Raw genomic sequence first — 137,796 nt, 5'->3', positions numbered from 1 at the left:
CATGTGCATTACTGTAGCTTATTGTGTAGTATTTATGTTGACATGCTGTGGCCAGTTTTGTGATACATTTGTGATTACCTGAACATAACTGCTTTTACCCAGGGAAACCCCCATCTTGCAATGGGTGATAACTTTGTATGCTTTGTGCCACTCAACTCTTGTGGCGTTGTGCGTGTTTGTTCAACTTTCTGCATGCCTTGTAGCTTGTTAAGTTAGGAGAAAAACTCCTAGGCTATTTGTAGGAGGAATAATTCCTTTCTTGCCCTTGATACAACGAGCAACAGGGCAGTCAGCTCCAGTGAGTCAACATCTATCAATATTAACAAAACCGAAGTTTCCAAGATCTTGACGACCAAATTGGGTAAACATGTTTGGACTTATGCCTCAATTAAATTAACATAAAGACAACACAACCTACCAACTCTTAGGTTTATAGTTTCAGCTGCAGGTTTAAAAACAGTGTTACTGCAGCCGCAATTCAGTACCAACGTAATTTGTATTAAAAATCACAATAGAAGGGCAGTTCAGCATCACAACAAGGCCCAAAACTCTTCACACTATTTATTCACAACCGTTAAAGGACTTTTAAAACACAAGAGTGCAAATAAAACAAAAGACACAATGCGTCCTCCCGACAGAACATTTACAGGACAGTACACATTTAACGCTAGTTTACATTTACTTAGATTCCTGACCAAAACAAAAGCAGCCTGGGTGCCAGAGGAACACAACATTTAAATAAACAAAGAAAACAATTAGCCCAATGAAAACTCTCCCAAAAGGAATCTTCCCGGGGTAACAGAAGTTCTCAACTCTAGGAGTGAACCATCAGTGCAAGTTCAAAACATTCTATATCGTGATATATAATAAGGATATAATAAGGATTAGCTAACATAATGTGCCACTGAAAGATAAGTGATGGTTGCAGAAAATGGGCCTTTTTCACCAATGTAGACAATCGATTACAAAACAACTATGAACCGCATTAATGCTAACCGCATTCAATTCATTGTTTGGAGCTGCTTGATGTCCTCCCAACTCCACAGAACCTCAGTGGGTGTTTCTCAAAGTTAAGGAAGGATCATTGATGGCTGTTTTTAAGGATGCTCCGTTATTGAATCCCACCGGACTATTCCAATGCCAAGGATCCTTCTAATTCTACCAGAATTTGAAGGCGGGACCTTTTCAATGAGGCACACTCGCCAGAGTTTTCCATTGTTTGTTCTCAGAATGCTAGGAAGGAGTCTTGCGTAGCCTCTTAAGGACACGACTTGGAAGGACTCGGAAGGACCGGTCCTACCAAGGAAGCATCCTTGACTTTGAGAAACACCCAGTGGGTGGGTGAAGGTAAAAGCAGCAAGTTGTGTTTGGGTGTTGGCTCATTGAAACATATTTTGTCTGGACGTAAAACTAGCCTGGCCCAGGGTTGCTACTCCTGGAGACAATCAGGTTTTAAAATCCTTTGCATGTCTGTTTGAGAAAAAACCAGTTGAGGTTATTGAGCCAGTTAATAACAAGGGCAGTATGATTTGTTTTGTGCGAGAGGGGCAGAAAAGCGACACCCAGAACGAACAAACAGGACTGGCAAATGGGACAAGGCACAGAATTGGAGATTACTGGCCAAAGTCAGACAACTTCAAGCTGGACGATGGCCCACCCAGGTGAAGAGAGGTGCAAGAAGTTGTGCGTTGTGCAAGGGCTGCATCGTCTCCCAGCCCTAATGGGTATCTTATCGTGTCTATAAATGAGCGCGTTATGTTTTAAAATATCTATGGAAGCTCAAAGTGATTGTATGGAAAAAAAAGAACAATTCCACGGATGTGGTGTCAGGCAGGTGGTATTTTCATTCCAAAGGAGGAGAATGCTGTGACCATAGGCCAATTCCGAGCTATCAATCTTCAGAATGCGGAAGGAAATATCTTCTTTAGAGTGGAAGCAAGGAGGTTGGTCTCCTATCTGAAGGCAAATACTTTGATAGATGTTTCCGTGCAGACAGCAGGAGTCCCGGGTTTTTCTGGATGTTTGGAACATCGTAGTATGATTTGGCATCAGCTTTGTATGGGAAAGGTATTTTGGAGCTACCAATGACCAGCTTTGTGGAGGAGTTCAAATGTGCTCTTTTTAAGGGAAAGGTAGAGCAACACGACCCCCCCCCCCCCCCCCCTCATCAATGAGTAGCAGAAATAATTGTTTTTGAAGTTTTCTCTAGAAATGTGTGCCACACTTTTATCCTGGTGCCCATGCCAAGGAGGACTGAGTCTGTCATCAAAAATAAAGCGGACATGTCACGTTTTGAAAAAATTAAATATTTGAATCTTTTGTTGCATTGAGTTCCTACTGTGGGGCCCGTACTTTCAATACAGTACATATAAACTCTTAGTTTCTTTTTATATATAAGAGCAACTTAGAAGTTACGAACTACTGTAAGGTGATACAATGTAACATGCCAGCCGCGTATTGCCCTCCTCGCCGGTCTGATATGGATCCGTATTGCCCTCTGACGTCATTTTCAAAATGAGTGATATTGATAGACATCAACAGCCATGAAGTAATTCAGAAGCAGCGAAAATGTTTTATTGAAAGTGATGATGAAGACTAGAAACTATAGTTTGAATCACTTGTGTTGTTACTTTACTGTAAATTTTAGCTGAGCCATGTTGTCTGTTTTCTATTGATCATTCTAACTTGAAGTTAGCAAGTAATTGGTTGCTACGCAACACCTGAAACACATTGTGTCGTGAGAAGACTTGAGAGCTGAACAAAACTACATGTTTTCTATTATCAATATCAAACTTCGGCTTTGGCGTATCAACCTCGCTATCGTTCGGTCGATACGTTAAAGCCTCAGTTTGATATTTCCCGGCATGACCTCACTCTCGGTTAGTAAGTAGTTAATATTGTATTTACTTGAAAGTGCGGACCCACAGAAATCTTTTTTTTTTTTAAACCTTGCGCACTGGTTTTCAAGTACTGTATTGTAACTTCCTGATCCAAGATATTCCTTAGATCTTCCCCTATGGTAGTTATATCCCTTGTAAAAAATATGTGATAAGTATAGATTTAAAAGGCTACACTTCACATATGAGGTGTCTCAATCTCACTTACCTCATAAACATTGTCATCAAGGATTCTGGTGCCAAACACCGCAATTCCATCTGTACTGATTACTGCATGGTCACTTCTGTCCAGGGCTTTGGAGATCTTCTTCTTGCAGTCTACAATCATGGTCACAGTATTCTTCTCCACACTAAGGGCAACACGATGCCATCTGAAAGTATTAGAGGTTAAAGGTTAAAAACAAACTGGTATTTAGTTCGCATTAAACTTGGATATTGTGGACATGGATGTCAAACTAATTTCATTCCAAGGAAAAAAAAACTCAACAGATGCCAAATATCCACTATTGGCACTGACAATGGGCCTAATGCAGGAAGCGATATACGAACAGATTTCCTTTTATTTTTGTTCATATCCACAGTTTGTTCTTTTTTTGTCAGTATCCATTGATTTCTGGGATTCACCAATGTATACTTATTTTTGCTCCTCTCTTAGGTAAGATACATTTGTACGAGTGGTCGAGAGCACTCTTACCAAGATTAGAATACAAAATAAAACTAGTCCACAAATTGTTTGTCCAATGCCAGTTTTAAATTTGAGGAACATGAAAAACCGCATGAATATCATAACCAAATTTATGTCCCAGCATTTCGTTCCAGTTTATTTAACTAAACGTCGATTTCACTACTGCTGAAGTTCTTATTCTTCTTACAGCATTTTTTTGCATCTTTGAAATTTAATGCGCTGTGCCCTTTAGTCTGGTGAATGGTCCTCCAGATGTACACATTATTCATTTTCAGCAGCCATTTTTTAGTAAGGATATTTATGAATGGAAAGAGGCCTGCGTCAGTCAGAGGTTTCAAAATTCAGTAATGACAAACTGCAATGTTCCCTTGCATTATGCTATCTTTATATTTAGGTGTTCAATTGTATTTACATTTCTGACCCTGGCAAACAGGCACTGGATCTGCGTTTAGGTTATACGTACTGGTATATACATTATTATTTTGATTATAAAGCCAATGTATCCATGCTGCTGCAGTCTGCTCTCGCAGTTCTACATTTGCAACTCTTCTGAAAGGCTACTTACTTGACTTTAATAATTTTTGAACAGTGAGTTACCGAAATTATGTTTTTTTTTGCTGCTGCAGAAGTAAAAAACTGAAGTTAAACATAGTACAAGGGCACTACAGCACCTCACAGAAGTTATTGCACAAGTCAGAACAATTCAAGTAACAAAGAACAGAAAAACCAAACAGACAGGGTCCAAAATTAGCATCTGCCACTTGCAAAATGTGAGTATAAATTTGCACTGACAAATAAAATAAATGAGGTCAGTCGCTATTGGCGGGTTGCTAAAATAGGTCTACTTCACTACATTTCATGACTACACATAACACATAACTTAATTGACTATGTTTCACGGTTCTTTTGATTGACCCTCGCTGGCCACCATTGCTATAGCTCAACTAAGAGACATGATGATGTCATTTTTGGCACAAGGGACATTGTGTCGACTTAAAACCAGCTGTAAGCGCTAACCACTAAGAGAGTCTGCAAGTATGTGGCAACCAAAAAGAAAAAGGGACGAGTACTGTGGAAGTACGGCTAAAAGAATAAGACAGATAAGGGGCTGAGTAGAGATTGGCTTCTTGATGATAGCAAGGCCAATACAATGAGCTGCAGCATTTGTAATGATATTGTATCTTATGAAGTACTATGGCCGGTATATTTTTTCAGTTCACCAGCCATTGGCAGAAAGACCAAAGAGTTAATTTTGAAGCCTTAACATAGAGTAACAATTCAAGAGACAGAGAGAATCATATAGATGACATGAGCAAGAGAACAGGCACACATCACTAAGATTTAAATACTATAAGTCAAAACGAGGTTAAGGTGTGAATTCCAAAACAAGGCTCAGGTGGGATAGCTTGTTTTCTAGGTGGAGTCGTCTGCACTAACATTTCACTTCAATCCTCCATCATAGATAACTGTATCATGAACATGTCACTGCATATGCCATAAAAAGTTTATTGTCACATTATTTCCACTGATATGTGTCATGTCAGCATTTTCAGTAATTGTCATGACAGAGCTCATGTTATGACTGCTTATTAGCACATGACATAGGCTGTTAAAACAGAGCTCATGTTATGACTGCTTATTAGCACATGACATAGGCTGTTAAAACAGAGCTCATATTATGACTGCTTATTAGTACATGACATAGGCTGGTAAAACAGAGCTGTTGGTTACCCATCATGGCAACACCACACTGTTACATCATTGTTCTTGAACTGTTATGATAACAAATAACAGTATGCCATTTCACATTTTTACACTGGCAACTTTAGTCAATCTGAATTTTTTGAATCTGAAAGCTATTTTCAATGTATTCTGCTACCAGTACTGGAGGAGTCTTCTCCTACATCCAGCTCAGTGAGAAAAAAATGTGAGACTTTGATGGCTTTGAATTTAATTCTGTTATATATATTTATAAAGCACCATTAATAATTTAACATTGTTTCAAGGACGCTTTACAGAGCCCAAGGCCTGAACCCCCTAGAGCAAGCAGAACCTAGCTCTTTACCTGAGGCCGACCCGGTAGAGAGATAGGAAGATATGATACATATATACATACCTCAGTCAGGAGAAAACAAATTAGCATATAGGTGGCACATACAAGATTGTTAGTAAGTAAAAAAAACGGAGTGGCCAGCATTCAAAAGTACCGCTGTGCTTACTTACTAAGGTTACTATTATAACACAGTGGGTCACCAGTGTGGTCTTAAGGTTACTATTATAACACAGTGGGTCACCAGTGTGCTCTTAAGGTTACTATTATAACACAGTGGGTCACCAGTGTGGTCTTAAGGTTACTATTAAAACACAGTGGGTCACCAGTGTGCTCTTAAGGTTACTATTATAAGGAAGTGTGAAGCTATGAAGCAGGGAGCCATGTCATTGATGACATTCATTAGTGGCAGTAAACAGGATGGCACTGAATATGTACATAATACAGAAGGTGTATGAGAAGCTGAGTGGAAACTGATGCATAATAGTTTGGTAGGAATGGGCAGCAGTAAGAAGAGGGTTTCTGAAAGTGGATCAGGTAGAGTAGGACAAGAGGGACAGAGACAAGTGGATCAGGTAGAGTAGAGTAGGACAGGAGGGGACAGAGACAAGTGGATCAGGTAGAGTAGAGTAGGACAGGAGGGACAGAGACAAGTGGATCAGGTAGAGTAGAGTAGAGTACAGTAGGACAGGAGGGACAGAGACAAGTGGATCAGGTAGAGTACAGTAGGACAGGAGGGACAGAGACAAGTGGATCAGGTAGAGTAGAGTAGGACAGGAGGGACAGAGACAAAGCGAGTGGACTGAACTAGGTATCTTAGTAGGTTGCCTTATATGTGTGTATGTAATAAGGTTATGATGATGAGGAACAATGTTTTCACAGCCATCCATCATTTTTAAACAATGATCTTACTATGTGGCAGACAACAAAGACAGGTTTTTAAGCAGAATCATTTCAGTCGTACACAAGAACATATTTCACACACAAATATCAGTATCTAAGTGATTTACTGCCTTATTTCCTAAATAAAGATCTAATTTTGATATGGCATGCAACAGGCTACCCAGGGTAAGGGTTGGGGTGGGAGATATCCCCCTCCAGAGCACAAACCCAGGTAAGGGTAAGGATTGAGAATGGATACAAATCTGGATTAGGATTAGTGTTAAGAGAAGAAACTGGGATATGAACCCAAAGAGAACGAGTAATACTGTCACTTCATCTGCCTCAACAACATACCACAACATGATACAGAGATAGGGAAGAAGAGGAAGAAGAGGCGGTTGCCCGGCAACCTGTATGAGAGGTATGAACATCTTTTGAGTGGCACTCTCTCTACAAATGCCTTTTAAAGCATACCAGAGTTCAGCAGAATTGTTAACAGGGTGAAAAAAGACTGGTGATTCAAGGGGTTGGGGCTGTGCTGACTCCAGCATACATAGCTTATGAAATGTAAAACTAGCCTAAGATGCAAAATATTATTACTGCATGCCATGTGTTATCAATATTACGCAAAACAATTGTTCCCCTGGAGGTTTTCTGAAAGTAGGCTTCCTGTTGAGACACACCATGTTACTAATTTCTCTTCATTTACATAGCCTGTGTTCAACTGGAATAGTGCAACTTCTCTGCGTTTGCAAATTTCAAACATAATTTCCATAACCTTCTCACCATAATATTCTCAGAATTGTAGTATTGAGTTCAGCAATTCAGTGATTTAATAAGAAATCAATCTAATGAACTTTAGTAAGAAAGGAAGTAATCAATCTAATGAACTAGAAATGGCACTGAGAAGAGCGCATACCCTTCAAGGGCAAATGGCAAGTTTCATAAACATTGAGCCAGTAGTTGTTGCATAATCCTGCTATCAAACAAACAAACAAACAAACAAACAAACCAATCAACCAACCAACAAACAAACAGAAACGAGGCAAAACATAACCTCATCCTCAGCGCTACTTACTTTCCATCAGCCAAGTTGATCCCACGGAATAAAGGGTAGTCCTCAGCGGCAGGGTTCCCATGCTGGTCTTCATACAGGAAAACTGGGGAGCGCCCAACTTCCACACCCATCTGCTGAATGCCATGTTCATTGTAAATGGAGAACAGGAAGGACTGCACCCCAGCTTTAGGCTTGATGGTCATGAGAATAGAGAAGTCCTGGGGAAACTCTTCTCCTAGAAGTTACACACAACATACAGCCGTTTAGGCAGGCAGCAGGCTGTAACACAGACATTCAATCTTTTCCTCCATAACCACTTTTGTGTTTTTTCACTGTCATTCTCTGGAAATTGAACTAAATTGCAAGTCAGAGCTTGCAGTCTGAGCTCTCACAGAGAATGCTGGACTTGAAATTTCCCAATTCCAACTTTTAAAGCCACACGTTAATACAGTGATGCAGCCATGACTCATCAGTGCATTTTTCAATTCATTTGTTGGGTTCCAACAATTACGCACAACTGTTTTCTTGTTCATTTTGATACACTACCTCTTCATACATCTTCACATGCGGTTTATAATACAGTAACATTAGTGTGCCCTTCAAAACCTCTTCAGAAGGGGCAGTGTCCACACACAGGCATCAAAATACATGGCTTGGTCCCTCTCCACTCCCACTCAACCATAGTGTAATATGGTTTAGTCACACTCATTAGGATACACTAACACAGTAAGCGTGCCTTCCACAGCCACAAGTGTAACTACACACTCATTGACGGGGTGGGCCAGCAAGTTCAGATAATGCCCCATAGCTCAGCAGTTTTGCACTCAACAAAACAAAACAGACGATGTAATCATAGCGTAGTCTGTTTGAATAAACGGGTGTTATATATAATACTGATGCTGTTATTGTGTTACATTCTGTCACCTGAGAGCATGCCACTACTTTTCATAACATACAAAAACAGGTCCGTTTGAATCTGTCGAACCCTTGCCATACCAAAACTTGAATTTGCACCTCCGGGTTGCTAAGAAAGGTCTGGAAGTGTAACAATTAGAGGGTGGATTACTATTATGAGAAAAACAGTATAACAATAGTGATAGCCCGTTAGGTGCAGGAGTGGCAGTGAAGCCCTGCAAAGCATGCATATGGATAACCCAAGTACTAACTTTCTTGTACAGAGGTGAGATATCATAGAAGTTTCAGTGGAGTACATCAACACACAAGCACATTGACAAAAGAAACATTAATCTAATATGTGTGTAATGTGCACAATTTCTTGGAGGATAATCACCTGGGAAAAAGTGTTTGGTGGGAGTGCTGATCTGGGCTTCTTTGTTTACTCTGAAGGCTACGTCCGGTTTGGATCCTCTTCGGAGGGTGCAGAACCCTGGTACTTTTGTCACTCCATCTGGAGTGCTGTGAAAGTCAAACAACTTAAGCACATCCACTGGTCCAGCTGTGGGAATATAGAGGACACTGTCATTTGTTATATCATTGTCTTTACCACTAAGCTTAGCTTTGGCATTTCGAATCTCCCAGAACTGCATATGCCAAGCCAACCAACATATGCTTAATATCCAACACAATACAAGAATACAACACAAGAATACAACACAATTTTCTGTTTTAACACTTTAATCCAAGCGACAAAACTAAAGGTTTCTTAGTGTGTTAAACTGTCTCAGAGTTTACAGTGCTCTTCCATGCAATCTCTTCCACATCCTTTTCCATGTTAGGCCAAGTGTGCACAATTCTTTTAAACTCTCCCCCAGGCCCCATTGTACTTTATTGATCCCCAAAGAGAGATTGCAGTGATTCAATTCACATAAATCACAAAAACACAACTTTCACAAAAAACACAATGAAGTAAAAAAAAAAAAACAGACCCCTTCATTTTGTTATGTTACAGCCTCAGGATTTTAGAAATTCTTGCAAACAAAGATATGCAACATATTGCAAGATGCACACCTAAGCCTCCTCAAGACGTAGAGACTGCTCTGTCTTTCCTGTAGACTGAGTGTTACATTTCTAGTCCCGTCTGTTGTCAAGGTGAAAGCCAAAGTATCTATAGCCCTCCACCATCACCACCTCTTCTCCTAGGATGGAAACAGTCGTGTTTCTTACACCACCCCAAAAGGCGGTCCGCCAGTTCCCTGTACTCAGTCTCCTGCCCAATGCTGACACACCCCACAACTGCAGAGTCCTCTGAAAATGTGCAGATGACAGGACTCCGACTTGTACTGGAAGTCCTGTGAGGTATACAGGGTGAAAAGGACGGGTGACAGTACGGTCCCCTGTGCTGCTAACCCCTTACTCAGACATACATCCCATCAGTTGCTCAACCTGTGGACAGGTGGCCAATAATCCAGGTGGTTATGGAGGTGTCTACCGACATTTTATAGAGCTACTCACACAGCAGTAGAGGCTGAATTGGGTGAGACATACAAGTATGAAAAAAAACATGATCCTCACAGTGCTGCCTGTTTTGTCCAGCTCGCTAAAGCAGGTTGATAATGGCATCCTCGACTCCAACCTTGGGCAAAGGGGAAACTGCAGTGGGTCCAGAGAGGTGGTCACCTGAGGTCTATGATTGGCCAAAACCAGTCTATTTTTGATGTTGGATGGCAACTGGACTACATGAGGAATGGGGAGATTATGAGAAATCATCACCATCATTTTTGTGGTGGTGATTTCTAGGAGCCTATTGCCTATTGGCCTCCTGATGGTGGCATACGGTTATGATGGTGGCATACGGTTATGCGTAGTCTGTCTCAACCACTGCCACTGCTCAGTGTCACACTCATTTGGTGTCAGGGGAAGACACAAGAACACACAAAAACAAAAAAATGATAAAATACTTTTACAAAAAAAGATATTCAAATAAAAAAAATACTCATATAGATAATATCTCTAATGGTTGTTATCTTCATTGCTCATTAATGTGTTTCTAGTGTGTGTGGAGTAGTTTACAGAGAATGAAAAATCGCAAATCGTGATTTCTAAAAAAAAAAAATCACCACCACAATCACCAACTGTCATTTTGATCACAGAAAATCTAAATCCTGGAAGGACTGCTAATTATTACAGAAAGATGAGCTGCAATAGACCCTTTCACTTCATACCGTCACACACCTCCTCTCTGTACTGTGGCTTGCTGGTCACCTGATTTGGGTTGAATGTGGAGGCGCAAAAATGGAATTAACTGACGGACGCCAAAACAAACTCATCTGGTTTTGTTTAAAGACTTTGAACACAACCTGAATATTTGTGGTTTTTTGATTGATGGAGGCATATAGCATGTATTCTATTCTCGCCTGCATAAGTGCTGACGGGCTTTTTTCCCCTAAAAAAATAATGCTACCCATCACTACTAATCTCCTCACTACCTTTCCAGTATGTTCTGCATAAATAAATTCCCCAGTATCTTAGATTTTAGCTTGCTTTTATGCGTATTTATTAGGCCCGTAAATAATAATGTGAAGTATTTATTCATTTTACAGTTTAAATGTTTTCATAACATGCACTGGTGTCTGTTGGTCTTGAACCAAACAAGTGATAAGTGATCTTATCATAACAACTCATTTCAGAATTCTTCTTAGTACGATTGGCTCAGAAAACACAAATTTAACAACAAACCCACAAAGCAATATGCTGTTTAACCTGTCCCACAGAGGCTTGCGCTAGCATAAATGGAAATAGAAATTCTGTGCAAACCCTCCATATTTTGTGATAAAAATTTCTTATTAAGGTAACCAGAAGAGAGAGGGGCAAAAGGAGGCAGCAATGTTACAATCAAAGAAAACTAAAAGAGCATTCCCAAATAAACATAAGAAATGAGTCGAGGATGTGTCTAAGTTTCAACCCCTCACTTTGATGACCTATTTGTGCCTGATAACGACGTCATAGCACCTAACCAAGAGCTCACCATCCTTTCAAACAGCAGCCGGAGTTTAAAAGGTGTTCCATGAACATTCCACTTGCCTCTGATTGTATGACATCATGTAGTGTGACACCAAACGTTCACCTCCTAATACTCTAAAGGCCATACAACTGTATATTCACTATCCAGGCAATTATATATATACAGAAACTGACATTTTCATGAATTTATTCATTTCATTCATTCAGCAGAGCGTCATGAGTGTCCTCATTAGAATACCTCATATTATGTTCCCAAGGAGGATATTCCATAGTGTAGTGATACACAGTGGAGTACACTATATACTCCATAGTGTCATGCACTAGTACCTGAAATAACCTTTTAAGACACAGATATCAATATGCAAGTTGATTTACTTAATGAGGAGGCACCTTTGCTATATATTCATAACTTTTGAATGAAGTTTTGTCCCATGTTCTTTTTTTTTAAACTCAGTTGATGGTGGCATCACTTAGCAGAGAGGGGTATGCTAATCTTCTCCTTTTCTGTGAAACTTTATGTAAGACCTAAGTGCAGAAGGTGCTTGTGGTAGCTTTTTTGTGAAAGTGGAGAAATAATTTCGTTCGGTTGAATCTTTATGTAGCCAGGCATGTGTGAGTTGGCACAATCTCCTATATACTTCATTATGAATTGAAATATTTAATTTGAGTCAACTCCCACACTGATACATTTTCCATACGTTTTCCTTGGACGGCTATCCGCAATCGGAGAGTTAGTTGGCATAAGCTCATGGCTTTTCGCTTTGAGACGGAAAGTTTCAGAACAGTGCCACGAATTTGATCCTGTTGTTGCATTCACTATTTTGCAGGCTATTATTTAATGGGTGTGGGACTTACTGGTTTCATCCATCCATTTAAATGAAAATAACTAATTAAACTAAATGTCGCCATTTCACATATGCTGTTCGAAAGATCCGTGCCAAAGACCTGCAACAGCTGTCTCACTTGCAGTTTTGAACTACTCCAGTGGACAAGCTGGAAGACGACGTCCAAAAAAAAACTTTTGCCGTCAGTGCAGACAGAGGTCCAGAACTACACTGATATATAAAACTCTCAAGACATAAACAACGACAGGGGAACAGTTGTCACATCTTACCTGCTGTCACTTCGGAAGCGTGCAGAAGAAAAATGATGGTGAGGACTGTAGTTGCAGTAGGATGTAAACACCATCTTTTCGTTTTCCACCTGGTGGACCACCTTGAAAAATCCATTAGCATATTTGTGAGGCGAGTCTACCTTAATTCAAAATTGTTCGGTGCTCGAATTGGCCATTAATACATAGTCCAACACACACGCACACGAACGCACGTTCCGGGTTCTCAGGTTATAGTTTTGTAAAGAATTTCATCCAACGTGTGAACCACTAGACATTTCAGGAACAAATCACAGAGGGGCTGGACAAACGGCCTGAATCTGCCCTATAGTAAAGAAAGCTGACGCTCAGCACCCTTCAGCAAACCACAGGACTCTCTCTGATCCCTCCCTTCACTTTGATAGAAAGTTTGGATGACCTTAACGGTTCCTGCTGAATAAATGTCGAATATGACGAATATGAACTTACCGAGGAGTAAACTGTTATTATGAAGGGGCAGAGAAAGATATACATCGATAAAAAACAACACGTTTTGCTGTAGATTCACACGACGTAGAGATATTATTTAAAACAGTGTGTTTGAACTTTGTGCGCTATACTAGTGTACTTTGAAGACACAAATGCGAACGTACACATCTGCGTTGGGCGGACGCAGACGTGTTGAACTATAGCCTACTTCAGTCCTATGGTTTAACTCACTGCGAGTGACGTGTAAATGTTGGTGTATAGACACTTTTCATCATACAATCATTTAGATAGGTTGAGATTTGGTCCTGGTATTTCTCGTTTGGTGTCAGGTGTGTGATGGATGACGACCGCGGTGAAATTAGCTTGGTATTAAACATTCGATTGATGTTCACGACATAGCTGGATCTATAACTGTTCTCATTAAAAGTGAAATTAACTACTTATGTAGGTACACATGATGTTATTCTGCCATGAATAGTGAATATGACATGAAACTTAGGCATGAAAGGCATATCGTTGGGTCAAAATGTTTATTAAGCCGTTCGTCTTGCACGGAGATGGAATTTCAAAACAAAAGTTTAAATTCATGCATAGGCCTATTGAATGATAAATTGGAATGGTTAACCAAATTGGATGACACGTCTAAAATGAGTGTTCCTATGTCTCCAGTGCATGACATGAAATCAAGACATAACACACACAAAATGATAAATGGACATGCTTTAAATTGAAACCATTTATAATTGTTTTCTAATGAGTGCTTCCAAATGGGGTCTTAGACATCTACCAATAATCAGGCACACATCCATTGGAAAGAAAATATATATATATTGAGAGCAACATAGGCGCAGCGATCCCATATCCTCTTTTAAAAGTGAAGCAGTAATGCCATCTAGAGGACTGGTGGATTGGGTCTTGTGTGATATTGTGTTTGAGAGGGGTTCGAACGTAAGAGGTTCTTGGTGTTAAAAAATGCTGTTTGGCATTCAAACTTTAAAAATAAAAATAAAACTTAAATATACTATATATGAAGTACTCAAACCCCTGTTGAGTTCCAGATTAAGGCAAATGACAAATTCAATGATAAAATGGCATTTAGTTGACAATAACAAATCATAATTAGGTACTACCTATGAAAGGTTAAAGTAGAGATTTCCTTCTGGCCTTGGATTTCCTTACGATCAGCTCGTAAGGCCGCAACATAAAGAGGCAGACAACAAGGTCAATTTAAGTAAATACATTGTCATTTGAATTTATAAGTCAAAGTAGATTAATAGTAAGTCTAGGTGGATTCAAAGATGAATGGATGCGTGTAGCGAGTATGTTAGTGAGTTGGAGTGTTTGCAAGAAGTGTGTGTCGGCAAAAAGTAAGTGAGAGAGGAGTGGAAGATAAAGCACCACCCACCTTAAGACCTTAGACAAGACCTTAAGGTACTTTTATACCCACACTGGCCCCAGGTGTGGGTAATCACCACTAATCAGCTTCCCCACTGCAGGCCCACAACCTACAGCCTCCGTGTGGCCAATACATGGACTGCAGGCGGGGCCGGCAGGCGGGCATAACACCTCTCTCTCGAAGAAGATTCCTTACAGGAAATCCCCCAAAAAAGAAAGAAATAAAAGACCCTCTTCCCATCTCCGGGCCTCCCCATCCTGGGTCCTTGGAAAACAAAACAGACACAAAAGAGGAGAATAGGTCACAGGACCACCTACTGCTCAAAATCTTTTTTCGGTCTGGCGTGCTAATTAAAATAGTTGTGATCTGATCACCACTTCACAAGTGTAGAGACCAGCAAAACGGGCTTGGAACGGACTATTAAAGATGGGCAGCAAAGCTAGGACCTGGACCGCTCTCAACACACAGTGCCTTGCGATTGAAAAGGCGCTGCAATTTACACTGTGCTCTCGCTAGTGCTTTCCTTGCACAGGCGTGATAGAGACGGTACCTAAAACCACTGACATAGTCCAGCACATTAGCAGGAGGCTGCTTAGTGCTCCACTCATCAGCATATACAGCTGACTGAATGGTAGAAATGCCAACACCTTCCTACAGTCAGGTAGGCCATTCTTTGAGCAACACGCTTACAGGGTGTCTCCACGCTGAAACAAACTCCAGAAATGCCTGACAAAGGGGCCGGTTGGGTTCCTGTGCTTGGATATCAGGGCAGTTCGTAGGCCCCTTAAGTTATGCTGTGTTGAATGGATCACGTGTGCGCACTGGCCAGCTGTGGTATGAACGAGACTCACACGACTGACTAAGTGAGAATACATCTGACCACTGACTCTTTAAAAGGGGATATTTTTTTTTATTGGAAAAGTGTCAGAAATGAGTCATGCTGCTACTAAAAAGCTTTACATTTCATTCAATGAACCGTTTTTACACAAACGGAGATCAAAATGTTATAGTTTATGCCATATTTGACCGTATAATAGGGGTGTCAAACCAAAGACAGATTCTGATAGATTACCACTGAGACTATGAACACACAATTACCCAAAACACCTGTACAAAAATGAACAGCATCTGTAATAATCAATCATAGTTCGGAACTGTCTGGCGAGCACTGGCTGGCTGTGTACATAACAGACACATGTGCTGGCTGTTTGACAGTTTTGGTAACAACCCAAACCTATTCCCACCATCCATCTACACATTTATAAGAACTAACTGTACAAGCCTGCAATTTTCAAACAAGTACAATATTTCATGTCTGTTGTGTGGTGAACACGGTTTTCTTTCTCTATTACATGTTGACTTGATTAAAAAGGATAATATGGTGTCATCATTTGTGAAAATTACAACCATGTAATTGTATTTATAATATGTTTGTGTCCGATATGTACAAACTCGTGAAAAGTTTCTAAACAAGTATTAGCCTAATGTAGTGAGGTGATAAATAAAGACAAAAGTATTACACAGGGTTAAGCGTATTTATTGACAAAATGGAACACATCATGACATGAACGACTACATTTAGATTTATTAAAAAAAAAAAAAAAAAAAACACACACTCTGACAAATCACATTTCCATTGTAGAAAATACATATATTAACAGTATTTACATATGTTTTATTACACAACATAATCACAGTCATCAGTGCATATTTAAAACGAAAGCCATGTGGAGGTATCTAAACGAGGTGATAAAACCTCAGGGGTTTCTAAACCCCCGACAGGTGTGGCCATAACTGTGTGCACTCGTTCTTTTCAAATAATCGATTGCCTCTTGAACTTGTAGAAAGCGGAATGTTTAACTTTGCTATAGCACTCAGAAATTCGCTCCAACCTAGGGGCCTCTGACGATGCTTAACTGCTTGTGGTGCAGTGGCAGGTTTTACTAAATCGAATGTACGCTGGGGACGACTGCTCCGTTAAAATACAAATTCACCCGTTTCACTCCACGATTTGATTAATAGCACGCCTCTTACGCATACCAATTTTCTTGTCAGCTATAAACTTAATTACACTCTTTTCCAATTTTTTATATTGGGCGTTTGTTAGTGGTATAGTACCACATAGAATGTCCAATGCCACTTTCGCAGTCAGGATTAACTCATCTGATGCTAATTGTAAAAGGAGACGTCTCTGTACCGGTTTAGCCTTAAATAGGAGGTTCAAAAGCATTTCTACGAATCACTCTTTTTCTGGACAAAGACAACCGGATTCTCTGAAAGCAAATCTGTTCTGAGACTAAACAAATCTGGGGTTTTGGGTTTTATAAATCAATCGGTAAGTATCCGTGGGGTTTTTCTGTAGCATTTTTAAAACATTCCAGAAAAAAAAAAAAAATTGTGTTACCAGGATACATCATAATGTTGGAGAAGTCAGTGAGTAGCACACTTTTGTTGTACACAACTTTGAAAAACAAATCAAGTGTGAAGCGTTTCAGAGTGAGTTCTTTCTTATTGTGCCTAATGTTCGGGCTAGTATGTGGTGTGTGCGGTTTCTGTCTGTCACGTGATGGTCAACAAGTTCAATCAGCGTGTCTAACCTGATAAGCTTTGAATTTTCAGCATTCAGAGTAATACCCTTGGCTTTTATGTAGGTCTTACCTCTAGCCGTATGATATGTCTTATGACCCCCTGAACAGAACTCAATAATGTGGTCACCATTACCCATCTCATCTATAAGATCGCCTAAATAGCCCCCTAGTGGCGGTTCCCAGTCACCATCTTTTGAACCAAAAATCAAACTGTCTGCGTCGCTGTAAAGGAGTCAGTCACCCAATTTATCCATAACATTATACAATTCTAGACGCACATGTGCTGTGGTGAATGCTCCGAGGAACACATGTGTCAGATGTCTGTCCACTATCCCCATCAGCAAAACACCACTGAACCAAAGCCGTATCATCCGAGACAAATTAAGTGACCGATATCATACTCATCACCGAATATGTATCTCGCATACTGTTCTGGATCTTTCAACATTTGTCGCTGGAAGGTTCTCACGATTCAACCTAACCCCCTCCTTCTCAAAATAATCGTCAACATACTCCCTATTCTCGGACTCTGACGTCACGTTGTAACGGCTGGCTTCCTGTTTGAATTGCAAAAAGGTAACTCTGATGAAATATGGCATTTTCCGCAATCATAGCCACCACATAACCCTTCAACAGCCTTCAGCAGTTCGTTGCTAAACCAACAATCTGAAAGTGCCCTTTCCACATCATTGTGACTACAAGGGTTGACTTGATTCTCTTGTTCAGCAAAAATTCTACAGAGGGGAAACATTTTCCCATTGCAACGATATGGTAAGACAGGGTGACAGACCTCTTGGGGGGTAGACAGTTGCCTTGCCTGGGGGTCCGTGAAAATGTCTGGCTTCCAAAGGTTTTTTTTTTTTTTTTTTAATTGCAATACAGTATACAAAAACACAGACAAGTGCTCATCACATCAGCCATAAAACAGCAGACATCTGGCTTCCAAAGGTTGCAATCGTTCAGTGAGTGTGTTGACATCAAGACCGGGTAAATAAACAAACCAACGACTTCCACGCCCACAGATGGCATGGGATAGTAGGCTTCTCGAAGGTCGTCTTCGAAACGTTCGTTGCTCCACCTACTGTTCTGGCGGTCGCAGTACTATAAATCGTGCTTCAGAAGCTAACTTTTGGTTACGTGAATGAAAAGCAGTTTGTATCAGAGTATCAGTATCAGAATGGATAAATATTTGAAACCGACGAGTAGCGACACTCCCAAACCAAGCAAGATTAGAAAATCTGACACGAACTACATAGAATTAGGTTTCATTGAAAGCAGTGGGGGGGAAGCCAATGTGTGTGATCTGTCTCCAGCTGCTAGCAAACAAAGGTATGAAACCGGCCAAGCTAAAGCGGCATCTTCTAACAAAGCACCCGGAATACAGCAACAAACCCAAGGATTTCACAGAGGGCTTCCTATGTGGTAGCCCAGCGGATCGCTAAGTGCAAGAAGGCACATACCATTGCAGAAGAACTGATCCTTCCAGCAGCAGTGCATATGTGTGAGGTTATGCTCGGAACAGAGGCGGCTAATAAGTTGAAAAGTGTACCTCTCCAACGACACTGTGAGACGAAGGATTGATGACCTCTCGGCTGATACCGTCACAGCTTCTGGATAAACTTCGATCTAGTGATCACTTTTCCATTCAGCTGGATGAATCTACGGACATAGCTAGTGCAGCTCAAGTGATTGCTCTTATCCGCTACCCATGGGAAGGAGTAATTCTGGAGGACTTGTTCTGCAAAGAGGTCCCTGGCAGAGCAATGGGCGAGGATATCTTCAGGCTCCTGGATGAGTTCATTCACGAAGCTGGGATGAGCTGGAGGAAGTGTGTGGCCGTTTGCACAGATGGAGCGGCAGCGATGACGGCCGAAAGAGTGGCGTTATCGCTCGGATAAAGAATGTCACGGACCTTTAGTTTAATGAGTATCTTTTTTATTCGTAGGTGAAATGTAAGATCTGTGACAAGACACTGAGTTACAATAGTAACACCTCCATGTTGAGGCATTACCATGCCTTGCATGAGAGCAAGGAGGCTGACGCTGGACCTAGCCAAGGTAGGGCATGTGGTGTCACTGTGTGCACTTCCATTTTTGGTTGTAATATTGTATACATAGGCTATTTTTTGTTTTGCTTAGGTTCCAGAAAACAGGAACTCGATGAGGCCATGGTTGAGTTGATTGTTAAAGACAGCCAGCCATTCACTCTTGTCGAGGATGAGGGGTTCAGAGGGTTTGTAAACAAACTGGACCCCACATATGTTCTGCCCACAAGACAGGTATGTACATGCACAGAATATTTGTCCATTTACATGTGCACAATATATTATTTCACAGCTTTTATTCAACATGTAATCTTATTTCTTCAGGCCTTAAAAGCCATGGTGGAGCAGAAATTGCTAAAGGCAGCCAAGGCCAGAGTGGAGGAAGCTGCTGCAGTGAGCCTCACTGCAGATATGTGGACATCGATTCACATGGATGCATATCTTGCGGTCACCTGTCATTTCATCAATGACACTCACACACTGAGCACAGTGCTTTTAGGTGTGCAGAAATTCCCCCAAGCCCATATTGCGGCAAACTTGGCAGCAGCCAAGGCCTCCATTATGGAGGAATGGGGAATCACCCTTAAAGTAACATGTGTGGTGACCGATGCAGCAGTGAATATGACTGCCTTTGTCAGGGAGCTGAAGGTTAAGCATGCAATCTGCATAGCACACGCCATTAACCTGATGGTGAAAAAAGCTCTTGACCAGACTCCTGGGCTCCCAGAGCTCAGGATGAAGGCAAGGAAGCTTGTGGGTCTGTTCCGATCCAGCACTACTGCTAAGGTATGTTACATTATATTTGCTGTTATCATTCACACAATCATTATGTATTGACGTGTTTGTATTGTACCACGTTTTATTATGTCGTTTTCCCTCAGAAATTCTTATATTGTTATTTTCTGTGTAAAGGAAAGACTCGTACAAATGCAGACCCACATGGCAAGGCCTCCACTCAAACTCCAAGAAGTGGACAGCCGCTGGAATAGCACCCATCAGATGCTTCGTAGGATTTATGACCTGAGGGAGCCAGTAGGTGCAGCTGTGGCATCATTGCTTACTGATATACCCCCTCTGACACCAGGGGAGTATATGGTTGTTGGAGAGTGCCTGAGTATCTTATCACCCTTCAACGATGCCACAGTGGAGCTTTGCGAGGAGAAGCGGGTTATTCCACTGCTGAAAATGTTGAACCATGCATTGGCTGAGGAAATGCCTAACAAAACTACTTTGATGGCCCAGCAGCTGGCAGACAGTTTGTCTAGACATTTAAGAGACAAACTGCATCAACTGCAATCGATGAGCATAATGACACTGTCAACGCTGCTGGACCCACACTTCAAGACACTAGGCTTCCTCAGCCAGACAAAAGCAAATGAAGCAGTGAAGAGGCTCACCAGTGAGTGTGCCTTCATCATCAATAAACACACACCACCACAGCCAGCAACAACAGCCAGTCAAGCTGAGGGACCTTCAACCTCCTCAGGTATGTTCTTCATGCTTTATACTGATCTATTACATAAAATAACAAATTGTCTTCATTTTTCTTAGGTAAACTGTGGCGTCATTTAGACGCAAGTGTGAGTCAAAACCGAATAACACACCACACCACAGGAGATGCCATGGTGGAGGTCCAGCGCTACTTGACCGAGCAAAACATCCTCAGAACAGACGATCCTCTACAATACTGGGGATTACATTTTTATGCACACCTGCATCAGTACCGTGTGAGCGGGTATTTTCGAAGGCGGGCGAAATTGTTTAAAAAAAAAAAAGAAAAAAAAAAAAGAAACGAGTCCAAAGGTGGTGGAGCAGATATTGTTTTTAAATAAAAACCTATAGCGTGACGCAAAGCAATTTAACCCCCTATTCACTGCCCTGCACTTTCACTGACCAGTTTTTAAAAAGCTCTCACTGCCCTCGATCCAGTTGCACAAAGCACTTTAACACCCTTTTCACTGCCCTGCACTTTCACTGTCCAAAAGCACTCACTACCCTTGGTTTTACAAAAGTACTGACCAGTATTCCAAAAGCACTTTAACTACCCTCTGTTCCAGCATACAGAAGAGTACAGAGAGTAAAGATAATTAGGCGTTTTTATCCAAAGCATCAGATAAAAAATTCACTTTGACCGGGACACAAGCCTGAGTGGTCCACGCTTGAGGCGACATCGCTAACCGTTGTGCCACCATACAACCCTTAAATCTATTGGTCAAACAATTATTAGAAGAAAGAATAGGAAAAGAAAGCCTTTGTCATTGTATTAGCATACAACGAAATTTGAATTAAATGGAGGTACGTTTTTATCACCATACATCTGTGTGCATGTTATTTTAGCAGGCCTTGCGCACCACAACAAATTCACTGTCCTGAGAAAATCTTTCCTACACCTTATTTTTATTGACCAGCAGGGGTCACTACAGAGCGAACGATGCTTCGAGTAGTGAACCTTTTTTCAACACGTCTGGCTGGAAAGCTTCGAAGGTTCATGAAGCTTAATTTTGCCATCACTATGTAAATCAACCTACACCCCATCATGATGATTTTTTGGCGTAAGACCTATTTAGGAAACATTTTCCATCAGAATTATGTCAAACCCTGCCACATTGTGAGCCATCCATGTGTAACCAATATACTTGGAAAACTCAACAATAAGCAGATTTGCAGTACCTCCTACAATCATTACAATTTAACGTTCTCCCCTTCCTCTTGTAACAATCCAGACCATGGCATACGTCGCAACTACATTTACAACTATGGTCTCAGTGATTGGTGTAGCCTTTGTAGCAAAACAAACAAACATATAGCACCCCCAAAAATGAGTCTCACTATGCCATAGAAATGAAATTGGAGATACAAGAACAGTGTCCTAGAGTGATAATTATCGCTTGTCTGATATTTCAACAGCATACCATTATCTGTTCTGTAGAAAACAACAATTTTGACACCAAACAGTCTCAAACTTGGAATCATCCCTAAATCCTATTTTCTGTTGTGGCGCAAAACCTGGCTGCGCTTGTATGTCTGCGACAATCACCCCTAACCTAGCAGCGGTGGCCTGTGAGTTCAGATAACAGTAATAATACTACTAGTGTCTGCGTCATCAGTTCTACTGCATTTGTTTGATGGATACATATCTAGTCACTGACACTCAACAGATTTCAACCTTTTCAAGCTATGATCTTAAAGTAATCTTGAGTAAAATGTTAAAAGTATGTCCACAAATGATTATACTTAACCAAAATACAAATCAATTACTCAACACACCATATGCATTAAAACATTATCGCCTCGACAATTTCTCAATGTATTAAAACATAATGCGCCCCAATCAACCTTAGATACGTTGTGAAGTAGAGTTGTTGAGCGGGGAGGCAGTAACCAGGAGAATGAGTTTTAAGTAGTCCAAAAGGTGCAGATTTCTTAAGCTGCCGGCAGGTGACAGACAATGCGAACATTTAACACTAATAACTTTTTCCAAACAAACAAACAAACAGATACTTAATTACACTGACTAGCAGTTATAGCTTCTTAACAAAAGCACTAGGCATCCTCTTAAGTCAGAGGTCCGAATTCAACCCCCCTGCCATTCCCTGGTTGCAGGTTATATTTCCTTAACTCCTCCTCCCAGGAGTTAACCATCAATCACTAATCAATTATCTAAACAGACACTACTTTAACATATTACACATGTATCAAACATACAACCATTTACATCTCGCATCACCACATGCACAAACATATCAATTTAGCTTCTGGCAGCCAGCTATAAGGATATTATCCTATATAAACAAAAACACCCCTGTCTAAAATGGAACAGTCCATTCTTTGGCCCTCCGGCCAGAATAAGGAAGTCCTGTTCACAAACACGCGCCTTTGGCCACGGCTGGTTATGCTGCAGGTAAGCTTCCATTGTTTGCGTGATATTGTTTGTATCCCGGAGTGAGTGATTCAGATCATTGGCTCACAGCACGGCGCCATGCCGCTCCACCCGCGATTCCGTCTCACCCTGGTCAAACCGTTCATCAAGCACTCACATAAAACCCAAACAATTTCCCCAACGTCTTTCTGCGCTATTTAAAGTGACGGCGAATATTTCACTCCGTCACATACGTTAACCACCTCGCGAACAGCTCTGGTGAGTTCGCTGATCTCTTCGTCTGTTTTTTAACAATATCACAGAGTTCAATTATGTGTTTTTCTTGCGTCTTTCGCCGATCTGATAGTTGGCTAATCGCTCTTGGCGTATCATCCAAGTCCTCAGTGTCAACCCCCACACCACTTTGTTGAGGTTTAAAAAAACAGTTCTAACCTTTGTGCTTCCAAACAGGAGTGTTCTTGGTTGCTTGGCAAATCCTCGGCAAATGGGGTATCAGGATTAGCCACACCAGAATCAGTCTCAAAATCGTCTTCGTCCCATATAGTAATTTGGGTGTCGTTCCAATCGGCTACGCAATTAGTCAAGGCTTCTTGAAGGCAACCATTGATGACACCGGTGCTGGGGCCTTCAGATGTATGCAAGTCCAAAAATCAACACAATGACACAGACCATGGTTAGCACAGTAACATCACACTGTTTACACATAAAACCAACCAATTCAAATAACTTGACATAACGGTACAATACAAGGTTAGGGGTAATGTGCTTTTACTTCCACCGCCCAACACAGCAGGTCTTTTAGTAGTTTTGGGGCCACAGGGATTTGGCTTCAAATGTTTTTGTTTCTTGGTGGCCTTACGCAGTTTTGGTCCTGGGTTAGAAACCCTGTCTTGTGCTGATTCAACTCCACATTTTCTTGGAATGGATTCGGTGAGGTCGAGTTCATCTTCCCTCTGTTTTCTGTATCACTCTCAGTAATCAGTTGCCTGGAATAAATGCAGTAGCATACATTCGGTGTCATCCTTAACTCATACCAACACAAAAGTACATTTCTACAGTTACCACTTATTTCTGCCCAAACTGGTTCTAAACATAAATTAAAGCTTAAGAAAAACCCTTCACACAACAGGAGGATATTCAACCTACCAGTAAAAAATTCAGAAGGCTAGTAAGACAACCTAGCGTCCCCAGTCTCGCCCCAACCCAATGACAGAAAACTGACTTGCTACAATGGCGGCTAGCACATTTAATGCTGAACCGGCTTTCCACATTGACCCAGTCAACCAAACGACGCAACCAGACAGAGCGAACCTCCCTGGTCTACCAATTACTCGATTACTAAACTGCACCAAGCAGGGAAAAAAACACACCCTAGTTCACCAGCTTTCCCAGCATAGTCCAACACAGAGCTAAGGTACACATCAGTAAAGCCAAACGAACTGCAATCATTATAACCTGTCGCTTCCACCAGAGATTTACCTTAATGTTAAACGCAGGCTCCCACAGCCATAGTAACTGAAATTTCAGCTGTGTGCAGCAATTGTTTCAGACCACCTGAATACAAACGAACACCGACGAACCACAACTCAGCTAGCAACCCCCCACTTAACCAAATAAACTACCCTCTCAACACAATTAAATTGGGAGATAGACTCCTACTCACCATGGTATAACGTTACGCCGTCCGTACACTCCAGACCTTTCCATTAACTATGCGGTCCTACTCCTGCCGCTTCAGAAACGTGCCGGGCTAAGGGTGCAATATTCCCAACTTTGGAGTGCAGCCGTACTCACGTACCCCTGACGACAGTTTTACCATTCCTGCCCAGGATTGACTAAAAATAGAACACAAACAAGAAACACAACAAAAAAAAAACAGTGCTCGGCGGAAGGATCCGATGACCCAGCAGAGTCGCTTATCACCTGGAGTGCTGGAAGGTAGAGGATACCGATTTCAAAAAAAGTATATGGGGATTTAAAGATGAATGGATGCGACTATGTTAGTGAGTCTTAGTGTTTGCAAGTGTGCGTCGACAAAAAGTAAGTGACAGAGGAGCGAAAGATCAAGCGGCCACCCACAAGATGCTTTCATACTCATACTGGCACCCGGTGTGGGTAATCACCACTAATCAGCTTCCCCACTGCAGGCCCACAACCTACAGCCTCTGCGTGGCCAGTACATGGACTGCAGGTGGGGTGCGCAGAGGGTCGTAACAGGTCCATAAGAAGAAAGTGGAAGTGCAATAGCTTAGTGGAAGTTGAAGTGGCTTCAAAACAAACTGACATCCATGGCTCCCGCTTTTCATTGACCAGCTTTGAGCCTTTCTTGTAGATTGCGCGTTTCCAAATATGGCTGCCCTTTACAAAATATAAATGACAATTCCTGTAAGTAACGTTTCTTCAGTCGCCTTAAAATATTAAAAACATTTTGCATGCCACCATGGGCGAGGAGCGCCTCGCAACTCGCGCTGGTTTTAATCGAAAGAGCTGCAAGCAATGATTTGGTTAAAATTATCTTTTGTTAGCCTGGATACCAGACCGAACTTAGCCCCGCCCACAACATTTGAAGTCGGGAAGTTCGGTCTGGTGTCGCTCCGTTGGGGAGAAATTATCTCCGGACAGAAATTGCAGGACCAATCAAATTGTCAAGGCGGGCTTTATACGATGATGGACAGATGATCAACAGTAACGTAATCAACACACGGGTTGAATTCGTTTTCAACAAACATGGCTGCCGCTGGAGAGCTGAAATGTATAGATTCGAGTCCATTTAGACATTGACAGTGCATTCATTTTGAAAGAGGAACAGAGAAACGCGATCAAGGCATTTGTCAATCGAAAAGATGTTTTTGCCTTCCTTCCTACGGGATCCGGTAAAAGTTTAATTTATCAGCTGGCCCTGGTCACATAGCCTACTACGTTGTTCTGATTGGTTGTAGGTAACCAATTGAGCGAAGAGACATTTTTTCTCCTGGTTCGGTTGAAACACGCCCCATAATCACAGCCCAATGGAGTGGTATCACACTCATATTCTGACTAGAATTATGAGTACGACATCGTCAGGCTACAAGTTTGTGGGAATGAAACACCAATTTGTTAGCATGTTGTTTGAGAAGCTTTCTATTCAATGTAGGGATTTTACTTTCACTTGTTGCAAAAAGTGGTAGGGACATGTCCCCAGCGTAACTGAACCCTATATGGGCATATTTCTCATCGGCAAGAACAGGGAAACCTTTCAGAATTGAAGGGAGAATGAATGGAAATAAATTCTACCCAATATCACAAGAAAACCTGCTGCAGCTTGTTGTAAAACTAAGGCTTGGGAGAGGGATCACCTACCAGCAGAACAATTACCCAAGCCACAAGGCTAAAGCAACACTGGAGCGGTTCAAAAACAGTAAAGTAAATATTCTAGAAGGACTCAGTCAAAGCCCATAATTCTACAGAAAATCTGTGGCACTACAGTCCAGGACCGCTACCCCATCAACCCAGATGATCTAAATGAATTCTACCAAGAAGAATGGGGAAAAACGATGTACAAAGCTAGTACTTTCTCACTTCAAAAGATGTATGGCTCTTATTGCAGCAAAGGGGTCCTTATTAATATATAGGGCTTGAATACTTAAGCAGCAGAATATTTTAGTTTTTTTATTTATTTAATACTGATTGGGAAAACATGTGAGTATCTTTTTTGTAATTGCGAAAATTGTGATGACTTAAATACTTGATTGAATACTTTTGCAAGCCATTGTATATTGAGTGCCCTGACATGTCAAACAAGTATAGTAAGTATACTATAGTATGAACCCAATGTAACACATCTTCATCTTTTTGTTGCATCTCTTCATGTGGGTTCAAAGAATATTACAAGACCAGTCATGTCACAAAGTAACAGTGTTGCTGTTTACATTTTCAGCAACTTAACCATGAATACAATATGAGAACATTGGCAATACCATTCTGAAAGGAGAAACTGCAAACCATTCTGTATACTTTGTGCCAAAACAAAACATCTTGCCTCTTGACATTATACATAAACAATATCAGTGTCCCAAAATATATTTTTTAGAATAATAATTCATATTAATAAATAAGATTTAACAACATATAACAGTCCATAGGTTTTAGCCAGAATACCTGAGCATATGGGTGAACAAGAGTACCTTGACACGGCAGTGAAGTGCTGATGTTGGCACCTGCTTAGGGATCCTCCCCGCCTCAGCCTCCTTTTCCATTCTTCAATCACTCCCTTCATCCTTTCCTCCGCCCACTGATTAAGTTAGCTGCTTTCTCTATTTAAGTTTCTTCTCTTCTCTTTGCTCAAATTGTGCATTTCTTACATTGTAAGATATGGGTGACCAGCAGTAATAACAGATCAAACACAGAGGGAGACCATACATTTTTATTTTTTTTAGTGCATTGCCTACAATTCTATATTTATATGCCTCAGCACGCCTCTCTGTCTCCCTGTGCTGCCTGCATTGTGACCACATGTCATTATGTTATCAGAACAGTGACTGACCTTTGATTTATATATTCTGCTTTTTTTTAGTAGTACTTCTATTTATTGCTGACATGTGGCCTATCAATTGTGGTTTTAGCCTATTTGCTTGGTAAAATCAGGTTGCAATTTTGCATTTTTTTTGTCATTATACTTTGCTAACTGATAATGTTATCTGTAAAGACCTGATGAGTTGAAACTAGCTGCGGTTAAACATTGATCATCTCTCCAAATACATGTTCTCTAATGTACATGTCGGTATCAGATACATGTTCTCTAATGTACATGTCAGTATCAGATACTGGTATCTCCGCACTTCAATGTTGTGGTACTTTGCATACAAATCAATCCACACTGTAAAACATTTGTAATCATCTTCTTCTGTGATGAGACCAAAATGTCAATACATAATTACACTCCTTTTATATATATATATGTGAAAATAGTGCTAGCATTGGCGCATGATATTATTATTTCAGTCATTCTAATGCATTTCATTTCTTGTAGTTTGATAGGAATCAGTGTAATAAACTGTGTGGTAGCCTCCCTGAGCAAAGTAAAGTTAAGAAAAAAAGAATAATAATAATATGGAATATGAAAGTACTTTTAACTTCTTGTCAGATAGCCATTGAATATAGAGTTTAATTGCAAACTTTCTGGAATACAGGACAGTGTGACATAGATAGAGATATTTATACAAATTCACAGAATCAAAACAGAATTTAACCAAAAATAAAAAGTGTAAGGAAGAGTAAGAGTAAGGAAGCATGATTGGGTTTCTAGATGGCATACTTTTGTAATAACACCAAGTTATATTACAAGAAATATGTTGACCTGGAATAAAGAGTTGCATATTTTAAATTATTCAGTTGATATCCTGTAAGATATTGACCCTTTATGCTTTCTTTTGGGCATCTAGCGATATTTTCACTGTGTTGAGAACAGTTATGGTGAACAATTATGAAAGCTACTGAAACTATGAAACTTCACATGAATTGAGCAACCTCAAAATCAGCTCTCGAATAAAAGGGAGTCTTGGGTTCAGTGATCACAACCACTTGTGGATGATGGATTGTGGTTAAATGGCTTCACATATACATTAAACAATCCTGAGAGAAATAACTGGACATCAGTGGAGCAAGGGCTTACTCTGACACCAATGTAGTGAATGAAGGGGGTGAAGTCCACCCTCCGCCAGGCTGTACAGTGACCATAAAATGATATAATTAGCCTGTCTGAGGTCTGGATAAATGCTAGCTTACCAATAGTTTGTTTAATGGAAAGGTTTTTGCATGATTACGTTTTTCGTGATCGATTTACGAAACACTGATGATAACCAACGCTGAGGTACTTTTGGGAAAAACTTTTAGTCAGAAAAGAACATTTATCAAAAGGCCAACTTCTTTTTTACAAACAGTGTGTAAATTTAACAAATGCTGTTCATATGAATAGTTCAATCCTCAGGGGTACTCTGGACTGCAGAATACTTCTTACAACGATTGTTGAAACAGGTAGGCCAAGTGATTGGCGAGCCGTAGCAGCAAGGCACTTGGGTCTGCACATTCCTCTCGAAGAAGTTAAACACCGGATTCCACCATGTGTGGGTGAGATAGTTGTTTGGTGATGTCCTGAGAGCCTGTGAACGGCACAGAAAAGAATTATCTCTCAAGGTGACAGTGAAAAAGAGACGAAGAAACATTTTCTTTTTCTTATACTAAACATTTAAATGAGAGAACATGGTAAACGTACAAAGTATATGGTTAACAGTAACAGTACATTGGGGGTGACACTGGACACACCAGTGGGTCATCTCAAGCAGTGGGTCCTGCAGTGCATTTTGATTTCAGCTTTTTTTTCTTAAATTAAGCTAGCTGGTTAGTATGTACATTTTAGTAGCTATCTTGTCTTACAGTGCCTTTCCGTTTTTTTGCCTTCATGCCAAAACATTTTATGTCTTATATTCAACTGATATTTTAGTTAATTTTTAATGATTTAAACAAAAATTACTATATACAGCCCATTAGAGTGAAACGTTTTGTGATTTATGGTGAAAAATGTAGGCCTATGCTAATATGCTATTGAGGTAAAAAAAAATGTTTCGCCTGTCACTGCTGATGATGCGCACACATGCACATCCATGGCTACCCTGAAATCACAGCGCACACCCACATGATGAATCCCAATTCAAAAATCAAGATATTGCTACTGGTATGCTAAAGCATCCTGAGGTGACAGTGGGGATGGTTGTAGCAAGCCTGTGACACATCAATGTTGGGCCATCAGTGAGCATCTGTGGCCCTAGTTTTTGCGATGTGTGCCGCACCGTTGGCACTAGTTGGACCCTTGTTGGTGGCTTTTCAGCCGATTGAGCATATTCGGGAGAGCCCCTTGAGCCTGGCTCTGTAGTAGGTCTATACATGATTGCACCTATTTATTGCAGTTTCTGCTTATTTTTCACCTCCAACCTTCCCTGTCTTTTTCCACAACCAAAAGATCAAGGGCTGACAACGGCAGTGCTATCTGCAACTTCCTACCAGACCAATTCTCGATTAGAAATAGCTATATTACGAAACTGTCTGTGGTAAGCAAAAGTAGTGTGAAAACAGTTATTAAACGGTGCTTTGATAATGGTTTGATATAAGTTATTTCCTCTCACGTAGGCGCAGAATATACATGCAAATTGGCCCTTGGCTGTAGTGTTTGCAGTGTGTTCAAGTGTAACCTTTTTGCCCAGAGACAGGTGACATGAGGTGATGCAACAGTTGATGTTCGTTGCTGCTAGTTCTTTGATGTTGGTATGGTGTGTCTCTGGCAGGGTACGGTAATTAGTTCAGCTGTGACCAGGCCATGCTGTGTCTGATAGCACTCAATGCATGGAGGTTGCTGTAAATACAAACATTGGAAATATTCTACTGTGAGAAGATCAGAGGAAGACCATTTTCAGGGCCCGTCCAGATGCAACGGGATTAGCCGAAAACGGACACATTTTTTGTCGGATCTACACACGAACACAACGTTTTAGGACCCCGAATCCGGTTATTTTTGGAACCAGGCTCCAGAGTGGATACATGTCGAAACGCCCGCGTATCCGTTTTTTGTGTATACAACCGACCCGCACATTCTCTGACACGATCATGTCATTGCCCCACGTGAACACCCCACGCCCCGCCTTGCATCCTCAGCCTTAACCCTTAACCCTGCTACGTCACTTCATAACCGCAACACCAAACAACAATGGCGAACTACAGGCTTGTGTTCGTGCTGCAGAAGCTACTGAGTCTACTAGGGTTACTACAGCAAAATCTTACTATGACGAGCAGCAAATGATCGTGGACAACCACATACGCCACATGCTTTTAGATCAACCGCGGAGAGCAACCAGAAGAGCAACCAGAAGACAGTTTTGGATAATAAATAAGTTTTGGCTCCATGTCTTCTTCTCCCGTTTCTTCAGTTGTCTGTAGCAGCGTTACAGCGCCACCAACAGGCCTGGCAGATATACTACAGCGTTTTCAGCCGCTTCAGCGTTTCCATGTGTACGCAGACATTTCTCGACACAATGTCGTGTTTACAAGATAAAAAAAAGTACCGGTTCCGAAAAATGACAAATGGACTAGAAATGTTAGTTTGGAATTATTTTGTATCAAAGACTTTGGAACAACTGCAGCAGCAAAATTTAAGATGAAATAAATCATACAAAAAATGATAAAGCTAAAGTAAACTGCCTAGGCAAGATAGATTAGTGTAGTTTAAAGTATGTAGCAATTGTAATTTAGGGTTAGGGTTAGGATTAGCAATTTTACCTTAAAATAACAGCTTAAAAAAATTGGGGCGCTACAATGATGTTTAATATGGAGAATGGCCTCTGTGCCATGTAAGTTTCTGGATGTTCACAGAGTACTACAGTCTGCCGGACTAGTAAGTAACTTATTTGCCGTCTTGCTTTGTCTTGTGTTGCACTTGCTTGATGTTTGACTGTGTTAGGAAAGTTGTTGACTCACTAGTTTGTCATAGTTTGGCACTCTGAGATTCTTCTGAATGAAGAGTGCATTACAAATTAAATGAATTATTATTATTTATTATTATTTATAGTGTCAAAGTAAGCAAATTTCAACAGGTTTCGCTAGGTTTAGCCGCTAGCATCTCGTTAGCGGTTAGCAATTCCTCCATTGTGCTGCTTTAAGAGTCACTTTCTGTAAGATTCAGGCAGATTAGCATAATGGTTGATATATGACCATGTGTTCAACCATTCTAAAAGCCAGCCTACAAACCCAGATTGCTACATTATTTAATGAACATTTTACTAAATAGTTGTGACGAGGCAAATAAACATGTCTCTTTGATTCTTGCAGGTGGAATTAACAATTGTTGGTCAGAACATTCATTTTGGTGGCAAATTCAAACCAGCTTTAGCGAGGGTTCAAGGCTCTACAAATGGCAAATGAAACAAATGACTCAGCCCTAGAAAATAAAACCAATTGAAACATGGTGTCCCAAGAAATCAGGACAATTAAATCTAAATTAGCCCATTTCTGTTTAGCCTGTCAGTTATGAATTTGAGCCAAGGAGGAGCCTCATTACGGGTTTAATATTATCAAATTAAATCTAATAAATTAAATTACATTTTGGTATGCAGTAATTGGTACTCCAATATCCTTGTCTGTAATGGGTCCTTCAATTTTTGTATGTTCACAGACACTGGTGATAATTTGTTTAATTTAATTAAAGTTTTTAAATGGTATTTCTGTTGTTTTTATGTGATCCCATTGCTAGTGGAATGAAGGGTCTGCTGCTAAACTGAATAATTGGGTGGGTGCAAATGTCAGTTTTAGGAATATGAGGAAACGATAAGATACCTGTACATTGGTCATAGTATGGTACCAGTAGAAAAGCCGGGAAGTGATGAAGTACGCTACAACCACGTCCACGGTGTAGTGTTCATGAGCTACAAGTATACACACCACGCCCACAGCACTCGTCAGCCAACACAGCAGGTGATACCACCAGAAGGATCGTGGTGAGTCTGGAGTGAGAAGATTAGGGTTTTTTAAAACTGGTAGTTGTGGTTACAGCCTTAATGCAATATTCCATCACTTTGCTTTGACATTACTATGAATGAGAGTTTTGCCTCTGATCAATGTATGACATATGCATGCATGACAATACAGCAATTGGACGTTATGATTCCAATGCTATGTCAGGGTAAAACAGAACAATAAGTTAAGGTTTGAGTTAAGATTGCTGTAGTGATGAGGGTTTCCGAGCAAAACCAGGTGAAATGTTAGACTTACACTCCTTGATAAACAGGTAGGTCAGCGTAAGCATAACTGTGTGGCCACTGTAGAGAAAATCCCCACATAAGAGATGTGAGTTAGTGAGTGACAGGCCACCCCCAGAAATAAGCTGGATAACGCGCTGCAACTTGGCCTGGGAGTCGTCATGTAGCTGGTGGAGGAAAGAAATGGGTAAAGGTTTACATTGTTCCATCAGCTATACAACACAGATTAACCATTACATTAACCAATATTTATGATCATATCTTCACAACACTGGAAACAAAAATAGCATATGTTCCTTTCAAATCCCCCTGTATTAAAAAATATGCTTAAAGCTGTCAAAATAGATTATTATTGTATGTTGATCTTTAAAGTAGTGCAATATAAATGTGAAGACAGAGCTTCTGAACATGAAATATACCTAAACGGAGAATAAATGTATACTTTAGGAGACACAGTATGATAGACACAGAGCCTAGATGTATCTGTACCTTAGGAGCACAAGTCATATGCATCCCTGGCACAGGTAAGGTGGTGACGTACATCGTGATGCAGCGGTACATGTACAGAGTGCCCATAAGGAAGAAGAACCTTCTGGCCACAATGGCCCTGTATAAAAAAAGAGAAAAAAAACATAGAGTATGAACGCTTTTTCAACAGTTCACCTTTAAAAGTGTGAAACACATGTAGCCACACAGAACATCTGAGGAGCAGATCCTTACCTGTATTTATGACAACTCCACTGTATGAACCAGATACATGACAGAACGATCCCATTCACTTCTGTCACTACAAAGGCCCACTTCACACGGTCAATATAATCAAAGAATTTATCTGGTAAGGGGGGGCTACTCTCTTTGGAGGGGACCCTCTCATGCACAACTGTGATCATGACAGTGGTTAAGACCAGGTTGAACACAGCATAGGTGAGGGCGATGAGAGTCTTCCACCACTCTAGAGGGAGTGGTTTGCACTTGCCTTCAGGCATGCTGATCTTGGTGTTATCTCCACCTTTCACATGTGTCTTACATTTCCCATTGCCTGACACAAGAGCTGTGTGGACAGGGCAGGCGGAATGGGCCCCATGACTCGCATTATTGTTGGTTAGGTCTTTGTCAGCCATCGTGTTAATGGAATCCTGCTTGATTTCTTCAGTAACAGCCCCTCTCTCCAGTGATGTGGGATACTGGCACCTACTCCTCGGTTGAAGTAGATGGATGACTGTGGTTTATCACCCAGGAAATTCCTATAAAATAATGCCACAACCTTTATTCACCACACACATATTATTTGTATTCTGTACTGTACTGTGCTAATGTCTGTAGGTCAGATGGAATCTCTTTCCTGAGCATGCACTTACTGAAGTAGACCCAGTAGTTTAATAGTAGTTTAATAATTGGTATTATAATTTTCAATGATCCTATGATAACTTTTGTAGCAAGTAAAGCAGTCCCTCCACAATCTTGCAAGGGTTTGTTGTGATCATTGCAGCTAAAAGTGACTGAAATTACTGAGGGAATTCTTAAAAATTGCGCAGTGATTCTGAGTAGAAAGATGGGAGGAGGAAAAATATCAGCAATATCAACAACTGAAAAAGGGATTGGATACCCTACCCTGAACTTGGGCTGTTTGATGGGGAATTAGGTGAGCTACAACCACATCCACATTAGAGTGCTCCTGAGTATATGCATGACTTCCACAATGAAAAAAAGAAAAATATCAATTGTACTGTAATCAGCATCGTCCATCATAGCAGTGGTGCAAAAGCGGGGTATGCAACTTATATATTCTTTTTAAAAGGTCTCTTCCAAAGCAGAATATCTCTTTGTGTTTTGGTCTAAGTGATTACACCCACTGCCCATTTCTCCAGTACCATTTCGACACCCCGGGTTGCCAGATAAGAATGCGAACACAGCGTGTGACCGCCATGGAACGATGTTGAAGATGATGTTTAATTCTACCAGACCAAAAAAGCCTTTTCTGCATCAAATACAAATAAAGTCATAAATGTTATAAAATGCAGTTTTCTGGATTTGTTTGTTGATATTCTATTTCTCACTGTTAAAATACACCTACCATTACAATTATAGATCACACATTTCTTTGCAAGTGGCCAAACTTGCGAAATCGGCAGGGGTTCAAATACTTATTTTCCCCACTGTATATAGCATAAGGTACTCTTTTAAATGAATTCTATTTCTTTGATCACAAGCGTGTTTACATAGCGACACTGTGAGACAATCACTTCTGAGAAACGCATCGTCGAAGAGGCGCTTTTCCCACGGGCCCCAGTGCAATCACACTGCCTGCACTGTCTATAGTTACGCCCCTGAATGCACATACAGATTTTCTAACACAGCGCAGGTACACTCAATTAAAGCCAACAGCAAATTAACAAAATACACCTCTTTCAACCACAAATAAGAGATACATGACAGTGACTTCACGCAGAGGCTCTGGCTTAGGGGCCCCCTGAGCTTACCGTTCGGTAATCCATCCCTGTCAACAGGGAGCACCTAGTCTACTTACAAATTCATATACATTAAAATACATTGATAAGATCTTACTAAAATAGGGCCTGCTACTGTGAGAAGGGCAGGCTGCACCTCTCGCTGCCCATTAGGCCTACGTTGTGTGGGTAGAGTTAATAATGATAATAGAGACAATAAAGTATCTGTCTATCGGTCTTCTCAAACTCAGGTGCACTGTCTTCATCTAGAGCAGAGGGATTATGTGGAGAACAGTGCTTGAGGTCAACTAAAAAACAATCACACAACTGACTATCAAGGGTGGCATACATCAAGGAGATACACTGGTGGCCTCAAGTCAGATGATCAAAAAGATTTGGTACGGACATGTCATCCAGACCGGGGAAGTATGCATTATTGATAGTCAAGATTGGAAAGATTTTCAGGATTGATGTTTCTCTACAACCAGATGGGCACATAACAGATATGTAAGATAACTAAAAATGCCTCCAGTGTTACATAGGAACCATGCTGATGAGGAATGAAAGACGGCAACATTAAAATACCTGTAGAGAGCAAAGGCTTAAGTTGGCATGGATACGGTCCATGTGTGGGAACATGTTGCATCAGTCAAAATCTGTTCTACAATCAACAATTGTTGTGGATTCATTTACCTCCACAATCACATGACTGGCCAGTAAGTGGTTCTGAAATAAGCCCTATGGGGAATATATGTATGCAGGTATTTTTATTATTTACATTACATTTCCAAAATGTATAGAAATAGGGCTACCCAAAGTTGTCAGAAAAGTACCCTGTAAGGTACAGAAATGGTCCTCAAGGTGATAATTGCGCCCCAACTGTTACCTCATTAGGTACCAATTTAGTACCTTTCCAATGGGTACATTTGTCACTAGGGGTGCAGAAATGTTACAGAGGTACAAACTAGAAGGTACACAAATGTACCAGTGATAAAGGCACAGTGCTCATACCCTGATAGGTACAGCTGGAGCGACAAAGCATTTGTACTTTTTAAGGTCCATTCCTGTACTTTCATTTCTTAGTGTGTGCATAAGAGTGAAAATAACATCAACCCCAAGAAATAATCCTGCTTTAAGGTGTAATAACTATAAAGCAAGCATTTGAATGGCTAGTCTTAGACCAGCTAACACAGCTCCTCTGCCCTGTCTCTATACTATTTAAAATGGACCAGCTAACACAGCTCCTCTGCCCTGTCTCTATACTATTTAAAATGGACCCACCCAGCTGCTTCATGATGAAGGGTTTCCTTTGCAAAAGCAAAGGTTGTGGTGCTGTGAGCGTTTGCAGTTGTGCGTACTCTTAATGACATATTACTGGAAATTGTAGTGTTATTTTCTTCACAGAAACTTAAAATGTGGACTTGAAAGAGTTTAAAAATAAAACAAACCACACTAGAAGCTGCCACACCTCAACTGACATAGAAGAAGATAATTATTAAACATAACTTCTATTTCTTAAACGTTCATGCTCTTCAAAGGTAACAAACTAAATGCAGAGAATTCAGGTTGTTTCAACTCAAAGGCTTCAAATCAAACCAGAAAAACATTTGTAACATGATTTGAAAACAGATACTGGTACTGGTACTGGTGTGTGTGTGTGTGTGTGTGTGTGTGTGTGAGTGTGTGTGTGTGTGTGTTTGTGCGCGTATATATGTTGTGATTAATGTGATTTATACAATTCGGTTCACTACCTTTAACATGCAGACTAATGTAACAAGTATTTGGGGAACAAACAACTGAAAACAGTTAATGTGCTGTAAACGTATTTGGATGAAAACACCAGCTACTTATATACAGACACAAAAACTAATTACAAAAAACTTTAAGTGGCAATTTGCGGATGTATAATACCCGATAAGGAAATGCTTCTACCAGGTCATGTTGTAGAGAAGCACACTCAGCCTACTGCTTTTCAATTCACTTGAGCTGGTTACACCCTAGTGGGCAAAACCACATGAAGAAAGTCTATGCCAGTAAAATTACAGGGCAGAAGGGTGTGTCTTCTAAATATACTTACAGTATGCACCACAGTTTTACATCTACCTTGCAGCTCAACATGGCTGTTTCTTAAATGGCCTGGATGCAGCAAGAGAGAGCAGTACACAGACCTACTTCAAATTAGCTACTCAGCTGTCTTAATTTCCATTTTTATGTTTTTTAATGGTTCTTAACACAATTATTCAAACTTGCTGGAATCAGCAGAAACCTCACAATTCAATTTAATAGCAATTGAGCGCCCTGATTAGTTCACAGGATTAATCTTAAATTACAGGCTATAGCATACTGACAACCTCCTATGTAGGCTATTAATTAATCAAATCCATTAATAAACATAATCATTTCATTTCATAAGCTTAAAAACAAATTGAAGAAACCTTCTTTACAGGACTGGAATTATAATTTAGTTCCACTAAAATTTAGACCATGGATGTAGAATAACAAACGAGATCAAGTCAGTCCATCAGGGGTCTTGCTTAACCTGTGTGAGGGACTTGTACAACTGAAGGAAATTCGTCATAAGTCTTTTAGTAACACTGTCCACTGCACTGGACACTTCTGTATCTGCTCTACCTATCTCTGGAACATGATTTTATATTTTCGTTTAGTTTGTTCAAGTTAATCAGACAATTATATTCAGAATAACTATAGAGATTCCAACTGATTTATATGCACTTGCACTGTTTAGACAAAGAGTCGTGTCTAACTTACCCGAAATCCCTCGAGTCTTTCCGATGCGCTTCAGTACAGGCGAGCCAAATATCTAAGGTTTTGACAGCGATTGAATATAAGCACATGGAACTCCTACATGTTGACTCCTCCCAGACACAGCTGCATGTACAGTCTTCACCGACAGATTGTTTTGCGCTGATTGCATATGAAACAGCGTCAGCTTCACGTGAGAGAGAAAACATAATATTGGCAGCACAAACCTTAACCTATGCTGTCTTAATCGGGATTTTGCCGTTTAAAATAATGTTTTGTCCGGTCAGCAAACCAGATATATCCAGTATCAAAACTGTATATTGTGTGCTTATTATTTCTGTTGTTTTAAACAGTGCCTCGCTGACTAATTAAGTTAGGATGTGAAACTTTGATGATAATAAAGTTTAGATTAGATTCAAGTGTTATCAGTACCAACTCAAACTGAAGTCCAATAGCCCAGAAGTCCCTAACTCCTGCCCGCTATAATTGAGGGTCGACTATGCCTCTCCCAAAGCGCCGAACCAGACAAAAGCCGAGAAAAAATTGCGAGAGGAAACGGGGATGCCCAAGCGAGAGCGGTTTAACTGCCATTAAGTGCGCGGGAGAGATTAGATTGAACTGCGCGATAGGGGTTTGATTTAAGTGGGTGGTGAACACAATAAAACATTGCAGATGATTTGATTTGCAAGCTCCATACAGAAAGTCCAGATCCGTCAATTAAGCCTAGATCTAATAGGGGACAACAGTGCTGCTCCTTGATATTACTTATTTTACTCTGGTGGCAGTAGGCATAGGCTACTTGCACACACACTGCGTCTTAGTTCACTCAGAGTGTATTTTGTTTGTTAAAATCTCAGAGCATTCTACTTATAATGTGTGTGTGTGAGATATGAAAATGTATTTGTACTAATAATGTATCATTTAATGCATAGGCGGAGATCCCGGGGGGGGACGGGGGGGACGTGTCCCCCCCTACCATAAAGTTGTCCCCCCCAACAATCATTGAAAACTAAAAAAAATATATATATTTTTTGATATTTTTTTTTTTTATAAAAATACGACGACACAAGCGGTGCTAATTATAGACGTAAAAAAATGTGTTTTTAAGTGTTGAAAAATCATGTTCCCCCTATTCCTCAAAGTGGTTTGGTTCACATGCTGTTTCCAACGGGCAGGGCTACCGGCAGCTCCGTGTTTCAGTTAATCAGCCCAGTAGCCTACACGGTCAGATTGTCAGACTGTTTCCTCCTCTGTCCCCTGTCGCTGCCGCTTTGATACACGATATGTAAAGAGATTTACCTCATTCTCGAACGCAGTAAGAACATGTAAAGAAGAAGTTGTTTTCTAAACTCCATTTATGAAGTTCCAATCGGTATGCACAAGTATAGACCTAATCAGAATGTTTGTAAACAAAGGTTGCCAAGGTACTTCCGGGTGGCTAACTGTCATCCTGTCACACTGTCAACAGTTGTTAGTATAGTAGCATAGCATAGTAGTTTATAGTTGTTCTGCCTCTAGGCATTTAATTTGAATTGTCGAATTTGTAAAAATTTCAGTTTCATCCAGACTTTGATTTTGACGTTGTAATTTTGAGCAAGTATTTTGAGGAAGTAGGCAGGTAAAATTGTTCAGAATAATGTAGAAACGGCAGGCTGACGGTCATTACACCGGAGAGATTCCTTATTACAGGTTGATTCCCCAGCAGAGGCATCGCTGTATCTTGTTATAACTAAGTTAATTTCATTGTTTAAAACGTAGTTATAATGCTAAAAAAGGCAATGTTAAAACGTGGATGCTATTAGGAAATGTTAACAGTTAGCTTAACATGTGCTTTCTTTACTTCATGGAACTAGGTGACTTGGCTAATTGCAACATTTAGCTTTTTGTGTTCTAGTTTACTCTTTCACCCTTTGATCACTTGAATTTATTGTCGTGGATTCAGTACAATTTGAAGAATAAATCTGCAAACAAGAATACAAGACATTCTTCATCTTTATGAATATAAGAGAGTTTAGCTCGCTGTCTAGTTGAAGTTATCACACCTCAACGAGGACAGTACAATAGTAGTTAATTTACGAATCGATTAACGTCATGCCGAAGACGTGTTGTGTTTGGGGTTGTAATACCAGATGTACCAAGGAATGTAAAGAATTAGGTTTAGGCTTTTTTTCCGTTTTCCCACGGTAAAATCTAAATCGACCCAACAGAAAATCTGGATACAGAGACTAAGACAGGTGGATAACGCTAGCACAGATCCAGCCTTAGTACGTTTACCGGGCGGTCTCGTTGCATCTAACGGTACCAAACTGTGGACAGGCTGGCAACCAACCACTCATGACCGGATTTGCGGAAGACATTTTCTCACAGGTCATTTATAAAACGTTTTTGTTGGGTAGCATAATGTTAGCATAACGTTGGGTAGCATATCGTGCAAGCTTGCTAGCGTGAGAATGCTAGTCCCGTTGTTGTAAATAAACAAACCACACACAGTGGCGTGATCTGGCTTGGCTATGATACGGTTACTTAATCTTTTTTTATAATGCAGGTCGGCCAAACCCTGCTGATCACACTGATTTTGCCCAATCACAACACCTGGGACCTGAGTTAGCTAACTCCAGTCCAACCACATCTGCTAAGAGAGCACAAACCCTCAAAACTGCTCATCTACAATACAATGACAAAGTTTTCAATACTGCCAATAAGATAGATAGATATGTACTTTATTAATATCTGTATGGAAACATTCTTGTGTCCAGACAGATAGCTGGAAAGCTACAAACAGTCCTGAAAATTGTTCATCGTTAAGTTGGATATTGTAGCGATCTCAGTCACTACGAGTTTGATACAATAAACCATTACAATATGACCGTTACTCGCTAACAAATATCAACAGCAACGACATCGGGAACGTCTCTTTTTTCAGTTCACAAGATCATACTCATAAAACGTGTTGTTATCATATTCACAATTATGAATAAACGTGTTTGTAGCCTGGTTAAATTACATGGAAAATCCTGTTGGTTTGTTAAGGTTTACTATGGGCAGGGGCGACGTTAGCCACCCGGAAGTAAGTTATTTGTTGTTGTGACGTCACGTTGAATTGTCGTATACATAAGCTTATTCATGGATTGGCATGACAACGTGAACGTTTGCCGATAACACACGCATGCCGGTAATTAACACAGTTAAGATAGCTAGCTAAGTCTAGGACAATGTCCTGTCAGGGCAGGTTCATGCTAGTTAATAAACGTAGGTCTACATCTCAGTGCCTCTCCAGATTTGTTAAATTATCTGAAGTTAAATTAATGTCATCTTTTTGTGCGGTCCATGAACTATGCTGGTATAGTAATATGGAGTGACAGTGGCGTATGAGGTAGAGAAGTCGTATTGTAATCAAAAGGTTGCAAGTTCGATTACCTGGTGAGCTGTTTTATAACTTATTTTGAGCATCAAGTTCTCTTGAACTTTGGACTTTATTTGTCTGTGAATAGATATTTCGTGTTAGTACATTTAATGCTGTTTAGATAATTCTAAAATGACTTCGAATTTCTGTTTGTAAATGTGATAAGAGAATTCGGTATTTAGCAGTTTATGCTAGCTCTCGTGAAAGCAATTTTTTCATGTCCCCCCCCCGGAATTACACTCTGAAATTTGACCATGTATTGTCCCCCTCTACAATGAAATGGGATCTCCGCCCCTGATTGAATGTCAAAGCAACAATATGCAACTATTTGCCACTTTTGCACTTTTTACGTAGCCTATGTTTTTAATAGCAACTATTTTTTTTAGCTATCATCTTCAAATTCATATGGTCACGTGAAGGACCTATAAACACTCTTGTGGTTCCCACTATCCGCCCAGGATAGTCTAAAATAATTAATTTTTACAGCAGATATCGCCAAGTAAGACACCATTTCACATACCAACAAGATTGTATCAGTCCCAAATGTGCTGTTGTTAGTTTTTGCAAGGTTTTGGCAGGCCTGTAGTTGTAGTTATCTTGCTAGTTTTCCAGGAAAAAACACAAACGTTTTAATTTCGAAATACTGCTGCAAATCATAGTATTGTATCAAATAAAATTGAACGAGTAAATAGATGCACTTCATGTCTAAGGTCCACCTGTTGCCCCTTCACAAGAAATGCGTGACTGCCTCTGCTTAATACTGTTGAATGAAAATATCAACGCTAATTCTAGGAATCCAAACAAAGCAACCAAAACAAAGGCACATGTCCACCACTTGTTTTTATTTATTTATTCTTTAATTACTCATTACAATATTCTGTCTCTTGTGGGTGTGGTACTGGTTCTCTGTAATTTGGAACTTGATCCCTCCTGCTCACGCTCTCTCGATCACCTTCAGCATCTCTCGCGTACAACCGTTTCCTCTTGCAATGTTTGCTCGGCTTTTGTCCGGTTTGGACCTTCATAGTTTCTATAAGCTACATTGCACATACATGATAGGATTCGAGGACCCTACATACTTGTCGCCTCTAGGTTTTAGGTTTGTCAGCAGACAGGCTCCCCATAAAGTCCGTGTATTTGTGTACTTACAATCATGTTCTATAGGCTACCCTACTATTAAAAAAAACCTCATAAATTATAAAAACAAATTGACCTTGCAGTACGCCTACACTGACTTGCAGTCGTGGATGTATTGTTACAGCGGCAACACGAGGTAGATCTGGTAATGCTACTCATTATCAACAGAGTTGGTTTCAGCTTTTCCATATGTTTAATTTTACAAGAGCATAAAGTAGCCTAATATAGATGTAGGAGTTATACTTGGAACTGAAAAACATTAAAGATTACGATAACCACAATAGTTTATATTTCATGTCAGATTTGATGGTCGGAAGACATTGAAAGAGAAGCTGATTCAGTTTTATATCAGTGATATATGATCTTCACAGTATTTATGGGTAGTGTAGTACTGATACTTAACGACCAAAGAAGACAAAGGAGTGCTGGCTGTCGTGGGCTTTACTCCACTGTCACCATGAGCATTTATGGGGTCACCGGGGACTTAGAAAGTATTCAGTGACATACCAAATATATACATACTTTCACACAATTAGCAAAATTTACAAATAATCTGCAGGCCAGAAACAGAAAGTGTGGATGGGCTAAATGAGCTTGACTGTGTGCAGTAGTAGAGAAGGGCATGGTATATGAAAAGCATAACCTGTCCTGAGACCTAAAGTCTCAATCGACTTCCGAGGTGCTCCACAGAGCAACCAGACATATCAAATCAAACTCCAGGACTGACTGATGTTGGCCTATCTTAGAGCTCAGCTCTACTGCAGTAGGTCTATCACTTTGGCCAAGACTGGACTTTAAAGGATGTGCAGGACTTTAAAACCATTTGAGAGGGGAGGTGGAGGTGAAGGTGTACTGTACAGCCTTTTAGTCCACCTCAACAACAGACTGGACTGGAAAGACAACCCAGAGGCTGTCTACAGTGAATACTTGAGGATGCCTAGGTCATAGATTGTGCTCAGCAACATGTTGCAAATCTTTTACCAAGCTGTTGTGCTGAGTGCAATATTCTTTGCTTCTGTCTTCTTAGTTGGTTACATTTGACCTGCCTCACTGTTTTATTCATTATCTGAAGTGGTTGCTCTTTACCTTATCACCTTTCTTGTGACTCACTCCAATTACAATCTCATTTGAATATTATTTCACCAAGCAGAAGATTGGCAGGCAGGACAGAGGACAGAGAGGGGGGGGGGGGGGGGTAACTTCACGGAGGTCTTCTACACGCCATTCCATTGTGTAAGAAAACGTACGGTGTCCACCAGGTGCCAGTAGCTACTTCCAAAATGATGTCATCGTCTATGAGATGCCTATAAGATCACATCCTGGTCTACAACACTTCTCAAATAATGTTATTCTGTGATAAAAGCTATTCCTAACGGCCTATCCCACCTGAGTCCCCTGCAATTTCAAGAAGTATTAAGGATAGAACCCCTCTTGTTTGTAAATGGTATAGACATTATGGATAATAAATGCAACAATAAACACATATGTAACACATTTTTGGAAAAAAGGATTTTTTTATTTTTATTTTGGAATAACATCTTGGTTAATATTTGTAAGTGATTTTTTAAAAGATATGTTTTCTGTGTACAGCACATTTGGTGTGTTTTTACTGCCAGTTCAAAGGAATAATCCGAATACTTCCTCAGCCAGGAAGGAGCACAGGAAAGTCGGGTCACAAAATCATGAGACAGGACAGGCCCTGGATTAAGAGAGATTTGCTACTACTACTACTATTGCTACTACTGTCATTAAATGCCATGTTTCATGTTTTAATCTGATCCATTTTTCTTGCTGGTGGAACATCATTTTTCTCGTTAAGATGGTGTTTGTGGGAGTGGTGGGGTTAGTTGGTTCTTCGGCTGTGCTTGCATATCTGTCGCCGCACGTGGGCTGCAATTTGGGCGAAATTAGTCCAATCAGCCAATTTGGACCCAACCATTGACGCGGGGGAGTCCAAGTCTCTTTCTTCCGCTCCTGCAGGGCAACACGAGTCAGATTCTGACACAATTCCTGTGTGACACGATGGGAAAGGGGGCAATTTCACCTTTTCACAATATCCTTGTATAACGCTACTGAAATAAATGTTTCCCCCATACCCAAATAAATCCAAAGCCTTATATACATACAGATTGTGTAGTCAGTATGTATTAATCAGTGGCGTGCGGCGATAGATATGCAAGCAATGATGAGAAAGGAAACGAGACCCGCCCCGGCTGGAGATGGCATACCGGCGGCTAACCAGAGGAGCTCTGGATGAGGTCCAGCAGCCGGAGGACAATCGACCGGAGACTGGTGCCAGAGCTCCTGTAACGAGCAAATAATGTTATTCTGTGATAAAAGCTATTCCTAACGGCCTATCCCACCTGATGAAGAGTCCCCTGCAATTTCAAGAAGTATTAAGGATAGAACCCCTCTTGTTTGTAAATGGTATAGACATTATGGATAATAAATGCAACAATAAACACATATGTAACACATTTTTTGGAAAAAAGGATTTTTTTATTTTTATTTTGGAATAACATCTTTACAGACATTGACTGGCAAAGAGCATGACTTTTGCCATACAAATTCTGTACTATTTATAACATTAAACAAGTACACGTTCAAATTGTATGCGATATATGTGTAACAAATTGAAAATAAATATTGAAAATAAATGTACCTTCTGTAATAATGAAACTGTAATCTTTAATCTTTAACTCATCTGTTTTATCATTGCTTATGTTCACCTACCTTTTGGACTGGATGGATTTTGAAATATATATTGTGTAAAACAAAAGTTTATGTCAAAATTAATTGTAAAAAGTGTCCCCTTATTTTGATCACAAGAATGATAAAATTGAATTCATAATTAATCTGTTGATTCTATTTGGCAAATTTCATATCTACAAATGCAGATTTGCAAAAGTAACCCCCACTTTTACCAGATTGTCATGTGCATTTGTAGAATACATTAAAACACTGGATATCATAAACACATTAAAAAGTAACACAACTATCAAAATATATAAAGAACTCTTCAAAGAAGAAGAATATCATCTTTTCCCCTTGCTATATCGGATTTTTGTTTCCAATGTATGTAATGTATCTGTCCCAAATGTTTTTAAACTTATTTAATGTACTATTTTATTTTATATTGCTACATGACTGGCTGATATGCTGAGCACTTGTCTTATATTTTGTAAAAAATCAAATAAAAAATACTCCTTGAACCATCCGCTTTCCGTACATCCAGTTGCGTTTCTCGCTTCGGGTAGTTCTGTGAATACGTTGGATAACCTGACAAATACGCAATCATTCTAGTATAGTGGCGTAAAGGGAACGGGAATTCCGAGGGGAACGGAATCGGGTGCTTCACCAGTCTGTTATGGTAAAGAGGTTTCGTGTTCGGTAGTTGGTTACTGTCATTGGTCAACAGCCAGGTCTGTTCATTCATACTGAGTCTCATAAATCGGGGTTAAAACAGGATAACTTATAACTTACGTCATCTAGCTTTCGTAACGATATAACAACAGTGATCAGACAGATATGGAAATATCGGGGAGTTCGGTGAAAAAGCAAAAATTGAACAATGTTCCTGAAAATTGGGTAGGTTTACTATGCCATGTTATTTTTCATGTGGACAGGCAGCCTGGCTTAGGCTATTTGTGCCAAGTTAAGCTAATAAGCTAACGTTAAAATGCAAAAGCAGCCAATTTTGTTCAGTACGAACATTAAGGAGTACGAATCAACCCTAGCTTAGTTGTTTTGATATTACAGAGCAACCACTATGTCGCGTCTGACTGGACAAAATAATGTTAGGCAGGCACCTAACGTTAGCTTATTAGCTAAGGTATCTTGACAACGATACACAGTTATCTAGCTTAGTAATCGGTTAGCTATCAGAGCTATAACGATATAACTGTTCAGTCAACACCGCTTTGATCATCTGTATTAATAAATACATATATTTGCTCTAGGGGATGCAACGAGCAACGAATGTTACCTACCAAGCCCACCATGTAAGCAGAAATAAACGTGGACAAGTTTTAGGAACTCGTAGAGGATTTCGTGGATGTACAGTTTGGCTTACAGGTAAAATTAACGTTGGAATGGTCATAACTTGACGTTATCCCATGCATTATCATATACCATATTGTTGACAATTGCTAGGAGGTTTTGCACTCACTCAAGACATTCTGCCATTTAACGATTACAAACTGTCTATACTAATTAAAAAGTAATCTCCATCCTCAGGCCTGTCTGGAGCTGGAAAGACCACAGTCAGTATGGCTTTAGAAGAGTACCTGGTATGTCATGGCATGCCTTGCTATTCACTGGATGGAGATAACATTAGACAGGGCCTGAATAAGAACTTGGGTTTCAGCCCTGAAGACCGAGAGGAGAACATTCGGCGCATAGCAGAGGTCGCGCGACTGTTCGCCGACGCCGGTCTGGTTTGTATCGCCAGCTTCATCTCCCCCTACAGCAGAGTGAGTAACACCACATGACATGTTTGTTTATTTATTTTTTGCGCAAATTGCCACTATGGTGCTGGCGGTTGAATCAGAACAGGAAGCATACAATTGTGTACCCGAGACAGTTGGGGTGTTCGGGGCTTGCTCCCTGGAAGAAAGTTTTGAAAAATAAGCCTTAAAATGGTGACATTTGCGGAATTTTGGGGGAACAAACGGACTTAAAAATAATGAGACTAACACTCAAGCAGATTCAAGGTATCATGTTTGACTGCATTTAAGCATTACATGATCATGCTCCTAACTGTCAAATAGCTGTAGAAAATACTTTTCACCTAGGCTAAATGTGTTGACAATCTCTAGGGTTTGGGGAACGTACCCATAGGAAAATGTTAGTAAGATGGATCTTTGATAGCTAAGGAGACCTAGATGTGATCTCATTATTGTTTCAATTATGTATCAGTTTATGTATCATGTATCGAGGCCTGTTTTATCTAGTTATTCTTACATTATTTCCACAGGACCGGTTAAATGCCAGAAAGATCCATGAAGCAGCTGGGCTTCCCTTCTTCGAGGTGTTTGTTGATGCCCCACTGGATGTGTGCGAGCAGAGAGATGTAAAGGGCCTCTACAAAAAAGCCAGAGCTGGGGAAATCAAAGGTAATTAATAGACATGAGTGTTGAGTGTTATTAGTGAGACCTTGTGATTACAGATATTTTTCTTAACTATTTATACAAAGGGAGAACACACTTGATATATAGATTATAGTAGAGAGGAACTGCCATGCAAATAAGCTGCCTTTCTAGGCACCACCATTACAGCAATGTTAGCCTTGATGAAAGGGATGCGACCACTGGGTGAAGTTTTGAACAAGTCATTTAATAAACCTTTAAGCTTCAGTCATAAACATGAATGTCTAGGGGATATTATGGGCTACTGGTTGAGGATGCAACGCCAGAAATAACGGAGTGAGGTTGGAGAATGGATGTAACGTGTGAATGGAAGAGGATGCGTGTGTGTGAGTGAACTAGTTCATGAGTGAGTGGCAGGTAGAGAGTGGTTGAGTGAACATATTTTAAAGGGGTACGTGATTTATTGTAAGCCAGACAATCTAACACAAGCTGTCTTGTTAAAATGGGCACATTTCAAATTAACCAACATATCAGCAAATCCGGGAGCGTGTTTACCCCTGGTGAAAGGTATTACCCCTGGTAAATAATTCCCCCTTGGCTCTAACATTGGGGTTTCTCCATCATATTAATTCATCTTCCACCAGAAAAAATAAATAAAAATAAAATTCACAATTTGAGGGAACCCCTGATTGATTTGACATGGAATGTTCCATTGTTATGAGCACATACATCCTTAGATTGTCTGGAATTATGGAAAAGTGTGTAGTCTTAAAAGTGTGTTGTCTCTGAAAAAGGCTTATCTTTAATAACTGCAGGCTTTACTGGGATCGACTCTGATTATGACAAACCTGAGGCTCCGGAGCTGGTGCTGAAGACAGACTCCTGCAGTGTGAATGAGTGCATCCAGCAAGTCTTGGACCTCTTGCAGGAGAAGGTACTTTAAGTTAACAGCATTTAGGCTTATAGCCACTGAGTCCATTGCCTTGACCTATGGGGTTTTGGCAGCACATTATACAGTACCTCCCTCATGGTAGCACTCTGTCTGTGAGTATGGCAAGCGGCTTTCCACGTCAGCTTGGTATTGAGTTGCAAATGAGAAGATTGTCTCTGCCTCGATGCAATTTTGGCCTGAAAAATCTTAAAGTGCTTTTGACTGAAGAAAGCATTTATTACCGTATTTTCCTGACTATTAACTGCACTGTATATAAACCACAATACAGTATTTTATGTAATTTTACAAAACCAAACCTGTTTATTGACCGCACCCATTATTAACCGTTTATTCAACATTACATCATCGTGTCACGTAAAACTTAATGCCATGTAGTGCTGGTGCGGGTACTACCAGCCATTTAAAAATTGTACGAAGTAGGGATGGACATTTCAAGTAAAAATACTACACTCTCTCCCTGCACACATACACACCCACACACAATTATAGGCTACCTCATTCCCACTCACAGTGAAAACCATTTATTAAGTGACTCCCCCCCCCTTCATTCACTACATTGTATCAGATGAGTAAGCCCTTGTGGTTGTGATCACATTGAACCCAAGACTGCCTTTTAGAACTAACATCCGCTAGATAACTAGCTATGAATGCCATTTAAACCATTTAAGTTTCCTTAGCTAGCTAGCTAGTTAGCTAGCAGAACAACTAGACAGCCAGAGCAACCAATAAACGTTTGCTGCATAGCAAAGTTTAATTTCTCAAAATCAGCTCACCAATAAAAGGCAGTCTTGGGTTCAATGTGATCACAACCACTTAGATGATGTTCAATGGCTTCACATATACATTCAATCCTGAGTGCAGTAATGGGACACCAATGGAGCAAGGTTATTAGGTTAGTAACACAACTGATTATTGTTTAGAAACAACTTGGATTTTATTAAGTAATTTGTGGGTCGTTATGAGTTGTTACCATGAGTTTTACCCACTCATTACCATTATACTACCCACTTATTATCGATCTGTAAAGTAAAGTGCTACTGAATAATTCATAATTACGGTAATTACTTTATAATATTTAATTTAAGTGGTCATGAACTCATGGACTGTTTCACGAAAGTGTTCCATATGTTGTCATCTTTTCTAGGACATTGTGCCAATTGATGCGTCGTACGAAGTGAAGGAACTTTTTGTGCCTGAGAATAAACTGGATCTGGCCAAAGCAGATGCAGAGACATTGCCAATGCTGAGCATCGGAAAGGTACTGTTTTTGCACAAACATGGCTTTTCCACCACATTAATGAGGCGTTAAGGGGGCAGTAAGTAAGGTGTTTGTCCAAAACAAGAAAGGAAACTAGTGAATAGCATCTAGCCTTCATTGTGGGCACTGATGAAACCTTTTTAAGTGGCAACCCAAGCTGGGAGCAGGTGACATGTAATGCCTTAACATTGAGGTAGCAAATTGGTGGCATACAAATGAAGTGGTTAGGCCGTAACATCTGCTTTATTAAATACAAGCTTTGTGTAAGCTTGTGTAAACTTTACCAAGCTTGGTAGAGACTTTTGCATGCTGGTATCACAATCTCCTTTACAGTGTTGTTCCTTCGATGTTTCACTCACCCAGGTTGACCTGCAATGGGTTCAGGTCCTGGCTGAGGGCTGGGCGACTCCACTTAACGGCTTCATGAGAGAGCGAGAGTACCTGCAGTGTCTTCACTTTGACTGTCTCCTGGATGGTACAGTAAATTATGCGTTTGTATCTCTGAAAATCAGTGTTTCTGTTAGCTGGTAATTACGTGTTTTAGTCTGGTAAAATTTACAAAAATCTGATAGATAGAAAACTTGCCGGTCAAAATATCCGGTTATAATGCTTATACAAAACGTATCCTTAAACAGGACATTTGTGGATTAACCAAAACCAATGAATCAATGAAGTACAGCTTATCGCTTATTTTATTGTTTGAGTATAGACAGGAATGAAAGTCATAAAATGTAGCCGCTGCCTACTCCCATTATACAGCGATGGGTGGGGGTAGGGGGGCATCAGTGGCCAAAGCCTTTGCTGGGTTTGTTTATAACTGTAAATGCTATCACCCTTAAGCAGGGTAGGTAGGCTAATTCACTTCACTGGGGAAGTTCTGTTTGCCCAAACCACGTTTTTTCTGACGTTGACAAATAAATGATTTATAGGATTTCTCATCTTGTAGTGCCTTCGCTTTCACAGCATATGTTTGTGTAAGAAATATGGTTTCAAAACGACCTAGCTAACAACTCGTAATAGTAATCGTCTCAAAATGCTTTAAAGGTTTTACCCGGGCTAAACTATAGTTTCTTTCTTTAGTTTCACGTCTTTAGTTCTTCAGTTTCACTCCTATGGTTGCTAAGCAAGACAGTATGATTTGATTGCATCAAATTAAAATAATATAGTGTCAAGCATGATTGTGCTGCGAAGTGGCAATTGCAAGCTACACTATGGCAGACAGATTTGGACATTATCTATAATAATATTTTTTACTCATGTTGAATTTACATCTAAAAGTCTAAATTATTTGAGGATGTTTGCATTCTTTTGCCAACCTGGATGTACATTATAGGTACATATATATATAGGCTGCATTATATTTGCACTTGTAACATAGATGGATATTGAAACATGCATTGGTAAGTTTCAAATATCATACTGAAAATGTTGATATTCTATCCCCGAAAATAGTTATAAAAGGAAGAAAAATGTGCGCCCTAAAAGTCCATTGTCCATCAATGACACAGAATATGTGTCACATTGAACATATACAAATTCTTTGTACCTACAGAGTACATCAATTTCAAGGATTCTCTTATTTATAGATGTCTTTTGTCTTGTGTGTGTTTCACAAGAAGAATGTATATACACATTATCATTTTTCTGAACTGGAACAGCTATATTCAGATTAATTTAATCTCTCCATAGGTGGCGTGATCAACTTGTCTGTACCCGTGGTCCTGCCTGTCTCCACAACAGACAAAGGCCGTCTAAATGGCTGCACTGCCCTTGCCCTGGTCTATGAAGGCCGCCGCGTGGCCATTCTTCGTAACCCTGAATTCTATGAACATCGCAAGGAGGAGCGCTGTGCCCGCCAGTGGGGCACCACTTGCAAGGACCACCCTTACATCAAGGTCAGAATTAAGAAATACTAGCTTCACAAGTTTTGGACATGATAGTGAAGAGCAGACTGGAAATGACCTTTCCTCACGGGCAGACCTGTATATGGTGTGGAACACTATCGCTATTGCCACAGCTCTTCCAAAACGGTGAACTTTTGAGTGAATCTGATTCTTGGGTACATACACAAATATTGACAACATAAATATTTCCATGTTCAAAGTTTTGCAAGATAGTGTATTAGTGGTACATATTTATTCACAATCCACTGTTTCTTTCTGGTGACTGACAAATTAATAATGTTTCAGATGGTGATGGAGAGTGGAGACTGGTTAGTTGGAGGTGATCTCCAGGTTCTGGATCGCATATATTGGAACGATGGCTTGGATGCATACCGCCTCACTCCTAATGAGCTGAAGCAGAAATTCAAAGAGATGAATGCAGGTATCAGGAGTCTTAAAGTAACACTATGCAACAATTTGACACTTTTTGAGGTATGATTTTATAGGCAACTAGTTTTGGTACTATCCTCAAATTCATTTTGATAGCATATGGAGATGTGAAGGACAGATAAACACCTGTGTCTTTCCCACTAGCCATCTAGGATATGCCCTATGTAGTTCTGTATACCGGGCTGGAATACCTTGCAAAAAACGGAAGAAAAGCTTCCACAGCATGGCATTGCCAGCTATACTGCCAGAAGACACCAGTTAGTGTGTTGGCAAGCTTCTATCAGTGTTAATTGGGCTGTTGGTGGTGTTTGCAAGGTTTTTGCATGCTTTTTAAGTAGTTAGATTGCTAGTTTTGGAACAGAACTCCTTATTGCTGCTTTAACAGCAGTCTCCATCAGCTTAATATGCTTTACAATTTGCTGTTCGTACGTTCTTCAACTTTAGGAAAAAAAAAACATTTCTGACATGGAAAAGCTATAGTGAACAGTTGAAAAAATATGTTATTTGAAGCCCTATTGTGTACATTTTGTTTTGCGATGTGGTGGCCCGTAGAGTTGTGGTGTAGTTCACTTATAGACTACAGTCAAAAATACAAATCATAGTCTTCACATGAATAGCTGTACATGTGCATTTGTTGTCAAGATGAAGGATTTGGAACTGGCTTAGAAGGCAATGATACATGTTTACATACATTTAGTTACAAATACATGTTTACATACATTTAGTGACAAATACATGTTTACATACATTTAGTTACAAATACATGTTTGCACAAGCAATCCACAGAACTCTGAATGGCAGGACACTAAGGTTACCTAATCAGAACAACCAACATCTAGCTATAGCATAGGGAAGCTGACAAGCCTAAAAAAACTTGGAATTCCTCCTGATACAAAGCGATGCAAACTTGGGAGACTAGCTAGACAGCAATTAGCTTACATGACTTACTACCACCACAAATATCCAAGATCTAAGTGGTATCTCAGCTCCAGGATTAGAATCTCTTTGAGCCATTCCAATCTGGACTACACCCTAAGCACAGCACAGAAGCTGCCTTGGTGAAGATAACCAATGCCCTCCTTTGCGCAGCTGTTGCTGGATTTCCTCCCCTTATGCATCCTCCTGGACCTCTTTGTAGCCCTTCACACCATTTCTCACCAGCTTCTCCTAGAACGTCTAGCCAACATTGGAGTTCATGGTAATGTGGTTCACCTCCTACCTCACTGACAGGACACAGTTTGTCCGAATAATGAGCTGTTACGTAGCCCACTGCCTCTCTTCCTCCCAGCATGCTCATCACCTGGTCTCCATGACATCAACTTGTGGATGTGCTTCTCAGACTGTGGCACAGATTTTTTTAAGAAAATGTTAAATGTTAAACACTTCTCTGTTGTAATTTGTCTTATGTTTCAGATGCTGTTTTTGCCTTTCAACTCCGCAATCCTGTTCACAATGGCCATGCATTGCTAATGCAGGACACCCAACGGAAGCTGGTAGAACGTGGATACCGACGTCCAGTGTTATTGCTGCACCCACTTGGTGGTTGGACGAAAGAGGATGACGTCCCTCTGCTCTGGCGCATGCGCCAACATACTGCTGTACTGGAGGACGGTGTCCTAGACCCTGCGTCAACCGTTGTTGCCATCTTCCCCTCCCCAATGATGTATGCTGGACCAACTGAGGTAAATAGTCTATTTGGACTGAGATACAAAGCCACTGAATATAATCATTTCTCATGAATATAATCATCATCAGTTTTCTTGCACTTGCCTCATTGTACAACTAATCAGTATTCTGTCACCCCTGAGAGATTCCTAATATCATTTGTCTAGAAATCATGGCTGTAGACAATAGAAATTAAACATAGCATATAAGTTATGGAAACAAGAGGACATGCATTTGTTTGAGATGATCTTTACATGGATACAACCGTGGTTGAGCATAATTGTATGCAATGCAAGGCCTGTAACAACAGGATTTGATAAATCATAGGCATCAATGTAATATGCAAAAACCTGAAAGAATTATTCATAGGAGATTAGTAGTAATGAACTTATCAAACCATATGTACTGGGGAACCTGTCAAGGGGAAGCTCATGTTTTTGCATCATTTGACCTCAAGGGATGCTGCAATAAGGAAAAATGTGTTTTTGCTAATAACTGTAAAAAAAACCCTTAAAAAATTGTTTTTGTCTCTGGTAAAACCGTCGAAGGTCCCAAGGTCGGCACAAGACAACTTGGATTTTATGAAAAAGTACAAAAAAAAGAGAGGACAGTGTCTATGGGATTCACAACCTGCAATCATGTAATGTATACTAGCATATGTCTGCAGTGCGCATTGTAGCACATCGTTTCATAGCAAAACAAACTACTTTATGTACAAATACAACCATCTACGCAGTTTGGTCCACCACGTTATTTTTTTGGGTATTACCAAACAAGCAACGCAACGGAACCACAATTCAGTTCGGCAACGGATGACGTCACCCCATTCAAATTGAACAACGGACTGTGTGACAAGTCACTTATCACACAGTCCACACCTCCTGTCCCAAATGGCCATCTGGAACAATGTTTTTTAGCCTCCCTTTTACCCGAACAAAACTAATTTGACCATCAGTATTTTAACCAAAACCTCTTGTCTGTACAGGTGCAGTGGCACTGCAGAGCAAGAATGGTGGCAGGTGCAAACTTCTACATTGTTGGTCGCGACCCTGCAGGCATGCCTCATCCGTCTACAGGAAAGGACTTGTATGATCCTACACATGGGGCTAAGGTTCTCACCATGGCACCGGGCCTCATCTCTTTGGAGATTGTCCCTTTTAAAGTGGCTGCTTACAACAAGGTGAAGAAAAGCATGGACTTCTATAACTCCCAGAAGTAAGGAACTTTCCCTCATATTTATATTGTTACACAGTCGCATGTTGAAATTAGATAGCAATTCATAATTTGGTATAAAGTTTTAGTATTACTTTTAATGAAACAAGTCCTAAATGACACGCAGAACAACCCACCAGACTCTTGCTTGCGGGACACTTTATGAGTTGCCGATGTTGAAATTATATTTTTTGTTTAGTATTTCTATTTTAGCGAAGTCCACTCATTTCTATTTATTCTGTTTATTGCTACAGTGTAATGGACCTAGTTACTTACTCAGTCTATAATCTAAAGATTGTTTTCTGCCTAAAACCTGTTCTTCCATTCATTTGATTACCGTGTGGATAGCCAATGAGACTGCAACAAGATCCTGAAAACAGTTGCCATTTTAGAATATGAGAAATGATACAAAGGGAGTAAAAAAAATCTGTAAATCTTGCTGCTGCTTAAGGCATTTAAGTGATCGGCTATGTGTATATTTCACATTTTACATATAAATAAGAATGCTTAACCTATACGCCTTAATGAATTAACTACACATACTCTCCACCACACTGACAGCCACCTTATGTGTTGCAGCCATCAAGACTATGACTTCATCTCAGGAACACGGATGAGAAAGATGGCCCGTGAGGGTCAGAATCCACCCGATGGCTTCATGGCCCCTAAAGCTTGGAATGTTCTAAAGGAGTACTACAAGTCTCTAGAGAAAGATAAGGCGGTGGATACGGCCTAAGGATGGACAGCAATAACACTGGGAACTCATCATCCCATCTCTGAAAGCTAGTCAACCTACTAGACCACACAGTAGATGTGCTGACCTCTTGTGGTAGCTTGTGCTGTAGCTTGCATTTCATACTGCAAACTCTCCTTCTCCCTTTCAAGTCTTCACTTGAAATGATGTTCTTCATCTATGACGTAGAAAAACCTAAAGTAAGGACAGTACCTGCCAGAAGCAAATATTTTAACTTAAATGTCATAATGAGGAAATCGTTAGAAATATCATCATTATATCATTAGGAATATTTATTGAGTCATTGCCAGTATTTTAAAATGTCTACACATGGGATCAAATGAACAAATGCTATTCAGTTGTTAAAATGATTTAGTATTATTGAATCTGAGCTCATTTAGAATGAGCTCTGTGTAACGTCATAGTCAAGCATGGTATTTATTACATTGGATTGGATTGGATTCAATTTATTGTCATTGCACAGAGTACAGGTACAGAGGCAACGAAATGTAAAGAACATGCTGCTGTAAGATCAAACATCTCTCTGCAGTTCCCACCTTGGTTGCATACGGCTTCATCCAGCACTCTGCAGTGATGCATGCTGGGTTTAACACAATGCATCTTGGTTCGACATTTTGACCGACTATCGTCAGCGTTGTGTAACGGCACCATGACGCACATGACAGTAAAGCGGAGGCTGGCGTTTTTGAAGTCGAACAGCTCCATTTTCTCTTGGTCCGCTGCATGAGCATCAGAACGTCCCTCATTGGCTGGAATCTTCCATGACAAAAATGATATGTGTTTCCTCATGCTAGAATTTGTGAATAGTTTTAAACATTAAGAAATATGTGCGTCTCATGTGATTTCTGCAACAGTGGCACTGGGAAACCTTTCATTACCCTTTTATGTTATGCTATAGTATAGGTTCAAGATGTGCAGAAAACACTCAACTCTTTATGTGATCTGCAGTGCTGACCTGTTCAATGTACCTCAACAATGATTTATTAGTTATTTATTATTATCAGTCATTAGGTTTGTGTTATTGAAAAGTAAAGGGGAATTTCAACTGTATTCACTACAAACAAAAATATGGAACACAATTCCGTGAGGTCTCCCGTTAGTCACGTCAGTTGCAAACTGAAACGGGACGGAGAAACTGCCCTTTTCTTTTCCAATTCCCACCTGAGACCGGCAGTTCACGTTTACCATCATGTCAGCCGAAGTCTACTGTTCAGCATCAACCAAAGTTGGCAACAGTCTCCCAGAGGCAGGTGTATCATGCCACGTGGCTTTGTTTTGTGTGAAAACATGGTGGAAGGCAGTGACAGTGCTCCAGAAATGTTTCAGCCTTCTAAAGCTGAGAATCGGGTCCGGACATTGTTAGTGTGATTGCTCAAGCACACTATTGGTCTTTTTGAATTTTTATTTATTTTTATTTATTCTTATTTCACCTGTTTTTGGCACTGATTCTGCTCATTTTTAGTCTTCTAATAGGTCCTCTTCAAAGCCAGTCATCTAATTATTATTTACCTTTTTTTACACTTAAAGCATGGTGAATGTGTGTGTTTGGTCTGCTACTGTTGAGCAATCACACTTTGCATTTCCTTTCCTTTCTATTTTTCCTGATTTATTTCTCACTCCCCATGTTTGTCTGTATCAAAAGATACTCTATACTGTCTCACTCTCTTTAATAAATTAGAATTACCCCTCATATTATGTTGTATTTCATTTTATTTGCATACCTTTTTATCTTGGTCATTCATTTTAATCGTTTGTATTTGGTCATACCTTTTTAATCTTATGTACTTGATTGTAGTCTGTCAATCTACCATACATTTGTATTATATTATTTCGGTAATTCCATTCCAAGTGCTCTCTGTGTATTTTACATTATATAGATTTTATCTTACATTTTTTCTTTTGCAAGTAGTGGTATTTCCTTCAGGAAATGCAAATCTAGTTCTTCCTATTATTACTTTTCCAAAAAAGGGAGCAGCAAAAACCGTAGGTCGTACGTCACGCCAAATCTTGACCATAGATCAAATCAAATCAATGCATCTTCTCACACAAGTGAAATAACATATTTTTGCCTGAAGGGTGCACTATGATAAGCAAATCAGTATGGGTTAGTGTTAATTGAATAATTGACAACTGATTGTGCTCCCAATTACTGCTGATTCATTTCAGGTGTGTGTGTCATGTGACTGTCTATAAAAGCTGATGCACCTGCACAAAATAAATTGATTGAGTGTTCTCAGAACTTGCATCCAGTCTCGGTATGTTATTTGTCCTCCCAAAGTTTATATATTTTGAGTCTATATATCTAGCAGTCAAGCTCTGTTTAACAGTTAGAACAATTTTTCCCCTCCGATTCCTTGAAAGCTCATGAATCAAACACACCTATTCCCGCCAACTAACCTTCCCCGTCATTCCAAAAAAATATAAACTAAAATCGGCTCCTCCAAGATTTACAAACCATGCTTTTTTCCGATTTTTGATGTCAGCCCGTTTCAGGTTAAACGTCAACCAAATTTGAGGGTGTGGTCCCAAGTCCCGTCCCTTAAGTTAGGTTTTCTTTATTTTATCATATACACATATGAACATAAGATAACATGTATAAAAACAAGTATGTACACACACAGTAACTGTCAAATAAAGTGTGAATGGGTCTCTCTCTCTCTCTCTCCCTCTTTCACAAACAAAAAACAACATTCACCCCCAGTCATATTCAGTTTTCCCAAATGATTAAGTAAGGGGTGTCATGTATTCCGACTAGAATGTATTTAACGGGATGCTGTGGAGCGCGAGCCTCCGCAAGAGGTGTGTGAGGTCTCATGCCAGTTAACCTGGCTAGGAACTCATCCTTGCTATCTCGAGCTTAGGGAACCATCTTAACAGTTGGTAGTTACTAGCATGTGTAATATGAACTCTTTTTAATATGAAGTGAATATGAACTTGTGTTAATAGGAAGCTGCACAGGGGCTCAGAGGGTTTCTACCCATCATTAACTATCCTAGCTATCTCTAGCCTAGGGAACCATCTTAACAGACTTGCGTGTGATAGGAAACAAACTGATCCTTTAAATCTGAATGGATAACCTAATACTGAAGTCATTCATATGAATGTCCTCCCCGGACGCCTTGGAGGTGCGTGTCCTGTGCCATACAACATTTAAAAAACACACTAGAACTAAATGAATTATTTCTGTTCACACTTTATTAGAGCATGGGTCTGTCATTACTTCATCAAAACCACAGAGTGTAGTGTAGATAGCGATCTTAAACATGTCAGTTCATTGTCTACACATGACTGTCAGGCACTAAAAACTTATTTGATTCCACTATTGCTCATTGTCTGCGCTTTGCAGACCCCTTTGCCCGTCACCTCAAAGGCAGAACCTTTATAGGTAGCAACACACTGGGCGTCGGTACGAAGGTCCGGCTGCACCTGCTCCCACACTTTCTTCTTAGGATTTAGTTCCTTGTCTGGTTCACCTGAGGAAAGATGGGAAATATATACATATGACGTATAGTGATTGTGTCAAAGATTTTCATCATACGATGGCCAATTCAAATGTTGGACATTCACACTAATGGATTTATACAAACTATTATTGCATTATTTTCTGCTACCTGAACACTGTATACCATTCATCATGTTCATTTGTGGATACAATTTCCATATTTTGGTCCTTAAAATGGACTTACATCACGTTTTCTCCACTAGAAGGCCATTCATAAAGACATTACATTATCCAATTCTATTTTCTTGCTCTACAGGGCAGTTCTTCATCATTTACTGCATGAAGGAGGAACCCTAGAGGGATCTCAATCATTTTACCCCAGGTGAATGGAAACCAATAGGGCACTTCCTCTCGTTGTCACCACATTAGAGGGCACTTTAGCAATGCTTTTTCACCCCCTTAGTCCAGCAGTGTGTAACAGTACTATTTCAGACATAGGTAGCACATTGTTACTCTCCGTACCTTCCATCGGTCCACTCATTTGTAATCCTGTCCAAAGTAACAGTTCATTTAAACTAAATTTAGTCAAAACATTCCAACATTTGTTTGGAGGTGAAAGGGGTAAAAGACTGTACACCTATTTGCAATGTTAGTCCAACAATCAGTCTGCAGCTCACCAACCTTAAATAGGCTGGTGGTGAGTCTGCAGCTCACCAACCTTAATAAATCATATTTGTTTTTTCCATCTAAAACATTTCAAACGCAACAATAATATATTTTAAATCATGTCTCTGTCTGCCAATGTATAAGCTGATGATAGATATGATGCAAGAGCCGTGGTGGCTTATATGATGTCATATTCAGGTCAGTGTGAATTTTGGTTGGTAAAGCTTAGAAATGTGTTTATTACTTTCAGTGGTTGCTAAAGGCAAGTTTAATCATGTCTTAACTCGCACTTACAGTAGTTACATTCCTACACTTTTTTTATTTCCTATGTAAAGTAGTATTTATTGTTACACTAGGTCTCTATTGCTCGTAGCTTGATTGTTCTCTCCTTTGTAAGTCGCTTTGGATAAACACGTCTGCTAAATGACTATATGTAAATGTAAATGTCATTACCTGGAAAAGCTTGGCAAAGGACTCTGTCTCCAGGGGAAACTCCTGCAGGAGGATCCAATATCTCAACTTTCTCAGGTGAACTTGCACACATGACCATGGCTTGGGACACCACTCCCCTCATCTTGGCAGGTTTCAGGTTGCATAAGAGGACGACCATACGGTTTTGCATCTAAAAGACATTTTAGAAAATATTATTGCCAGCAAAGCACAAGCTCGGAAGGCAAGGGCCAAAACAAAGCCGTCATACAGCCTGGCTGAATCTTACTGCCTCACATCAGAACATTCCACATGTTACACCACTGTAGAGGTCTGAGACCGAGGCTCTTAGCACCTCATTGGGTTGACATTTTGAGAGATTTTAGTTTCAACTGTCAAAATAATTGTATTTGTATGTTACATGAAATTTGAATTAAGAAAAGTTCAATACCTGATCCAGAGGGATGTGCTTGACCAGCCCGCTGACGACTGTCCGGGGAGCAGGCTCTCCAACATCCACCTTCTCCACATAAAGAGCATCAGCATCTGGGTGCTTCTCGGCCGTGATGATACGGCCTATCCTCAGATCAAGACGTGACACATCCACTTTCATCTCCTCCTGCGCCTGAGCTGGGGCTTTCTTCTCTTGTTTTTCTAGTGTGTGAAGTGAAGACACATGAAGATCTCTGACACACACACACACACACACAAAGCAGTGGCCTAACCTCACAAAATGTAGTAATAACGTGATTTTATTCTCTTTCCATTATTCTTGAATTATGGTATGCATTGTGTGTGCCAAGACAGGACGTCTTCACAGACCAAGTAAAGGGAAATTAGTGTGCGCATGCAGGTGAACACGTGTTCTGACTCATCTAATTGAACACGTGTTCAGACTCATCTAATTGAACACGTGTTCAGACTCATCTAATTGAACACGTGTTCAGACTCATCTAATTGAACACGTGTTCAGACTCATCTAATTGAACACGTGTTCAGACTCATCTAATTGAACACGTGTTCAGACTCATCTAATTGCGCACAGTCACGATTCTTAGCAGCTGGAATTAACTTTCCTTGTGGATTATTCTTAGATGGGAGATGTGGGTGGTTGCAAAAGGAATGCTTTCTTGGATTGGTGCAACTGCAGGCTGTTCTGAACTGTAGCTTCTAGGTCCTTCTTCATCACCAACACAACTTTATGTTTCTATTTCTATTGCTTGCTGGACATTAAGACTCTCGTAATTGGGGGAATTTTGAGATGCCATCGAGTGGGGATGGCTAATGTCAATCTCAATTGTTTAGGGCCTGCAAGCATAACATCAGTTTTACATGAACTAAGGAGCAGGAAGTTGTTAGTCATCCATGCTTTTACGTCTTTCAGGTAAGCTGCTATCTGCTATCTTCTATCTTCCTTCTTCTATCTTTATCTACATTTTGTCATGTGTAAGATAAATTCAGTTCAATACAAATGTATTAACAATTCATTCATATTAACAATGTATAGGCCTATTAACCAGTATGCTAGTGCAGTTAGGACACAGTGTTCAGACAAGGGGCCTTTAGATAAACAAGGATTCATCTGCTTCAGTTTAGCTGGCCAGTCCAAGGTCAGAGGCCTCTTAGCCGGGCGCAGAGGAGATACAGGCCATCTGCAGAAGGGAGTGAAAATTTTTCACAAAGCCATAATTGTCACGTAGAAATTATTACTGATTCAGACTTACAGCCCCATAGAGGCTGGAGGCATATACCTGGAGGCATATACCTGGAGGCCCCAGGAAGTAACATCAGTGGATCTGGCCCTTAAAAGACTGACTCTTTGTTTTGTGTATCAGAATGCATTCTGATAAACTGAAGCAGATGAATCCTTGTTTATCTAAAGGGCCCTTGTCTGAACACTGTGTCCTAACTGCACTAGTATACTGGTTAATAGGCCTATACATTGTTAATATGAACGAATTGTTAATAAATTCGTATTGAACTGAATTTATCTTACACATGTTTATGCATTTTATTGTTAGTATATAGTACTAATCGAATGTCAGCTTCTGTGCAGAAAGTTGAATGTGTGCACACCCACCAAGACAACGTTAATTGAATATTATTATTTTATCATCTCAAATTGTTTTGTTATTGTACATATTATCGTTACATTAAGAAAGGAAGTGTATGATTTTCAGTTTGTGGCTTTAAGTAGTAGCCTAAGAGAAGGCCCAGTCTTCCAGCAGCATCAGTAGGCTAGCCAATAGGGCTCCACTACCCGATCCATCTTCATAATAAGGAACAGATAGTAGACAATGGTATAGCAATGTTACCGCTATTGGTGGATGCAATCGAAATGAAAGTGCAAGACTTGACATCCGTCATCATGTTTAACTGGACTGACTATTGTGAGAGGAGAAAACTCAGCTCTCATTGCATTACTCAATTGACTCAACAGTTTTGTCGACTTAAGAAATGCTTAGATTTTGTGCTCTGCTTACTCACATTTATTTAATTGTTCTGGAGGACATTGGGACCAGGGGTCCAAATCTGATGTTGTGCAGTTCCTCAATTAGCTTGTTTAGAAATATTCCATTTTTTTTGTTTGCAAACCATTTCGGCAACTTACCTTTCTTCTCTGGTTTCTTCTTCTTGCCCTCAGAGTCCTTAACGGGTAAACTTCCACTGGCAGCAGGGTGAGCAGGAGGAGAGGAGGCCGGAGGAGAGGAGGCCGGAGGTTTGGAGGCACTCAGGGCAGTAGGGTGTCCTGCAGGCATATCTACCTCTATCCCTGTAAGCATGACCCACACCCACACAAAACAGTGATTGTGAATGTCTTCCACTGGCGCCCTCTGCAATAACTTTTAGTCTAATCTTTTAGACAGGATGTCACATTTACCTCAGCAGTTGGTGAAGCGTTTAAGGTGCTACATCAGAAGGTGTCAGACAGAGAAAATATCAAACTGCAGCCTACCTGCTTTCTGGTCTTTTGCCAGGAGTTCTCTCTTTATCTTCTCAATGCTTTCCTTCAGTTTGGCATTTTCAACTTTTAACTTCTTTTCCTCTTGGACAGTGGCCTGAGCAACTATAAATGGGAAGAAGTTTTGTTAGGCTACAACTCTATATTGCATGTCCGGCTGCACTGAGGAACGTCTACTTAAGTGTACACAGGCCTCTTACTCACTTGCTTTTTCCTTCAGGAGGTGAACCTGCTGCTTCAGGTACTCTATGAGCTTGTCTGCTTCTACTGCTCTTTGCTCCAGACGCACTATTGTAGATGAATGGCCTGCCATTTTGCCCAAGGATCGTGCTATGTACCTGTAATAGAAGGCAAGAAAGGCATTACATTAATTACAAATCAAAATGTTGCTTTATGTCCTTTGCTAAAATATGTACAATAAGCTAATCTAACAGTTGGAAAAGATGAACCTCTTATGACATAAATAGGTGAGAGACTCAAAATGATTCCCTCAGGTGTAAATACAGATTTTGGAGTTTTGGAGATATTCCACGGTCAACTGTAAGAGATATTATTAGAAAGTGGAAGCGTTTAGGAACAACAGCATCTCAGCCACGAAGCGGAAGACCATGTAAAATCACAGAGCGGGGTCAACGACTGCTAAGGTGCATGGTGCGTGAAAGTCGCCAACGCTCGGCTGATTCCATAGCTGAAGGGTTCCGAGCTTCCACTGGCATTAATGTAAGCACAAAAACTGTGCAGGGGAATGGAATGGGTTTCCGTAGCCGAGCAGCTGCATGCAAGCCTCACATCACCAAGTCCAATGCCAAGCGTCCGATGGAGCAGTGGAAACGTGTACTGTGGAGTGACGAATCACACTTCTCTGTTTGGCAGTCAGATGGGTGAGTCTGGGTTTGGCAGATGCTGGGAGAACGTTACCTGCCTGACTGCATTGTGCCAACTGTGAAGTTTGGTGGAGGAGGGATAATGGTATGGGGCTGTTTTTCAGGGTTTGGCTAGGCCCCTTATCTTCAGTGAAGGAGATCTTAATGCTTCAGCATACCAAGACATTTTGGACAGTACTATGCTTCCAACTTTGTGGCAACAGTTTGGGGAAGGCCCTTTTTAATTCCAACATGACTGTGCCCCAGTGCACAAAGCAAGGACTGTAAAGACATGGTATGATGTTTGATGAGTTTGGTGTGGAAGAACTTGACTGGCCCGCACAGAGCCCTGACCTCAACCCCATCGAGCACCTCTGGGATGAGCTGGAACGGAGATTGCAAGCCAGGCCTACTCGTCCAACATCAGTGCCTGACCTCATAAATGCTCTACAGAATAAAAAAGGGCACAAATTCCCACAGAAACACTCCACACTCTCGTGGAAAGCCTTCCAAGAAGAGTGGAAGCTGTTATAGCTGCAAAAGGGGTACCAACTCCATATTAAAGTATATGTATTTCAATGCAATGTCATTACAGTCTCTGTTGGTGTAATGGTCAGGCGTCTGAAAACTTTTGTCCATATAGTGTATGTGTTGAGCCATATATATGTGTTGAGAAAAGTAGGTTATTCATAGCTCTTCTCTGAAGACCTTGGCTTTAAGAGCTGGTAAATATGAAGTGGAGTGAGCAAGCATTGCGCTTTATAGAGAGTGGATTGCCTGAGGAACAGCACACTCTGCCTATAGATGTGTTAAAAAGGGCTTCAAGAGCAGATGCACAAAAGCACTATTCCATAGAATCATGGTCTGTGGCTCACTTATCTTCATAGCCTTATATATTGTACTGTGTTAAAAGTTTGAAATACAACGCAAAGTCGTCCCATTGGTTTTCTAAACTATGATGTAGCCTACCACTGATCTGTATTATTCAACATTTGACTGCTATGTATTGCAGAGCTAACAAATCTTCATGATCCTATTATTGCTAAATTGAAGTCAAAATGCATCATTGCTGCAAAAATATGTGAACTGGTGCCACCTTGCTCTATATGTTTACCATCATCTGTCGCAGGAGGTAGTAGTTTTAAAAGTGTTTTAACATACTTCAAAACACAACTTGCATTGTAACTCCATGTTTTTATATGTTGTTGATAATGTCAGGCTTTATTTTTAACGGTCATCAAAACCTAGGTGAAATAGACAACATGTCTTCAATAACCTAGAAGTCTAATTTAAATGATTCGCCTTTGCAATAGTAGCAGAGGAACAGTTATGTAAAACGGTTAGGTTTTTTTGGCATACACATGGGGAGAAGCAAGGGGATGCATCTCGTGAAGCGTATGTCCAATTTTGAGCCAAAATGAAGTTGTGTACCACATTTCACTGAAATTGGAGAAGGTGAGGTTTAAATTCTGGGTGACATAGAATGACCCATACTATCATGCCTTGAGCATTGATAGCCTACCTGTTTTGTCATTGCTAGTCTTGTTTTATTTTCAGTTCAATTTATTACACCCATTCATTTTTGATTTCGTGTAGGCTATAGGCTACAATACCCCACCACCTTGTTGTTTGCACTGCCACAGACACTTGCACGATGCGTTAGTTTGTCATCGTCCATTTGTATTTACTCTTATCTGTATATTACCTAAGTTAAACATTATCTGTATATTGATTGTATATTGAGAGTCACAGACGAACAGGGCAAAGTCTTATGCGTATGTCGACATAGCCTATATGAGTAAAGCAGATTCTGAATAGCATTCTGAATCGAGCACCAGGCCCCTTCACATGACCATATATGGATCATCAAAAGTAATTTGAATATGTTATAGAAACTATAGCTATAGGTAGTCTGCATGCAAGAACAGCTAACACACGGCAAAACACATCTAACTAGAAATCAGGTTTTGCATTATAATACAGTATTCCCCCTGTAGTCTGGCGACGCTAGCAAGCTGTCAACTCCAGCCACAAATAACCTAAAAAAAAAGACCTTAAAATAGCCCGAGAGGTTTCAAAAACCAAATCAATGTATAAAAACATTTAAGACAGTCCACAGTTGTATCCTAAATGTCGTACTCACATGAAGTTAAGACACAAATGTACTGGGTGAGGAATTCACAGTTGTTCACCCAGCCATGCGCATATCACCCCTACGGAAGCAGAACGGGTATGTAAAGGTCACGATTTTTTCCTCATTTCGGGTCAGCACAGGTAATAATTTTTTTTGAAGGTAGGGAAGTTATCATAAAACATTGTTAAGCTGGCTAATTAAATACAATATTGGAAATAGCAGCGATCACATTTGTTGAAAACAGTAAATTAAGATGAATTAACCAAAATAACGAGAAGGGTTGTAGACTTTTAATCCTACAACATTTTTCCCGAGCTTCTTAGCGACCGGAAGTCCTTACGAAAAACGTAAAAATGTTCAATCTTTGACGCTGGTTAGGTCTGCAGTAGACTGCTGAGTTCATCATTTTCGTTTAAATGTGTAACATTAAAACAACGTTATCAATGTATGAGAGCAGAATACATACCTTGCGTTAAAGTTAAACGGCAAAGAGTGACTGACATTGTGGGTATGTAACGTTACATGATGTTTCGATAAACTCATCTATATAAATGTTTGCACGCTGGAGTTTCAATCAATCAACGATTCCTTAGGAATGTATCATAACTTTACCGTTACTTGTTTTTTTGTGTAACGTCAATACAGTCCAATGTTGCATATGTTATGGTTTGGTTTAGGACTCAATGTTGTTTATTGCTATTTGTCAATCACACATAGGAAGACTTCTTGTCTATGGTCTCAATCGATTCAAACAAAGCTTTTGTTTTACTTCCATTGACAAAGCAATGACAGATGGTTAGTAAGTTTCTTTTAACCATATGTATCCAGAATTTTGTGAGAGATATTCTCACTGAAACTTGACCGTGTCAGGGGGGAGCTTTTTCGGCTGAATTAGCCCGTTCACATGTTGCTGAAGACTGTAACATGGGGTGCGTTCAATGTACACCAATTCATACATGTCAACTTCTACGGATTTTTGCAAATTGTACGGATTTTAACCATGGAGGTCTTATGCAGACCTGGAGAGAATAAGGAAGTACCACCCCCATCAATTTCAATGGCCGATGTCGGTAGAGGATGGGTGGTAACAGGAAGTAATTCTGGTCTCTGATTGGCTCTGACCAGTCACCTGTCAACCTTTATTTATATGTCAAATAAGCAGCAATATAAAGGAGGGAAATCACAGCAGTAGAATGGGAGGAAGATAACGTTTTCACATCAAACTGATTTCTACTATTCGTTAAAGCACAGTGTTTATGTTGATAGTGAAAGCAAACACTGATATCTATGCAAAAGGTTGCCAGATAACACAAATTCTCTCTTCAAAATATGTTTAATGAACTCTCCCACTTTTATTTAATCTTAATCTAGGTGGGGTGACAGAATAAACATTACTCAGAATCACAATGTGGTAAACTAGCTAAACTAGTTCCTGTTTAATTATACAAATACACAAATTGACATTGGGAAAACAAATGAGCTAACAGGCTATTTCCTTCCATTCAGTTGCTTAACTATGTCAGTAAAGTTGTATCGTTCGTTGTGTAATGAAAAATAAACTAATTTAGCTAATTTAATACATTGTGTTAATCTGAGTTGTTCTGCTAACAATATGGTTAGCCTATAGGCTACACCAACTAGATCTAAGTTAAATAAAAAAAGGGAGAGTTCATTAATTATTAGGCTAAACTAACTTTGAAGAAAGAATTTGCGTGGACTAGATATAAGTGCCTAATTGGCTTTTACTATCAACATAAACACCTACCTACCTACCTAGCCTACCTAATCTTGAAAAATACATTTCATCTTTATCAGTTTGATACAGGGGCGTAGCCGACGGACGGGCCTGACGAGCCCAGGCTTGCCCACTGTGCTAGGTCCATCCAGTTACAAAGCATCATGCAATCATTTAATGAAATGTTATTCTGTCATTATTGATAATATAATTATGAAAAGCTTTTATATAAAGCAACATTTTCTGAATTTAATTAGAATAATTCTTTAGACGTTTAATTGACATCTATGTTGGCATATTAACAAGTTTACTTGGCTATCTCGGATACATTGCACCAGTGTGTGTTTAACTTAATTGGTTAACTTCGATCTAGCGTGTCATACTTTTGTATGCTAGCGGGCAATACACAGAACCATATTTGTTTAAAAAATGTACCTTTGAACCATTTGATTAACATAAGTGATGGCTTACCAAAATGAGGTTATACTATAGCGTACTTTAAAAAACACATTAACAGGAACCACTCTGTCTGTTGTCGGCTAGTGAGCTGTTAACCAGTTAATGCTGTCAGGTCAAAAACAAGCAACCTTTAGCCAGAATTACAGACTGTACCAATAACTGGCCAACTGGTAGCCTACTGGACAATATGTTGATCCACTAGCTGAGGTGGCTGTAGGACAGAAATGAGCGCTGTTGGGATGTAATACAGTAGAGGCTATGTTAAAATTACTTTAGTATTTAATATTAACAGTTCAACCTGAATTTCATTTGACCTGCTGATAACCTCAAGGAAACAGACAGTATACTTGTATTTTTTCACTAAACAGCAAAACAGTGCCACAAGTTTTTGGGATTAATGAGTCTGCCACCATGTACTCACATGTTAGTTATTGTCAGGCATTGTAGCTTAACTTCAAATTAACTTTCAAAGACAGGTGCTAGGACATTAGTCTGTTTGTGATTTAGGATGCTCACAGTTGCTGATAATTAGCTTTTTGCTCTGTATTCACAGACACGCTGCACAGACGAGACGTGTATTCTGGAATGAGTATGAAGCCACTAAGAGATGCTATGTTGGGAGCATTTACTTTCTTTGCCTCTCCACTCCCTCATGATGTCTGTGGCAGCAATGGACTCCCTCTCACCCCCAACTCTATCAAGATACTGGGACGTTTTCAAGTTTTGAAAACCATCTGCCATCCCAGGCTATGCCAATATGTTGACATCTCCAGGGGGAAGCATGGTATGTTATAAGAGCAGTCATTTAGAGACATTTTCTACAGAAACTGAAACTACAGAAACTTTAGAACCAGTCATTTTCTACAGTTCCTTTACAGTTATTGAGGTAAACACATACAGTTCTATCTCTGTATGGTCCCCTCTATGTTGTCAGACACTAATAATAACATTGTGCCTGTTAGTGACGAAAACAAGCAGTTTACTTTGACGCAGATGCTTGACCCATAGGATTACATTGTATAGCCATTTTGTGGTTGCCGGTTATAGCGCTCTAACTCAATACCTGACCGATTTCGATCGTTTTTGTCCCTAGTAAAAATTGGGACCTAAAAAGTTAGGAAAATAGGTTGCCCTTTAATCAATGTTTACAAGTTGTTTTCAAAGAATATTCTACAACAAAACCTAATTGACCGCTTTTCTGATCCTGAATAGGACCATGTATACACCCATTCCCATTATTTGTGTATGGAGGTTTCCTGTTAGACTCCAATGCTTTAACAAAGAAAGAAAGACCCATCCAGGCTTTTAAGTGTCATGGTTGAGTCTCAATTTAGGTATTGATTAAGAGAAGTTTTTTCGATTATCAAACTCATCCTCTCACCTGACATTGTTTCAAAATGCATTTTAATATTGGCGTCCGTAATGTTAAATGTACCTTGAAGTCAACCCGGTGATCCCTTCCCATACAATTTTCATGATGGCTTCATTGACAGTTCAGGAAAGTTCATGACAGTTCAGGCCTACACAATTAACGCTACGTGCAAAATAATTCCTAACTGCAATGATTGATACGCATGCTGTTTAGCTTACTTGCATCACCATTAGTCCCTCTTGCTGTCACCAATCTGCAAACCACAAATATAAAGCATACGCCACCCCAAGATAATGCCCAGAGGTATGCATGTTTTCCCATGAAGTATCTTTTTGATAAATACCATTTTATTTGTAGAGAGGTGCTCAGAATGATTTTAGTGCTTACACACACTGTTGATGCAAGAGGCCCAAAGAAATGCCAGTCCCAGAAGGTATTGTGTGGTCAGACCATTACGATCACAAGCAGTTTCAGGGCCAGGAGTCATTTCACACTGTAGGTGCTGGTGCCACCAACTTCAACAGATGGTGGTACCATATTTTATTCGGCTTTCTTTTTCAGTTAATTTGTTTCATGGCAGAATGCAAAAGGTAGGGTTTGAACTTATTTCAGCATTAGACATGTGAATATGTGTAATGCACTTCAGAGCACTGGAGTGGATTTTCAAAGTAGAAGTTCTACTTGCTTGCATTTAACATACATAAAACAGAATCATTAGTGTTCTGACAAGCCTACATCAAAACTAAACAACAAAACAACAAAACAAAACAAATCAAATCAACCTTGTTGATTGATGTTTTTTCCCCCAATGTAATCAGCGTTTTGCTATTGTGGCTCGTAAGTAGACTTGACTCAAAGGCAGGAGTGGAGGAGGTTGGAGTGTTCTAAGATGTGCACAGGGGCCTAATAAAGAGGAAAAGAAGACACAACAATTAACCAGTAAAACTTCAAGGGGTCAAATAGCCTATCCATAGTTCTGGCAGAGGGAAACTGAACTGTAGGGTAAATGTAACATTCAACCATTTCAAATTTATCTCCTGTTCAGCAATGTAAGTTTGTCATTCTGTGTGTCTCAAAGGAGAACGAGTCCTAAGACCTGGAGCCTCTTGGGACTCTGAGTTTTTTCATATTGTTTATGAAAATGACTGAATGGCTAAAATCTTTGTAAGAAACCGTCATGGAGACCAAAATATAACTGAAATTGGTTATACTTTCTTTTTTTCTATTGATATGAAATATAGATTTGGTGAGTTGTTCTGCCTGCGTATACTAAAGTAAACATGAAATAAATGACATACATTGTTGAGGTCAAATGAACTGGCTAACATAATGTTGGCCTATGTGGTGATGAATCATTCTCTTAGCTGAATGGGATTAGTAACGCTCCTTCAGTGAAAATAGGACGATGATTAGATGCGGTCCATGATTAGATATTAGGTGTAGAATTTCACAACTGAATTAATACTAGATGTTTCTTTCTGTCTCTTTTAAAGAGCGGTTGGTGGTCGTGGCTGAACACTATGAAAATAACTTGATGAACTTTCACAAGCAGTGTAAACCACTCTGGTAAGACAACAGTGTTTAATTTCATTCCACGGTTGCAAATTATTGTTTATTATTATTATTTATTATTGTTAAATTGTTATTATACAGTTCTAATGTGTGTAACAAAGGATACCAGCTACCTCTAGGTGGGCAGGATTTTATTTGGTTTAAAGTTGCTTCAATAGGGGGCGCCAAGTTACTCTAAGCAGTGCTGTGTGGGTGATATCATTCTGAATACTTATGGGCTAATGCAAATCTGCAAAAGGCCAGGTTCTTTACCATTATTGTTCTATTCCTAATTGTAATTTTAGCCTCCTTCCTAGTCCACCTAATTTAGTGAGAACAAGGCAACAGATGAAGTAGAGTTTACTGAGAAGTGTAAAAATAATTTTGGAATAGGCTAATTGTTGTGTGAATTGGAAAATGGAAGCTAATATCAGTTTTCTCTTCAGCCCAGATCAGGTCCTACAGATAGCTTATGAGATCTTAGAGGGACTGGATTACATGAACAGACATGGAATGGTTCATCGAGCCCTCTGTCCCCAAAACGTCCTTTTGGACTGTAAGGTAAACAGTTGGATTTGTAGTTAATAGTTGAATTGCTTTTGCAAAACTTGGTGGGACTTTTCAGATATAGTTTGTGCTGGGTTTGAGCCAGTTTACACAGTGTTTACATGTATTTACCCTCAAATGTGGATATTTTCTGTTGACCAGCCACCATGTCATCCAGTAAGATACAAGTAACAATTCAATTTAGTTTTATTTATATTGCACCAAAACAATACAATTGTCCCCTGGAGCAAGCACAGAAACACATATTAACAAGTACAAAACTTTAGCTTATTCATATAACTCTTTTGTTTTCCCCAGGGTAATGTCAAGTTGGCCAAATTCGGTTTTTATCACATGACAGATCGCGGTGCAGATGTGGACTTCCCCATAGGGTAATTGTACTAGTCTCTAGAGCATCTGAGAAAACAAAAACTGCATATATAAATTGCATGTATGAATGAAAAAGATACTGTAAGTGTGACAAAATGACTTCTATCTCAGACACCCATCATATCTGGCCCCAGAAGTCATTGCCCAAGGCCTGACCCATCGAAGCAGGTCTTTCTATGGTAAAGCCCCAAGCGTCTCAGGACCAAAGGCGGATGTGTGGTCCTTGGGAGTATTGCTCTTTGAGCTGTGTGTGGTAAGCTTGGTGAAATGATTTTATCTGAGGGTCATTCAATGTGAAATGAACAGAGGCTTCCTGATTGACCATCTTGGATTTGCTCCATACTTTATGTAAATAGTGTCATCATGCATAGTGTGCATGGTACATTTTAAACTTGTATCTTCTTTAGTGTCTGAGATAGACGTGTGGCCCTCATTTTAGTGCAAAAAACACCATATATAGCATCTAATAGCGTAGAGCAATGCATCAAACATCTAGCATGAATAGTTCAAAAGAATGACTTATGCAACTTTGTATTTTTTTGTTTGCAGTAAAATTAGACCTATTTCCATGACCCCTTTTCAAAGATGAAAGAAACTGCAAGTCAAAAATGTTGCACTAGTTGATGAGTACAGGGACATTATTAAGTATGAAACAAATCCAAGATGCTCAGTCAGGACATTTTTGTAAAATCTGTTGATTTGACATATAGCCAGCCAGCTAGCACATCATTATTTGAAAAGTTTGCTTGTCATATCTTTAAGATGTTTTTTTGTGATTTTTTTTCTTTTCCCTTTTTAATTTCTCACTTAGCATGTTTGGTTTATTTGGGCACGATTCTCCCAGGCATCCAAGTAAAAAAAGCAGAGGCGTATTCTACTCTTGACTTAAAGCAACACTATGTAACAATTGACCACCCTTTAATGAGCAACTACTTTTGGGATCATCTTCAATTTAATTCTGATCGAATACGGTCATGTGAAGGACAGATAAACAGACCTGACATTCCCAACGCTCAGGCTATGTGTTATGGAGTTCTGTGCTTCGGGTCGAAACACCCTGTGAAAATGTATGGAAACCTTCACAGCACGACATGCCAACTACATCACCGAAAGTCACCAGTTAGCTTGTCAGCAAGCTTTTATTAGTGTCAACTGGGCTGTTGGTGCTGTTCGCAAGGTTTTTGCATGCTTTTTAAGGTAGGTAGATCACTAGTTTTTGACCAAAACTCCATGATACTTAAAGTGTATGATTTGTGCACCATGAGGCAGTTACGCACTGTGGATGGTACAAAGGCAAAATCTGGACATTTCTTATGTTAACAACATTTACACTTATTCTTCCGTACCTGCTTTTCAGGTATGCACTTCTCTAGATATGCAGTCAGCAGTTCCCCATTTTCCTGACAGCCAAGCTAAACCAGGGTGTGACCAAGTTTTCTTCTGTTTTAAATGAATCACACCTCTTTCATGAGTCTGCCTTTACTCTTCAGTTGAGCTCTGTGGGCGTGATCGGAGTGCTTAGGGGAGGGTACTCGTAGGGGGGCATAACTGGAGGCGCGTAAAAAAGCACTTGCGCGTTTGGGAGAATAGTGCCTTTAGGTATTATTGTTTGTCAGTACTTGTAGAGAATAAAACATAACACTAAATGTTCTCTCAGTAATCTGATTATTCTTACTTGACTTACTACTTTACTTTATCAATACTTTCTTTAAAGGGAAGGCGTCTCTGGCAGAATATTGAAAAGAATGAAAGCTTTAAATTTATACTCAACTTAGGTAAGTGGTTGTTTGTTATATACACTTAATTTGTACAAATTCAGGACAGTTACAACAACAGAAGCCATGTCTCAATGTTGTCATTATTTCTTGAATAGTGGATTACTGTAAAGGCATTTCTCAATGTTATCATTATTTCTTAAATAGTGGATTACTTAAAGGCATGTTAATATGGTTAGCACTGCAAAATTCTGAACCGAAGCGCAATTTAGATTGTAGTCATGACAACAAATGGATCAAATGTACACAGAAATTGTACAGTGTAGTTACATTTTTTATTTATTTTTTCTCTCCCAGGCTGTATGGATGATATAGTCACAGTTCTTGCAGAGGAGCATGGATGCTTAGAGGTGATTAAGGTGAGTTTATGTGAAGTATGTGATACTGTATATAGTCCTAGTTTCTTCCCTCACCCTAATCCAAGTTCATAATACTAGGGTGCTCTTCCATCTCTAACCCTTACCCTAACCTGGGTTCGTATCCAATTCCTAACCTTACCTAACCCAGGTTTGGAAAACGGCTTTCACATCAATGAAAACACACTGAACTAACAGCTCAAACGGACTCCGGTCCGCACCAAAAAGCTCTAGTGTGAAAGCACTCTAGTACTATGACATCACCAGCCTCAATAAATCACATTGTGAGCACATCATAGGGCTTGTCATGTAGGTACCTTCCTTCATCTTTGTTTCATTATAGCCATGACTTTACAAGAAGGCTCAACAGTGGCCGTGTTGTAAACGCTGCCATTAGAAAGAACTAAGTTCTAAACTCTGGTGTCTCTTGATGCGTGACATAATTTTGACTAGCTATCACATCATGCAAATGGAACTCTGCCATTTGAACCGTTTAACGTTATTTAAACCTTTCCTTCAGCTTGTTACAGTGGGGAAAATAAGTATTTGAACCCCTGCCGATTTCGCAAGTTTGGCCACTTGCAAAGAAATGTGTGATCTATAATTGTAATGGTAGGTGTATTTTAACAGTGAGAAATATAATATCAACAAACAAATCCAGAAAACTGCATTTTATAACATTTATGACTTTATTTGTATTTGATGCAGAAAATAAGTATTTGAACCCCCAAGCAAACAGCAAGAATTCTGGCTCCCAATGACCAGTTATGTGCCCAAGAAGCACACAGATTAATCCTCATTAGGCCTAACAAGGTACACCTGATCTCAACTGGTGACGTGTATAAAAGAAACCTGTCCAAAGAATCATACTTCACACCTTCAACCTCACCACCATGGGCAAGACCAAAGAGTTGACCAAGGACGTCAGAGATAAGATTGTAGACCTGCACAAGGCTGGAATGGGTTACAAAACCATCGGCAAGCAGCTTGGTGAGAAGCAGACAACTAATGGTGCGATTATTCGTAAATGGAAGCAACACCAAACAACTGTCAATCGCTCTAGGTCTGGGGCTTTATGCAAGATATCCCCTCGTGCGGTATCGGTGATCATCAGAAAGGTGCAGAATAACCCCAGAACTACACAGGGGGAGCTTGTGAATGATTTCAAGGCAGCTGGGACCACAGTCACCAAGAAAACCATTGGCAACACACTACGCCGTAATGGTTTGAAGTACTGCAGCACTCGCAGTTTTGTTGATATTCTGTTTCTCACTGTTAAAATACACCTACTATTACAATTATAGATCACACATTTCTTTGCAAGTGGCCAAACTTGCAAAATCGGCAGGGGTTCAAATACTTTTTTTCCCCACTGTAGCTAGCATAGCTACTAGGCAACCATAGCAACCAAGTAACACCGTTTGCTGCACAACCTGAAGCAAAGTTTAATTTCTCAAAATCAGCTCACCTAAAAAAAGGCAGTCTTGGGTTCAGAGTGATCACGACCACTTGCGGATTATGTCAAATTGCTTCACATTAAACGATCATAAGAGATATAATGGGGCATCAATGGAGCAAGGACTTACTCTGAAACCGTGAATGAAGGGGATGAAGTCTCCCCTCCCCTTTGTATTTCTCACATTAATTCAGTGGTTGCCCCCACAACTACATGGCATTTAGTTTTATGTGACAGGAGGATGTAACATTGCATAAACTGCAGTTAATACACGGGTCAATACCCAGGTTTGTTTTAAGAAATTACATAACTACATACGTAGTGTGCAGTAATTTATCTATCATTGACATGAATGAACTCTAATAAGATATACCGGTTTTGCAGGAATTGCCTGAGAATTTGACCATTTTACTCAGAAAATGCTTAACGTTTCTTCCTTCGAAAAGGTAGGTGCAAAGACATTGCTCATTAACTGAAATATTGATTTACAAGTTTTCTGTTTTTGTAGATAGACACTTCACAATGCAAGCATTATGCATAGTGGTATAAGAGGTTCTTTGATTAAATATATAATAAAAATATATAATATTAACAACGTCTTTAAAATAAATGCTGTTTTTGTTGTAGGCCCACACCTGCCCAGCTCTTGGATGACCCTGTGCTTGAGCATGTCTCTGGCCTAATGGAGCCTTTCTATAAGTCGATCAGCCTCTTCTCATCCTCCCTACGCTCCGCCCACCTGGAACTCCCTGACGACATCACTAATCTTTGCAAAGGTCTGTGTTGTCCTCTTTAAATGTACAAGTGTAAATATACAGACATGGGTGACTTTCGGTTTAGCATTAGCATCAACAAGAGGCCATATAAGAGGCCTTTCAGAACCTACCCTATTACCCCCTTGGCACATAATATAAAAATATACAGTTATTTGAAAATCATTACCTGAGTCCACTTGAGCCTCTCCGTACTGGTTGGCCCCACATACTAAATCTGAAAGGTAGTGACAGCACTCAGTTACAGCTGTTAAAAAAGCATTTTAACATACGTTGTAAGGGACTCCTGTCAGTGTGTAAGTGTGCTGGAGGCAAGCCATTGTATGCTTATCACACATTGGCTGTCTTTTGAGGTGAGCAAATGAAACATTTTCTAATTAGTTGGACTTAGGAGGCTTCATGAGCCAATCTGTGCTAGAAACACAGAAGTCTTATGTCTCTAGGACTCTAGGATTGGGCACACTCATACTGGTCCCTAATGCACATATCGTGTCAACATCAAATGAGTTTACATTATAAAAGTTTGTTACCACTGTATACAACCACTAATACCCAAGAGACAAATCTGTATTGCAAATGAAAACCAAGTGGTAATGTCCTGTATTGTGTTGGTCTTCACTAATAATTAGCAGTATAGATACCCTCTCAAGACCTCACATGTGTTACACTGGTACTCATATGACTCTGTTTTGCCCTGAAGATGAGGGAGAGGACTACCTCACAGAGAGGGCCATCGATGAGGTGTATTACCTCTGGTGTCTAGCTGGTGGAGACCTGGAGAAGGAGCTGATAAACAAGGACATCATCCGGTCCAAACCGTCCATTTGCACTATATCAAAGTAACTAGTATTTCATTTTCTATCCGTTAGTGATCGGTCTGTGATCCTCATAATACATATTGTTTTCCAGTGAAGTGAAGTTGCATTTTGTTGCATTGTTATTTTTAACATCGGATGAGTGTACGTTTGTCTTTTCTTTTTCAGATTCATTTTGGATGATGGACAGTCATTTGGTCAGGGCAGGGACAGAAGTTTTCTCTTGGATGATACCACTGTGACCCTGTCACTGTGTCAGCTCAACAATGTGAGTCATATGTTACTGTTGTTTTTCAGTTTGTTGAAATTATCAAGTAATAATAATAATAAAACTTTATTTATATAGCACCTTTCATGCAAAAGAATGCAGCTCAAAGTGCTTAAGTAGGCAGATATGATGGTCAGTCAGCCTCAAAACAAAACAAAAATGAACGGAATGATGTGTGCAGTACTTTACATTAACAATGCAGTCCACCAGTATATGCATGGTTCTGCAAATTCACAATATTTTTTAAAGATGATTTTTCTACATTATTAATTCAGAAATGTTGAAAGTGGAGGCTATTTCAGTTTTTGGATTCCACTGGTTGTAAAAAGATTGAAAGCTGAATGTTGATGAGAAACACATTGCACTATAAAACCTCCAAAAGGAGTTTCAGTGGAGGTATTTTTTCCAGACCTGAGGACATGATATACTACACATTTATGACAATAGTAGTTGCTACAGTGGATTGTACCCTGCAGGTATATGTATATGTCCAAGTAAAGGCAAATGTTTATGTCCAATTAAAGGTATATGTTTATGTTAAGTTTGTATTACAGGTCAATAGGCTAGCACGCAATATGCATCTAAATTAGGGTAAGGGTAGAAACTTGAAATGAACCTAGGTGTAAGGCAAGGTGTTGGGTATTGGATAGCCTCCCAGGGTTACAAACCCAGATTAGGGGAGGGATTTAGGAAGAGAATTGGTTACTGGTTGATAACTGATGAAAAAACTCAAATGGTCCCACAACCACAACCAATGGTCCCACAACCACAACCAATGGTCCCATAACCACAACCAATGGTCCAAGTTGAATGAAAAGATTGATACCTTTGGCCCCTGGAGTGGAATCCAGTAATGGGAATACCTCTGACTTTTACATTTTTGTATTACTAATTTAATGAAAAATAAAAAAGGATATACTGTATGTGCATTTTGAACATTAAAGGTGCATTTATGGATTATGCTGTACATATATTTGTTCACTTAGTTTTGAATTGAGCTTGACATAACTTTGGACTGTGGAATATTTGTTTATTTAATTTCCTGTTTATATGCTTATATCGTTTATATTGTTGTTTTGAAGTGCTTGCAGTTGCTAAAATAACAGGGTACACATTGTCAGGTCCTGTTTGAACATAATACCTTACTATTGACATTCTAGAGACTGAAGGATGTGGCTGGTGAAGCATATTATCCACTGCTGGAGGATGAGTATGGAAACATTATATATATTATTGTATATATACATATACTACATACATTATACTACATATATTACATCATATATACAGTATATATATATACTTTTTTGAATTGGTATTAGAGGGTAAAATCCACCGTATTTTCTTGACCTTAGAACGAGATTTATTTGTCTTCTCATTTATTTATTTATTTGTTGGTTGGTTGGTTCAGTCAGCCTTTAAGTATGTAGACAGATCAGAGGCCTGCAAGTGGAACAAACTGCGATCTTTGCCTACAGTTCACCACTTTGCAGATACGTCACCAAATTATTATTTAGGTATATTATTTACCTATATTTAATCAATACTTAAAGCTGTACTATTGCTTGTAAATTGTGGTTGCCTGCAGTCTGTCAAGAACAGGGGAGGGGCATGGGCAGAGGTGTTGGTTCTGTTTGCCTTCTCTATTTCCACAAAGGTGCAATATGTAATAATTTCAGTTTAAAACATTTATAAATGAAATAAAAATATCAAGAATATCAATATGAAGAAATAATAGTTTTCACGTAATCTCAGCAATGACTATGATGTCTAGTTAGCACGTTAACCAGCTAGCATCGACCTGGCTTCTTTCATAATACCATGTTGTACCACAAGAGGTGATAGTGAGCATTAGTAGTGAAAACAAAAAGTTAGTGGGCATCGGTTAACATTAAAACCATGTTTTTTAAGTTATTGGCTAGAGTTTGGGGATGTAGTTCACATTTAGACCACCATCATAAAAACAAATCGTAGTCAAATTGAGGTTTACATTCCAAGGAAAATTGAACCATTGAGAATGATAATCACCTAGCTAATAGGTAAGGTGTATTTCAAACATGTAGTTTTTGATAGGCACCCATATGACATTTTAGTTCTCAAAGATGGATCTTTGAAAATGTGTCCTCCTCAGTGGAGGTTTGCAAGATTAAACTACTCCGTGTCCTTGTCTTTTCTTCTCTGTAGGCAATCTAATCTACCCCATTCCAGCAGCAACAATGAGCTTTCTTCTACAGTCTCCCTGCCACTCATCATCCGCGAGAGAGACACAGAGTACCAATTAATGCGTATTGTACTCTTTGATAGGCTTCTCAAGGTTTGTCATAGACATATAGGAATTATATGGTTGTAAACACTTACCACATTATGAAAATTCTAGTTTATCTAGTAAAATGTACTTAGTTTTTCTTGATTTCTAAGCATTTAAGCGTTGACTCTACATTTGTGATGTTAGGCTTATCCATACAAGAAGAATCACGTGTGGAAGGAAGCTCGTGTGGACATTCCTCCTCTCTTCAGAGGCTTGGTGTGGGCAGCTTTACTTGGTGTGGAGGTAAGCAAAGCGGGAGGTTTTGTCATATGTAGTATTTTAACGTTTTGTCATATTCATTAAATGACTCTTTGCTAAGGATTTTCATGTCAAAATCTTTCATATGGATTCCTTGGAATGATACTTGGAAAACAACAATTGTTTTGTTTGCTTATATATTGTGGAATCACCTAGATAAGTGTTTTTCAAATTTGATCAAATGCATTCTGGTCCAAAGCACAGTGCTGATCAAGTGAAAGTGATGGTAACGTGCGGTTTAATCTGAGAAGCACACCTCTGCCTCCTCCGTCAGAGTCCAGCTGATGCCACAAGAGTGAATAATCTGTTAATTTGGTTAAAACAAAGGAAACCCTCACCAAAGGGCGCTATGAACTACTGAGGTGTTTTAGTTCGGCTGACATCAAGATGGCCATGGCCTGCTCTGTGACACATTCAAGCACAGATAGGAGGAGAACACGTATCAGAGACTGTGAGAAGGCAGGGATTGGACAGATAAGGAACCAAGAACAAATGATTGACAAAAGTCTGAATATGACTCCATGGAAACACGGTAGGCAGATAGGAATGATTGAGTAATGAGTAACTGATTAACCATGTAACTATGTCCTACAGAGGTCGGAAAATGGTCAGTATTGTAGGTATAGTTTAGGTACAGTTATTTGGCAGGGGGTTTTGGCCACATTCACTTACCAGAGAAAAGCAATAAAAAAAGAAAATGAAAATGAAAAAGAATATTAAAAGTAACAAAAATGAAAGCATAATGCTCACAAGATTAGTAATGATATCAGATTATAATAATACAATACAACAATAATGATAATAACAAAATCATTGTAAAGAGGTTGGTCTTTTAAACGTTGAGTATACCAAAGCTGTTGCTAGAACTAGGGAGGTCATTTCACCACCACAAATGAAAAATCTCAATTGTAATCAGTCGCTGCGGAGAGAAGGCAAAGTTGCATAGTTGGCATTCATCAAAAGAGCAAAGTGGTCAATAGGAGGAATAGATCTCAACAATAGAATTAAAATAGGTAGGTGCACATCCTGTAGGCAAGAGTAAGAGATTTAGCTTTAATTCTAGCAGCTACAAGGAGCCAGTTAAGGGGTAATCTGCGGAGGGGTGACGTGTCCTCTTTGGGTGATGAAAGGACAGACACACAACATTATGAAGCCTCGTAATGACGACACCCGCAGTAGAGCTCAAAATTGTATTGACCACCAGATGTCACGATCGTCATGATAGAGGAGGGTGTCAAAAGCTTTTAAGCTCCAAACCACTTTACCTGCAAGATTCATACACAAAGAATTAACAAAATCTATGAACGCAATTTCAAGAAGTCTTAGTTTAAAGCAAAGGACATAAGGACATTTGCCCGAAATGGAGGGAATTGAAGTCAGTGGACACCGTAAACCTAAAACCAAAACCAAAAACAATTGTCCGATACGTTGACGCTGTGTCAGCTTTAATTACTTGATTAATATACCAGCAGCACTATCATTGATTAAAGCCTATATTTCAGCTGACATTTAGCTTGTGTTCATTTAGTAACTGTAACCTCAACAAGTTAACTATGTAAGATATAATTTGTTAAACTGTATTCACTGTTTAATCTCTGGTAAATCTTGCTGGTTTAAAAAATGGCGCTTGTTGTGTATGTGTGTGTGTGTGTGTGTGTGTGTGTGTGTGTGTGTGTGTGTGTGTGTGTGTGTGTGTGTGTGTGTGTGTGTGGTGTGTGTGTGTGTGTGTGTGTGTCATTTAGTTTTACTTGACACAATGACAAGGCGTTGAATAAACTATGGTTAACATGTAGGTGCTGTCAATACATGGGTTTGTTTTGTAAAATTACATGAAATGATGAACAGGTTTTTGTGAAAGCTGTTTTGTTTTGGCAGTTTTTGAATCAAGAACTGACCTTTCAGAATACCAGTACATTCCAACTGTGTTAGCTCATACTTTAATTCATGCTAAATAATGTCATTAAGACAGGAGTAGGATATCATTCGGACACCAATAAAGGGGCTTTGCAGTTCTGTATGAATAATTCATTGAAAATTTCCGGTAGCGATTCACATATGCAAGATTAGTTACAGTATGTCTTTCTATATATTTAAATATGTTTAATGCCACATTAGTGAATACAAATTGTTTTTTTTGATCAGATCCAAGAAATTGACAATTGAATTGAGATATACAGCAGTAAGATAAGGAGTCTAAAGATTTCAGATTTTTTTCAGTTCAAATCCACTTTGATCCATTCTGTTTTGTGAAATGAAATATCACATGTAATACCACTGAATGTGAGATATCACATCTATATCTTATTCTTTTCTAAAACAAGGGAGATATTCAAGCAAAATATGACGGCATTGATAAAGACACCCCTATACCAACAGATAGACAGGTAAAGTAAAAGTCCTGTTGGTGTCTTGATGTAGTGTGTTGTGTGTGTTGATGTAGTGTGTATGTATGACTTTATAAGGCAGTTTAAATTAAAATGGTATTACCTGTATAATTGAATAACTTGTATGTTCTGACTATTGGCTTTTTTGGCATGACAAGGCATTTGTTGTGCCAAAGCAGTCATACAAAGGATATGGAGTTCAAGGAACAAGAACATAAAATAAACATGGATATTACAAGGGAAACAACAAAACAATATATTTTTAAAACCTCCTAGTTATTTTTAATTAAATAGATGGAAACCTAATTTAATTTGCTTAATGCACACGTGTGTTTGTGTCTGACAGATTGAGGTGGATATCCCCCGCTGCCATCAGTATGATGAGCTCTTGTCCTCCCCACAAGGGCATGTGAAGTTTCGAAGGGTCCTGAAGGCCTGGGTGGTATCACACCCTGATCTGGTCTACTGGCAGGGTGTGTATTTCAAATTCCTCTAAATGCTTGTATGTGGCAATGTGATGGATTCGTTTTTGTTATTAGTTATCTGTATACAGATTATGGGAACATTGAAAAGCATTTTGTCATTTTACTCTCATTTCCCACTTTAGGTCTGGATTCCCTATGTGCGCCATTCCTCTATTTGAACTTCAATAATGAGGGTAAATCATATTTCACAGCTGTTTCAGTAGTAGTGGAAATAAGCAAAGCACTGGGAATTTGGACTACTGAAAAACTAAAAACACAGCAGCCTGTGATTTAAATATCTTTGTTCATATCTTCTTCCTTCAAGCTCTGGCTTATGCGTGCATGTCTGCATTCATCCCGAAATACCTCTACAACTTCTTTCTGAAGGACAACTCGCATGTGATACAAGGTGAGCTACCTACATTCTCAGAATAGAATAGAAATCTCTCCAAATCTATGTGAATCATTTGCCTGTGGCTGTTATCACGACCTCCTTGCAGGGTTCCTGCAGATCCTTAAACAGTCTTAAAAGGCATTGAATTCAGTAATCTGAAAAATCGGCCTTAATCGGTATTAAAAATGTCTTAAATCAATATTTCAAAAGTCTTAAAAATGCTAAGACGTGGAAAGTAGGATTGTATGAATGGTTTGTTTTCTGACACTGCAATTTAAAACCTCAAAATAATTGGTAACGTTATTTTTTTTAATAATTTACCTAATGCCTTTCGCATTAACATCACACAGATCAGGATAGCTGACCCATAAACACTCGTATTGTATTTGCAGTCGGCATGCTCAGAGCAGATTCACTGTCTGCAAGATAGTGACGACCGGTACCAGGGTTAGTATACAAGGCACTGTGTATTTTGTGCAGGAAGTGTATGTAATTTGTCCCGTACAAAATGTCTCGATCAAATCTGAAAGTAATTTCAAGTATTAGCATCACAGCATATTTCTTATAATTAATAATTCTAAAATAAAATTAATAATTATAACCCCCCACACACACACACACACACACACACACACACAGTCTGAGCAGTATAGACAAGACAGCCTATATAAGCAAGCTTGGATTGACCCCAGATCAGACGCTAACAATGACGCGTTTATTTTAATGTTTGACGAGGGCCTCAACCAAACCACAAAACAACTGGATATGCATGTCCTATTGGTGCAAAGGTCAAGATAATGTTGTTTTTTTCTTCAGTTTTGGTTATGGTAGTTCCAAGTAGCATTAATAAAAAGTCTCAAGTCTTAAATCTAACTTGTGACTGTGTGACAAGCTATAGGAATCCTGTCCTTCATTAAGCATTATGCTCTCCTTTGACTTATGTTGTCCAGCTAGCTGTCTATGAAAGGCTTTCTACTAATATCGTTCTACCAATATGAAAGACAATAAACGTCTTGTATGATATCACTGTGTGAAATCTATTTTTTTTTTTTTACTGATTTCCTTCCTGTTTTACACCTGAGCTATATCAGACCACACAAGTTATCCATCTGTGCCAACACACTGACAGTGGTGGGAATTCAGCTAAATTATGGGAAACAATTGAATTTCCAAAACACTACACCGGCCCCTTGTTGATGTAAGAGAAGAGTAATTAGGTGTAGGTCTAATAGGTAGCTGTAGCCTTCTTAGTGTTCGTTTAGGTCTAATAGGTAGCCTTCTTCAGGCATGAAAATCCCTCACCTTTCGGCGAAATTCGCCGTTTTGATACCAAAATAGGTGACCTACGTGAATCGTGTAGATTCGATGAGATTTTTTGGGGGGGGGGTGTAGGTATTCATATTCAGTGAACTGCGAACAGGTGCGCGTGCCAGAAGGGAGCGCGAGATTCAGTGAATTGCGAACAGGTGCGCGTGCCAGAAGGGAGCGCTAGTGCATGGAAATATTAACGCGAAGTTGCCTTGCATCACCAGTGCAGACCACCTTCAGAAGCTGAAAGCACGCCTGCTGAAGAAGAGAAAAGGTCGAGGCTGAGACATGGCAAAACAGCGAAAGCGGGCCATGAAGACACTGGTCGTTCAGGCAAAGAAGAAAAAATTATCTGGTTCTGAGAGTATTACGAACTGTAATGTAAATTGTTATCTTTGCCAATAAAATGTATTAAAATTAGGGCTGTCAAAGTTAACGCGTTAATCTATGAGATTATTGTGGCCGAGATTAATGCGATAAAATATTTTAAGGCAGTTAACGCAACTTTGTTTACTTCCGATGTGCATTGACACATGACACGAAACCGCCGCGTGCCTGCAGTCAGGAATAGGAGAGACCGAGACGGTAGTTGAAGATGGAGAGAGCAGAGGGATTGTTGGGCGGAAAGTTTCTGTTTAAGAGTGAAAATGACGGAACAACCGACAAAACTAAAGTTGTATGTAGCATTTGTCAAGCTGAATTTAGCTATCACCTTAATGCAAAGCACCCGACAGAAAGCAGTCCCAGGTTAGATGGTCGCCAACTCACAATCCACGACTTCACTAGGAAAATAACTAGACCAGTCCGTGAAAAGGTAACCAACGCTTACGCAGTTTAGATTGCCGGTGACTGTCGGCCCATCAACATAGATGAGGACGGTGGGCTGTCTGAGGTGATTCGAATTGCTTCAGGGGACAATTCTTACGATTTACCGTTGTATGACGGCGAGAGAGCACGACAAATTCAGCTCCTCGAACAAGCTGCCAGCGTCGCCCTTACTGGTGACAACTGGACGTCAGTCAGAAATGACAATTACCTGGGTGTCACAGTTCATTTTATTGACAATGTATGGAAATTGAGATCTTTTGCATTGGAAGTAAAAAAAAAAAAAAACATTGGCGAAATACAGCGGAGGACTGTGCAGAGGAATTCATCGACGTCTCAAACAGATGGGAGATAAGTGGCAAACTGACCACTTTAGGCACTGATAGTGCCCGTATTATGTTGGCAGCTGCTAGGCTACTTCCATTTTAACATCTACCCTGCGCGGCGCACAGTCTGTACCTGGCTGGCACTTTATAGGTATAGGCCTGAGCCTCTTTAAAAACAGTTCTGCGTGTAGTTTTGTGTAAAAAAAAAATACAATTAAACAACAGTGTCTAAAATACACGCTGTCTGAAAGTGATTACTCGTTAATTTATAAGATTTAGTCTTTAGAAGTCAAACCAACTTTTAATCGCGATTAATTTAGATTAATGAATTTCAAAATGTGAGATTAATTAGTTAATTTTTTTGTCTCTATTGACAGCCCTAATTAAAATCTGAATTACATAACATTGTATTGGCTGTCAATCATGATGGAAGAGTAGACAAGTTAAGTTACAGCATGTCCACCATCTCTTGTGGGGGCTATGCATTAAGCCATTTGTGGTGCCCTTACCACATTGTGCCTCTTATACTGTATGTTAGACCCAGTGACATCAGTGCATAATACTTAGTAAGGAGGCCATAATAATTTTGGACTCATGGCTGAAGTTAAGTTTCTCCAGCTCTCCCCAGGTCGGCAAAAAAAGCCTCTCAAAATGCATCAGATTGATGCTTTAAAATATGGAATATTACATTTTTTCTTACGGGGGAGCATGCCCCCGGACCCCCCTGGAGGGGTAATATCCTTCTCACCTTTTTCACCCCTGACCCGTTTTCATACCTGCTTCTTAGTGTTCGTTTAGGTCTAATAGGTAGCTGTAGCCTTCTTAGTGTTCGTTTAGGTCTAATAGGTAGCTGTAGCCTTCTTAGTGTTCGTTTAGGTCTAATAGGTTGCTTTAGCCTTCTTAGTGTTCGTTTAGGTCTAATAGGTACCTGTAGCCTTCTTAGTGTTCGTTTAGGTCTAATAGGTAGCTGTAGCCTTCTTAGTGTTAGATTTTGACACACATCCAACCCCACAAGAGTTCCAGCAGGGGGAGCAAGTAATTTAATCTAATAATATGATCAGGGCCTATATAGACTGGTCAGCTTTAGCCTATATAAAAGGGACAGCTAGCCTATTTATTAATTCAACGACTAACATGAACATTGTATGGATTGATCACCAGTAATAAGTTATAAATGTTTAAATGTTTTAAACAAGTGCTCTGATCAAATACAATTAAAATAAAAAATGTTAACGGATTGATTAACAATGTTTAAGAAAAGCTATGCAATCTGTTTTAAATTTTTTTTTATTTAAAGTTAAATTGCAGATAATATTTGAGTGTCTCAATCTTAACACTGTGTATGTGTGTGTGTGTGTGTGTGTGTGTGTGTGTGTGTGTGGTGTGTGTGTGTGTGTGTGTGTGTGTGTGTGTGTGTGTGTGTGTGTGTGTGTGTGTGTGTGTGTGGGTGGCTGGGGGGCCGGGCGGGGGGTCATTGTCAAAGGGAGGCTTGCCATGAAAGGTTTGGGAAGCACTGGTCTTTATTAATGTATTTACTTATTTTGATGAAGTCTTTTTTGCTCTATCTCTTTTTCAGAGTATCTGACTGTCTTCTCTCAGAGTATTGCCTTCCACGATCCGGAGCTCAGTAGTCATCTGAATGAAATTGGCTTCATTCCAGATGTGAGTTTAGCTTGAACTAATAAAGATTTAAAAAATGTGCTAGAAGAAATTGGAAAAAAAAACTTGAGGAAAAAAAGCTCCTTATTCCGTTGATGTCATTAGAGGTCCAAGTGCTTATTTTGCTCAGGTGTCAGGGGATAAGCTCCGAAGTTGAACAATACACCTATCTTATTTGCTAATATTAGTATGTGATTGTGCCACAATCACATATTGTTCTCCTTAAGTTTTCTTCTACTGGTTTTGTATGGTTTGATGAATTGAGATCCAAGTAGTGTTATTTAACATCCTTCCATGGGATGTAGGCTATTGCATCCTTACATTTTCCGATACTGTAAGATAAATTCAGTTCAGTACGAATTTATTAACAATTTATTCATATTAACGATGTATAGACCTATATAGAGACACAAGTATGCATTAAGACACAGTGTGCAGAACAGAGCCTGAACAGAATGCATTCTGATACACATACAAAAAAGTCTGTCTTAAGTCCAGATCCACTGAGGTTACTTCCTGGGGGCCTCTCTGGGACTGTAGCACAACATATTCTGCAGCAATAATTTCTGGGTGACAATCATGGCTTTGTGAGCACCTATACTCCCTTCTGCAGATGGTCCTTATCTGTCCTGCTCCAAGCTAAGAGGCCACTGACTTGACCTTGTCCTGGCCAGATAAACTGAAGCAGATGACTGTTTGGTTCACAACATATACACATACCACAGCGGAGATGTCTCCGTGTGCCACAGCATATGGCCTCCCTCCATTCTAACCTTACAGGAATGTGGGCCTCCGGGCCTAAACAGGACGAGGGCCATATACAAGCTTTTAGGGACATAGGAAGAATAACTGGAATCTAACATTTCTCAGGCTCTGTTCTGCACACTGTGTCCTAATGCATACTTGTGTCTCTATATAGGCCTATACATTGTTAATATGAATACATTGTTAATAAATTCGTACTGAACTGAATTTATCTTACAATACTGGCCAGTGGACTATACATTATCCCGCTTATTATATGGTAACTTGTTACGATAGGAGACATTCCTCCAAAATACCTATTTCTAATGATTTTATTGCCGTTTGGTGACATCCGCTAAGAAAAAAAAATGTCTTCATGATTATAGAACTTTAAAGTTTCAGGTTTTGCGTAGCAACCTATTACTTGTGGACTTGAAGTTCCAATGACCTTCTGTTATGTTAAATTAACAGACAACTTGCGAAATGATATAAAAGATGAGAATTAGAAGCACAAATCCGGTCATTAATGTTTTGCAGCAGTCAATATAAAAAAATATCAGACCGCCGAACGTTGGGGTGGCCCATTCAAATCCATGGAACTTTTTGCAACATTCTGTGGAGCCTTATAATAAAATAAGATGTAGCTGATGCTGTTTAAAAAGATGCACTTTTGAATTGGGTAATGGAGTCTGGTCTGCGAATGTGAGGGGGAAGTGTGTTCCAGCATTCAGATGCAGCAGAAGAGAAGGCCCTTGCACCCATTGAGCTGAGGTTGATGGATGCAGCATAGGAGAAGCCCTGGCACCCATTGCTTGAATAGATTTAATGTAAACATAATCACCATGATGGTCCTCATACTCTCTGACCTTTTATTAGGCTAGAGATTGTAATGTTTCCCAGCTTGAGTGTCACAGTAATCTGATCTGTTCTTAACTTATTTTTCTGTTTCGCTGTTCACAGCTTTATGCCATTCCATGGTTCCTTACAATGTTCACACGTAAGTAGAGCATGTTTGAACTGCAGTAGGTTAATAGAGGTTCATCCATCACATAGAAAACTGGTCGGATCATTTGAAAATGATACAGTACAAAACCGTACGTACATGCAAAGGTTGAGGTCAGTGTTAGTGTTATTAAAGTTATGACATTTTTAAGTAGCAAGATAGTTGACCTGTTACCTTTTAAACCATTTTCTGTTTGAAATTGGAGGACCTTAAAACTCCTGCCCGTGTCCACCATGAAGCATATATATTTCAATTTGAACAGTGCCTGTTAATGTGGCCTTTCTAGTTTCATATTAATTGATGTGAACAAATAATATCCCCTGTAACATTAGTAATGATATCCCCATTCTTCTGTCCATGTCTTGTCTATCTTTTTCCCCCCAGATGTCTTCCCTCTTCACAAGATTTTCCACCTGTGGGACACACTGTTGCTAGGCAACTCCTCATTCCCTTTCTGCATCGGTGTGGCCATATTACAACAGCTCAGAGATCGCTTACTGGCCAATGGCTTCAATGAATGCATCCTGCTTTTCTCTGATCTACCTGGTAATAACACTGACAAACATAATTTAAACACAATTTTTTGGGGGGTTTATTTCCAGGAGATCAGTGTTCCTTGTAGATATGATATTTATGAGTGGGCTCTTTAGCGTTGATCCAATAATTAAATTGGACAGTTAATCATATATTGTTAAGCCAGTCATCAGTCAGTTAACTTGTTCCGAAGTTTGCAATAAAGTTGCATTTATTGTTACTTTATCCATTTGTCTTTTTTATATAAAGCGACTTTTACAAGTGAGGTAGAATGCAATGCATGTAGTGGCATAACTTCCAATTGGCTCCCATGTTTTGAGTCCCAGCTGGTGACATTTGGACATTTGGTGTCTCTCTTTCAGAAATTGACATTGAACGCTGTGTTCGGGAATCCATCAATCTTTTCTGTTGGACTCCCAAGAGTGCCACCTATCGACAGCATGCACAGGCTCCCAAAACCACAGGCGATGGTAGCAGCATCAGCATCAGCAGCTTTGGCAAAACCAGTATCTACCTTCAGTCAGACTATCAAGACTTTACTAAGACCGATTTGGTGAGTTTGTTTTTTGATCATTAAACTTTCAAGGGCACTTCATGGATCGGTAAGAAGTGGATAGTATCATGGTAATATGTGGGTAGTATCATCAAAAACAATGGTAACAGCTTATAAGAACCTACAAATTACCCCAAGTTTCCAAACCAATCAAATGCTGTGGTAACAAGTCTGTAACAAAATGTTAATCTTGTAGGTAATATGAAAAATGTGTAATCATTTATAAACTATTCATTTCTTTGGTTACCTTTTGTAAAGGCATATGTAGGCAGTTGCTGCAGTATTATGCTGGCCACAAAAAGTAAGAAGATGGTAATTTTTTAAATGTTACAAAACAGTAATACAGTCATGGTAATTGTGGCAATTTTGTAATGAAATGGTGAAAATCAGTATTTTTCTTGACTACTTTCTTGGAAATGACATGGTATCAGGGCTATAAAATGCAGAATTGCCTGTGAATGATTAATTTTACTGCCATGTGCAATATGCTATGAAAGCTGGAGGAGAGAATACTTTGAAGCTTAATGGCATTCGAGTATCGACCGAGCGATTAGCCAATCAGAACCCTCGTACTATCGTTGCCATATAATAACACCCACTTATTAATGAGCTGTAAAATAAAGCCTTGCCAAACTCGGTCTGAAAATATTCATATTATTACCTGACATTAAAAGTCTAGGCAAATAATGAAAAATCCAACAATACCTGTATATCCATATATCTATCCCATTGCTTCTCATGTTTAAGATAACAATAGTTAGAGCAGCCAATCAGTTACTCCCTTAGCTGAACTAACAATTTGTTAACCTATATTGTAAAGGTCAAAGGTCAGCAAAATGTTAAGAGCACAGAAAGGACAACAAGGACAATCCAACCTCTGCCCTAAATTATAGGTTATTTTTATTGAAACTGAGTGCATCTTGATGACAACTTTTCTTTTCAGGCATTGATAATTTATTGAAGGGCAGGATTTTTTTGAAAATCATTTAATCAATTAAACGGAACTGAAACTGAAGAAATTGCTGTTACATCAGCCTCTTGATAGGGGAGAAAAAACCCACCATGAACTAATTATCTGCTAAATGATGAAATGTAATTACGATCTATTCTTGACTATTCTCATCCTATCTCTTCACAGTCTCGGGAGCCACTGAAGTTGTCTGATTTGAAAGCAGAGCTGTCTCCACGAATCTCTGCAGAAGACTTAATTGATTTGTGTGAACTCAGAGGCTCATCTCACTTCAAGACGCCCAACAAGAGAGCCAAGGTTGGCAAACCTAAGATACTGGCAGTGGACATCCGTAGCCCAGAGGAGTATCCTTCCGCACTGGCTTTGAATTGATCAGTTTTTACACTCTCATTGTTGTAACGCTCTTACAGTGGTGACTGTTTCAGTAGGCTACATCTAATGTATTGCGTAACAAACCATCCAGTTGTCATCTAATTTGGATGTTGTTAATGTATTGAATATGCAGTTTTTTGGGCGAAATTGCTAACTGGCCATAATCAGTGCATGAACCTTGTCAAAACCTGGGAACACTTTTATTTTCTGTTTTGGTTTTTAGTGGGTAAGAAAACATGGTGTCCGTTCTTTGTGTGTATTTTCATGCTCTACAGTGTTTCAATTGAGAGATTCACATTTATTAACTGTCACGACAATAATTGTTTACTTTGTTAAACCGTATGGCGATCAAAAATGCCACACTAGAATTTTTCCTGCTGTAATGTAGGAGGAACTTTCTTTTTTATTCCTTTTTGTTATTCATTTCACAAAGTTTGTCACAGGAGAGGCTTTCCTTCTGCAGTAACTGGTAGGACCTCGAACTTTTAGAGAAACAGCCCACTCTTCGAACTTGTTTTATTTAGTTGATAATAAATTGTCATTTAATAATAGAACCTAGGTATTTATCACATTAAAGGGGACGTATTATGAAAATCTACATTTGGCTATCTGGAGTGCCTATCAACCCTCCAAAAAACCCAACCCAAAGACTACCCAGTCAAGTGGTTTAGGTCTGCCTGCCATATGCGATTCAGATTTGGATCCGGCTGGAGCGTCACAAGCAGCTGTCATTAGAATCATGCTGCTCCCCAGAGTATCTCGAACCTACGGCTTGAAAATGTACCTTTGGCAAAGTTCCTGTGCCTTATCTGATATTTTCGTATTAGTTTAACATTATTAAGACATCATATAAGCTCCGGTTTCGGTTTGCCCTTGACATAATGTTTTCAGCTTCAACCGAGGCCACATCTCTGGCAGCATCAACATCCCCTACAATCCATCATTCGGGTCTGATGGAGAGCTAGTCACCTGCCCTGCTGTTAATACCCTAAGCAGCTATAGAGGACGGGTAATCATAGTTCTCAGCAATATGGTGAAGAATGCAGTCATGGTAAGTCTTTGCACACAGCTGACCACTGATGATGTTAAAAATAATAATGATGCTATTTATCATGAATTCCATTGATTCTGTATATGAATCCAATCATTTAATTAAGGCCAGAGTATCACAAACAGTCCTTATGCAATGGTGCAAATCAAGAGTGAGCTTGGCCCTGTTCGGATAGTCTTTTTTGCTTCAAAGTCAACAACCAATCAACAACCAATCAACATGATCCACGTCAATAACATCTGCCTTTGCATAATTGGTAGCCTAGTGTAAGTGCGTTGGGATTCTCTTAGCAACGCAGTTGTCTTTTCTTAAGTCCTTATGAATTTTACTTCACATCAAGTACTCCCATAAATGTCCAGTGGGTTTGAGGTCAGGTGCCTGTGAAAGACCATGAGTCCATGATAGTCAGCACTCCTTGCTGTTCTTTTGTCTTCAAATAGTTGTTGCAAAGCTTTGAGGTGTGTTTGGAGTCATTATCCTGATGCCGTATGAATCCCTTCTCCACATAGATCCAATGATGTCCCAACTCCAGAGTACAGTTGGCACTGATTGTCACTGATAAAAGCTTGCTAGCATGCTATCTGGTGTCTTTTGGCGACATAGTTTTCTTACAATCTTGCACAACTACATACACTATCGTTCAAAAGTTTGGGGTCACCAAGACAATTTCGTGTTTTCCATGAAAACTCACACTTTTATTTATCAAATCAGTTGCAAAATGAATAGAAAATATAGTCAAGACATTGACAAGGTTAGAAATAATGATTTTTATTTGAAATATTAATTTTGTTCTTCAAACTTTGCTTTCGTCAAAGAATGATCCATTTGCAGCAATTACAGCATTGCAGACCTTTGTCATTCTAGCTGTTAATTTGTTGAGGCAATCTGTAGAAATTTCACCCAACGCTCCCTGAAGCACCTCCCACAAGTTGGATTGGCTTGATGGGCACTTTTTGCTTACCATACGGTCAAGCTGCTCCTACAACAGCTCAATGGGGTTGAGATCTGGTGACTGCGCTGGCCACTCCATTACAGACAGTATACCAGCTGCCTGCTTCTTCCCTAAATAGTTCTTGCATAATTTGGAGGTGTGCTTTGAGTCATTGTCCTGTTGTAGGAGGAAATTGGCTCCAATCAAGCACTGTCCACAGGGTATGGCATGACGTTGCAAAATGGAGTGATAGCCATCCTTATTTAAAATCCCTTTTACCTTGTACAAATCTCCTACTTTACCAGCACCAAAGCAGCCCCAGACCATCACATTACCTCCACCATGCTTGACAGATGGCATCAGGCACTCTTCCAGCATCTTTTCACCTGTTCTGCGTCTCACAAATGTTCTTCTGTGTGATCCAAACACCTCAAACTTTGATTCATCTGTCCATAACACTTTTTTCCAATCTTCCTCTGTCCAATGTCTGTGTTCTTTTGCCCATATCAATATTTTATTGGCCAGTCTCAGATATGGCTTTTTCTTTGCCACTCTGCATAGAAGGCCAGCATCCCGGAGTCGCCTCTTCACTGTAGACGTTGACACTGCCGTTTTGCGGGTACCATTTAAAGAAGCTGCCAGTTGAGGACCTGTGAGGCGTCTATTTCTCAAACTAGAGAGTCTAATATACTTGTCTTCTTGCTGAGTTGTGCACCGGGCCCTCCCACTTCTCTTTCTACTCTGGTTAGAGCCCATTTGTGCTGTTCTCTGAAGGGAGTAGTACACACCGTTGTAGGAAATGGTCAGTTTCTTCGCAATTTCTCGCATGGAATAGCCTTCATTTCTAAGAACAAGAATAGACTGGCAAGTTTCACATGAAAGTTCTCTTTTTCTGGCCATTTTGAGAGTATAATCAAACCCACAAATGTGATGCTCCAGATACTCAACTAGCTCAAAGGAAGGCCAGTTTTATAGCTTCTCTCACCAGCAAAACAGTTTTCAGTGGTGCTAACATAATGGCACAAGGGTTTTCAAGGGTTTTCTAATCATCTATTAGTCTTCCAAGGCGATTAGCAAACACAATGTACCATTAGAACACTGGAGTGATAGTTGCTGGAAATGGGCCTCTATACACCTATGTAGATATTTCATTAAAAACCAGACATTTCCACCTAGAATAGTCATTTACCACATTAACAATGTATAGAGTGTATTTCTGATTCATTTAATGTTATCTTCATTGAAAAAAACTGTGCTTTTCTTTGAAAAATAAGGAAATTTCTAAGTGACCCCAAACTTTTGAACGGTAGTGTAGGTGGCTAGAGGCAAAGAGGTGTGGGCTATTAGTGTTGTGCGTTATTATTCGGGGGAAAAAGTCAGCTTCACAACTGACATACATCTGACATATCATCATATAGGCCTACCACAAGATAAAAATGCCCATTCTGTTTGCAACATATGACTTCGTTTTCACTAACTAGTCGTTTAATTTACTACAAATTATTGAAAAGAGATCTGTATATTCTGTAGTCGCCCCACCGAGTCAGCGTTTAACTGAAGAGGAGTCAATATCATGTGCAGATTTCTTTCAAACCCCTAAACAAACTCAAACCCCTATACAAACTCAAACCCCTATACAAACACAAACCCATATACAAACACAAACCCCTTTACAAACTCAAACCCCTAAACATATCACCTGTCGTTTTCAGCTGTATCTGTTTATTTCCTCCATTTTAAAAGAAGAAAAAAAATGACATTTTACGGTGTAGCCTACTTCAGTCAAGATTCATCCATTTAAGATCGAACATGGCGTATGTATCAACTATAGGTTTTATGAAAGTAAAGTTAATCCAAGTATTTCAGACAGAAACACGTTTAGGAAATGTTTAGGAGCCACGTGCATTTGACAGACATGTACATGCTTAATACTGTTTAGACTTATTATTTAGTGTCCGCGGTAGAGACAGATCTCATAGGGATTGTGCATCATCAGACGCACGTTGGCAGCAGCTGGTGGCTTGTGTGTGAACTGGCACCATACACTTAGGCAAGACAAAGCAATGATCATTATGCCATTATCTGTAAGAAACTTTAAAAACAGTAATCTGGTACAGTGTTTGGAGTGAAGGTTATTGTATAAAACACTGTTAAATATGCGTCCTCTGGCCTTGATGAAGACGAGGCTATTTCAGCAGGTTTATGTAAGTTCCTACCTGTCACTGCACCATGCTACAGGGTACCTTTACGCATGCATTTCTCATGTGCAGTTGGACCAAACCTGTCCATTGATGTTAAAGCGAAGGTGGGGAAATCCCTGTTAAGCATTGAGGGCAATATGGTGCACTGTACCAAAGACATTTGGACAAGCTGGGGAGGTTCAGACAGTTCATTAAACTTAAAATAAAAAAAGAGATGAAAAGTACAGTATGAGGATTTGTAAATATACTTCACAATTAATTATGTGCTAAATAAATAAGTGAAATAAATCAATGTGATGCTTTGAAAGCACACAAATTGCATTACCACTGAATATTAGATTAGAAAATACAACATGTGCCGATTTAACATGACTTCCGGAATAAGCCAAGCCCACTTTTTCCAAGCCCGGTTTTTCTATCCGAATACAGAGACAGAGACAGGTCATTAGGTTGGTTTAACAGATACAGATTCAGATCATTAGGTTGGTTTAACAGATTCAGATCATTAGGTTGGTTTAACAGATACAGATTCAGATCATTAGGTTGGTTTAACAGATACAGATTCAGATCATTAGGTTGGTTTAACAGATTCAGATCATTAGGTTGGTTTAACAGATTCAGATCATTAGGTTGGTTTAACAGATACAGATTCAGATCATTAGGTTGGTTTAACAGATTCAGATCATTAGGTTGGTTTAACAGATTCAGATCATTAGGTTGGTTTAACAGATACAGATTCAGATCATTAGGTTGGTTTAACAGATTCAGATCATTAGGTTGGTTTAACAGATTCAGATCATTAGGTTGGTTTAACAGATACAGATTCAGATCATTAGGTTGGTTTAACAGATTCAGATCATTAGGTTGGTTTAACAGATTCAGATCATTAGGTTGGTTTAACAGATTCAGATCATTAGGTTGGTTTAACAGATACAGATTCAGATCATTAGGTTGGTTTAACAGATACAGATTCAGATCATTAGGTTGGTTTAACAGATTCAGATCATTAGGTTGGTTTAACAGATACAGATCATTAGGTTGGTTTAACAGATACAGATCATTAGGTTGGTTTAACAGATTCAGATCATTAGGTTGGTTTAACAGATTCAGATCATTAGGTTGGTTTAACAGATACAGATTCAGATCATTAGGTTGGTTTAACAGATACAGATTCAGATCATTAGGTTGGTTTAACAGATTCAGATCATTAGGTTGGTTTAACAGATACAGATCATTAGGTTGGTTTAACAGATACAGATTCAGATCATTAGGTTGGTTTAACAGATACAGATCATTAGGTTGGTTTAACAGATACAGATCATTAGGTTGGTTTAACAGATACAGATTCAGATCATTAGGTTGGTTTAACAGATACAGATTCAGATCATTAGGTTGGTTTAACAGATTCAGATCATTAGGTTGGTTTAACAGATTCAGATCATTAGGTTGGTTTAACAGATTCAGATCATTAGGTTGGTTTAACAGATACAAATTCAGATCATTAGGTTGGTTTAACAGATTCAGATCATTAGGTTGGTTTAACAGATTCAGATCATTAGGTTGGTTTAACAGATACAGATTCAGATCATTAGGTTGGTTTAACAGATTCAGATCATTAGGTTGGTTTAACAGATTCAGATCATTAGGTTGGTTTAACAGATACAGATTCAGATCATTAGGTTAGTTTAACAGATTCAGATCATTAGGTTGGTTTAACAGATACAGATTCAGATCATTAGGTTGGTTTAACAGATTCAGATCATTAGGTTGGTTTAACACAGTGGTTCTCAAAGTGGGGGGCGCGAACACTCTCCAGGGGGGGCGCGATGTCACAGACGGAGAAAAAAATAAACTACCGCCGACCTGTCACTGGTTAGTGAAAGCTCCCTCAGTGGCGAAATGCAAGGGGCTGGACTGACCCAAACAAATCAAATACGGTTTTGCTCCTGATCCACCAATCAAAACGGAGTTTTATCATTTGAACGCGAGTTGCACATAAGTTTCCGAGTATAAAAAAAAAACGCAGGCATTGGTAAGCGCTCACCCTGAGACGACACTCTGCAGAGTTTGTTCAATTTCTCTTGTTTCCTGTATCATTCAGATATTCATTGCTTTATAAACAGTCTTTTTAAAGATTCACTCCTTCCTTAGTAATACCTTACTGCGCTTGCAGTGGGTCTATTCGTAGCCTATTCTAAGGAGTAATTTGCTCCACAGTCTTTTGAAAAAGCTCGTAGCCGAGAGCTAGCCTAGCTAGCTACCTTCTTCCAACTGCAGCTAGCCCTTTTCTCCTTAACACCTACCTTTACATTTTTGTATCATCCACCGTGTTGCAACAAATAAAACACCAGCACTTGAATACTATTTTTTGCTGTCCCTGTCTACATTGTGTACAGTTAGTTTTGTTAGGAATCATTGCCTAGCACAGCCTTATCCATATCCATTATTCGTGTCGTTCACACCCACACATACAAGAACACGACGTTGAAATTAGAACTTTATTAACTTCACACACACTGTATCAGCAAACAAACACAACTATGGACACGTTTCTGATTCGTAAAAGTCAGAAAGAGAAGCCTGTGGACTTCTTTAAACATGAACGTGATGGCCTCCAGCAACAACGAACCACCATCCAAGCAGTGTATGCAGGCATCTTATGTAGTTGCTCATAGAATTGCTAAGCTTGGCCGACCCCATACAATTGCCGAAACACTGATTTTGCCGGCCGCGCAAGACGTGTAGAATAGGAGCTAAAATCAGCGCAATACCTATGTCAAATGACACTGTATCACGCCGAATATCAGAAATCAGTTTGGGTCCTATTTCAAAGAGGACTACCGTTCATTCGCCTAAGTTCGGGATCCATTTCTCTGCTCAGCAGACGAGCTGTCAATAGACATGAAAGAGCAGCTGAAGAGTGACAGTAGACTTAAGCATCTCCCCTATTTCGTCATTCTGGATAGCAATGATCAGCTTTGCGACATAGCCTTAAAAATGCCCCTCCTTTTCGCGTCGACATATTTGTGCCAGGCAGGCTTTTCAAGACTGACTGCGCTCAAAACTAAATACCACAACCGCGCACAGATCGAGGATGACCTGAGGATATGTTTGTCAAACATTGCCCCAAGATTTGAGGACCTTTGCAGTGCAAAGCAGGCTCATGTCTCACATTGACAGACCTGTAGGATTTTTTTTGTAAAGATCACAAGAGGCCCATAATAATAACAGTATCCAAATGATAGCAATAATAACACTAATTATTATTATGATAATAATACAATAATAATAATTGGTCGATAATCATTAATTATAATAATAATAACATAATGATGGTGATAATAATGAATAGCATACTAATAGGCCTACTATTACTGATAATAATAATAACAATAATAATAATAATAATAATAATAAATAGTTATAATAATTATCTGTATGGGCCTAACAATAGCCTAACCTTGACATGTCAGGCCTATCAATAACAATATGCTATCTATCTATCTATCTATATATGGTGGTGTAGTTGAGGGCGGTGGCGGCGGGCCGCGCGCTGGGGGGGCCCCAACTACCCCTAACCAGCTTTGGGGGGGCCCAGCTTGCAAAAGTTTGAGAACCCCTGGTTTAACAGATTCAGATCATTAGGTTGGTTTAACAGATTCAGATCATTAGGTTGGTTTAACAGATTCAGATCATTAGGTTGGTTTAACAGATTCAGATCATTAGGTTGGTTTAACAGATTCAGACGTCGCTTTGCACCTTTAGTGTTCACTTGTTCTCTAGTGACCATATACCATCAAAATTAATATGAAAAATGATACCAAAACTAGTTGTCTATAAAAACATACTTTAAAAAGTCGTTAATTCCTGCATACTACATATACTTACATACATTACATACTACATATTTTCAAATTATTTTCAAAACAGTATATTATCATTTTTGTCTAAAATGTTTGATCCTTGTCTCTCCCCAGTTTGCCACTCACCTGCTTAAATTGAATTATCCTCGTGTCTGTGTCTTGGATGGAGGCATCAACAAAATGAAGGTCACTGGACTCCTAACTGTGCCCTCTCCTCAGATATGATTTACAAACTTATTCAGGATAGGTTGCTGCAGGAACTTGTTTTAGGAACTTGTTTTAGTCATATATAACACAATCGTTGTATCATAGTGATTACCTGGATTTTGTAAGAGAGTATGTATGTACAGTATCAGTATGTGGCCTCAAGAAACCATATGTTTTTTTTTAACCTTATTAGGAATATCACTGTTTATCTAGGGGAATACCTGACTCTCTTTGTTCCTAATGCTTAAATTAGTCTTTAATCCACAAAAGCACAAACCACATGAGCACTGAACAATGACTAGACTAGACTAACTAGACTATATTAACTATGAAGTTAAGCATCAGCAAAGCTGTACAAAATGTTGCTTTCTAGCACTTCCATCAAGTTGCTGTATCCGTTTATGTACAGTTGTGTGAGAAGACATTAAGCACATTTCTGTACACATGATTCTGTGCTTATTTTCCTTTGTTGGATTAGGGATGCTTCATGTCAAAAAAATTCCAGAAAGTTCCCATAACCTCTGTTATTAATAACAAATAACATAATACTTATCTTTCTTTATAATACCACCTTTCATGTAAGAAATTTAGCTCAAACTGAAATGTGTTTAATCATGAAACTGCTTTATTTTATTTACTACTGTGTGTGTGTTCACACTACTTACTGCTGATCATAAAAGAGAAAATAAACCATCTGACTCAAGTTCAAGACTCAGGAAAAGTTTCTTTTCAATGGAATCATTTCAATATTATATTTCATAGTTGACAGACAGCACCAGTAGTAACCTGTGTCAACTGCACTTTTATATTGAATTCACTAAACTCTAGCATATCTCATGTCTATCGCCATAGTTACACCATAAGGTAATTCCACAGCAAATCTTGGATTTACTCCATACTTTATGTACATCATGTCATTGTACTCAACAACTAGGCATGCACCCTAAGAAAGTACTATAACATGAGTAACATATCTAATGTGATGATGCAAATACTATTTTTAGCAAGCCATCACTTGTGTAAGAGTATTTTTCACTCTTGCGTGTTGGTTTAGAAAGAGACCACCATACGAAGCATTTGGTTGTTACAAGATAAGTTTTACAGGTAATTACTGACACAATACAACTTGCTTGACTTAACACACAGTACCGTCAAGGCAAGCCGGGGAATGCATTCTGAAACAGGTATGGAGAAGTTGGACTTTTAAGTCCTAACCCAATGATGTAATTTCTGTATTTCCTGTCATAAAGCTGTCAGCAAGTAGCCAATATGTTTAGGCAAGAAGCAACCGCAAACACTGATTAAAGGCAAATCGTATGATGATATGACAGTGATTCTGAGAGTTTTTGGAGGATTTGTGTGTAATGATTTATTACCACTGACTTTGCATGCCTTCTAAACCTAGTAGATCCAGCCATCATTAGCCTGAAAGTATTCTTCTGGAATGGTTGTATGTGACCCCAGAATCTGAAAATATGTCACCTATAAGTAACGTCAATTTGCCCTTTGTAAATGTACACAAATATGTGTGTCTAATCAAGACTTAACACTAAGTATATCTGTCTATAATCAGGAATGTGCTGATTGTATTGTGTAGTTTTGTGAAGGTATGTAAAGGGATTTTAGACATGTCAATAGCTTGGGATAAGATTTTTTTTTACGTCAGCTTCATGGAAAGACACACATACATTGTAAACACTTGAGTATCAGATCAGATCAGTAACTTATTTTATAAAGAATGTTCTCCAATTTGACCCTTGTGGAATTCTGCCAACCATCGTGTGGACTTTTCATTTCTAAGCCCAAATGGTGACCTTACTTTTTTAGATTAGCAAGATGCAAACATCTCCATTAACGTTGTACACTGTGCTCTGAATGTATGTCCCCTTCTCTTTTTCTTCTCTTTTTCAAGCCCCTTTACATATGTTTTTTCCGATGTGCGAATGGGGTCCAAGATGATATGCATTCACCTGTTTGACACGTACTAAACTGTGTCAAACATCAGGAGGTACCACAGCAGTCAAACAGAACGTATGAAGGTGGGAGGTTGCATTGTTGTGTTCTGAAAGAATACATTCAGTCACTGGCAACATCATATGGTCCTTTATGATGTGTTTAATGTGTGTTGAAGAGCCATTGAAAAACAAAATGTGCTACTTTGGACGTTAACTTACAGAAAGCCAACCCAACAGCTTTTTTTTATTTGTAGGCATGCCCCTACCCATACGACAGAGAATAACACTTATTAGGTCAATTATGTGGTATAATGCAACTATCATAATTCTCTTTACAACGTTCACACCCGAAGCATTTTTATGTCCTGCAGCAGCATAAAGGTGTTCCCAATTTTAGGGAGGGTGTGCAGGGTTCATCGTACTTCCTGTGTCTGTCCATTTAAAAAGCTCCACCACATCACAACCACACCCTTCAGCATTTTGACCGTATATATTATGGCCACGAGATTTGGATTTGTTCTCCTGCAGCCTTGTCTCCAGCATTTCATTTGGAAGGGAGCACTGGCAAGAAAATTTACAAATATTTGACATCAAGCGGTCTCTTTTGAAGTGAGTATATAACCTTGTTACCACTGTTACTGCACATAGATTATATTTGCATGGTGTTAATTATATTCAAATATATTCATACACGTTACAATAATTACTATATCATTTGTATTGTGGCTAATGTCGAACATTTAAATACTTGTGAGTAAATGGTTTTTGTTCACACTGGACAATTCACAGTCGATGTGATTAGTCAGTAATTGTTAATGTATACCCTGTGATGACATGTAAGAAGTAATAGACTAAAGGACTATAACTGTAAAGCATTACGTAACTCTCCAAAACAACTGAACAATATTGTGATATTAGCGGTTAGCGCTGTGCTGACTTTAAATTTGAACTTCCCATTGTCCAGATTTTCCTTGCTGGAGAGGCCAAGATATAACATTTATTTCCCCAGTATTAGGACGCCAGCCTATGACAAAGGTCAGGATTGTTAGCTAGGCAAAGGGCATTTTGAATGTTGGTTGACAGGCAGTGGAATGGCAGTACACTAGGAATACCATGCAGGATGCTAGAATGCCGTCCACTACAGCAGACTGCACATACGTGTATTCTGTGTGGGGTTTGGTCCTGGTCCTTGAGGTTTTTTAGACTTCACCATTAAATACTGCATTGCTAGATGAGTTGGTATTGAGGACCCTGGGTTGAGACCTTGACAGATAGGTGGTGCTCCACAGTTCTAGTGTGTTTTGGATAACCTTAACCTTATGGTTTGGATAACCATACTGACTTTATTATTATTATTTGTATTATTATTATTATTATTATTATAGTTGATGGTTTTACTTTAATATGATATTTAATATTGTTGTATGCATTTTCCATTGCATTTTATTATTATTTGTATTTTCCTCATTGCTAATTTAATTATCTCATTATTGTTATTACTCTATTTTTTCAAATGTGTTGTAAGTTGATTTGGACAAAAGCATCTACTAAATACCTAAAATACAACTATATAACCATAACTATGATAATAGGAGGTTCAGGCTCATTTTCTGGATTCAGAAGTGATTGGTTATGATAGAAACTATTTGGACAAATATAGCAAGATGAAAAACTATATAAAAACATAACTGTTGCAACAGAAATATATAACATAAATGACAGAGACTACTTTACATTTTGAATGGATCCTACTACTGTGAAAGTTGAGATGCAACACATTTCTCTTATCAGCCTAAGGTGGCGCAACAGTACTGTGTAATTGTGAAATGCATTCCTGATATACTAAATATACAAATATGGTCATCTTTAAAATTGAAACTCATAGAAATAATTAAATGGATAATTAAAAAAAACAATCAATAACTAGTAAAAAAAGTTTTAGTACAGGTTATGTTGTCTTACATCCATCATAAAGACCTAAAGGCTTCAGGTGTCATGTTATGGACAAACAAAAATTAAAATGTATGGAGCGGCAGGTTTACGTTTTTGTTTTTTTATCAATGCACAGTATACATCCAATCCAATGTTAGGTTAGAGAAGAATAGTAATGTGGTGAAGCCAACTACCAAGTATAAATACAAAAAGTGTATTGCTGTCCTGTTGAGTGTAAACTTGCTTATTATCCGTTAGCATACTTTATGAGGGGATTTACATAGAAACCCAAAGCTTTGTATAATCTTTAGGTGTCCTTTTACCATTTCACCATTTGAATGGAAAAAGATTTGAGAAACTATAAGCATGGAGACACTTCCCTGCTAGCTGCTTAATATTAAGAAAATATGGGTAACCAACTGAATCAGTGAGGAGTCCCAGAGCTCAGGTGCTCTTGTTAGGGAAACCAGGTGGGTAACCAGGTGGCAAAATAACAATTTCATTAGTAGGTGGGTGAGGACGATCTAACCTGAGGTGTGGCTATGAGGTAGGACCAGGGAATTTCACAGTAGCTTCGGAGAAACCGTCCAATCTCCTGATTCAGTCACCCTACCTGTCTGTTGGCCTGTGAATGGTAACCAGATGCGAGGGTCGCTGTAGCAGTAGTGGATGTAAATTGTGGTCCACGATTGGATATAATGTCTTGGAGCAAGCCATAGTGTTAGAAAAGGTCTCGGTGACCTGGAGGGCAGAGAAAAGGCACAGGTATACTGCAGCAGGATTTCTGTCAGGAAACAGGATGGTGGTGTTGCCATGGGAAAGGGGTTAGTCAATAAAACAAATATTTTCCAAGTGGGACCAAAGGCGTTGAAGGATTGGAATTTTCCCTGCTAGAGCTTGATGTGGAGTTTCGTGGGTGGTATACAGGGAGCAACATGCTGGTTGAACGTAGATAGAACGGGACAGGCAGAATGGTCTATGTAACATCCCATCTATGTTCAATTCTATGGACTTTTACTGTTCATTTTATGTTTGTTCCATATAGTATTATTTCAGAAATGTAATGTGATTGCAGTATCTATACATTATAATTTGATCCACTGCATGTTTGGATTTGGACTACAGCATTTTCAATAAACTTTGCAAAATGATTGTGTAGGGAGTAGAGAGGGCCTCATTGATATTCCATACTGGTGGGCCATTACCTTTGACAGTGGGGACTTGCCTGAGATTAACACCCATGTCTTCCATATGCATATGCAAAAGAAACAGTGTCACTCCAAACTTCTAGAAGTTCAATAACCAAAGTACGTGAAACTTATTAATACCTCTATGTAGCTAACACTTGTATCTTTAAATACCTCTATGTAGCTAACACTTGTATCTTTAAATACCTCTTTATACCTAACACTTGTATCTTTAAATACCTCTATGTAGCTAACACTTGTTGTATCTTTAAATACCTCTTTATACCTAACACTCTTTAAATACCTCTATGTAGCTAACACTTGTTGTATCTTTAAATACCTCTATGTAGCTAACACTTGTATCTACATTGTTCAGAGGGCGAGGAATGTCTAATTAGAGGTGTCGCTTTTTAGGCCGGCCGAGGGGGTTGTCACACAGTGGTATCATTAAAGCCATGTGAATATATTCACATTTTGAGAGAATCCAGTTGAATGTATGTGTGCAGCACTGTGATAAAAACAATGCACTGCAATTGGGTTCTGTCCTGTTAAACCTAAGGTTCCAACTGTGTCTGTATTGCAGAATGAGTACCCCCATGTACAACATCCGGGTGACTACAGGAGACAGATTATGTGCAGGCACTTTCAACTCTGTGTATATTCGACTGATTGGAACAGACGGGGTGTCTGAGCAAATGAAGATCAATTTAAATGAAGGATTATCAAGGGACTCGGTAATTTACAAAACAACAAAAAAACAATTGTCATAATAGAGAATTTCCTGCATGCCTATTGCAAGAGTATTTTTCTCTTGCGTGTTGTTTTAGAGAGGAACGACCATACAAAGTAATTTGTTCTAACAAGATAAGTTTTACTGGTAGATACTGACACAATACAACTTGCTTAACAGACAATCAAATTCAGTCGAGCAAGCTGGAGAATGCATTCTGATCTGATACAGGCAATGCTCAAACTTTTAAGGCCTAATCCAGTGATGTCACTCTGGGCCCCTGGGCAGCCCATATATCGATCATGAGATGGTGACATACTGTCTCGTCCACTCTGCACATAGTAATAACACATGATTCTTGTGGTATTTTCCATTTACAGAACTTCTGTTTTTCATCTGCTGACACAGATGAAAAACTCGTCTGCCCTTATCTGCGCCACAGACTGGCCAATAATGTTTTCTCCTAAATTTAGTTTCACTGCCTTTCTCACAGCCTTCTGTCCCAGTTTTAACTTGCTCTCTCGTCTGGCTTTTCATTTTCCACGTGAATTTAACTTGCTGTCTCTGTCTGATTTTTTCATTTGATATACTTAATTTGATACATTTGATAATTCAAATGTATCTTACACTATCAACTAATTTGTTACATCATAGGTGATGGATTTGAAGTTGGCAGTGCCCTCAAGTCTGGGGAGTCTTGAGTTGGTGGAATTTGAAGCAGAAAGCTTTCTTGACATTGTTGATGATGAATGGTTTTGCTGCAAAGTGGTTGTAACAACACCAGAGGCAGATGTGCTGCTGTTTCCGTGTAACTGCTGGTTGTCCAGTCAGGAAATGAAAGTAATCAGAGAAGCTACAGGTCAGTGCACAAAGGCACATAGGCCTTTAATATCACACAAAGTACATATATATCAAGAAATAAAGTTAATATGCATTACTACTACTTTGTTTAGTCATGAAATACTGATGCTATCTTTCAATAAACTGTCTATAGCTAAGCTTATTTTCCAGGACACTAGGAGCAAGTCCTTGGAAGACAGAGAAATGCAGCTGAAAAGATGCCAGAAGGAGTTCAGGTGTGAGTCAAAATGTAACCGCATGTCTGAGATATTTTCTCATTATTTCAATATTGCATATTGTCATTTTAGATACTAGTATGTTGTTATTAAGTTACTATCTTGTAATTTCTAGAAAATATTCGTTTTTCGAATTTGTCGTTTTTGTGAGATATCTTATCAATACGAGATAGTGTCTCAAACTAATACTAAGTTGTAATTTCAAGAAAATGTATTTTTAGTTATAAATTTGCCAGCATTACCGCTTAATTGTTTCCTCCCTAAATAGGTCTTGCTTAATTTGGAACCATGTTGTGGATCACGATCCTGTCATAAAATGAAATTGGCCAGGGTCAAGTGCCTTCCCCAGAGTATGGCATGGCAATGTAAAATATTGTTAAATATTACTACAATTTTTATAATTTACCAGCATTAAATCACGCCCATGCCATCACATTCCCTGTACCATGCTTGACAGATAGTGTTAAGAACTCTTCTAGCATTGTTTTATTTGATCTGTGCCTCACAAAATGTATTCTCTGTTGTCCAAACACCTTCCCGGTTTTAATGCTTTTTTAAATAGCATTAAAGTTTTTAGTTGCACAAACTGCACTTGTTCAGTTGCAGAAATGTAACTGCTAAAGGGTTCTGTATTGACAAACTAGTGTTTTTAGTGCTTAGTGATAGTGAGAATTAGTGATAGTTAAGGATTAGTTAATATTATGTGCCACTGAAATGGGCCATTGTGTGCCGCGGAAATCATTCTAATCAGTTTGATGTTATTTTAATGAAAAACTATGGGTTTTTCTTCATTAACAAGTATTTCCAGTGATTCCAAACTTTTGAATAGTGGTGTATCTTGAAATTACAATTGAGTAATTCTGTTATTTTGAGATATTATCTTGAAAGTTAGTAATGTCAAGACAGTATCTCATTATTTTGAAGCAGCTAGGGAATTTTAACTTGCTTTTTTTCTTGCTTATTTTCTGCTTATTTTTGCTTAATTTCTCTAACTGCAGATGGCATGGATATGTTCCAGGACTACCCCAGATTGTCCATGCAAATAATGCCTTGGCTCTCCCCCGTGAGGTCCGGTTCTCTTTTACAAAAGAGACTGAGTTCCTTCTCACACTTGCAGCAGCGTAGGTCAATGTAACACACATTGTTTGGATGTAATGCTCCCTGTCAAAGCCAGCTCACCCTAACCACCAAAAATATTCAGTTAAGGAAATGAATCAGACAAATCTGTATGCCTTTATGATATGAGACATTACATGTATTCATTTGGCAGATGTCTTTCTCCAAAGTGACTTGCAGACAAGGTAGATTTCAAACCAAGTAACAGTCGGTTAAGGGAAGCCATTAGCAAATCTGGGCTGTTATTTCCTGCTGCTGAGAGGTGGTAAAGCAAGGCCTTGTTCACTAAAACACGAACGTCGTTGGTGAGAAAAAGCCTAAGCCTGAATGATGGAATTCAGTTAGATACATGCCAGGAATTTAATGCAAGCAGTCACAAGGATTAATGCAGAGTGGCATGCCCTCTTTGGCTATAGACCAGACGTGCTTCTGTGTTCTGGAAGCAGAGGGAGGTAGCTGATGTCACACTGGTATGCTGTAAGAAAAAGGATAGTTGCATAGATTGCCAGTCATAGGAGTCAAGGCAGAAGTCACAACAGTAGTCTTTATCTCTTCATTGGAAATTCAAGTAAAACATTTTCTGCTTTTGCCACACATAGGGACACTATAACTTTTCAGGAAATATGTTTTAGTACTTGGAAAGAAAATGACTGAAATGAAAATAAATGTGACTATTTAACACGTGGTTGTAGATTTATTCCACTGAAATTGGGCGCACTCGCCGACAACAGGAACTCATGGGAGAGCTTTCATGATCTGGATCAAATCTTTGTCACCAAAAAGACAAAAGCCTATGGTATGTTTATCATGAGCTCATCAACAAGCTTAGGCAGTATAGGGTTTTGAGACTTTCATAATTTTCTGCCAATGTTTCTCATTGCAGAGTTTGTGCGACAGCACTGGCAAGAGGATGAATTCTTTGGCTATCAGTTTCTCAATAGCCTTAACCCAATGACGATTGAACAATGTTCAGAACTTCCAAAGAACTTTCCGGTCACTGATGATATGGTCAGATCCTACCTACCAGGTGGTAGCTCTCTGAAGAAAGAGATGGAGGTATGACAAAACAAGCAAGTGTATGGTTTGCATATGTTTTCAGTTATACACAGAACTAAATGCTACATTTCTTGCTAAAAGAACATACAAGAGTGTTTTGTGCCTGCTGCTGCTGCTTTCTCAACTGGCTACTGACAATAATAATAACTAAACAAATAATGATATAGTGGTTAAACATCACAGTGCCAAACCACATCAGAATGTACCGCAATCAGAAATAAATTGCAAAATTGAGCAAATTGTAATTTTATGAATATGCAAACATAGTTTTCCTGAGTCATTAAGGCTTATTACAGATGTTTTATCAGTCTGACCTGGAGATGATTTACGCTATTTGTGAGACTCCGATGAACAGAATAGCATGACCTCAGAAAAGTATAGTTTCACAAATGCTGAATTGGTGATTGATCCAATATGGAAAATTGGATTGTGCTGTTAAAATGTTCCTTTCTTGAATTGATTAGGGAAAACATAAATACACAAAATACCACCATTTGGCTAAGCAAAGCAAACAGGACAGCACATGTTGTAATAGTATAACAACAACAATAACATTAATAATAAATTGTATTTATTCAAGCACTCTTCAAGCAGTAGGCACAAATTGCTTAATATAGTCGTAGTCATGTAAAAAAAAATATATTTGAATAAGAAAAACAAATAAAATAGTGAAACAAAACAAGTACAATACAAGACACTAAATTGGTTAAATTGATTAGCATGATCATGATGGTGTAATCACAGCGACTGATGGCTCATCATGACATTCTAGTCGTGATCATACTATCACATTTCCAAATTTCATTTTTCCCTCTGAAACATTCTTCAGATGCCACAGCGAGTTAATTACAGTGCCCCATAGAGTACATTTCTCTGAAAGTGGGAGCCTTCAAAAAAATTGTTTATTTCTCCATACATTTCCATCTCACTATGGGACATGCCCAGAAACCTGAGTGTCTTGTATTCTTACATTTGTGTGTGTACATCTGAAGTGCTCTTTTTTGACTGCATTGTCAGGAGATGCCTAATGTCCAGTACACAAGTCAAATTTAGCGTAATTTGGACTGCCCATGAGTAGATGGAAAAAGTCGATTTTTTAAGATAGAAAATGTATTGGCTAGAATGTCTAAGATATGATCCATCCTCCCCTTTAGGATATGAACCAAACCTCCCCTTTTATAGTGGATATTATATATTCTGAAAGGACAACCCAGGCTGTGGTACCTGTGTACCTCAGTTTATGCGGTCCACTTTTAAATCATCAGAACAACCACAGCAGGCTTCCAGCAACTTCACCACTTGGACTCTTAATTATCAATATTACATTAGAAATAAGGCTGGCAAGAGTCAGCCAAACATTACAGACATGTTGCATTTTGCAATAATGGATGTTACCTGATAATAATCTGTTGTCACTTTCTCTAGAATGGTAACATTTTCCTGTGTGACTACAAGGACTTGAACTCTGTGGTAGGAAAGGGAAATGTCATCCATGACCGTCAGCAGTATCTGGCTGCTCCTCTCTGTCTGCTCTACAAGACCTCGGATGAAAAGCTCCTCCCCGTCGCCATACAGGTACACAGTGTATGCAGAATGTTGGTAGAAACACAGACTGTTCCATCCAAGTATTACGTTCCACAACACAGGTTTACATATAATGTAAAGCTATGATGCTCTGCTTTCTGTCTACAGCTGAAACAGGAGCCAGGGGAAGAAAACCCCATATTCCTCCCCTTGGATAACCAAGACTGGCTCTTGGCCAAACTTTTTGTGAGAAATGCTGAATTCAATGTGCATGAGCTAAACTACCATTTGCTTCGTACTCACTTGCTGGCTGAAGTCTTTTTCATGGCAACTGTGAGGCAACTTCCCTCAGCACACCCACTATTCAAGGTAGATATTTTGCAATCTTAAGGGAAAACTGCCACTGATTTTTTTTGGTTCACTGCCACTCATCTTTATTGCCACTTTGACTGAGACTGCTATACCACCAACCCAATTTGTCCAGGGCTATTTTTAAGTCAATTATTGTCAACTGGCCTCTAGTTCGAGAAGGAATGGTTATCACCTTAAAGGAACCTTATTATTCCCCACATCACTTACATAGAACAACCAAGCCATTCAGTGTCTTGAATTTCCCCCTTTTACAACATTGTGCATGTGCTAGCCTTTTTCATCCTCCAACTAGGCATATACAGTATGTTTTAATTAATGTTTTAATGAAGACTATATTCTCTTGGTCTTCGTAGCTCCTGGTCCTCCATTTCCGCTACACTTTACAAATCAATATCTTGGCCCGAGACCAGCTCATGTCTGAGGAAACCTTTTTCTCTGAGGTATTTCCTGTTTCTGTGTTGTATACAAATACTGTAACATTTAGCTAGAGATACATGTCTATAGTTAGACTCTTCTATGTATATTACGGCTCACTTCTTCTGCTGTTAACCTTTGCCTTTGAATTGTGTTCTCTTCCCTCTGAAGCACACAGGGATTGGGTTAGTTGGTTCGACGGTGTTTTTGAGGAAAGCTTTAGCAACCCTGACATACCGCTCCTTATGTTTACCAGAGAACATCAAAGCACGTGGTCTAGAGGAGATGCCAAACTACTACTACAGAGATGATGGCCTCAAACTGTGGAACATCATCCATGAGTATAAAGTCCTTTTATCACCAGTCCAGTCTCTGCATGGACTCGGATCATAGTAGGCTATATGGTTACACACTGTTTGTTTAGCACCAGAACATATTATGGTCAGAGGTCTGTGGGCACCTCTTCTAATTAGTGGATGATTGGTGAAGAAGAACTTCACTGGAACAAAGCCCTGACCCACCCAAATATTGTGGAAAGCCTTCCCAAAAGAGATAAGGTTATTATAGCAGCAAAGAGGTGGGGAGGAGGGGGTAAGTCTCATATTCAGGTGTCCACAGACATTTGGCTATGTGGTGTATTGTCTATAAGATATTAGTGTTTAACACCCTAATTCTATCCCTTCCACTCACTGTAGTGCATATGTCTCACAGGTATGTTGAAGGAGTGTTGGGGTACTACTACACCTCTGATGATTACATCCAGAGAGACACTGAGCTACAGCTCTGGATCAAAGACATTTTTGAAAAGGCTTTTCTTGAAAGACAAAGCTCAGGTTGGAGAACTGGTATCTTAAGGAATTGTTAGCATCAATGATGTACATGCGAATAGCTACGGTCATGGGATGCTGGGTATCTTGGGGATGTCATAGATGCAGAAACTTTTTTCAGTAACATGCGTATCTCATTATATTTGTGTCAAAACGTCATAGCAAGAGTAAGGTGAAGGGTGCTTCTAACTTTTTGTTTAGTTGTCTAGAGGCTCAACTACCTTCATTTTCTATTACAGTGTAAAGAAAAACAAAGAAAAACAACGCTTTGTCTTTTCAGGGATACCACAGAGTTTCACTTCTTTGGAAGAGCTCATCAAGTTTGCCACCATGATCATTTTCACTGCATCTGTCCAGCATGCTGCCGTCAACAATGGACAGGTTTGGATGTTCAGTTTTAATGAGCCATTTTACTTCTTACATTCATACTTCTCTTATATTTTGATGTTTTAATTTCTTATCAGTTTGACTTTGGTGGTTGGATGCCCAACTATCCCAGTTCCTTAAGACGTCCTCCTCCCTCCAGTAAGGGTCAAGCCAAAGAAGGTGATGTCTTGGAGACACTGCCAGACATTGGCACCACAGTGCACACAATGACTGCTCTGTACCTGCTTAGCCAGAAGTCCTCCGACCATGTGCGTATTTGCCCTGATCAGTTCATAGAGTATCATTTCAGTTAACATTCCTGTATTTATTTGATATGAATCTCACCATGAAATGATGGTAATTTATTATTAAAACATTATGGGTCCTTACATGAACATCAATGAATTCCTGAGTTTAACTTTTTGTCTTTAATACTCTGCAGTACAGCCTTGGTAATTGTCCTGAGCAGCTATTCACGGAGCGGAGGCCACTGGAATTGACTGATGATTTCAGAAGAAAGCTTGAGGTCCTCAGCTACGACATCAAAGCCAGGAATGTTGGTCTTCCTTTGCCATACACCTATCTAGACCCAGAGAACATCGAAAACAGTGTTGCCATTTAAAATGAAACATCTCAATCATCTTTGATCATCTCACTCATCTCACTCATCAACACTCAAAACAATATTGTGTGGTGGTAGTATTTTGCGGTTTGCTTTTAAATTGTAGTTGAGTGTGACCAGCTATAAATAAAGAGTTGTTAGGATGTGTTAAACATCTATAGTTTTTTTTGCCTTTTTCGTATTCCTGGTGCCAAGCACAAAGGTATGTCGGCCCTCTTAGGCCCGCTGTGTAGGCCCTCATGCCCTCATAGTGTTTATCAGTTTTGATCTTTAGTTACAGCAATGAAGCTGGTCAGACACCCATAGTGTTTCTACCTATTTTTATTAACAAACATCATGTGATCTACTAGCTAATTCACAAGCTAATGTCAGCTTTACTAACTTGTTAGCATTTGCGTACGGAGAGGGAGAGGGAGAGGGGGGAGAGGGAGAGGGAGAGGGAGAGGGGGGGGGGGGTAGAGGGAGAGAGACACAGGGGCGTTTCTAGGGACTCTGGGGGGCCCCCTAACCCATCACCCCTCCACTCCCTGCACCCCCAGCCCTACATCATGAGCAGAGAAATACATTTATATAAGTAACCTAGTGTACAAATACGATGTGTCAATGTAATAAAACAATGTGTGTGTGTGTATGTGTGTGTGTGTGTGTGTGTGTGTGTGTGTGTGTGTGTGTGTGTGTGTGTGTGTGTGTGTGTGTGTGTGTGTGTGTGTGTGTGTGTGTTGGTGTGTGTGTGTGTGTGTGTGTGTGTGTGTGTGTGTGTGTGTTCGGACACCTTATACAGAATAATGTAAGAACATATTTTGGAAGGCAACCATCATGTTCATATTTGGATAAAATGATCCTACTTTCATTATGCCACTCTGTGGAGACATCTGCTTACTGACATGCATTATAAAACTTAAGCACATATCCTTCAGAGAAAATAGCATAGTTGTGTCTGATCTGCTAGCTTTGAAAAACAGATTTAATAAACTACTCCCTCACCTTTAAGAGTGTTGTTGGTGGATATGAGTTCATCATAAACTGATTCTTCAGGCCTTACTTAATAGGTAATTGCTAATAGTACGTTATCCTGTGGCTTGTAGTGGCAACTCTACATTGAACTGTCAAGGTTTCACATGGAAATCCCTGAAAAAACTCAGAAAATTACTATAGAAATGAATTCTTTAAAATGACCAATATCAAGATCAATTAAATCAATATGGACAGCACAATTCAAGTTAAAGTGTAACTGCACCCTTAAATGTGTTGTTTTGAGCTGTAAACAAAATGCCTAATATGACTATACTGTGATGAAACACATCATAGCGTCAAAATTTAAAATAGCTCAACACTATCAACCTTGTAAGGCTGATGCTGACATAGAGTCAACCATATGGGACTTCTCTATGTCATGAAATGGGCGGCCCATTTCCCCCAGCCCCCGCCCGTGAGTGTGAGTATATTTGTCATTTGTTGATGGCGACTCACAGGAGTTTACGGCAGGGCGAGCACTCAGGTCATTCCATTCTTCCTTTTATGTCCTTCTTTTTTGCTGTTTCATGTCAGTCTTTCCAGTTGGCATTTCTGCTGTCTCAGGAATGTAGATGCTGACACCTGGAAATCTATTGGCAGTCTAATGGATTTTAAATCAGATTTGGAATAGGAGGCTGTTGTTTTTTCAGTACTTTTTAGAAATGTTTTCATTCATGAGAGTAATGCGTATCATGGACATGGAATGGCATTCAGGTTTGATTTGTGTTTGTTAAATGTGACTTGTGGTGATAAAAAAACAAATATGAATGTTTTAGCCACTTTGTAAGAAAAAAATAGTTTTGATCTTCCACATTATTTATTGTTATGAGTTGCTTTAGGTTTACACTGCTGGTGGATGTTTTGATGAACATACAAATATTTTTTTTTAACATTATTGTGACAGAAAATAAATGGGTTTTGACCACTGATGGGTTTTCTTATGCACCTTTCCTGTGTATGGGGATTTCCGGTGGGTGAATTGTTTGATGTCTATATCAGTGTGTTGGTCATTTTAATGACCTATCAGTTTAACGACATCATAATCATGCATATCGTGACCATGCATAATATGCATTTAAATGAAAACAAAACATTTCCCTCTTCCCCCAGTCTCTGTTACTGATCTGATATTTACGGCAGGTGAAACTGCATGAAGTAGGGTCAAACTGTAACTGTAATGTATACATCTGTGGACAACTTGCTGTCAGTTTAGTGTTTGATTAGACCAGGGGTCAGCGACCCACGGCTCTATAGCCCCTCTAGTGGCTCCTCGGCATTGTCAAAAACAAATATGGAGATAAATACCTTTTTTAATTAGTTTATTTATTTTTTACATTTTGCTGTTACTATTGTAGGTCTAAAGGCATATTTACATTATAACTGCACCCAGCACCTGATTAATACAAGGTATTGTTGGATATTTTTTATAAGTTGATGAACATGGATTCATTCATAAGTATGAAAAGCCTCACTCAAAATGGCTGACAATCAATACCAAACAGTTGCCTGTTTAGAGGCAGATATGGAGACAAGATTAATCGACTTTGCCACAAGGGTCCCAGGAAAGGGGGTGGTGCCAAACACACACACACACACAGAGAGAGAGAGAGAGAGAGAGAGAGAGAAGTTAGGAATACAAGTTAGAGAATGGGGTTAGTTCTGATTGGCCTTGGAGAACATCCAAACACGAGAGAGTGGGAGGAACTAGGTTCCTTTAAAAAGTCTGACCCGACATTCATACAATGAGATCGAGCTAATCCATGGATCATCTTCTATTGTGGCGAGGAGACGGAGAGGCCGGACGGACGATTGACTTGACTGACGGATGTGGTATGTTTTAAATGGGTTTTGTTTTCCAAGAAATTATAAAGTTCTGTAAATGTTAACAAATTATTGGAGGAATACAGTTTTTACTGAGCAGAGGTTGATTCACTCTAAGACACAAAACAGACAGTGGATAAGTGATTAAAATAGACGTGCTCAACTAAGAAAGAAAATAGGGGAAATCTGGCTGAAGGTGTGTATAAGATAAATAAATAATTTCGACTTGGAAGGGATAAAGGAATTATTATATGAATTGGGTGGTTGAAATGTTGGAATAAGATGAGTCACATATAATATTGGATAGTATATCATGAGTTTTGGCGATTGCTCTTTGGTTGGCAGCGTGCTGTGTAATCACACAAGGGTGAATTTGTGAAGTAATTGGTTGTAAGGATTAAAATAAATGGGAAATTGTATGATCATTTGCAGATCAATAATATGTGTTACATAGTGGCTGGCATGGTGAATGACATTAACTTAAGTGCTGAAAAAGCGAAATGGTTGTAGTTAGAGTGTGAGACGTGGTATTGTTAACAAAAACTTCGCAAGACAAGGTATTGCATGCATTGGTGAACAGGAGACACTTAAGAAGGACAGTTAAGGAAATTTGGGGAAAATTACGAGTTAAAAGATCAGTGCAGGATAGAGAGAGAGAGAGAGCACGAAAGGGAGGGGCTGCTTGTCCGTCCGCACACACACAGGCCTGCGCTCAGTCAAGTAGGATAGTCAGAATACATATATTATTGTGGAAGGACTTGGATTTAGAGATGGCTTTGGGCTTTGACTCAGAACAAAAGACGGCTTTAGAGGAGGTAGTTCAATTGTATACATCAGAAGCAGATGTGGTGGAGCAGCATTGTAAAAAGTGGTCAGAGAGGACAAAAAATGATGCAAACCCATGGCCGAAACAAGGGTCATTTGACCCTAAGTTAATACTGCAAATGGAGGGAAAGATATATGATCACCAGCATAAAGATACTAGTGTAAAGAGGGAAACTAAAAGAAAGCGAGAGCTACAGACTCTGAGGGCATTCATGACGTTGGCTAAGGAGAAAGCTGGGGAAACGGGGCGAGCACCAGTACAGGTCGCTGATAACAGTAACCATAGAGAGTGTGAGGAGATGAATTCTGGAGAAAAAGAACTTAGGCCTCACCCCTGGGCCTCAGCAAATAAGTTATTGATGTCCGCGGGGGAACAGTATCCGGCAGTGGAATTAAAGCGTGAGTTAGCCGAGGTTGTAAGATCCGTGGTAGAGATAGAACAGAGACTGGAGCGAGCAGTTAGAGAGATAACATGCAGGCTAGAACACCTAGAAGGAGGATTAAGAGATGGGGTACTTCAAGCAGATATTTATGGTGTCAGGGGCCCAGCACCATGTGTCGAGGGTGCCTCTCATAAGAATGTTGGGGGTGCTGATGCGAGAGAGGAGGTAAGGTCAAAGTGGACCCTCTCTGCACCAGGGTCTCTGACAGGGGAGTTACAGAAAGAGGAAAAGAATTACGACTATTTAACCAAAGAGGACCAGGGGAAGGTCAGACAGAGGCTGGAGTTAGAAAAAATTAGAAGTCAGGACATGGAAGAAAAGAAGGAGCCCGAGAACATGGTCATGGGGATAGGAGGAGTAATGGGAGAATTAGCTGGAGGTCAGGAGGATGATTCCCCACAGGGGAGTTTTGAAATGCCAGTGTTCCCATTAAGGGTTAAAATGACAATGAAGAAAGCAGTACAAAACCCATTGGGGAAAATGTTGAGAGCTAAGTTAGACCAGGTTAAAAAATGGAAGAGGGAGAGAGGAGACAGTGACTCTGATGACGGGGAAGAATCAGAAATAGCAGAACAATGCCCCGTAATAATGTTAACTAAGAAAGAGAAGGAAGAGCGAGAGAAAGATGAGTTACAGACACCAGTCCAAGCAGTAGATGTAGTTAAGCCTTTGATTACGAGGGGTCAGCAGACACACCACCACCAACGGGAACACACAGATGTGGCAGAGCTTATCCCACGACTCCCAATCCTCCAGGAGAGTGATGATGCGACTCATTCTGTCAATCGACATGGAGAGTTAAGAGACAGTCTGGAGACGCAGGACACAGAGAGGCCGAGGAAACCGGCCCAAATGCTCTTGGAGAATGTGAGTGTGCCTGTTCAGACCCCTCCACAGGCACCGAGGCCGGATGTCACGCCTGCTCCTGCCCCATTGTCACTGCAGCAGCCATCACAGCCAATGCTCCCTCCCCGACAAGCAAACGGCCCCCCACCCCCGGCATACAGACAGTCCTATTGGGCGCAGCCACCTCGGCAATGGTTACATTCCTCATATCAGAGATGGGGGCCTGGACAGGGGAATTACAGAGGAAGAGGCAGAGGGAGAGGGGGCGCTGGCAGGTCACAGAACAATGTGTATGGGCCACCGATATGTTGGGTTTGTGGCCAACAAGGACATATTTCCAGAGTATGTTCTCGAAGGCAAAATGTGGGAGGACAGGAACATGCTCTGCCACAGCGGGGTGAAACCAGACGTCTAGTATCCCCATACAGGGGTGTGTATGATACATGCGGCCAAAAGAATCCTGAAGAGGCTTGTAGTGTCTCCTCCTAAATCTGAAGATGAATAGTTATCAATAGTTTGTGGGAAATATGTTATTATATTGGTGGTAGGCAACCTCTATAATAGAATAGAATAGAATAGAATAGACTTTATTTGTCATTGTGCATTAGATACACAACGAAATTGGTTTGTGCAACCACTAAAAAAAGTGCAGTTGTGCTGGGTGGAGGGTATGAGGGTTGTGTGATTGTTTAGTTCTGTGATGGCCCTGGGGATGAAACTGTTCTGCAGTCTGGAGGTGCGGGAAGTGTTTGTGGAATTATACCTTAAAATTATACTTTAAAAACGATATAGTTTGGAAGATAGACATGGTGAACAGGAGAGAGATACAGAGAAAATAGAGAGATGGAGAAAAAGATGTGAGTAGAGTATGGAAAGTTTCTCTTTCAGTATTCTTAGTTATACAGTTGGGTGGAGAGTGACAGAGAGAAGGGGAGCCTCTGCGCAGTGTAAGATAAATTCAGTTCAGTATGGGAGAAGGAGGGATGCGAAACTCAACAGATCCAAGAAGGAGACGAAGGAGCACTTTGATGGGGGAAGAAGAGGGGAAGAACAGTGATGGGGTATGGATTGATGCGATCGGGCAAGCCCGAAACATACCAAATGAATACAAATTGGCAGATGAAGTAGCTGCAGGTTGGCAGTCGTTTCCCCTATTCTCAGCAATATTTCCCATAACAGTGAATAAAAATGTGAATAGAATTAACCTAGTACATTATAACGTACAGGGATTGGCAAACTTAACCAGAGATGCCATAGATGCGATCCACAAGCAGCTTTCTCAGACCTCTCTTATGGCATTACAGAATCGCATTGCTTTGGACATGCTGCTAGCTGAGAAAGGGGGGGTATGTGTAATGTTTGGGGATACCTTTTGTACAGCAATTGCTAATAATACCGCACCTGATGGGAAACTAACCAAAAGTCTAAGCAAACTGAAAGCCTTAGCTAATGAAATGAAAGAACAATCACAATCCTTACTTTTATGTAGACAGTAGTTGATTGAAGTATAAAAAGTAACCTTTTAGTTGATTTTCAGTATAAAAATATAAACTATCGTATTTTTTATTTTTCATAAGAATAGGTGTTTAGACGCTAAAAGGTTTCGCTCTGAGGGAGACCTCACGTGAAATGCACTGGCAGTTCTACCAAGCCATGGGGAACGGATGACCTGAAGGGTGGCAGGCATCCCAGTGACAGAGTAGAGCCTGGAGGTGTGTAAGATAAATTTGAATTATCAAATTTATCTAATCATATCACATTTAATCAAATGTATCAATGAAGTATAATCACAAGAAAAGGGCAGTCTGCCAACAAGTCAGAAAAACAGCAAGTAACATCTGCAGGGGAAATGTAAAGCAGAGTCAGACAGGAGAGAGCAAGTTAAAACCGGGACAAAGGCCCGGAAGAGGAGAGAAGCATATAAATCTTAGGTGGTCAAGGCTGGGGCACAGATAAAGTGGCCAGACATACATGTCAGCAGATTAAAAGCAGAAGTTCTGTAAATGGGAAACACACACATGATTCTTGAACTTCTGCTTGAACTTCAAATTTATCTTACAGGTGTAAAAAATTGCTTACACTGTGCTAGAATGCCAAAGGAGGGTGGTTGATAGAATTGTGTAAAGTAAAAAAGAACCCACTCCAAAATGTAACCTTGCTTCTTAGTGGCTTTTGCTTGAATGTGGTGTTGACCTCATAAATGAGGTCAAAGGAGGGAATGTAAGATAAATTCAGTTCAGTACAAATTTATTAACAAAACTTATTTTTATTAACAATGTGTAGGCCTTATAGAAAATCAGAGTCTATGCATAGACACAGTGTGCAAGACAAACACTTACAGAGAGCAGAGCCTAAGAAACAGGAGAGCCTACAGTCCATCTGGCTTAGCAAGGTCAAGGCAGTGGCTACTTAGTATGTTTGAAGCTCGGGCGGAAGATGAAATGTTGGGAGTTTCCAGACAGATAAGACAGTCAGCAGATGGGAGTAGAGGCGCTCACAAAGCCATGATTGTCACACAGAAATTATGTGTTATTGCGGAGAACTAAGGTGCAGGGTACCATCCTGAGGGGCGGACACCAGAGGCCCAGAAAATGACCTCATTGGGTTAAAGACTTAAAAGTCTAGTTTCACTGTACCTGTCTTCAGAATGCATTCTCCAGCTTTGCCTTGATGGTACTCTGTGTTAAGTCAAGCAAGCTGTATTTGTGTCACTATTTACCAGTAAAACTTATCTTGTAACAACCAAATGCTTCGTATGGTGGTCTCTCTCTAAACCAACACGCAAGAGTGAAAAATACTCTTACAATATGGGGGCTTATCCAATTTGATTACTTAAGCACTGCCTGTGAACACAGTGATTTTCATACTGAACCTGTCTGTATTGTTTGATTTGGAATACATAGGATTTGATCAATGCAAACCAATAGTCGATCATTTAGGGAAATAAAGGATTAGTCCTCACATGTTAGTGTACCCACTAGGGAAGCCTAGGGAAGGTTTTAAGTTGGCCAGAAATATCATTTCATTTCTCTGGGAACCTGAGGTTCTCCCAAGACCTTTGGTGCCTGGTTTAAGTGTACCTGTAGTCCATACTGTTCTGAAAATACCCCTACTGCATTATTTTTACTGTCTGATTGTATACCTCACCAAATGTTTTATCAATCATACCATTTGTATCTGTGATTTGTGGGATTATGAGAAAATGTTTGTCTGTTACAGGGTTTTTGTCACACTTTATAACTGCCTACAGAGTATTAATACACGTCAAGGGTGTATTAGAATGCACAACATTGTCAAAGGGTTGAATGCGATAGTATTTCTAATGGATCATGAGACGCACACGCGCTTGCTCGGTAAATGGCTGGGGTTCAGGAAGCAGCCATAGCGGTTTAATGTATGTACATTTACTTAAGCACTGTTTAATGTACACTATCGAATGCTGTATGCGCCGTTTAGTTTCTATTGAACACTGATTGTTTTATGAATAGATTACCTGGGTATTGTAGAGGATTAGTCCTCATATTGTAAGAGAAAATCAAGTTTATTGATGTCACCAATGTTTAGTCATCAACAAGCAGTTCAGTTGAAGTTCATGTCAAGCAATTTAGCTCAAACAACAAACAAATTAATAACTAATTTCACGGTGCTAAGAAAAGAGGCCTATTACCCTGAGGTGTCGCTGCTGGTGTGAATTTGACATGGCCAGCACGGGCCAGCAGTGACAGTGGCCGTAACTTACAACTTTTTAGGTCAGAAAGAACACCATGGGACAAGGACAAGATAAGATTAACAGCCGAACTGTGAGAATTGAGGTTCTCAAACTGAGGCCCCATTGTTAAAGAGTTAGTTAGTTACAGCTCCCCAGGGGATCCATGATTAAGCAACATTGTCGCGACTGTGGGGTTAAAAGATTGAATTGCGTATGTGAGTGTCAGAATGCATTCTCCAGTCGTGGGTGACAGAGCTCTTTGTGAACTCACCTAAGACTGTATTTGTACATCTCTTGAAACTCAGTAAACTCAACTGTATTCATAAAAAAAAAAAAAAAAAAAAAAAAGAAGGAGTGAACTGAGACGTGAAACAGAAGTGAAATAGAATCATATGAAATGGCGAACTAGCGTTCCCGAGTTAGATCATTTTAAATAAAGAATGTTGCTTTTTCCCAAGTGATAGGATGTTCTGAGAGAGACACACACACATGGTTCACACGCTATACTCCCTGCGCTGAAGAAGGAGAAAGGAGGGGGGCCACACGCCCACCCAGACACATACCTCCGCACACACTTTTCGCACACACTTTAGATTACACACACTTTACACACCATTATTTAGCACCCAGAAAATTAGTGGGCAGAGGCAAACCTCTGTCTACTTTGACCCCTGTAGTAAGAAATTATTTGGCCGGATGATTAACTTGATATCCCAGCAGGTACGGACTGGTGTGGAGACAGAAGACCAAGGCTGTTTGAAAATACTTCCAGTGATCATAGGAGATCAGGTATCAACTGGTATAATTTCTCACACTGTGCACTGGCTAAAACTAAGAAACATGAGTCTGACTAACCTACTCATAGTAAAACAGTCAGGAATAAACAACCCCCTGATAGATTGGCTAAATGATAAGTTCTGGAAGTGGGGAACATGGTTGAGACGAGTGTTTTTAGGAGTAGCAGTGGGAGGTGCCATGCTGATAGCTACTCGCACAATAGAGAGAGCAGTCAATGGAAAAGATGAGAACCCAGGTGCACCACCTGAGTGGCAGGCAAAACAAATAGAAAACCTCCCGGTCAAGACACTAAAGGGATTAGGAAGTCTACTAAAGGAAATAGGAGATAGAGTAGACAAGGAGGGGTTCTTTATACCCATAGAGAGTGAGAACAACACTGACTGGAGTAAGGCTGTATGGACAAAGCCTGAGGGCCCATATACTCCTAATTGCCCAATAGGCAATCCCTACTGTAAGTATGGTTATGGGGGTGGAGCGGGCTGGATGTGTTGGAAGTGGGCAGAAATATACAACAAAGAAATAGCTAGATTGTATGACGCAGCATTGTTGTTGAATGAGGATTGGGCTATTGCTGGCCGACCTGATGGTTATGTAAGTGATGAGGATGTTGAGGAGGATATAGTACCTCCCGAGGACCTGGAAAGGGGGACAACACCGGAACCTGATGTGCTGGCCCAGATGTTGAACCTACACACATTGACATTGAATGAAATATTTAACCTGGGGGAGGAGGATCTGTTTGCTGACGATTTGTTTCAGGATGGGTCGAGGAGGAGAAATGGGAAACAGAATGAGGCACTTCAGGATGCATGGTCTGATTGGCCCGACATCACAGAGCACATGTACTGGCGTGAACCACAGATGAAAGAATTTGAGGAATGGGAGCGTAGAGAGCAGCGTAAGAAACGTAGTAAGAAGCGTAAGAAGCGTAGACAGCAGTATTAGGTGGCAGGGAATGAAAGTGCGTATGAATGGAGGCTCTTGCTTAATTGCGCTGGCTATTTGGCTTATGTGCTAGGATTTCAGTATAGGAGTGCATACTGTGGAATGTGCTTATGTTCTCTCTTTGCCTCTTATCTTTCTTTCCCTCATTTTCCAACATAATCGCATTGTTTAAATCAAATGTGCCTATGTTCTCTCTTTGTCTCTTATCTTTCTTTCTCTCATTTTTCCAACATATAATCGCATTTTTTTAATCATACGTAAAGGAATGCATAGTTAAATGTGTTACATAGTTAATTAATTTTTAGTAGGGCCTGTATTATGAGAGGTCTTATTTACTATATAGTCAAAGGTTAAAGGAAGTGCATAATTTAAACTTTCAATTGATGTAGCATGTTTATTAGGTCAAATATATACTGTAGTATTGCATGGTACCGTGTGTACAATATACCCAATTGCATTTTTTTTTTTTTATAAGAATAGGTGTTTAGACACTAAAAGGTTGCGCTCTGAGGGCAGACCTCAAGCAAAAAGCGCGAGCGGTTCTACCAAAGCTTTGGTGAATTGATACCTGAAAGGGGGCAGGTATCCCCGCGACAGAGTAAGCGCCTGGAGGTGTGTTATGCTTATGCTGTGCTAGAATGCGAAAGGAGGGTGTTTTGATATTATTGTGTAAAGTAATTAAGAAAACACCCCACAATGTAACCCTGCTTTTTAGTGCTTGCCTGAATGTGGTGTTGACCTCATAAATGAGGTCAAAGGAGGGATTGTAAGAGAAAATCAAGTTTATTGATGTCACCAATGGTTAGTCATCAACAAGCAGTTCAGTTGAAGTTCATGTCAAGCAATTTAGCTCAAACAACAAACAAATTAATAACTAATTTCACGGTGCTAAGAAAAGAGGCCTATTACCCTGAGGTGTCGCTGCTGGTGTGAATTTGACGGGGCCAGCACGGGCCAGCAGTGACAGTGGCCGTAACTTACAACTTTTTAGGTCAGAAAGAACACCATGGGACAAGGACAAGATAAGATTAACAGCCGAACTGTGAGAATTGAGGTTCTCAAACTGAGGCCCCATTGTTAAAGAGTTAGTTAGTTACAGCTCCCCAGGGGATCCATGATTAAGCAACATTGTCGCAACTGTGGGGTTAAAAGATTGAATTGCGTATGTGAATGTCAGAATGCATTCTCCAGTCGTGGGTGACAGAGCTCTTTGTGAACTCACCTAAGACTGTATTTGTACATCTCTTGAAACTCAGTAAACTCAACTGTATTCAAACCTATTGCTTCATGGCGGTCTTTCACTTGATTCTCTGTAAACCAACACGTAGAAATAGTATAATTTAACAGCATGCAAGTGACTTAACCCTAACTTAACCTGGGGATGATTATAAACTTATTGCTAAAAACAACCTGGTAATATTGGTGCTATATTCAGATTTGCCTATAGTTTACATTGGTGCAGATAATGTTATACTTTTATTGTGAGTGTACTACTGCATTATTTGTATACATTGCTGTATGGTTATAATGTTTGTATTTTTCTATGCATATGTGACAATGGGTTTCATAAGAATGAGTGTGCTTCAACCATTCGGGATTGCCCCAGTGGTTCGTGTAATGATTATTTGTGAGCTCATCTAGGAGTGCCCTAGTTATACAATAACATAGTGTAATGGGATGTATTGTGAGTTAGTATAGTCACATGAATATTGATATATCAAGTGCACATGATGATTAAAATAAGGTTAATTATTGGCTTTGCTGCATAGTCAGTAAGATGTGTTTATGTTGCAGTATAGTGTATTGCTATAGTAAAATAGAATGTAGTTTTGTGTGTCTAATAGACACAAAGGGGGGAATGTTGGATATTTTTTATAAGTTGATGAACATGGATTCATTCATAAGTATGAAAAGCCTCAGTCAAAATGGCTGACAATCAATATCAAACAGTTGCCTGTTTAGAGGCAGATATGGAGACAAGATGAATTGACTTTGCCACAAGGGTCCCAGGAAAGGGGGGTGGTGCCAAACACACACACACACACACACACAGAGAGAGCGAGAGAGAGAGAGAGAGAGAGAGAGAGAGAGAAAGAGAGAGAGAGAGAGAGAGAGAGAGAGAGAGAGTTATGAGTAAAAGTTAGAAAATGGGGTTAGTTCTGATTGGCCTTGGAGAACAGCCAAACACCAGAGAGTGGGAGGAACTTAAAAAGTCTGACCCGAAATTCATACAATGAGATTGAGCTAATCCATGGACCATCTCCTTATTGTGGCTTAATGACTACAATAAACCTCAGATCTACACATGTGGCCTTTTGACTCCTTTTGATTGTGGAATTGAGACAGAGTGGCTGGTTTTCGCCGCGACAGTATCATTAACATGGAACCCAGCAGTTAAAGATTCATGGGTAGTCTGGCATCATTGATACAAGGGAGTTTGCATATCAGCAGGTCAATAGATGTCCATTACAAAAATCCTGGTTAGAATAATAAAAAGAGAAAATCTCAAAAGAGATCTACTTATCTTCTCTGTTTCTCCTAGACAGCAATGAGATGAAAGGAGAGATAAAAGCTTAAATCTCCTGCTTCTCAGATTTCTATATGGTCCTTTCTCCAATAGTGTTAAAGGAGAGATCTCAACAGGGTCACAAATCATGCTCCATTTTTACAAAATATTTATATTATGTTAATATTTAATATCTCAATATTACCTTGATGTTTCTGGATGAGGCACACATTTTCACAATAAAGTGCATTTAACTAGCCTACAAGAAGACTGTTCGAAGATGCTTTGGTGGATTTTTACAGTAAAGTATCTCAGCTCATTTCTCCTAAGGAATTTTATTGATATTTGACTAAATTCATACATAATTGAAACAACAACGAGATCACATCTAGCTTTTCTGAGCTATCAAAATCTTTGAAAACTAAAATTATCCTATGGGAAGACTCAAAAAAAGACAGATTTTTAATTGAAATCACATTGCTTTCTCACAAATATATAAACGTAACAAATTGCAAGTGCCGTCATTCCAGGTTCTCTTAGGGTCACCCATAAATTTGTTCTCTACACAGTCTTCCTCTCCGCCCATGTTATTTGGTTCTCCCTCAGCCCAGTACCTGAAATTAGACAAAGGCAAGAGATTTGATTCATAAGCTGCATATTTCATGAGATCTTTACATTATACAGCAATTTATTATCTTTGAGGAGTGAGTTCCAGTGATCTTACCCTGCATAACCCAGGACTTTGCCATCTACCCATTTCCAGGCTCCCTCTGTCTTCAAAGCACCAATCCAAACTCTCCTCTCAAATCCTGAGATGAATTTCTGCCATGAACATGTAAACAAACAGCCAGGTCATAAACTAATCGGTTGTCATGCAGGTAAGGACATTAGTTCTTAGCTGATTAGTTTGCTACACAACAGAACTGTGGTACAGTATCTCTCTCAAATACTCAAATATCTCTCTCTATTTCCCCTCTGTGTATTTTCTTGGCTAACTGTGTTTGTCTCCCACCTGTTCCTCCTCACTGTCAATGACCACCAGATGCCCCCCTAGATCCATGCAGTGCTGTCTGCTGTCGCTCCAGGTTTCTTTGGTAGTTGAAATGTGGTAAATACTGGAACCAAAACATCTCCAACCATGAGGAATCCCTGCATTGATAACACAAATTATAAAGGTATTTTTATTTGTGTTTTACTGACAATGCATCATATTAGACCAGTACCAGTCAAATCTAAGAGCAGCGAGAGGAGTTTTTTATTTTATTTTGAAAACTGTAGTGTGACCAATTTTTTTGAGCGCACTTAATTAACTGAATATGACAAAGTGTACTGATTAGAATCATAGGCCTTCTCTTTAACCAATTCATTTTTGTCCAGTTTTCTAAAACACTGTGAGCTGAAGTATTGCACAGTGCTCCATTTGCATTTCCAGTGCTACAATGACCTGTACGTACTTTGCCGACAGCATTTCAAAATGCTCTGTGCAGAAACACATACTAAACAATGGTATGGAAGAGGTTTGAAAAAAATGAACCTTTCCACATAGCGCATAAAAAGTAAATTTGCCACCATATCTATGACTATCATTATAGATATCAGGGAACACTGATTCACTACCCTTTAACTAGCAACGAATTTCATTTTAAGCTGTGAAGAATGTGTTAGGTGCTTTGTTGACTGCACTAGAATATGCTGTATTCACATATTTAGGAAAACAACACGGCCATATCTGGGCAAATCGCAACAGAGATTAGTTACTCATGCTAGAATACTCACAAAAGGCGTTTTTCAGCTTCTCTTTCAATTCTCTATTCTCAGAAGTCAATTTTCTTTTCTCAGAAGTCAATTCTGTATTCTTTGATGTCAACCGATGATTTGCTTGGCCCATCCTTATAATGACAACCAGTAGGACTGCACACAGCAGCCCCAGACTCACTACAGCCACTCTGTAGTATTTGACATCTGTGGTATCGGCTCCTACAGAGTTAACAAATACATTGTGAACTGTATTGACATATATCGCTAAAGTCATTTTTAAAAATCCCAACCAATGAGGCTGTGCATTTCTTTAAGGGCCCTGCCCAGAATTGTGTACTCTGTGTCCATCACTCCACAAATATCCATGCTAGCAACTAAACTGGACTATACAAAAGCAACACAATACAATTACAAACCTGAAAGCTTTCTTTTTTCCTTTTTCCTCTCATTACAGGTCTGAGTTCTGATTGGTTCCTGATTAGCATTAACATTTTCATCCAAATGATCAAGTCTTTGATTTTGATCACCTCCATTAACATTTCCAAATATATTTTCAGAAAGCTCTATCTGAGCTGTACTACGCATGTTTGGCGGTAGATTAGATACTCCTCTGTACGGGTCTTATGTCAGTGGCATGTAATGTCACACAGGAAGTCACACTGCATTTCATCGCTTACAAATTGTTCTAGTTAAAAACCACAGCTGACCGAGCTACATAACTGATTACACACCTTTTCTGAAACTAGATCTCTTTTTTTAAATGTCATCTCCTTCAAATCATCTCCTGCAAAATGAAACACTGCATTCAGAACTCTATAATCCCTTTTCAAAATAAAATTGCTGTGTCAAATGACAGACAAAACTATTCATATACCGGTATATAGACTTCGTTTTGAATTACTAACTACACACAAGTGGGAAATCTAAAAAACACTTCTGTCTTTCTTAAGCTGATGCCTTTTGCAGTTTCAGTGTTACACTGTGCTTCATAAGGGATTCTGACAAAACTGATAACAATAGACTTAATACATAAACTGCCTATACATTACTGTAAACATAAACAAATAATAAATACATAAACACCCTGTACAGTACTGTAACCAATTTTTACACAATTTGTCTTCAGTTTTCCAAAACAGTATGGACCAGCGTATTGCACCTAGACAGTGCGTCATTTACATTTTCAGTGCTAGATTGAAGGGCAGTGCCTTAAAAAGGCACACATGTGTTCAGTGTCTGACTGTTGTGTCTTAGAATGTGTGTAATATTGTATTGTGTGTGTTGAAATTGAAAACTGTGTTGTGAAATTGAAGACTGTGTTGAGCTTATCTTTACAGTTTTGCAGATTTGGTGTGGTAATTTGCTGTTGTGTGACTGGTGTAAGATACATTTGAATTATCAAATGTATCAAATGAAGTATATCAAATGAAAAAATCAGTCAGAGACAGCAAGTTAAATTCACGTGGAAAATGTAAAGCCAGACGAGAGAGCAAGTTAAAACTGGGACAAAGGCGGAGAGGAGTAAGGCAAAAGGATAAATCTTAAGTGGTCAAGGCTGGGGCACAGATAAGGGAAAGTGTCCAGACATACATGTCAGCAGATTAAAAGCAGAAGTTCTGTAAGTGGGAAACAACACATGATTCTTGTGGTGTTTCCCATTTACAGAACTTCTGCTTGATATACTTCATTTGATACATTTGATAATTCAAATGTATCTTACACTGGTATGTTCTAGTTTCAGGAGAAGACATTGGTTTTGTGGTTGTGATGATGATGAGTTGCCTTGACAGGAACCACATGAAATGCTGGGTATTGCATGAACAAATACATGACTTAAATCTGCATAACACACAGAGGAAATGGTAAGTCACGTACACAAACACCCTTTGACTCAAAAGGGAGACAGCCCCACAGTACCCACAGTCTCACTTTCCCCAGCTATGCTCTAGTTCAAAAGGTTGATTTTGTGGTTGTGCTAGATACTACTACAAAGCTGCTACCTTACCTACCAACCTTACTGACACGTTTGCACTTCAAGTTAATCACTACCAACATAACCAGTAAAAGTCATAGAAGTTTTTGAAACCCAGTTCCTTGGTTAGGTGATGTGTCCTTGGAAATATTTTCCCCACGATGTTTGAGACTGGTGCACTCAGACCAGATCAATGTCCAGCTCTGGGCTTGTCATTGAGGGACACCCCCATTGATTTGGCAAAAAACATGATTATGTTTGTGTAATTCATATGTGCCTCATGAATTTCAAATCGGTTTTCCATACACTGCATATGAATGTGACCTGTGGTCAGTCTGGTACTGCTCAGCAATCTGACTTTCCAAGGACATTTGCTTCCGATTACAAAATGTTAGTTCTCAAAGATGGGCTTTTGATTGCCCAGGAGACCTAGATGTGAGTATCATCATCATCATTTCATTCATGTATCATTTTAGACTGAATTAGAGATTGAAACCTAATTCTCACTTTAAATTCCATTTAATCTCATTTTGTAGGAGAAAGTAGGCACACAATAAGTATGTTTTGTATGAGATGTATGTTCACTGTTCAGAAAAAAATGGATGAGGATAATCAAAACATCTATAGATTCACAAAAGGAGGTTTCTGCTGTGCAAAGACAGACAAGGAAGTTGAGTTTAAGTAAAATAAAGAACTGTAAAGTGTAAGATAAATTTGAATTATCAAATGTATCTAATCATATCACATTTAACCAAATGTATCAATGAAGTATAATCACAAGAAAAGGGCAGTCAGAAAACAGCAAGTAACTGGGACAACGGCCCAGAAGAGGTGAAAGGCATGAGGATAAATCAAGTGGTCAAGTCTGGGCCACAGATAAGGGAAAGTGTCCAGACATACATGTCAGCAGATTAAAAGCAGAAGTTCTGTCAATGGGAAATACCACAAGAATCATGTGTTATAACTAAGTGCAGAGTGGACGAGACAGTATTTCACAATCTTAAGATCGATAGATGGGCGGCCCAGGGGCAAGAAGTGACATCACAGAATTAGGCCTTAAAAGTGCGAGCATCTTCTGTTTAGACTTTAGAATTTGCATTCTCCGGCTTGCTTGACTGTACTGTTGACTGTCTATTGAGCAAGTTGTTTTGTGTCGTTACCTACCAGTAAAACTCAACCTTGTTACAACAAATTGCTTCGTATGGTGGTTCCTCTCCGAAACAACACGCAGAGTATTTTTTCCTAACAATTGGTGACACCGACGCTGAACTGAGGAGAGGTGGACCAACCAGACCCTCACCTGGAGCACGAGGCTCAGAGTGGGGCTTCGAGATCTTTGGCGGCAGACAAAAAACAGGCGCCTGCAAGAAAAATAAGGTGAGGACAAACCTATTTCATTGAATTGTCCATAGATTAGAATATTGATTAGTTAGTTTTTGTCTGTCATCTTGGATCTTGAAGGAAGCAGCAAGTGCGAGTGGATGGTGGATAGTGATACAAAAATCCACAAAGCCTTTGTGAATTGTCAGTTTTAAATAAGAAAAAGCATTAGTAGGTACTGTAAAAGGCCTGACTACCTAAACATTAGGTTTAGAGGGAGGAGGGAGATTAGTAGGTCTGCATAAAAGGCCTGACTACCTAAACATTAGGTTTAGAGGAAAGAGTGAGAGATTAGTACGGACTGCGTAACAGACCAGAGTTCCTAAACGGGGGGTGAGCATGGTTGACCCTTCCGCGTAGTAGTAGATAATCGAAGTAGTGTCTGAGCTCGTTGTCTGAGCTCGTTAGCCTACTCTTGACCTACAATTTAGCCTACATCCCGGATGTGCTCACCCTCTGGGTTAGAGGTAAAGGATAAGCGTGTAACGCGACCAAGCACGGTTAGCGCGTGTAAAGCGAGTAGCGCAAATTTTTCAAATGTAAATAGGGCAAAGGCGTGTAAATAGGATAAAGAAAGGTAGAATTGAGTGCAGAGAGACACACAGCTGGCACTGCGCCACGCACAGTTCTGTGTATGAATCAGGAGGAAGTTTGAATTTTCAGACACCCGACTCCTGTCTTTATACAGAACTATAGGACAGAAGTGAATATTTGTAAGAGATAGTCTTTCAAAAGATAAGTGACTTGCAAATAAATAATAGAAGTAATACCCACAACTGTTGTGTTCAGCAAAAGTGTCAAATTAAGATCAGAAGTACTCAGATGATAGATTAAATCAGTGATATAGCACTGATTTAACACTGATATAACACACCTTTGTTACGTCTGAATGGGTAAGCTTTCGGTGGATGCAAGAATCCAACAAAAAGCCGGATTAGTGGATCATTCAGACTAACTCAGTGTGTTTAGTAAAACCTTGTTTGTGTATCTGCAATTCCCTTCGGTGGGCTCATGAACCCCTTGGCCGTACAGGAAACTGTATTAATAAGGCACCGGATTGGCGAGGAGTGATAAAAGCAAACAAGGTTCAGAAAACAATTAAAAAAAAAAAAAAAAAAAAAGAGAAAAGAAAACAGGGGGGAAGGGAAAAGGCCTAATTGATTATAAAGGCCTAGTTCTGATCAAAAAAGTTTCTATAACAGGTCTAATTGGTTATAAGGGCCTGTTTCTGATAAAAACACAACTGTGGGGCAAGCATCTATATTTAGTCAACCATAGATGAACGTAGAGGAGGTAGAGAGGGAGTTAGAATTAGAGAATAAAACTCCAACAGCTATCAGGGGTGATTACAGAATAATAGCACCCAAGAGCCGTTGGTGGTTGGATACATTGTTAACTTACCCAGGCAAAACAGGGGCTGAGATAATAAGAAAACACGTAGAAGTGGTGGGAGCGAGTGCAGGGTATCTAAGAAGTCACTGCCCATATCAGGAGGAGAACATATTGGAGTGGTTATCCTCGTTTGAGAATCGTCTGATCAATCCACGATATTTATTAGGATTATTTGACACAGTCTACGAAAAATCACTTCTCCCTCCAAAACAGGGAGGGAAAAAACACGAAGTTAAGTGGACAGTAAAACTAAAAGAGTTCTATTACTGGCTCCACGACGACCCCATAGCTTTTGGAAACGCAGTTTGGGCGCCTGTAGAAAAAAGACAGAAAAAAGGGAGACCAGAAATTTGGTACGAGAAAATTCAGATAACTGTAATACCCCTCTGGGAGCGTAAAACGTGGGGAGACGGTGATATTTGGTTCCCGCCACCACACGTGAGGGGATACATAAATTTAAACAGTTTACTAGTCAATGGTGAGAAACCTAGATTCGCAGAAATCACAGAGAGAATACTAGGGGGCATTATAGTAGGTTGGGACCTGATAAATCCAGTACTTAACCCTAGACTTGCGTTGGCAGTAAACCAAGGAAGTGTAGCCAGTGCAGGTTGAGTTATGGCAGACCAAGCAAACTCGAGAGCAGGGTCAGCAGGTCAATTGGTGCTGGACATTAAAGAGCATTTTGACAAAAACAATGCAAAGGCGGTTGCAAAAGACAAAATCAGGAACTTAGAAAAGCTAATAAAAGATTGGATTAAGAGAGGATGGTATCCCGAAGCAGACAAACCTGTTCCAACCAGAGAAGATTGTGTAATGTTGAGACAGCGTTCAACAGATGAGATGGAACAGAAAAAGAGGAAGATAGATGAGAAAAACTTCCTCCAGTCGAAAAGACATGCCCGAGATGACTGGAGTGATGAGAATATATTTAGAGACGAAATAATGGGGATGATCATGAAAGGGGCGATAATGGCAAACAAAAGAAAGAGACAAAATTCAGTGGAGAAGGGAGAAAAGACACAGATCGAAAATGACCCAGAAAAAAGAGGAAAGAATATGGAAGAAAGTAGGGAGACAGAAAACACACTGTATCCACCTCTACCTGTGGCTACAGCCAGCGCGCCCCCACCATATAATGGGTTCAGCCGCAGGGACTTGGTAACACAAGCACCTATGGTGGTAATTCCTGCACAAAGATTAGAGATAATTGACGAAGAGATGGAAGGTGTGTCCAACCTAGTGAAAATGAAAACAGAATACATTGCAGATAGGGTAGACAGACTTGCAGAATGTACACACGCTTTAACGACAATGATGGCAAACACTGCACATTTAGTAACTGTAACTGGACAAGGGAGTGAACTGCGTTTAGCAACTGATTTAGCCCGCACACATGACCAATGTGTAAGCACAAATGGCCTGGTGCAAGGCCTCATAGACAACATCAATGAAAGAATAGAGGAGGTAGAATCAGATACTGAAGAGGGCATGATCAGGGAGAATAGAGGGGCTGACAGGGCTGAGCGCACTGACCCCCCAGAATATGCCACATATATGTCATCTCATGATTTTGTACAGAGTGAGGGATTCAACAAGTCTAGAGAGGAGAGAGAAAGTGGTGAGAGGCAGAGAAAGGGAGACAGACAGAAAGAAGAAGTTCACCGCGCAGTGAGAGCAGAGAGGGTGGGGGCCGAGAGTTCACCCACAGTTCGCTGCTCAGACAGAGTTGAAAAGGTGGGGGCCAAGAGTCCACACACACTTCCCTGCTCCAACGGAGCAGAGAGGGGGGGGACTAGGCGCAAAGACACACACACGCGTCCGGTTCAGACTATCACAGACAACACATCAAGACATGCAGGGCTATCCATTCTTCAGTATCCCAAGGAAGTGTATGATCAGGGGCAACCAATGTATACCCCACCTATATACACTTCTACCCCAGCAGTAAGGGATAGGAAAGGAGATCTAGATGAAGTTACTATAACAGGAAAAAGACTAGCGGCTGGTGATGTGATGAGAGGACAGAGAAGGCAACACTGGGAACCAGAAGATACGGACACAGAAGAGAGTAGTGAGGAGGAATATGAAATGAGGAAACTCCCAGTGAAGCTAGATCAAGCACACATGCATCAGATGAGAACAGGTAGAAGCTTGTACAAAAGGTACAAAGGTGAAGATGAACCCATGTGTGTCACACAAGTTCCACAGGTTCCAACAGGGATGTATCCTTTAATAGCAACAGGCCAGAACCAGAGAAAATATGTGCCATGGGGTAGGACAGATCTTGAGGCACTAATCAAACGCTTGCCACCAATAGCCAATGGTGCAGCTTCCTGGATCACCACATTTGAGAGAGAGACTTGTCAGGATCAGTTAGCTCTGGCAGACATACGCACAATACTGATAAAAGTCCACGCGGATAGGGCTCTATTGGAGGCAGAGAGAGTAGCCAAGAGTGAGGGGAGACCTGAGGACGAACATTTTAATGCATATCGTAACCGGATATGGGGGTCCCTGAGACGAAGCTATCCGACAGCCTATACGGTTGACGCATTAACCAGCCTGCAGATAAAAGAGAGTGAGAACACCCATGAGTACCTGGTGAGGGCGTGGGAGATGTGGGAAAAAGGAACCGGGGAAAGACCAGACAATTCAGCACTGGCACAAATACATTTCAGGAAAGGGGTGGTAGAAGGGCTGCCACAACCAGTTCAAAATAAATTAAAAGACACAGTGGGACTGGATGTGTTGCCACAGAACGTATGGGTGCAACACGTGGAGCATGGATTGAAGCGTCATAGGAAGGCAGAGAAAGATAAGAAAGAGAGCCAGGGAAACAAAACAGGTGACAAGCTTGTGGAACAACTCACAAAAGCGGTGGAACAAGCAACTATCAAGGCAGCAGCGCAGGCCATTCTGGCACCAGCACCAAGTGTGATGGCTCCCGCTTTAACACCCGCGGCCCCACCACCACTCAGTAACAAACCACCAGTGCAATATGCATCCCAGCCACTGCCAATGCAATCATACCCACGAAGAGATGTAAGTCAGATCCGATGCTATACTTGTGGGCTCTATGGGCATTATGCACGACAGTGTGGCGCAGTGGCGCCTTCCTACCCACGCAACCCACAATATGGGGAACAGGGGCCAGCACATGGGCCACCTATGCCACAGAACCGTGGAAGAGGTAGCAATGGAGGAGGGTATAGGGCACCACAAGGAGGCAGAGGCCGAGGGAACCAGAGTAGAGGGGGATGGCAACAGGGACCGAACATGCAGGGAGTGAGTGCAGGACCCGTACCTGATGGATACGACGAATGGGCGTACCATAATGGGGACGGTTACTGACGAGGCCCACGAGAACCCCACCCCCGAGTGAGCCCACCCTGGTCCCCTCCCATGATAACAGGTTTAATTGGCAATGAAAAAGTTGAATTCATGATTGATACAGGTGCTGCAGCAACTACACTGACCAAAAGACCAGGAGGGGTTGAATTATCGGGAAAAACATTAAACACAATAGGGTTCTCGGGGATACAAGAAAAACAACCATACACACAACCAATAACGATTCGTTTCGGAAACCAAACAGTAGTAGAGCCCGTCATCATAGCACCTAATTGCCCAGTGAACTTATTAGCTCGAGACATACTCTCAAAGATGGGAGTCAAAATTTTATGCTCACCAGACGGATTGGAAATACAGTGGCCTGGACAACCTAGAATAGAGCGAACACACGGTCAGTACATCCTGATTGAGGCCTCAGAACAAAAAGATAACACAGTAAACGTATACTGGTCCAGGATCACACATGATTCTGTGTGCCCAGGGCTTCTACGTCAATACTACGAATGGAAAAAGAAAATGAACACAGATTTAACATACCATGAACCGGCCGACCCGTTCCACATGACCTATTATTATGCGGCAGATTCAGATTTAGAATATGACAATCGCTGGGAAAAACTGAGAGAAGGACAGAGTGAAGAGATACACACAACACACATAGTGGTTGGGCCAGAGGGCATAGCAGCAGAGGTAGACCTCACCCCAGAACAAAGAGAGTGGGTTCCGGAAAAGGAACAATACCATCCACACATAACTTTAGCAATGACTGGAGAACATGAGGCAGCTAGTCTGGGGGATATGATGGCAAGAGCCAATCAGGCAGTTTACGTGGAAATTGAAGATTTGGTGGAAGTTTTCAAAAGATGGACAGTTCCGGAGGTTCACTATAGACGCATGGGACATGGCCAAACTTGAAAAGGTAGAAAAACCACGTGACATAGCAGGATTCAACACTAACCACGGTGGGGCAGAGAGCTTACTAGCTGAGGTACCAACTAGCCTGTGGACAACACACCAGAATGATGTAGGGAGAATCGAGGGATGTGCCACCCTGATACTGAAACCAGAAATCACCAAACCTGTGTGGCGGCCACAGTATCCATTAAAAACTGAACAAGAACAGGGTATAGCAGAGACAGTAGAAGGATTGCTAAAAGTAGGAGTGCTAAGGCCAGCTCCAGAAGCAAGGTGGAACACACCGATCCTACCTGTGCCGAAGGCAGGCAACAAAGGATGGAGAATGGTACACGATTTAAGGGCCATAAATGACGCAACCACAACCCTATCACTGCCAGTACCAGACCCCTATGTAGCCTTGCGGGCCATAAATCCTGAACACAAGTTTTTTAGTGTGATTGACCTGGCTAACGCATTTTTCTGTTTACCTTTAGCAGAGGAGTGCCAAGAGTGGTTTGCATTTACGTACCGGGGAAAGAGATACACATACAACCGACTGCCCCAAGGTTACAAGGACAGCCCAGGGCTGTTCAATTTGGCACTTAACCAGATCTTAAAGACCATTCAGCTTGCAGAAGGCGTGGTGCTGATCCAATATGTGGATGACTGCCTCATAGCGGCGAGAACGGCGGAGGAGTCATTACACGCTACAAAACAACTGTTGACAACCCTAGCGGACGCGGGGTTCAAGGTCAAGCGAGAGAAATGCCAGATAACACGAAGTTCAGTCGAATTCCTAGGAAGAGTAGTAGGAAAGAATGGAACAGCCATGTCAGAGCAGCA

General features: G+C 39.8%; 7 protein-coding genes across 8 annotated transcripts; 3 read left to right on the top strand and 4 right to left on the bottom strand.

Moving 5' to 3' along the window:
- Positions 1–2,804: 2,804 nt before the first annotated feature.
- Positions 2,805–12,888, bottom strand: LOC105898831 (collagen alpha-1(XI) chain-like). Its single transcript, XM_031570080.2, has 4 exons — positions 12,607–12,888; positions 8,863–9,027; positions 7,593–7,806; positions 2,805–3,268 (listed from the first exon to the last, which is right to left on the bottom strand). Exons 1-4 carry the CDS (start codon positions 12,725–12,727, stop codon positions 3,076–3,078), a joined length of 693 nt encoding a protein of 230 aa, XP_031425940.1. The 5' UTR covers positions 12,728–12,888; the 3' UTR covers positions 2,805–3,075.
- Positions 12,889–28,823: 15,935 nt separating this feature from the next.
- Positions 28,824–33,954, bottom strand: sgms2a (sphingomyelin synthase 2a). Its single transcript, XM_042709093.1, has 6 exons — positions 33,479–33,954; positions 33,248–33,365; positions 32,772–32,925; positions 32,337–32,503; positions 31,501–31,511; positions 28,824–29,108 (listed from the first exon to the last, which is right to left on the bottom strand). Exons 1-6 carry the CDS (start codon positions 33,877–33,879, stop codon positions 28,934–28,936), a joined length of 1,026 nt encoding a protein of 341 aa, XP_042565027.1. The 5' UTR covers positions 33,880–33,954; the 3' UTR covers positions 28,824–28,933.
- Positions 33,955–45,745: 11,791 nt separating this feature from the next.
- Positions 45,746–57,459, top strand: papss1 (3'-phosphoadenosine 5'-phosphosulfate synthase 1). 2 transcript variants are annotated; one of them, XM_031573293.2, is made up of 12 exons: positions 45,746–45,878; positions 46,468–46,582; positions 46,745–46,980; positions 47,484–47,622; positions 48,411–48,529; positions 49,692–49,805; positions 50,169–50,280; positions 51,495–51,700; positions 51,995–52,130; positions 53,552–53,820; positions 54,789–55,018; positions 55,595–57,459. In XM_031573293.2, the coding sequence occupies exons 1-12, from the start codon at positions 45,876–45,878 to the stop codon at positions 55,749–55,751; spliced, it is 1,836 nt and encodes a 611-aa protein (XP_031429153.1). In that variant the 5' UTR covers positions 45,746–45,875; the 3' UTR covers positions 55,752–57,459. The 2 variants fall into 2 exon arrangements, with proteins under 2 accessions (XP_031429153.1, XP_012681174.2); XM_012825720.3 differs by having other exon boundaries at positions 45,746–46,096.
- A 1,487-nt stretch (positions 57,460–58,946) lies between these two features.
- On the bottom strand, positions 58,947–66,382 carry aimp1a (aminoacyl tRNA synthetase complex interacting multifunctional protein 1a). Its single transcript, XM_031573298.1, has 7 exons — positions 66,275–66,382; positions 63,473–63,606; positions 63,263–63,373; positions 62,918–63,079; positions 60,758–60,960; positions 60,331–60,499; positions 58,947–59,242 (listed from the first exon to the last, which is right to left on the bottom strand). Coding segments are annotated over exons 1-7 (948 nt in total). The 5' UTR covers positions 66,277–66,382; the 3' UTR covers positions 58,947–59,075.
- Positions 66,383–66,606: 224 nt separating this feature from the next.
- Positions 66,607–100,832, top strand: tbck (TBC1 domain containing kinase). The gene is made up of 26 exons (XM_012825962.3): positions 66,607–66,773; positions 69,013–69,243; positions 71,325–71,397; positions 71,829–71,943; positions 72,247–72,320; positions 72,430–72,571; positions 74,033–74,093; positions 74,391–74,452; positions 76,290–76,351; positions 76,533–76,681; positions 77,379–77,517; positions 77,662–77,761; positions 78,922–78,971; positions 79,946–80,075; positions 80,214–80,312; positions 82,649–82,711; positions 83,058–83,184; positions 83,319–83,369; positions 83,501–83,584; positions 87,605–87,690; positions 89,392–89,428; positions 89,819–89,980; positions 90,331–90,521; positions 91,660–91,835; positions 92,755–92,914; positions 100,024–100,832. The coding sequence occupies exons 1-26, from the start codon at positions 66,713–66,715 to the stop codon at positions 100,132–100,134; spliced, it is 2,796 nt and encodes a 931-aa protein (XP_012681416.2). The 5' UTR covers positions 66,607–66,712; the 3' UTR covers positions 100,135–100,832.
- Positions 100,833–108,944: 8,112 nt separating this feature from the next.
- On the top strand, positions 108,945–113,293 carry LOC105898612 (polyunsaturated fatty acid lipoxygenase ALOX15B-like). Its single transcript, XM_031581312.1, has 9 exons — positions 108,945–109,168; positions 110,594–110,743; positions 110,861–111,061; positions 111,418–111,504; positions 111,650–111,819; positions 112,190–112,311; positions 112,586–112,686; positions 112,770–112,940; positions 113,114–113,293. The coding sequence occupies exons 1-9, from the start codon at positions 108,980–108,982 to the stop codon at positions 113,291–113,293; spliced, it is 1,371 nt and encodes a 456-aa protein (XP_031437172.1). The 5' UTR covers positions 108,945–108,979.
- Positions 113,294–126,147: 12,854 nt separating this feature from the next.
- Positions 126,148–127,434, bottom strand: LOC116223670 (CD209 antigen-like). The gene is made up of 3 exons (XM_031581225.2): positions 127,213–127,434; positions 126,925–127,022; positions 126,148–126,814 (listed from the first exon to the last, which is right to left on the bottom strand). Exons 1-3 carry the CDS (start codon positions 127,258–127,260, stop codon positions 126,673–126,675), a joined length of 288 nt encoding a protein of 95 aa, XP_031437085.2. The 5' UTR covers positions 127,261–127,434; the 3' UTR covers positions 126,148–126,672.
- Positions 127,435–137,796: the final 10,362 nt, after the last annotated feature.

This window comes from Clupea harengus, chromosome 1, assembly GCF_900700415.2.
Source record: "Clupea harengus chromosome 1, Ch_v2.0.2, whole genome shotgun sequence".
NCBI classification, from domain to species: Eukaryota; Metazoa; Chordata; class Actinopteri; order Clupeiformes; family Clupeidae; genus Clupea; species Clupea harengus.
This window is presented reverse-complemented; position numbering and strand designations above follow the sequence as displayed.

What these genes read in the sequence shown, in the direction of transcription:
- LOC105898831 (XM_031570080.2), bottom strand. Translation starts at nt 12,727, where the DNA reads ATGCTAATGGATTTTTCAAGGTGGTCCACCAGGTGGAAAACGAAAAGA. An exon ending in CACCAAACACTTTTTCCCAG is followed by an intron (nt 7,807 to 8,862) that starts GTGATTATCCTC and finishes TGTAACTTCTAG; the next exon opens with GAGAAGAGTTTCCCCAGGAC. An exon ending in ATCAACTTGGCTGATGGAAA is followed by an intron (nt 3,269 to 7,592) that starts GTAAGTAGCGCT and finishes TAATACTTTCAG; the next exon opens with ATGGCATCGTGTTGCCCTTA.
- sgms2a (XM_042709093.1), bottom strand. Translation starts at nt 33,879, where the DNA reads ATGGCTGACAAAGACCTAACCAACAATAATGCGAGTCATGGGGCCCAT. An exon ending in TGGAGTTGTCATAAATACAG is followed by an intron (nt 33,366 to 33,478) that starts GTAAGGATCTGC and finishes TTTTTTATACAG; the next exon opens with GGCCATTGTGGCCAGAAGGT. An exon ending in CTACCTGTTTATCAAGGAGT is followed by an intron (nt 32,504 to 32,771) that starts GTAAGTCTAACA and finishes TTCTCACTCCAG; the next exon opens with ACTCACCACGATCCTTCTGG.
- papss1 (XM_012825720.3), top strand. Translation starts at nt 46,037, where the DNA reads ATGGAAATATCGGGGAGTTCGGTGAAAAAGCAAAAATTGAACAATGTT. An exon ending in ATGTACAGTTTGGCTTACAG is followed by an intron (nt 46,583 to 46,744) that starts GTAAAATTAACG and finishes CTCCATCCTCAG; the next exon opens with GCCTGTCTGGAGCTGGAAAG. An exon ending in TGTATGCTGGACCAACTGAG is followed by an intron (nt 53,821 to 54,788) that starts GTAAATAGTCTA and finishes TTGTCTGTACAG; the next exon opens with GTGCAGTGGCACTGCAGAGC.
- aimp1a (XM_031573298.1), bottom strand. An exon ending in CCTCCTGAAGGAAAAAGCAA is followed by an intron (nt 63,374 to 63,472) that starts GTGAGTAAGAGG and finishes TCCCATTTATAG; the next exon opens with TTGCTCAGGCCACTGTCCAA. An exon ending in GGCAAAAGACCAGAAAGCAG is followed by an intron (nt 63,080 to 63,262) that starts GTAGGCTGCAGT and finishes TCATGCTTACAG; the next exon opens with GGATAGAGGTAGATATGCCT.
- tbck (XM_012825962.3), top strand. Translation starts at nt 66,713, where the DNA reads ATGAGAGCAGAATACATACCTTGCGTTAAAGTTAAACGGCAAAGAGTG. An exon ending in ACGTTTCTTCCTTCGAAAAG is followed by an intron (nt 76,352 to 76,532) that starts GTAGGTGCAAAG and finishes TTTTTGTTGTAG; the next exon opens with GCCCACACCTGCCCAGCTCT. An exon ending in CAGCTTTACTTGGTGTGGAG is followed by an intron (nt 80,313 to 82,648) that starts GTAAGCAAAGCG and finishes TTCTAAAACAAG; the next exon opens with GGAGATATTCAAGCAAAATA.
- LOC105898612 (XM_031581312.1), top strand. Translation starts at nt 108,980, where the DNA reads ATGTTTCTCATTGCAGAGTTTGTGCGACAGCACTGGCAAGAGGATGAA. An exon ending in CAGCACACCCACTATTCAAG is followed by an intron (nt 111,062 to 111,417) that starts GTAGATATTTTG and finishes TGGTCTTCGTAG; the next exon opens with CTCCTGGTCCTCCATTTCCG. An exon ending in CTGCCGTCAACAATGGACAG is followed by an intron (nt 112,687 to 112,769) that starts GTTTGGATGTTC and finishes ATTTCTTATCAG; the next exon opens with TTTGACTTTGGTGGTTGGAT.
- LOC116223670 (XM_031581225.2), bottom strand. Translation starts at nt 127,260, where the DNA reads ATGGATCTAGGGGGGCATCTGGTGGTCATTGACAGTGAGGAGGAACAG. An exon ending in TTGACAGTGAGGAGGAACAG is followed by an intron (nt 127,023 to 127,212) that starts GTGGGAGACAAA and finishes TGTTCATGGCAG; the next exon opens with AAATTCATCTCAGGATTTGA. An exon ending in AAAGTCCTGGGTTATGCAGG is followed by an intron (nt 126,815 to 126,924) that starts GTAAGATCACTG and finishes GTCTAATTTCAG; the next exon opens with GTACTGGGCTGAGGGAGAAC.